Genomic DNA, 144,179 nt, shown 5'->3' with positions numbered 1-144,179 from the left:
GCATTGCACTCAAAATTAAATCAGAAGACCCCAAGAGGCTACTAAGCTTGCTTACACTTATTCAAGATATTTTATACATACTATAGCAACAGCATTATGTTGATTCTCATGACATAACAGAATGCATTTTATAAATGACAAATGAAATACAAATTCAAATGTGGATTAAAACTGTAGATGACTTGCATGGCAGTTCCAGTAGATGCAAGAAAAGAAAACTCAAATGCTCATAACCTCTGAAAGAAGTGTTTGACTCCAACAGCAATGTGCAGCATTTCTCATATTTTCCACGGGGGGAAGGAGTGATTCACCACAGGTTAAAGACTCCAAGCAGTTTCTCTCCCTGCTGTTTCATCCTCCTTTTTTGTCCTCCCTCACTGTATCTTCACTTGAACCAGTCAGTGTGATTCATTCTCTCCCTCAGACCTCCCTCTCCCCGCCTCACTCACACCCCCACCCCTTTTGCCTTTTACTCCCTTCCCAATCATCATCTGCTACTCAGGTCTCTATCCAGAAAGCAAAGCTATGACTGCTTCAAGAGCAGACAGAGGTGGGCTGGAAGCATAACAGACAGTAGACAGTATCTAAATTACAAGGTCCAGATAGGATACAGTAAAATAATTCATTTCATGCGTGGCTAATCTAGTTCCCCATTTCTTCATGCTGGTAGCCTTTGCATCTCCTGAAGACTGCTGCCCACTCACCTCTGCTCATCTGATTTTTCCGTAACATAATTTATAATGTAACACAGTTTATACTTAACAAATAAGAGAAAATATTAGCATTTAAGAGTTTCTAACCTACTAATTTTACAGAGCTGAGATGGAGAGCAATCAGAAAAATAAGCTGAGAAAACTAAAGATAGGGGATAGAGGCAGCAGACTGAAACCATAACTTGTGGGAGGCTAAAGGTAAAGATTTCTTTATCTGGATTGTTGGCATCCCAAAAGAGAGGATGTTTTATTGGATTAGGCCATTAGTGAGCAGCATTTTATATTGGTGTGTATGACTACAGGCATTCTTGATTAAAAAGAATTTTCAGTAGCAGTCATAATTCAGAGTGCCAGGCCAGATACCAGAAATCAGAGCAGTGACGCTGAAGAGTACGATATAGAACAGAAGTACATATGTCCTTAAAGTGCCACTGGAAATCCTCTTTTTATTCTCTAGCTTCTTTAAAGATACCTTTAGAAAATGGACTGCTAATTTTTGAGAAAGGCTGAGGAAGGCTATGCTACTCCATGTACAGGAAGTTAGTTCTGTCATTATTCTTTTCCCCAAAAGACCTGCTCTAGAATAAATGCGTCTGTCTCCTCATCTGATAAGGAACAATCACCAACCTCTGAGATAATAAAATATGAGCAACCCATAATATAAGAGAACTCTTAGAGCAAAACAATGCCACTGTCAAGCTTACAGAAACAAGAACACATTCTGCTAAATGCTTTAGAAGTCTCTTCCTGAACATATGATTCCCTAGGGGTGAAAATTACATTTCATAAGCTTATCCTGAAAGACGTTAGATGTAAATTATATCCCCCTGTAATTACTGTACTATTTGGCTACAAATGTTGAATAGCCTGGCTCTGCAACTTCTACTGCTCCTCACACTCACACCAAAGCACAAAAATGTAGCAATCTAATGAATTCTCATATGGTAATTCAACGTAGGTTGCCTTATACTAAAGGAAGAAAAGATATTGTCTACCTTGCATTGGGAATATTTGCTAAAATTAATATGTGCCTGTGTGAATCTCTACTTCATTGATGGAAGCAGCTTGTCTTGCCACTCTTTAGGTAAGAAAATAATTGTAAAGCTTAATTATTGTAAATAAACCCTCTATCTTCACTTCACAATAAAATAATCAGAATGTGAAATAGCAAATCAAAGCAAAGCTTTTTAAGTAGAAAACACACTCCTGTAGATCAAATGATGCTATGCTACTTTTTTTATACAGCTGTCCATACAAGCACAGTAAATCCAATGATGGATTTGACAAATTCAAATGTAATTTTAAAAAACAAGACACTTTTGTTACCATAGCAGTTTTCCTGAACTTTCAGGTGATCCTTTTAAAAATATTATCACAATATACTGCTTCACAATTGCAAATCACAAAAGACATTTAACTCACAATAACTGTCATTAAAACTTTTCTTGGTCTACTTGTTTGTAGTTAGCTCTGTTATGTCCATAATATTCATGTGGCATTCATACAACAATAGTATACTTGTCACACCTCACTGTAACATTAAATACAATAAAGCAGGGTAGTCAGGAGGTATTTGTCTTCAGTCCCACCCTATGTAGAGAATACATGGACCTTCTTGAAGACTTGTAACATTGAAACAAAGTTAGAAATGGCTACTTGTAGTAAGTAGATGTAGTAATGAGAAACGGGTAGATCTGGAAAAGGTCTACGTGAAAGAGGCAGTCTCTAACAAAATAACATCCTGCAATTTGATCATATCTCCCAGTAAGTGTCACTGCTATTGAATATCACTGTCTCACAGAGACAGCATGCAAGCCTAAATAGGGGGAGCAGCTTTCTAGTACCTGAAGGGGCCTACAGGAAAGCTGTGGAGGGACTATTTTCCAGGGTTTGTAGGATAGGACAAGGGGAAATGGCTTTAAACTGGAAGAGGGTAGATTTAGGTTAGATATTGGGAAGAAATTCTTTACTGTGAGGGTGATGAGGCACTGGAACAGGTTGCTCAGTGAACTTGTGGATGCCCCCTCCCTGGAAGTATTCAGAGCCAGGTTGGATGGGTCTTTGAGCAACAGTCTAGTGGAAGGTGTCCCTGCCCATGCAGAGCAGTTGAAACTAGACGATCTTTGAGGTCCCTTCCAGCCCAACAGGGTAGCAACCTGAATATTGCAGACATATCCAAAAATGTGTCCCAACAATTTTCCTATGCCTGTGTTGAAGGGGATAACAGAATGTACTTCCTGTAATATAAAACATCTTTGTGCTGATATTGAGAACAACTGGCTGAAATACAATTAACCTACATAGGTGTCCCGAATGGGGCATATTGTGCTAACAGAAACTTAAAGATTTGAGGGGAGATGGTGGAGGGTGGAGTTGGGGGACACATACAAAATCAGCTAAAGCAGTGACATTTTAATAGTGGATTAACACAATTACATTTGCTCATATAATTTATTTTTAGTACACTTCTAGCAAAGCAGAAAAGGTAGATATATATTTTTTTAAGTAAGAAACAAGAATACTTACCTTTCTGTTGAGTCTTCCAGCAAGTCTACTAATTATTACAAGGTTTTTTAATACTACACACTTACGTTGTACCTGAGACCTCTAAATTCACTAAAATACACCACAAGAAATCAGAGGATAATGAGTTTTTCTCTTAATTCCCAGGTGATAACAATCTAAGATAAGTGCTCACATAGCTCCCATTATTAGATTATTCCCCCACCACCACCATGTTCCAGCTTTTAATTAATGTAACCTCCAAATGCCTATGTAATATCAGGAAGAATCTATTTAGCTGGCCTGGGACACTTTCTCATGGAAAATCAGAATGTTATGGCAGTGACTGTCTTTTTAATGGCCTATATACTTCAGCTCTCTCTTTCCATAGCAGAGTTCCACTAACACAGGAATAACAGCAGAAACCCTGTGAATGCTTCATACCCCCACAACTATATCTACCAGAGAGATGCCAGCCCTCTCCCTTTCTCATTCTTCTTAGTCACACCGCTTAACATCCTTTCTTCCATCTACTCTTTTTCATCACTGTAACATAACTGTTCAGCTTGGGCGAACTTAGATCACAGAGCTAGATGCTATACAAAATTCTAATTATGCAAATCTCTCTCATGTTGACTATGTGTTGAATTTTTCATGACTTTAGTTTTTCTTAAACAACAAAATCACCAATACAATCTAATAAACGTCACTGAACTGACCACCCTGCACGTGAGACAAGAACTAATGAAGTCCTTATTTAGTCAGTAAGAAATTCAGCTGAAACACAATAATGGCTTGACTTAGGTAGATAATGAAACCAAAATACTCCAATCTTTTCATCTCAAAGACCCTGAAATGTCCTTTCACAAGATCACATCACATGATTCTGTGCAACTGAATTCAAAAGGGACATGTGGACACTTCAAACCCCATTACTGTTCCCTAGATACTGGGCCAATTTTTCAAAAATTACTATTTTGCTCCATTAGGATTCAAACTAAGTTTTCACTCCTGAAAGGAAGAAGACTACTTCATTTATCCTGAAAATAACTTGGAAGTGGGAACATTCACAAACTTCCAGGAAGATACTTACCTTGTACAAAATAAATAAAAAGGTCAATTAAGTATCCATACAGCAGAAAACCTCATTCACTACATAAAAACCCCCACATTGAACAACCTGTATTACTGTAAGAATATTCCTAAAATACTGCTTCTCAATCAAAGTTCCAAGCACACAGAGGCACAAAGATCATCACATTCTCCTATATTTTCATAGAGTTGGGATTAAACAGTGCATAAACTACCAACACTTCATTTGCAACTGTCAGGCTAATGAACAGTGAATTGCAGAATATTTCTCTAAGTGGAGGTCTAATTGACTCATAGTAAGTGATATAAAATGTTCCCCTGGTGTTTGAGCACTGTTGGGACATACAGATCTTAACATTAATTTTACCTGTATTCCCCTGTAGCAGCTGCCCACTCTGTTGCAATCATAAGAAGACATGTTATTTAAGAAAAAACACTGTTTAATGACTGCCAGGATAATATAAACATCAACTTTTATAATTTCTATTATATATGCAAAGATTTGTCATCAAACACTTTTTTTTAACTTGCACTTTCACATGACCAAAAGCAAGTGTCTGGGAAAACTGGTAGATTGCCTTTTGTTATTAGAAAGACATTTCCATTTTTGAAGGCGCACTGTGATTTTCTGGAGGCTTCTGCAAATCAAGCCTTCTTACATGCTTTCAGTGACACTTGCTTTCAGAAATTTGAACCAAAATTTTTTATAACTTTATTAATATAATTTTAAAACAGTCACAGTGAAGGACAAATTCTACTCTTATTATTACTATAGGTTTCATATATAGATATTACTGAATTTTATCATTTATCATTTGAGATTGCTTTGGTGAAAATGTACTCACATATCTACAGAACAGTTTAAAGAAACAGAGGTTTCTTCCTCTGACATGTACAGGTTGCAATCACCTCATAGTAGTTATCATAACTTCCTTTGTGTCTTTATCAAACTTGATTGCAGAGCTTGTGGTAGATTGCTAATAAAATAGGTTCATTTAACTCATTGAGTGTGTCTGAATCTTAAGTATAGAATTTATATAGTCTTCCAGATTAGTGGGCATGTAATAAGGGGGAGGGGGGGGAAAGGAACAGAACTTGAATTAGTAGGGAAAAAAACCCAAAACCACCACAATTAAAGGAAAATTAAAAACTTGAAAATAACTAAAATAGCTAAGCATACAGGGGAAGATGAAAGGGCAGTACTCCCTGGGTAAAGGTCTCACACACAGCTGCATGCATTTGCTCCGGCTTTGGGAAAACAAACAAACAAACAAAGCCCAAAATAAACTAACAAATAAACCCAAACAACAAAAAAACCCAAACAACTAAACAAAAAAACAAACAAACAAAAAAAGCCCCATCCTGCATTTATATATAAAAAATCCCAAACCTTTGCTATCAGTAGCAGCACTAGTATCTCATCAGTGAAACCCCTGGCATTTCAGTCTAAAACTATTATTAAAAAGACATACATAGACACCATTTTTCTACATGGAACATACCATAAATACAAAAAATGCATGATATTATTTTGTAACCAACTCACCATCCCAAGAGTTGTAGTTTATGTGAAAACATATTTCATTCCTCTACTGAGACACTAATGTAGGTGTCTAATTTGATGGTTCAGACTTCCATGTTTGTGTGCCCTCTGTGCGGTGTTACAGAAATCAGCACCACAGCCTAGCTCTGACAGTCACAATGTAACCCTGTTGAGAAGCTGAAAAACTGTCTAATCTCACTTCAAATTTAAGGGTGGAAGAGTCTTTCCCATGTCAATAGGCTAAGTATATCCCTGATATTTTAAGTGTCTCATTCATACTGTTACTTGAAGATAGGTTTTTCAGCTTTCCCTAAAATTAGCAATGTTGTAGCCAAACAAGTTTTGCATTACACAATACAAAAATTACAAATAATATTGGTGTGCATGTTTGTATGTGTATTTACATATACACACCAAAAGACAAAAACTCTGACTTGTTTGGATAAATATATGAAAACCAAATACTGAGATATTCCTCTTACTCAAAATCTTTGTTTGCAGAGTATTACAAATTGGTTCTTGATAGCTGAGCATAATGAATGCTTTTTCATGACTGAGAATATCCGTAAAAATTAAATAATCCATAAGCATTTCCTGGTTAATGGTTTTGTTTAATAATTCAATAAACGGAGTAGGACAGCTCAACTGGGTGTGACTTCAGAATGTCTCTTGCCTTTGAATTACATTTCATTGAGATGTAAAGTTTTCCCCCCTCCCTTACTTTGGTCCAGTTGTAAAACTCGGTTTTCAAGTTCCAATGATTTAATCACAGAAAACAATAAGAGCCTTGAGAATACGGTTTGATTAACCTTTAGTGTTCTAAAGCCTACATCTCAGATTAAACTCTATGGTGTTAGCTGTCAATGGTTAAAAACTGATTGCTGCTTCTAATGAGTATCTGAAAGACACTCGTATTTTTGCTTAATACACTCAATACTGAAGGAAAATACAAGCTTACAATAGCTGCAAGACTACTTTTAAAAACAAATCCACAGTGCAGTTATTTTTTCATTTTCTTAGAAATTAGACCTTAATTTAAAGACAAAACTTTCATGGCTAAATAGCTCTGTCTTCTCTTGTCCTATCTATTTATGTAAATTTTCTTGCTGGTTTACATATTTAAAATAAATAGCCCACTTGCACTTTATTATGGACGAGAGGTACAACAATTCAGCAGGGGTTGCTTCCTGCATTATCATTGAACCACACTGAAATTCTATGGAAAGCATAAGACAGCCACTTGTTTTTAAAAGCAAAAATTGAATGGGTCAGTGCCTCAGAGAGGTAATGATCTATATCTCATAAAACAGCTTGACCTGCTTCCTACTTATTTTGCTGAAAATTCTCCAGTGAACCCACTGATTGATAAAGCCTAACCAAGGGTTGAAAGAAGGTGCTTCTTCCAACACAGAATCACAGCCTAGAATCCCCTTCTGAAAGCAAATTTCTGCCTCCTTCTCTATAAAACACAGACAGAAGAAAAGGCCCAGGGATGCAATATTAAGGAGGTCAGGAGGCTTAATGAAGCCAGGGCACTCATTCTAGAAGGGAAATTTTGAGTCAGAGCACCTAATTTTTTTCAACTTAATTATTTTATGAAAAGTGACCATTAAAAACAGGGGTATAATTACAGTATTTGATGGAGGTTGGATCTCCTGGTCTATGTTTTGCCACACATTGTGGTAATTCACACAGCTGCTAAACAAATTAACTGGTTTTAGGTTGAGTATGATAATCTTCCTATCACTGATAAGATACAAGTGAAATATTTGGGCATTTTAATCTGCAAATTATTGTTGTTACCCTGGAGCAGAACAGAGGCAATCTCTGCAGTCAGAGAAAATGTGCTGCTATCTACACATGGGATGTGATCTGTCTCCCACACATCACAAGATGCAAGGAGAGGAGTCCTGTTTCAAATTAAGCCATCATCAGAGCTTCCACTGATGGCAGCAGTATCTTCAGCTCAGCTAAGAGTCTAAAAAAAAAATTCTTACCCAGTGATACAAGACAGAGTTCATTACAGAAGTCCTAAAGTGCACATTGATGACACTTTGATTTGAGAAATTCAGTTATCTTCATAACAGGCTACAAATGGTAATTATATGTTTCAGTTCCCTTCCATTAAAAGACTCAAAAACTGTAAAAAGTAAATGTTTCCATGTGTATTTCCTTGTACTGAAAATACAAAATAAATTAATAAAGGTTCATACGCTCATTAGCTTCATAGGCTCAGCAATACAGTATATAAATGAGGCACTAAATGAAAACCCTTTGCCTTCCCACTGGGGCACTAATCTCTCTCACTTGCAGATTGCCAGGTAAAGATACCTACGGCCACATGCAGCCAAACAGGCTGCCTAGTACTGGGATGAACTGTAAAGCAGTACTACAAGGCTTGGAGGGGACAACCAAGGACACTTCTCTTCCTCATCTGCTGTTTGCATCAGGTCAATTACAAGAGCAGGACCTGCAGGCAAGAACTGCTAGATGCTTTTTCTCGACTATCTGAAAGAAAAAAGGACAATCTAAGGACATAGGTCCATAAGCCTTTTGCCTCAGTGAACAGATATTGTCACTCTTCTCAAATGATTTAATCTCTTCTGTGTTAGGAGCTTTGGAAGAAGCTAGGCTTTATCCTGCTCCTTTAGTGATAATAGTAAGGAAATAGGCAAGGAAATAGGCATCTCTAGCACAAAAGAGAAAGAAGTGTTTAGCAAAGAGACTATATGTAAAGTGTCATTTCCTAGGGAAGGAACTGTTAGAGAATTGGCAGACTAAAACATCACAAGTGTGAAGCACTAGGAAAGAAAAGCAGAATGGTATATATTGAGATGCCTAGGTCCTATGTAAAATCAATAGTAAAATATGAGTTTGAAAGGAGGAAACTATATTTTAATATCCAAAGAGAAGATAACTTTTCCTTTAAAACTCCTTAAAGCTTCAAAGAAGTTATACCATGTCCATACCATAAACTAGCTGTGATCACAAGCAAAGCTAGAAATAGAAATCATACAGTGTGCTCACATTTTTCTTCATATATATAAACTAAATATTCAGATCACCTAAAAAAAACCACAATAAACCACTAAAACATTAAAAACAAAATATATATTTAAAAAAACAAACAAAAGCAGAAAGTGTAACAGTTTCTGGGAGGTGGGGAAGCATTCTTTAGGTGTTTTTTTGTACTTTTTTTTTACTGTGCACAGATTTTGATGAACCATGAACATGAGTCCACAACCAAAAAGATCATTTGTCTCAGTGGTCAAACATGTACCTATGCATGTTTTCTTGCAAAGTCTGTGATGTTCCACACCCGTTACTTTTCCTAACTGAACAGCATGTTCAGTCCTGTTATTCACCAGGCATCTTTAAGAAGCTGTGGATCAGTTCTCCTAGTAAAGGATTAGAATCTCCTCTATCTTCCATTGGAATGCATACTTCAAGGATCAGAATTGTTTTACTAAAGCAAACAGTAAGTATCTTTCACAAATGCACACCACTATTTCATGGAACTAAGTGCAGTACACTGCAATAACAAAAACTTATCATAATTCATCTTCTAAGCACCCCTGTATATTTACATATGTTTGTGTCCCTGTGTGTGCATGTATTTACATGTGGTTATAAATCAAAGACAGCATTCTATTATAAATAAAAAGAAACTCATTTGCGGATGTTGCTGGCACCTCTGGAAAACTATAGCTCTTTTTAAATCAGGTAAAAAATGTTTGGGTTAAATAATGTTCATGAAACAGACAAACACTAATTTAACTGCCCACCACAACAGGGAATAAGATGGGAGACTATAATGTATTTGAATAGAGATATCCCTACACACCCCAACATGTTCAGTGGAACAGCAAGTAGATTTGAGAGTGCCACTAAGTCCCAGGGAAGAGCAATTCACAGTCAGGCAGGTCTGTAGTGATTCCTTCTACTTATAAACTTTAAACTAGGAGTTATACAGTTAGTTATACTCAGTAATTACAATTATCTCTACCACATTACAAACTATAAATAGATTAATCACTCAGCATTCTGTTCAAGTTGCCTTCTTTTTCTCTTAATTCCTTCTAATCCTTTCCTTTAATCTGCTATAACTATTTATCCCAGTCTCACAAATATGTCTCTCCACCATTCAATTTATAGTTTATTGTTATCTTCCCACCAGTGTCAATCTGGTGCCACATTTTTTCTTCAGTTTGGATTTGTCTGCTGGCATTCCTTTTTAGATATTGTTGTGACGCAAGCACAAGAACAAAAACTTCTCTCTAAATTAACATTTAGTTTAAGCTATTTAAGCCATGTACACACCATAAGCTTTAAGAAAACAAATTTTAAGATCAGTTACTTTGAATCAACTGTTCCACTACTACAAGGCCTAAGTTGTTGGAGCCTTTTTAAATGTAGCACAAAGTTGATGTTCAGTAATTTGTGTCACTACAAGAATTATTTCATTGTTTCTAACATAAGAATTTAAAACCTTCCCCGCTGTCCCAACGTGTGATTGAAAGTAAAATAGTGTTTCAGTGATTCCTCATACGAAAATTGTAATGCTTTCAAAAATAAGAAATTTCCTGGAAGGGACAGGAAGTATTTTCCAAACTTCTAAACTCATAAATACACACAACTCAGGCATGATCTAGTTTTTAAAAAACAAAACAAAACAAAATCCTAACACTTGTCGGAAGACTCCCTGCATATCTATACAGACTAAATGGGGAAGAAGTTATGTTGCCATCTTAAAAATGGTCGGAAGTGGTAAATCTCCATTAAGCAGCATTACAGCATACTAATTTTTCACGTCTCTAGTTCTTGGTCAAAAAAAGCAGTTGGCTTAGGCTGACCAGTCTGGTATCATTGCTCCTGGAGGCCCCACGTTTGCTGCTGCTGCTGCCAACACTAAAGCAGGTACTAATTATGTGAGAAAACTGCTTCTACTGTGTTAATGTGTGTAATGTCTGTGAGTGTCAAGAAATTATAAAGCATTCCAATGCCTTTATGAAAATGCAAACTGTTAACTTTTTTTTTAAATCAAAATGTCTTTAATAAGAAAAAAATACCATGAGAGCCTTACACTAATGTTTTCATCATCTTCTGTTTCTCGCATGTCTCCACTTGCCTCATAAAATTAGTAATATGATATATATATATATATACACACATATACAAACACAGGACAGTCCATAATCACATTCAAGTAGTGCAAAGTAGAAAAATTACCCCAAAAAAACCAATAAAAAATAGCATTTCTAAGGACAAACAAGTTGTGGGACAGTCAACCTGACCCTGATCATAGAAGCCAGTTAGACAAAAGTGTACTGAGATGCAAATATATCTATCCACAAGTGTTACTGTGAATACCTTCTGAAGAATTTTTTTTCAAAATCTATTACATCATTTTTGCATCAAACCATACAAAAGAACACAATGGGCTGTGTTAATTAAAGATGAGGGAGAGTAATAACCTTGTTAAAGGCATGAGTGAATGAAACAAGGTTTTGCATTTAGCACTGTTTGTCTGCAATTATGACTTGCAGAAAAACAGTATGTTCCTTGTGAATTAACACAGTGACTGACGAATTATTTCATACTTCAAGCACTTCTCATTTTGCTTTTAAATATTTTTATCCTCATGTTTTGGAGGGTTTTATTTAATGATGAGGGCCGGGTGCAAGTGTCATGTGCACTTTAGCATACCCTAGTGGTAAGGTCTTACTGAGGCTCTGTGGTCAAAAGTGAATGACAGAGCTTTGCAGGCACGTGGGAACACACCCAAGACATACTTGGAACTTGCACCACTATTTCTAGAAAGACATTCAACCAAACAAGATCAATCTATCTGAATGCACTCAGTGAATTCTCAATCAGGCACAGCCTCCCTTTTTTATTGACAGGAATGTCATGGAAAGAAACCAGAATTACTATTTCGATCAGACCAGAACAGAAGCAGCTTGTGACTGTAGCTATGGGAGGGACCATGGATCAACTGAGTGAGACTTGACTGGTGAGAGCTCTGCCAAAACGGGACAGTTACAGAATTGATATACTTCTAGGTTATGCAATCCTTCTTCACCAAAAATCAGTCAGATAACCTGAATACATTAAACTACAACAGCCATTGAAAACCCTCAGATAAAGACATTCTGCACAGCACACCTTTTTACAAAGAATCCACTCGTTTTATGAATAATCCACTCCTTTATTAAATCATGCTGACTGGCAAGACCACTAGCTGCATAAACATCTTAACCAGCAAGGCCTGCAAAGGCATATCATACATTAACTATTTTACTTCCACAGGAGGCTATGGCTGAGATAGGGAATATGCTATTTGGTATTTTAATTTGCTTAAATCCATACTTTAAAATTCTAGACTACAACTTTGATGCCACAATTATTTCGGTCCCACACAGCTCTGTAATATAAATGAAAATTCTGCATTTGCTAGAACTCAGGTGAGCAGAGTTGGGTAAACCCAGAATCAATGACTCTCTTGGATATTTACTGAGTCAGCATTGTCTGATAGACACTGAATAAGGATGTGATTGTCTGAGCCACAGAAAACTGATACATCAGAAAAACTCTAAACATTCATGAATCATTAACTAAATTCACACTTGCCCTCCAAAGACCAGCAACCAGCATCTCGAAATACAATGCATGAGTTGCTTTCAGTTGTTGCTTGAACTTCTAAGGAACATATTCCCATGTTTTGCTTTGCGAAGAAGACAACTTCAGTTTCCATTTCAGTAAAGGAGAAATGCAAATCCAGGAGATAAAATCCACCAGATTTTACATACTTGATAATATTACAGCCACAAATACTAGGCATCTTAAAAGAACTACATAAACTCTATGCCAAGTTGAACTGCATCTATCACTCTTTTTTATATAACTTTATTACTAGATCGAAAGGAGACTGAAAACAGCAGAAAAACTTATGGATAACAATTGATGTGAAGTTTGATTAAGTTGTTTCCCACTAAGATGAAAACTCAGGTCTAAAAATAATCTTCTGAAATTAACAAAACATGGCTATTCTATTTTAGAGAGGTTTAAATTTGAAATCTGCAAAATTAAAATTTTGAAGTGGTTCTCTCTTGAAATGTGCTAATATTAAATATCAGGTATTTAATTGTATTAATATTAATTTTAAAGATTAATTTTAAAACCTCACATTTTAAATACATCTTTTTTGCAGCTCTTTTTTCATGTATTGTTTTTGTTCTGGTATATATTTTTCAAATGAACCTATTAACAAATGCTGATTTTTAGATAGTGTCAGTCCATATTTTTTTCTTAATCTAGGTACTTCCCTTTACAGCTTAAGTCATTTCTAAGCAGAAAGTGTGGTAATAGTTTTGTCAGTGTAGTGAATACTAATAACAACACTATATGTTTTGTCTACTAGTTATTTTACTCAACAAGCTGCTTTATGCCTGTTTAAATTGTTTTGCAGCATAAAGCTTGGTACTGTTTCCTATTTCACCATCTTTCAGAAAAATATGGACAGCTTCACATTTTGAGACTAGATCAGGAAAATATTTTAAAGCACTTTGTGGACCATTTCCAAGGTATCTGATTATCTAGGTAAAGAATGAAGAACCAAATGAGCTTTGCTAACATACACACTTCAAATCTATCATCAGAGGCTTCCAAGTTTGGCACTGTAATCTTACTGTGTCCTTGGAGGCTTGGAAGAGGGAGAGTGGGGAGGCAAGATGGGTGACCAGAAAATTCAATGTTTCTGGAAAGACTCTTCAGAGAGAGTTAATTTTGTGTTCTTCACACTTAAGTATTTTAGTGCTGGTGAAAAGTGCCAGCTGAAGACACAGTAGGGAGCAGCTCAGGTGCACCGAGCCTCTGACTGGCTCATGCCAGCTTCTCTGCCAGCACCTCCAGAGTGGGAGCCAAGTTTTGGTAACTCACCCATGCCTGTGGTAGAAAGGGAACATTCCAGCTAGACACCCCTCTTGGCTTTTGCCACCTGGCTCTTACCTAAGTTCACTATGTTTCTGTAGGACATACTTTTTCAGGGAGCAGCTGTTTCTTACTATACTTTTTTTCTGAGATCCTGATAGTAATTGAAGCTACAGAAACTTCTGAAAATTAATTATTGCCCTGGCATAAATTCCCGTATGATTTATTCCCAGTAAATTAGTTTTGCAATGCATGTTTCAGCTGCATTCTAGCTTCAACAACAAATTCTAACAACAAATAAATAAATACTATAATAAGTAAATGTTGACAATTTCTCAGCAACCGTTTACAAAGATTTACAGTAGAAATTAAGGAGCTTGAGTCCTTGACCTCCAGTTTAGTTGCTGTATTATTTATACTGTTAAATTCCCAATGTTTATCACCATCTGTATCAAAGTGACACCTCATTGCTTCTTCTGATACAAATTAGATTTAAGTCAAAGCTTTTAGCTTCAAAACATTCTGAGAAGTATGAGGATGTATTGATTCCCATAAAACAGGGCATCAGGTTTTCACCTCTTCCATACTGTTTCTTAGATATACCAACTAGAAGAAATTGTCTAAATGAGTTCAAAATGTAGATTGTGTATCAAAATAACCAACACAAGATACTAGATCTTTCAACTTAGGAAACAGATATAAACCTCCTTGACTCTTGACATTTCTGTTTTCAAAAGACACGACAGAAACCCAGCTAACCTTTCTAAGCAGCTATTTTAAACCAGTGGCTTTACAGCCATCTGTTTCTAGAGTCAAGAATACACCAGAATTAAAATTCAGACTCCATTCTGAACTGGGAGTGGACTTTTTTTAATAAACACTACCATCCAAAATATGTCCCACATCTCCAGAGAAAAAAAAGCAGGAGGAAAAGAATGCTGAACTCTGCAAATGGGCCATTCCTTCATTGTGATGCTTCACAGTTTTGTCTTGAATGCATTGCTCTCATCTGACAGTCTTTGGACCAGCCTTGAAATTCAGTGGCTACAAAATATAAATCACCTGTACATGTTCTGTGTAAAGTTTAGCAAACTGCCATGGTTATAAGATCAGGAAGTATAGAAAAAGAGTGGAGGAAAAAAAATGGATCACAGAAAGTTAACACATGGCCATGAAAAAAAATTATGCTTGTTTCTTAATAAAAGAAAGGGAGGTTCACAACCAAAGAAGGAAGGAGTTGTTTCATTTTAGTAGTTACAGGGGCTGAAAGGGACAGTTACAGATCTCTGAATACAAATTAAGCAGTGTTTCAAACAGTATAAGCAAGAACCACTTCACACAATATAGCACTGGAGAGGAGCACAGTTAGAAACGCACAGAGGATAAAATGGCTGTTTCACTGAAGTACAATTTAAAAATACATATTAATTCAAGCTCTAAGGGAAGTCTTCAGAGTTCTTAAAGCAATAAAAAGCCGGTGTGTACATGGAATTGTTAATATCTAATAGCAAAAATAAAGAACAATAATATTAACCTGAAAATAAAATTTATCTTTTTGATGTCATTGGAACTTTTGTTATTTAACCTAAACAGAAGTTTAGCAAAACAAGCTTCCCTTTTTTTCCCTCTTTTTTTTTGCCTTTTTTTTTTTAATTTTTTTTATTTTATTGGGGGTAAAGTATTGCCCTAAGTTTCAGGAATTCTGTTGCAGGGCTAGAAGTAGCAGTCTCAAACTAAATAAAATAATTTTGTCTCATGCTACTGTCTGTTAATCGTTTTCAGCAAAAAGAAGACCAGTAAGTTAATTGATTACTGTATGTGTGGTAACCAAAGCAAACAGAATCTAAATAATTTTGAAGTAAACAAATACAAATGAGAAATAACAGTTGACTTCCTTGGATCTGCCACAATTTAGCTGATTAAGATGTAAATGAATATTAAAAATTGGTGTTCACCAAAACTGAGGACACAATTTTTAAATCGTCTTCTGAGCTATTTTACTTGTGCTTCTAGAAATAATGACTCAACAACCTGTCAGTCAGAAAACACGTGAAGGTCCAATGCTTTGGCCAACTTCCTCTTCTCTGACAACACCGCCTGTTCCTACCAGTTCCTCAACACACCCTATTGATTACTTCCTTAAAAAAAAAAATTCCATTTGTGCACATCAGTTAACTTTCTATTCCCTTGTCACTACCAAGCTGATGCAAAAAGTTCCAAGTGAAACTACATGCCTTTTCCACACTGCTCTTTAAATCTCAACAACTGTACAATTAACATTTCTGCATTCCTTTTTGTCCTAATAACTTCAATGTTAATAGACAAAGTCTCAAGATATTAACCACAGAAAATGCTGATTTCTTAGCATTATTTGCCATACATGATGCAATAGCACATTAAACTTAGTTTTCACACAATTAGTTCCTGTTATTGTTATGGGGCAGGAAAAGGAGAAAGGGGAGCAGATTTCAAGGCTTGAATAAAGAATGCATATTTATCACCATAGAGTTCTGTGCTAACATGAGCCTTGATGGCACTAGAAGACATTAAGAATTCATCAAGAACATGGATTGCTGAAGTAAAAAAAAAAACAAAGCAAAGCAAAAAAACCAACCACACACACCCAAAAACACAAACCAAAAATAAACCATCAAAAAAACCCAAAACCACCAAAAACAGATCAGTGGAAAAATATAATTACAAGCATAATAGCATAAAAATTATCACCAAAGTTTTTCATCCTTGATACACCAATAAAAGTTATTTGTTTCCAGAAGAGCTCTTTAAATGTCTACTGGGTCTACTAATTAAATTGTAAGTTTGGTTGTCCTAACATTGTTGAAATCAACAATCACACAGAAAGCGGGACAGAAAATTTGGTTTAGGTTGTTTCTTTAGACAAATGATAAATCAAGAATGAAGATATCCCACTGAAAACAGGATTATAAGAACAAATAGTTAGAAAATAAAAGCAAAAAGTCAGAGAATGCCAACATTAAGATGAGCATAACACCCAGAGGTATCAGAGGTGCTTTGTGATAGTGAGATAAAGGCATCAGTGTTTATTTTCCTTAATACTTCCATCCCTTCCTGCCTCCCACTTTGCCAAAACACTTCAGAAGATATTTTTGCTATGCTGTTAGCTAATTTAGTCTAAAATAAAGATCAGAAGCCAAATCCAACAGACCACTTGCAAGTGCACAAAAGTTTACAATTGAAAGAGACAAAGGAAATACTGTAAAATCCATTCTACAAACTAAGAAGATACAAAGATATCAGTCACCAAACAAGAAATACAAGGCGATATTAGTCACTGAAAAATACATCTGATGCGTCCAGAAGCCAGGAAGCTCAAATGTATGAATCTGCTTTGATATCATGATCAGATCTCTATTGGCGAAATACCATTCACAAAGGAAAAGGAAAAATAATTTAACTTGTAGCACCATTCATTACTCCCTCTTCTGACGGGACTGGAGAGAGGAGTTTTCTTTAGGGCCAAGGTACCAACTGCTTCTGCAATACAAATGTATTCCTCTTAATTTCTACTTTTTTTGGCTTCAGAAGATCATTGTTCTGGATTGTCAAGAACACAACTTTGTTTTGCTTTCCACATGAATTTGGAGCCTATGTCTTAGCAGGAACAATTTTTCAGTCTTAGACTAAAACACTGCAAATGACTTTCATGAAGCTAACGAGAGGAGCTGTAATATTTTTTAGCTATAACCTTGTCATGAGTGTTGAATGTCCTCAGCTTTGTGCTAAACAAGAGAAGTTTGTTCACTCATGCAAACTACTGATGCTGCAAATAATACCTAAATTCTCTTCTAGGCCTGGAGATAAAATAAATAAAATACAGAAATGAAGTCTCTGTTGACCTTTTTATAGCCTTTAATGTGTCCACTGCAGGTAAGCTAGGTAGAAAGCAATGCCCTCATTAGTTCTCCTTGTTCTTTCCTATTCACCATTTGGTTTTATAGATAAACAAACTTCTGAAGCACAAGAAAATGTAAAGTTAACTTGACAAAGCATTTAAATGTTTATTTATCTGTCTTAGCTTAGCCTCCTTCGCTGGAGACATTCAAAACCTGCCTGCATACATTCCTGTGTAACGTGCTCTAGGCAATCCTGCTCTGGCAGGGGGGCTGGACTGAATGATCTTTCGCAGTCCCTTCCAACCCCTAAGATTCTGTGATATGTTAAGCAAAGGTGATTTAAGAGGGATCCTACTAAGAGATGAAAAATATTTCAATATCACCATAATACATATATCTGAATACATAGGTAGGATTCAATTTTGAAGCTTTTACAAAGTATCACTACAAAGCAGACACCGCAAAGACAGAAAAGACAGCATATGCCCTTTCCAGTCAAAAATTCAATGTTAATTAATTCATATAAGCCAAAGAATGCAGAATAATTTGTCTTATCAACAGCTTATTATGTAAACATAATGCAAGGCATAAAGAGCTCTAATGCACTGCAAAAAAAGAAATTAAAATAACAACCAAATTGGGAAGTATATTACATAAGAATTAGCATAACTAGTTAGAATTGGAGCCATATGTAAGTACTATCAAGGACACACAAAAACATATATATCCTTAATTTTTCTATATGGCTCTGTTCTATCAAGGGCAGCAAGGTGAACTGGGCAAACGGGCAGACAAGCATGGACAAGTGCATGACAAAGCTATGACAAGTTGAAAATTTCCAAAACAGTGACATTGGTCTTTTAGGATCTGAACTGACGTTTTCCACACCTAGGATTCCATCTGCGCACAACTGAAAACTAACCAAAAGCTTTCAAAACACTCACTGTAAATATTTATTTTCAACTGCACAGCATGAGAGTGTTGTCATGGTCCATCCTTGACAAATGGCCTGGATAACACCACTTGTAAAGATAGAAATGCAAGCACAAACAGTATGAGTGAATCAAATCACACAAAACTATCTGTGAGGATATTTGCCCCAAATTGTTCATGTTAAAGCAAAAGAGAACCATCAACTGGATTAAATAACCAAGAAATTACAGAGACTTCTGAAGCAAAAAAGTCAGCCTGAAAAGAACTATAGAAGCGTGAACATTTTCAAGAGAGAGGAGACCTTGAAGTTGACACAGAGGTAGTAAAAATGTGGTTTGACACTGCCACAAGTTGTCTCAGAAGCACCAGATCCTCTGTCAAGGCCTGACAGAGGATCTTCACTATCAGACACAATGAGCAGATGCATTCCCGCCAGGAGAATGAGACTTCCGAGTGCAAGAAGTAGCAACCCACACCTGGAGTGGATGTACATCACTTGAAGAAAGTGGAGGGTTTCTGAGTTCATCACGGGGGTTGGGGGTATTAGAAGTTTTCAGACTACTTTATAAATTTAGTTCAGAAATTTCTGGGAGCTTGTTAATATTTTCTGTCTAGTTTTGGCAGTTATCTGTTATTGATCCTGAATATAGTGTTCACTGATTGTCTGTTAATTACATGTTGTTAAGTATTCAAGAAAGTGTTCTGAGCCTAACTTGGTTTAAACTATGTGATCTGAGCAGTGGTTCTCTGTAAAGAATAGTTTTACATATCTCAACATGTTACTTTTTTTCTCCTTTAACATTTCAGTTGGACACTAACCCTTAACAATAATAATAAAAAAAAAAAATAAAAAATTGTCCAGCTTGGAAATTTTCAGCTAGTTTGGTAAAGGCATTTTTTGTGTGCATGATACATCGCATTTCACAGGAGTATGATCAAACCTGAGAACCAGCAATCCCTAAATTGTGTCTGTTGCAGATAATCACACAACTACGTTTACACTTTTTACAATTGCATAAAAATTCTTTATCTATCATTCAAAACACTTCCGGGAAAAGTTAAATGTCATTAGTAACTCTATTTGCAGAGGGGAATTCAGATAAGTTAAGCGAAGAATAGTTCAGGTTTGTGGAAAAGGCGCCTAGTTCTGGACGCAAGTTATTTAATCTGAGAAAAATCTATCCTTGTTTAATTTTAGAGACTTCTGTGAACTAATTTAACTTTCTTGATTTCAGTTTCCCCACCACAGAGAAAGACACAGTATTACTTGGTTATCTACAGCACAGAAGTCAGTACTCTTCATCTGTGTTCTTTAATCCAAAACTGCCTATCAGTTTGCTGGTTCCTTCATCTGGTGACTTGGTTGATTAATTAGTTGACAGGAGAAAAGAGTGATGAGAATAATTAGCTACATATCCCAGCTTTTGAAAATATTTAGAGTTCTAAATCATGACCAGGGATGGCTTTCTTTGAGGTGGCAATCATACAATCCTGTTCCAGCTGACTAGAGGGAAAGCACAGCCACTTGAGTGGCACCTACTGACTAACCACAAATTGCAGCCTGATGTAGTACAGAAAACCAAAGGGCAGTTTGGGTTTACCTCAATACACTGTGATCTGAAACTGTGATATTTCAGCTTTAGCTTCTTGCTGACCTAAGCGAACAGCTCAGTGCATTCTGATTCTGGTAGAGAGGATGAGCAGTGGGATAGGAGCTGCTACATCCATCTTCTATTAAGCAACTTGCTCCTCCAATAACAACTTAAATGCCTGAAAATTAAAAATATTTCTAGAGCTGATTCTTTTAGAAATATTTAAATGAAACATTGCATGAGGAAAATATCACAACAAAAATTATTACAAGTGAAAAATTTTAGAAGTCAGATTTAATTTGTATTTTGCCAGTGTTAAGTGCTATCAAAACAAGTGTCTACAACACCAGTCCTTCACAGCATTTCATAACCTGTTATTTCATGACTGTAAGGTATATAACAAAGAAAATAAATAATTTATTTCTAGTTTTCTTCTGATGATTTATTCACCACTCCCTCAAATCTGTCTTATGCAGACCTTTCATTAATACACTATATATCCAACACTTCCTGAGATAAAGAATTATTTCAGTTGCAGTTGTATACTACATTTAACAGAAGCTAATAGAACAATGTGTTATCAAAGGTAAAAATTACTTTGCACATGCCAAGTTGTCAGTTACACATGCTCCTCATACTGCATCTTTTCATACCATTCTCATGAAATTAAGACGGGATTTACTACTGAAATTCCCCACATATTTGGAAGCCTAGTTCCAAATTCTACAGTTACAATACCAAATAACACATTTGAATATCAAACTCCAGAAGACAGAAGGCTGAATGATAACAGATTTAGTAAGCCTAGTGTGTTCTTATAGAATGACAGAATCATTAAGGTTGGAAGGGACCTTAAAGATCATCTAGTTCCAACCCCCCTGCTATGAGCAGGGACCCCTACCACTAGACCACGTTGCACAAAACCTCATCCAGCCTAACCTTAAAAACCTCCAGGGATGTGGCATCAACGACCTCCCTAAGCAACCTAATCCAATACCTGACCACCCTTATAGTGAAGAATATCTTCCTAATATCTAAGCTAAACCTCCCTTCTTTCAGTTTAAAACCATTACCTCTTGTCTTATCGCTATCCTCTCTGATGAAAAGCCCATCCCAGCTTTCCTGTAGCCCCCTTCTGGTACTGGAAGGCCACTATAAGGTCTCCCCAAAGCCTTCCCTTCTCCAGGCTGAAGAGTCCCAACCCTCTCAGCCTGTCTTCATAGCAGAGCTGCTCCAGGCCTTTGGTCATCTTGGTGGCCCTTCTAGGGACCATCTCCAACAGCTCCATGTCTTTCCTGTGATGAGAGCTCCAGAGCTGGATGCAGTACTCCAGGTGCAGCCTCACCAGAGCAGAGTAGAGGGTGGCAGAATCACCTCCCTGGTCCTGCTGGTCACAGTTCTTTTGATGCAGCCCAGGATGTGGTTGGCCCTTTGGGCTGCAAGTGCACACTGGTGGTTCATGTCTAGCTTCTCATCTGCTACCACCCCCAAGTCCTTCTCCTCAGGACTGCTCTCCAGCCATTCTCCCCATAGGCTGTATTTGTGCCTGGGGTTGTGCTGACCCAGTTGCAGGACCTCACACTTGGCCTTGCTGAACTTCATGAGGTTGGCACTGGCCCACCTTTCCAGGCTGTTAAGGTCCCTCTGGATGGCATCCCTTCCCTCTTGGGTGTCAACCACATCACACAGCTTGGTATCATCAGCAAACTTGCTGAGGATACACTCAATCCCACTGTCCATAGCTCCAACAAAGATGTTAAACAGCACTGGTCCCATTACTGACCCCTGAGGGACACCACTCATCACTTGCCTTCACTTAAGGGTCTAACTTATTTTGACACCATTCTTACTCAAGTGCTTTCAGAAGGCAGTGTTTCCAAGACACGTATGATACTAACTGAACAGGTATTATGAAGCTAAGTTAGTTTAGAAATGCATGGCACAGATGAAAACAGAGAAGCATAGAACAGACCCATTTAATAGCAGCTTCAAATCACAATATACAAGTATTTATTCTTATATCTCTGTAATGTGGTGCTTCTCAGAAGAAAGCAATGGGATTCCCTCAGTTTGAGAGATACATTGACACTATATCAACAGGCTTAAATAATATGCAATATTTGTAGTCAAACTTGCTTAAGCAAGTTTTGGAAACAAATGCTAAAATTTCCTTTTTCTCTGTCTCCAGCACTTCCCAGTGTGATCTTCAACAGAACAATTTTCAGTCAAAGAACAAGTTCTAAATTTTGTGAGTTGATACTTGTGAGTTTGACCCGTTGCTTTCTTTTTATTTCAGAGGAAGTGAAAGAAACCTTGTTGAGTTTTATAGCAGCATTTTATAGATCCCACTGGTCTGACTACTTAGCATTCAGGCAGAATGCAATTTTATATCTAAAAATACCTAATTTCTAAAAGCAGTCACAGTGAGTTTGAAACATCACTGGTCCTAATTCCAATCCATTCTATGTATTGTAGTTTATGTCATAACTCAGAAGTACAGGTGCTGCTTTACCAATCAAATAAAAAAGTACATATTATGTACCTGAAAACTCAGACTTCACCAAAATCTGGTATCTTTGCAGAAGGAAATTTAGAATCAGGTGAAAAAATGTGTGCTATTAAAATATCATAAAGTAATGTAAAAATAAGTTTGAATAAAAAGAACTCTCTCATTGGACTGATTATGACTAGCTTTGCAAAGTGGAGAAAATTGGAAGGAAGGAAATTAATATAATCACACTGATTTCCTAAAGATAATATCAAAGCTACTCAATAGTATTAAAATAACATAGGAAGAAGCAAATCTATTTGCAATTTAGCATACCACAATCTGGCAAAGTATGTTTCAGAGAAGAAGCAATAAATGCTACTCAGGTCACTCCATATTAACAATTGACTCATTCAGTGTCTCCACTATAAAAAGGACAATAACTGATTTAAACCTAACCTGTTAAAACCTATAATTTATTTCCTCATTAGCAGAGAAAGGAAAGAAAAACAAAACTTTTATTTCTTTCTGGTTTATGTGTAACAATTATGGCAATGAAAGCCATTAAGATACCAAGCATGCAGATTGCCACCTAATAATAGCATTATAATTACTATATCATACACATATATATATTTTAGACAAGTATTAAGTTAGTACTTCAGTATTTCCTTCTGGAAATTCCAGTTAAGTAAGAGCTTTACAAAGTTATTGAAGGCAATGAAATGTTTCCATAGATCACAAAGAACAGTTGTAAGCACACGAGAGATACTGCTAAAGATTCAGGGTGGTATTCATGCCATGACACTGCATTTAGCAGACGATCTATGACTACAAGGATGCTTTGCCCCTACTTAAAGCTCATTCCAACTTTCCTCCTTTCTTCCTACTCTGCAAATGAAGTACTGTGGAGTACTGCTTCATCATCCTGACACTTTGCACCAGCTCACTGCATTTTCAGCCATGGCTACCTAAATTTGAAATATGCTTCTGCTGCCTTGGGGCTCTATCATTACACACCAAGGTAAAAGGAAAGGGAGAAATAAGATTTTGTCACACATCAGTAATATACTGTCTCTTCAAACGTAAATTCCATTTGTAAAAAAACATGTATTCACTTTCACACTTTTTCCCAATGATTACCAAAAAGACTACCGAACACTAAAGACCTTTTACAATCCTGCTCTCTTCCTGAACAGATCATTACAGCTTACATATAAAAACCATAGTACCCTGAGAACTTGCACTGTGCATCAGCCTCATTGCAGCTACAAATATTCAGTCATAAATTGTTTTAATGGCTTTCCTCCTCCACATAAATATTTCCTTATCACAAAATTTGTTTGTTACACAAATTTAATCTGATTCAAGAAATAATCTGGTTTAGTCTGGGACAATAAACAATAAATTGCTTCAGTCATAGTGGGATTTTAAGAAGTGTGAAACTTCTTGGTTTTTCTACATATTATATTATTACATATTATATTATTATACATTGTTAATCCAAAACAAAGGCTTTTCTTATCTATACTTTTACTGCTGAAAACTACGTATCACATTATAGATGTGGGAAGCAAGGCCTAAGCTGATGTAAGGAAGACATTACTTCCTTGTAATACAGCACATGGATAGAGCTCATTCCTTATTCCCACTCCAATGTTATGCACAAAATTATTACAAGCAACAAAGCTTGCTAGTGGTAGAGGGGCCACATGGGTGACTGTGGTACAAAGGTGAAAAGCTTCCTAAACTCCAAAACCTGCTAGCCAAGGAGCCATTGGAGAGACAACACATGCATCTCTGAGATTAACACACAAAAGAACTGAGATAAGAGTTGAGCAGAGCAAGCAGTAAGAAAGGAGCTGAGCTGGAGAGGCAGAGCGGTGCGCCCATGGCTGGTGAGGAAGAAAGGGAAGAAGGTGCCCAAGAAGTAGTTTCCCTGCAGCCTATGGCAAGATGGCAGGCTGTCCCCCTGCATTCATGAAGGAATATGGTGAAACACTCCCTGAAGATGCCAAGCTGTGAAACCTCAGACCCTGTGCCTGAGGAGGTGACTGTTCCTGAAGTAGCCTGTGACTCTGTGGGAAGCCCGTGCTGGAGCAGCTTGCTCCTGACCTCATGGTAAGGACTCATGGAAGAAAGGTTCATGGAGAACTCTCTCCCATGGAAGGGACCCTATGGAGAAGCAGGGAGGGACTGTAAGGAATCCTTCTTCCTGAGGAAGAAGTCAAACTGTGAAGTGACTCTAAACCCTGTCCCCTGTCCCCCTGTGCTGCTGGGGGGAAGGAGGAAGAGAAATCAGGAACAAAGTAATTTGGGCCCAAGAAGAAGGGAGGGGGGTGGGGGTAAGGTATTTAAGCACTGCTCTTTGTGTTGTCTGTGTCCTGTATGCATTTGAATAGTGTTAAATTATTATTTCTCCCCAAGTAGAATCTGTTTTGCCCATGACCTTAATGGGTGAAGAACCCTCCTTGTCCTTTTCCTCAAAGGAGACTTTGAGCTTCTAGTTCACTTTTGTCCTCCTCATCCCAGTGTGTGTGTGGAGGGGAGTGGGGCGGTGGTGTTGAGTGAGCGACCACATGGCTGGTTCTTTGTTGTTGTGTTAGGTCCAAACCACAACACTTCCTCATTAGGGGAAGAAGAGAGATGATCTCTTCTCACCAGTGTCTGGTGACAGGAACACTAGGGAATGGCTTAGAGCTACATAAGGGGATGTTCAGATTTAGTATTAGAAAAAGTGCTTCACTGAGATTGTGGTCAAGTGCTGGAACAAGCTCCGCAAGGAAGGGGTCATGGCCCTAAGCCTGTCAGAATTCAAGAAGTGTTTGGCCACATTCTTTTTAACCTTTAGGTTGCCCTGTGATTTGGGAGTTGGACTTGATGATCTTCATGGGTCCTTTCCAACTCAGCATATTAAATCGAGTTAACAAATAATTTAACTTCAGTTAGTTGTAGTCCATTCATGACACTTGTCCTGTGAACTGTTAGGATGTCTCATATGCTACAAGTGGCCTGACATCATTTCAGGCACTCTGTTTTAGCGACCAAAGCTCTTTATTAACCCACAAAATGGAAACAAATATGCTTGGAGACTGTACTCAGTAGCCCGCAACAATGCTACTAATTGTAGCCATATTGACCTGAAAACACCAAAACTAGGTCCATGTGTGGCCTTGGCTACTGCTACTGAAAACATGAAGGAGGTTAGCAGGACAGCTGTGCTACTGAGTCTTAGTGTCAACATCTGTCCTTTCAGAAGTGAGCAGAAGTTATTTCCCCACAAGTAAGCCAATGCTGCCAGTCTAGGAGAGACTTGTGACTAATTAGTTACCTAAAAACTACAAACTTTGAGCTGAAGAATCCCCCTTCTTAGATGGTGTGATAAATTAGAATCGAAGTATTGTCTTTTGCATGTTACACTGAACACCAAGAAAAATATAATTTTCCTTTATGCCATTTGACACATGGGCTTACTTGACAATAAACTATCCCTGTAATGTTTTGTCTCCTCTGCAATGAAATATGATTCCTTAAAAGGAAATTAAGATAATTACTTCCTTTCACTTCATGTCTACACCCTGTGTTTTTTTTCAAGCTCAGAGCATATAATTTTTATTTTCCATTTGGGTAAAAAAAGTCTCTGAAGATCAGAGTTAGTTAGAAGGGTCAGTTAACTTTGGTGTATTAGTGCATTCATATCCACACCTTAGGATACTCTGATGGAACAAAACTTGATACTAAATTCTAGTCTTACTGAAATAAACAGTGAAATCCCCATCTCCTCTTTCTAATAAAGTTTCACCTTCTGTCACCAATTAGGCCTGGTTGTCTTGCCTCTGCTCTTCATTCAAGTCTGACACTGCTGGAGCCGCAGTCTCTCAGCTCCCTGTTCTAACTCCATATTCTCACATGTACATCTGGAACCCCTTCTGCCTTGAGCAGGCTCAGAAGTTAAGTAAGGATTCTCCCATCGTCTTCCCAGACTTCTCTAAAAGAGCATTGACTCAAATGTGAGCAAAGAAACTATTAATCACATATTCTAACATGTAAACCCAGAGGAAACAATGCATTTTGATACAATATTAATCTCACAATTTATCATAATGTGTTATAAAAAGAAATACTTCCATCTGCTCATAACACAACCCAAGACCGACATAACCCGTTATAAAATGTGTAGACAGAGATACGAAGTAAAATGTACATAGAAGACAGACCACAGATCTTTCTAATGAGTTAAGAATGATGAGCAGTTAAAAACATGTCAGACTTATTTTAATAAAGCAGTGCAAGTAATGCAGTTATTTTAATAAAATATTAAAATGAGTTACATATTCTGGCATGACTCAAACTGCTTCTACTGAATTTGGCCAACAAGGGAAAGAAAGTGGGGAGGTTCTTGATTTCACTTATCTTTGGATCTGAAATTAGATTACTATACTATCCTTTTTTGGTTGTTTGTTTTTTTTGAAAGATGTTTCAACTGTTTTATGCAGGATGAAAACTGATAACAAAATTGTTATTACATTTGTGAAATATTTAATTCTCAAGCAATTAACTGCAGCATTGTTACTGCAAATATTTTTCTTCACTCAGAAAAATGATACGTTAGGAAGCAGTACGAAAAAGACAGGGACATTTGGAAATGGAAATGTGAATATATTTGAAACCTACTCATCACTAAAAGGGAAAATAAATAGGGATAGCACCTACTTAAAAGCAGTTTTGAATCAATTATATGCTCATTTTCTCACCTAATTAAAAGCAGTTTTGAATCAATCTCTCACCTTTCTGTGCTACTATAACAACACTCTCTTTAAATGTAAACATTCTTTGCACTATTTGCAAATTTCCAGAATATTAATTTAATACATCCTTTAGGTTTTACCAAAAGATCCTTAATTTGTCAGTAGAAAACCAACAGTTTAACTCCTTGGAAGTTTATGAAGTTTGTCACTACCAAGCCCACATATTAATTGTTCAAATAAACTAAACCATCTATTCATAAAATAAAGACATTTCCATCAAAGATGCAAAAGAGCTACTTTATCTATGTTATCTCCAACATAACGCAACAGCCTGTAATCCCATATGAACGAAGAGACAAGACAGAACAAGTTGTAACCCACCCATCCTTCCTTATTTATATTTAAATGTAGCTCCACTCTACCACTAATAAATGAGAAAGTTGATAAGATCAAGTTTGGAAGAATAATGATGGAACCCTAGTATATACTGGCAGGTTTTTTAGAGGCAAATATTGTTTTTCCTTTATTCTATACTTGAAACCCCTGTGATATTACAGGGTTTTAACCCTCTAACCTGAGATAACGCATCTCTTGGGACATTCTTCTGCGAGATTAAATTTACGTTGAATTTAGTGTAAATATGAGTAACCAGTGAGCTTAGCAGTTTGTTAGTGGCTCTAGAGACTGATTTTACTGGTCTATTGTGGTTTTGTCCTGTTTAGCCTTCCTTATCTTTCTTTAGCTCTCTGGTGTTGTCAATATTTTTAAGTCACTAGAATGATTTTCCCACTGTGAGCCCAAGTAAATTTATGAATTAATCAAAAGATATAAGGGGGTTTCTGTTACTGTTAATTAAGCTTCTAATATCTTTTGGGAGCAGTACCTTATCAGTGACTGGGATCTTGACTTTCTCTGCTTATCCTCTATGGGAGCTGAAACAACAGTGATGTGTTTTCCTCTTTAATTAGACTGTAATTTACATATTATTTTTTTTCACCAAGGTTATAAAAAGGAAAAATCAATACTACGGATATTATTATTAACCTCAGAGTAAAGCATGCTTCCTGTTGGCTATGGGGGTATTCTCCAGTGTCCTGGCAACACCCTTCACCAGTCCCCAGTCTGTTTGGTTGCCTTCATGCTACTGTATACAGCTTGCACTAAAAGTGGTTTCTCTTTTTTCAGGAGAATCTTTAGGTCTCAAAGCTTAAGATGGCAATAGTCAGTGTATTAATTGTATTTATGACTTCTCTGACTTTCTGTTTGTCCAAGGAATCATGGCTGAGAAGTAAGGATCAGGTTTTAAGTAATATTTCATCATCAATGAACTTTATGTAAGCACACAGATAAAGCATCCAGATTTGCAAATAAATTAGTATCATTAATAATTACTATTCATATTCTAATAAATGTAGAGATGCCATAAACTCTGCATTCATTTTAGGAGTGTTGGAAATTTTTCTTTTGAAGAAGGGAAAACAATATGTTGCATACTGCTTTTTGCTCTTTGAAGTTTGTTCTTGCTGATGGTGCTGAATATCCCAATTGTCACCAGTGCCTTGAGGCCGTGACCTGAAACAGCTACACAGCAGAACCAATCATCTTAAAAACTAACTTTGAGAATATGACATTTTAGATATCCATTCTGCCTTCTTGTAATCTCTTTTCTGAGATCAAGTATTGTCTTCTCATCTAGCATTCCATTTCCTCTCATAACATGTAGATTAGACCTTCCATTTAACCTTTGAAGGAATTCTGAGTAATGTGTAATGGGAAAAGAACAGATATAATTGTAGGCCAACATTTCTGGGGACACTCCAGACAAAGACAGCAATCATTTCCCAGATATAACTCTTCCCTACTCATTTGAAGTAATCCTCCAATGGGTGATTATTTTGTTACTTCCTTCTAAAAAATATATCCTCTACACAGCACAAAGAATTACAAAATTAAAGAACATCACAGCTTCTCAATTACAATTCTGGGAAAAAAATGTTTCCAAGCACTTTTTGACAGTGCTTGAGGACGAGTGGGAACAGAAAGAATAAATTATTGGAAAAATGAAAGAGGTTATTTGGGAAGTATTTTTTTCTTTCTGTTCCCTCATTTAATTTTGGCCTACTGGGTTAATACTCCTCCTCCATACTATGCTCCTTCAGAAACAAATACTTGAGTGCTTTTGTAATTAACTGCCACACTAGTTATAACTCTATAGGTGAAATTTACTGTAATTAAATCTAAATCAATTATTTACTCACAAATACTAGTAGAATGGAATTTGCTTGGGGAAAAAAATATTTTGCATTCCCTCAATTGTCTTAAATAGAAAATTCATAACCCTGCCCAGCGAAAGGACTTTTAAAAGGCAGACAGAAATTCAAAGAATTAAACTAAACAGTTTCTTTATGGCTTAATTAGAATATTGGATTATGTATGACAGGTCAGTTTTAGTTAATTAGGCATCTCTAGACCATGAAGTGAGGGAGGTTTCAAAGTAACCCTCTGTACAGCTCATTCACAAATGCACAAAGGTCATGATGGCCATCCCTCCCAAATCAAGTAACGGTCAGATGGCAAGAAAAAACAAAAGTGCACAAAGTGCACAGCTGCAGCCAGAGAGGAGCATTAAAGCCCTGAATTCCTTTTCTCCTGAGGCAGGGATGACACCACTCACTCCCAGGATGGTGCCACATCACCTTTCTGCTTTGTTAGTGTGGCAGATGAGTTAAGAGAGCAGCTATGGGTTGCTTTTGCTTCTGCATTTATATCACATATTGCAAAGATTTTTTCCACCTTCTACGGAAAGAATTTATTTGGATTACGAGCTATCACACTTTCTCACAGCAGATGTTTTAACTGCCAGAAGCAGTAATCATCAAATCAGTTCTTTACTAAAACCAGGACCAGGAAGCAGATTGTGGTGTACAGCCTGGGCTCAGGCTGGAAGACAACCACCATGGTGTACTTGAAAGTTTTCAGAAGCAAAACCTTGCAATGGCTTTGTTCTGCAAAAGAACTGAATCAAATGTATTCCCTTTCAATTTGTGCTTGGTAAGAAGCATTTTTGTTATCACCTTTCCAAATGTCTGAATAGGTGTAAGTGGATGAGAATTAATTGGCAACAAAGGTTATTACAATGGAGTCTGAGTTTAAAATTCTTCAGGTGTCAGGGGACTTGTAAATAAAAGTAGACTAGCTGCCCTTTCTAAATAAATTAATAATGTAAAGCAATTCTTGCTTTTCACACATACTGCAGTATAACACCATACTTTTTTCAGCATTTAGCTCCAATGTAGGTGTTTTGCTTTTAGAATGGCACTTTGTTCTTAGGAAGTGACAATTATGACAACTGATAACAATTACCTAGAACACACTTTATAATTATTGTGCTATGATAGTAAAAAACAAACAAACAAACAAACCCCAACAAATAAAAAATATCTAAACAACCATTATCCTATAGATTAACCAATGCTACATTATCTGCAGTTCCAGAATCCAAACATACCTTTCCTTGCATATCTGAGCTTTCTTCTTAGGATCTACTGTCAAGACTCCAGTATTCCAGTGTCAAAATAACAAAAGTAACAGTGGTACTGTTTATACCACTGACAGGAATAATCACATTAGCTAACAGCTGCTAACCTTAATCTGTGTTCTTGTTTGAAATTCAGTTTGGCTCATTTGAAAATGGGATTCTGAGAGGAAACATTTTCAATGTCCTGTCAGAATAAACATGGAGTAGAATTTCAAACTTCTTTCCTTCCTGTTAAGCTTTATTAGTGTAGATATAACTGGAGGGAATACAAGAAGTTATTTCCCTGGAAGTATAATGTAGGTCCATAGTTGCCATATATGCCTTATTTAAGGAAGTATGCTAATTATTGTGTAAGGAGAGTTGTCTCTGCTAGCTAGTAGCATTTTTATCCTAGGTTCAAACTTAATGAAGCAAAGCAAAAAAACAAATCAAAACAAAAAATCACCTTATGCCAATTAGCAAGCCATATTTTGCAAACAGAAAGAGTTCAGGTCAGCAAAATCAATCTTAAAATCATAATAAATCAGGTTTGGTCTATGTTACATCATTACTGAAGGATTTAATTGATCTATGACATTTTCAGAATGACAGCTGAAAAAAACATCAGAAATGTAAAGTATAGGGAAGCAGCTAAAAGGAAGCAGCAATCTGCATGTATAATTTCTTTCCATATACCAGGTTGATAAGCAAACATTTTCTAGTCAGTGTTTCAGCAAGGGGCACAGTGAATAATAAGGAAACCTTTTGCCCTCTTGGGCCTTGAGTTGAAGTGCCTCACTCAGTGATGTCCTAAAATAAGTTCAGCATATTTTTTTATATTCAAGGGAAATGCATGTGTATCAAGTGAAATGAAAGCTATGTAGCATCTGTTCAAGAGGGAAATGGATTAAAGCACAGGCAAGGACAGTTAAAGCAGGAAATAAGCTGGTCTACTAGCAGAAATTCAGAGTTATGTAAAAAACAGTGAAGCATGCAGTCATGCAAACACGAAGTACTATCTCTGAAAATTGTTTCAGAGAGCATTTTGGATCTTCTAATACTTTGGAGACTGATGCACAGTTTACAGAACCTCAAAACTGAATTATAAGAATGGATAAAAAGCTCCTGACATGAAGAAGCAGTGGGAGTAAAGTATGGAATCTAACATAACAACAAGAAACACACCACATAGATTTTTTTACATCGAGATATCAAGATTGTGTTGCTGTCCTTACTGCAACCATTTTTCATTCTCTGAAATCAAATTTCTGCATCAATAAATTAAGTCAGAAACAGGATTTTTTTCTGAAACAAACAGATAAATTTATTGGGCACCCACGCTACTAATTCTTCATAAGCTATTTATACTAGAATTTTATACAGGAGGAAAAAAATAAAAGGACAGGCAATGAAATTATAGAATGCAGCAGACTTTCAAGTTGTTTGATATCTTTCATGAACCAAAAACATGGAAAATTTTGAATGGCATTACTTGGAGTACAACCAGTTGAAAGTGGATGAGAAATGACACGTGACTAATTTTTCCCATAATAAGATGAGACAACATGAAAAACCTGAAATAGTGAAAGTATAATAATATTACTGTGAAAACATTTCAAATGTTAATTCTGTGCTACTTTTCAAATATGACAGTTCTTTTCCATAGTCATATCCCTATTCATGGTCATTTTTCCCATGATACTGCACCTACTGTTGATAGTCTCTGAAAGCAAGAAGCCACCCAAAACTTCTTAGACTTCTCTCATATCTTCTCCTCAGCTGTCTGTTCAGAGTTCTTTCCTTCTACTATGAGCTAAGGAAACAGATATATAGTGTTGATACTATGGATGGACCATGGCTGTAGAAACAGATATAATTAGGTTCTCTGTTTCCTAAAGGAGTTTTCTGAAAAATTCTAAAATTCATTTTAGCCTGTTTGAGTCCTGAGCATTGAGTCGGGGCTTTGTAAACCTACTAAACTCACAACAGTAATGCTAGTATTTAGTTGAAGACCAATAAATTCACTAATTCGCTAATCCACTGCCATGATTGTCAACAAGCTCTCACGAGACAAAACCAGCAAGCAAAGAATCAAGCACTTCCCTGAATGCACAGTAAAATTTTATCTGAAGTAGGGGAATTCTGTGATCATTATAAATTGAAGTTTGCTTCTCTTGATCAACCATATGTAAGTTGAGAAAGACATGGTTCTAGTTAAGGAGCTCAAGTACTTCTCCTTCCTCCATACTTCCATGTTGAAAGTTGGAAAAATTAACACCAAAATTACTAGTAATGCTTTTGTATTGCTCTGCATTTTTCCCACTACTGGGGGATAGCACAATGCCATAAGAGGTTTTCTCTGATTTCTCAAATGGTGAAAATAATGGCTTCATGATAGGAAAGGTATTTCCAAGTAAACTGTGGCACAGAAAAAATGCAGACCACCTGCTGGTCTCCCAGCATGTGATGTAATCAGTGATTTCTCATGTAAAAATATTTTGAATCATGGAAGTCCAGGATTTTATCTTGTTAAATGAAGTTAGTTTTTAGTAATGATAATTCATTTTTAATTACAATGTATGAAGTAAAGATGGAAGTGTGAGATCAAAGTGCTGAAGCCGATGGAAGAATGGAAATTACTTTTTCTCTCCAGCTTCACAGATCTCAAGTCAACCCTTTGAACATTTCACAGATAATTCATTTCTGACATGTTCAGTACTTTAAATCACATGAAAGCTATGCTTGTTACCTTTTTACCTTAGTTTTTGTCACAGTATACAATTCTTATGTCATGCTCTTCTAAAGGCTGTTATTGCTACTAACAAAGTGCTAAAATATCAGATAAAAAAACCAGTGTAGACCAGATAAGTTAAATTTGCGGTCACACGCACAGAACTGTTCCTTACTTTGGCATGGTGTTGTTAGCAGGTATGTAAGCAATGCTAAAGCTGAAATCAGGCTTTGGATATTTATTCATCTTGTACGAAAGATCTTAATTTTTTACTGTCATGGTAATTTATTTTATACTGTATGAACCCTCAGTTTTAATGCTATGGTACTTGCCTTTTAAGATGGAAAAAAATGTGCCAACTGAAAAAGATTAGAAAATTTCATTTAGAATGTTTTGGGAGATTAGAGAATTTAATTTAGAATATCATCAATAGCTTCATCATCAGAAGCTGGAAATCCTTTAGCATGGTCCAAATATTTCAGAGAATACTTAGAAAAGGATTTAATTTATTATGGGCAACTAGTGAAGATGTATACATATGTGTGTGTATACATGTGTGTATATTTACACTGTAAATATAAATTAACAAGAGAGGATCTCCAGATTTATTGAGGACAATACAGACTGAAAATTCATGAAAATGAAACGGTTTCTTTTCACTCATGTCTGACAGCAGGTAGAAAGCCACTTAGCAACCTTATAAATTAAGCTGGTTATTAATTGAACAGTTTCAAGCAGTAAATCCATTCTGCTCACCCTTACACCTCAATGCTCTCATTCCAGCAGTCCAGGATCACAGCCACTCACACCCACCTCCCAACTCCTGTCTACTTCACACACTCCTCCTCTTCATTAAGTAACAGCATGCTCCACTATCCTAGCAACCACTACTCCAATAAAATCACACAGGCAGAAGCTCCACGATGTGCTGTGAAGAAAAGCAGTTGGTAAACCCCTAAGATAATATCTGTTCATGAGAGAAATGTTTATTATTCAGTGGGAAGTAACAATACTCACAGAACCAGCTATTTAGGAGACAACACACAGAAGATGCAATAGATTAATTTAACTCCCAAGTCAGGATCTCTTGGTAAGTAAACTGAAATTAACTCCTCCTTGTTTGCTAGAAGCCAGTCCACAGCAGCAAACATGACTAGTTTATTTTCAGCTAAATTGATTTACAAAGGGAAATTATTCTTAGGAGATTGATGTGGGATAGAAAGTAAGCTTAAGATCTGAATATCCTGAAAAGCAAAGGCTGAATAAGTAGGAAAAACTTATCAATAATACTTTTTAAATCTACCATACAAAAAACCCAACCTGAATTAACTGAAAAATATGAATACAAGAAGGTTTCATATTGGCATAACCCTGCCCAGAGAAATTAGTGCATCTCCAAAGAAAAAGAGACAGAAAAAACAGCAGAATCTGGGCCCTACAGACCTCTTCTATAGGAGTCGTGGATGAAAGGGGAAAAAAAAAAAGTTCGTAAGAACACCTTTCTCAAAGCCAGTACTGGCAGGTTAAAGAAAATGTTTTGTTTCTACTATTCCTTCCCAACAGAAAAAGCTCTCATATAAGCACCCAGATATTAAAAGGCAACTAATCAAATCTGGGCCAGTTCTATTAGCTTCTGACATTTCTTGCCTTGCAAACTTTCACAGCCACGCCACAGAGCACTGGAATTTTTTCAGATTTTAATGAGAAGTTTTAAATGCTCTTCAAAGTCTAGGTTTTTGCTCACTTCCTCACACACAAGCGTACCACCTCTTTCTCTCCTTTTCAAGTAAAATTATTTTCATAGCTTTCTGAAGCTATGACAGAATAGACCGAACTGCTGATTGATTTCCTGCAAACCCTATGTGTGGACTCAGCATTTTGAGAGGCCACTGAAAAATAAACAGTGACAGTAATGGCACGCCTCTTGAGGGGCCATACTGTACAGACCTAATGTAACATGACCTTCTATAGTACCAAGTTTGCTCAGCACGTCAGAGAAGTGCCTGGTTTTGTCCAATCACTCCTTGCCTTCTTGATTGACTCTGTTTTGGCATTGTGTCCAGCAATGTACCTGATCTATGAAGCATGTCATTCTGAGTTTCTGTCAATTAAAAGAAGTAAAGTTAGGTTTCAGGGTGATGAAGAAATATTTAAAACACTAAAGGCTTCAAAAATATGAAATAAAAAAAATCTGTATTTAGCATTTGTACAAAAAACATGTAAAATGTTTGGGCCTACTCTGATTTATCTAGAGGAACAGTAGCTCTGTAGGTATTCCATAAATATTGCTAGCTGTGACAAGGGAATATGGAGGTGACCTTCTATCTCCTCAATCCCTTAACAAAGGCATATTATATAGGCTATACACTCTGGCTGCAGGAAAGTTATTAGCACACTTCGTGTTCCTGAAACTGAAAAACACAAAGCTGAGTGAGGTTCTTTCAGTTTTTTTTTTTTCATATTGTGAAATGTTTGTATTCACTAATGATACAGGGTAGTAATAATTGTTCATGCATCAGCAGCAAACTATCAACAGCTATCCAGTATAAATAAATATTTTCTTCTAATTGTACCACAAATTAAATACAGGTGTTCATGATCTTCTAGAGGTACTCTCAGGCAAATATAGTCTTTGGCTTTCTTAAAGATGCAGAAAATTCTTAGAGAGAAATTTTAATGCTCTATATATGATTTGTGACAGGTTAAAATATAATTGTAGTGGAACTATGCATGATATTTACTTGAATACCTGGAGTTCACTTTTATTGAAATGTGATTTCATAAAAAATGGTGATCTGTTCTTTTAGTAATTAAGTGCCTCAAGTTGATTTACAGTAGAGTACCAGACAGCCTCTAGATAAATGAAAACACATCACTAACTCTTGAAATTTTACCAACTGTCATGATTTTCTTTTTTCCCCTCATCTTGAGGTTTTTGTGGCTGCTGTTTGTTTGGTTTTGTTTGTTTATTTTTCAGTCTAGTTTTCACTTCTGGACTTTTGTGTACCCGTGAGTAAAAGTAAAAAGCAGTGATTATGTTTAGGCTGCCCTCACTCAGTGAAGTGGCTTGAACATTCCTGAATGCTAAATAATGGTTAAGCCTCAAATTTTTGTGTCATTAAGCCCAATGGCTCTATTTGCAAGCACCACACCTCTTTAGTCTGAAGAGGATGGGAGGTTGTGACATACTGCTTTTTACCACTGATGCCACCTTTTTTTCCACAAAATTAATCTACAAATAATTAACATGTGTCATCACCCTATTTAGAAGCTGGTCTTGCTGAACTTGCATCCCTATCAAGTCCACTCAGAGAAGGGATGAGCCTTCAAAGCACGTCCCTTCTTGCTGCAACAAAAAGAGCAAAAATGTTTGCAAGCAGGCATTAAAGTCTGATGATATCACGGAATCATAGAATCTTAGGGGTTGGAAGGGACCTTAAAAGATCATCTAGTCCAACCCCCCTGCCAGAGCAGGATCACCTAGAGCACATCACAGAGGAACGTGTCCAGGTGGGTTTTGAATGTCTCCAAAGGAGACTCCACAGCCTCTCTGGGCAGCATGTTGCAGTGCTCTGTCACTCTCACAGTAAAGAATTTTTTTCTGATGTTTATATGGAACCTCCTATGTTCCAGTCTGCACCCAGTTGCAGTGTCTCTGCCTTCTTTATATTCTCTGTCACCAGGGCACCCACCTCATTCAGCAGTGGGCCTATATTGCCCCTAGTGTTAGTTCTATCTGCAACGTATTTGAAGAAGCCCTTTCTGCTGTCTTTGACCTCACTAGGAAGGTTTAGTTCCAAGGAAGCCTTAGCTTTCTTTATTGCCTCCCTACATCCTCTAACAACAGTCCTATATTCCTCCCAAGTGGCTAGCCCCTCCTTCCATGATCCATAGATTCTCTTTTTCCACTTGAGTTTGCCCAGCTTCATCAACGACCTGGATGAGGGCACAGAATGTACCCTCAGCAAGTTTGCTGATGACACCAAGCTGGGAGGAGTGGCTGACACACCAGAAGGCTGTGCTGCCATTCAGAGAGACTTAGACAGGCTGGAGACTTGGGCGGGGAAAAACCTGATGAAGTTTAACAAGGGCAAGTGTAGAGTTTTGCATTTGGGGAAGAAAAACGCCATGCACCAGTACAGGTTGGGGGCTGACCTGCTGGAGAGCAGTGTAGGTGAAAGGGACCTGGGGGTCATGGTAGACAGGAGGATGACCATGAGTCAGCAGTGTGCCCTTGTGGCTAAGAAGGCCAATGGCATCCTGGGGTGTATTAGAAAGGGTGTGGTTAGTAGGTCAAGAGAGGTTCTCCTCCCCCTCTATTCTGCATTGGTGAGGCCACATCTGGAATATTGTGTCCAGTTCTGGGCCCCTCAGTTCAAGAAGGACAGGGAAGTGCTTGAAAGAGTCCAGCGCAGAGCCACAAGGATGATTAAGGGAGTGGAACATCTCCCTTATGAGGAAAGTCTGAGGGAGCTGGGTCTCTTTAGTTTGGAGAAAAGGAGACTGAGGGGGGACCTCATCAATGTTTACAAATATGTAAGGGGTGAGTGTCAAGACGATGGAGTTAAGCTTTTTTCAGTGAAGACCAGTGATAGGACAAGGAGTAATGGATACAAGTTGGAGCACAGGAGGTTTAAGAGGAATATCAGGAAAAATTTTTTTACTGTAAGAGTGACAGAGCACTGGAACAGGCTGCCCAGAGAGGTTGTGGAGTCTCCTTCGCTGGAGACATTCAAAACCCGCCTGGATGCCTTCCTGTGTGATGTACTCTAGGTGACCCTGCTCTGGCAGGAGGGTTGGACTAGATGATCTTTCGAGGTCCCTTCCAACCCCTAGGATTCTATGATTCTATGATTCTAAGTTCCTTGTTTAAACATATGGGTCTCCTGGCTCCCTTACTTGATTTCCTACCCATTGGGATGCTCTAATCCTGAGCTTGCTAGAAATGGTCCTTGAATCTTGACCAACTATCTTGAGCCCCTTTACCATCTAGTACCCTGTCCCATGGGACTTCTCTTAATAATTTATTGAAGAGGCCAAAGTTGGGCATGCAGAAGTCCAGGGTTCTGGTCCTGCTAGGTATTCTGTTCCTCCCACACACAGGATCCTGCACTCCACCACCTTGTGATCACTGCAGCCAAGTGCCATTGACCATCACCGCTTCAACCAGACCCTCCTTGCTGGTGAGCACAAGCTCCAGCAGCTCTCCTCTCCTACTTTGTTTGTCCACCATTTGTATCAAGAAGTTATCATCAATGCATTGGAGGAACCTCCTAGACTGTGAATGGCTGGCTGTGTAGGCCTTCCAGTAAATATCTGGGTAGTTAAAATCCCCAAGGAGGACTAAGGCCTGTAGTTGCGAGGCTGCTTTCAGCTGCCTGTAGAAAGCCTCATCAAATCCCTCGTCCTGATCAGGAGGCCTGTAATAGATCCCCACAACTGTATCACCCATACCAGCCTGCTCCTTAATTTGTACCCACAGACTTGCCACATCCTCCTCATCAGCCCCTGGACAGAGCTCAATACATTCTAGTTGCTCTCTCACATAAAGAGCAACTCCACCGCCTCGCTTCGCTGACCTGTCTTTCCTAAAAAGGACATAGCCATCCATGGCCACATTCCAGTCATGTGAGCTGTCCCACCATGTCTCTGTAATTTCCACCAGATCATAAACCCTTAGATTGCACACATATTGAACATTACTTACTGCATTAGAAAGCAAAGAGATGGTGGCAGGTGGTCGATTTGTCATGCATTTGAGTTTTGGTCATTTAGATAAATTATAAATGGCACAGGGCAGGATATTTAGATGGACCAAATTCTAGTATTCCACACATACTCAAGGTAGTTTTATACCCATATAATTGATGTTATTATTAAATTAATAAAAACCACAACAGAAAACGGAAATAGTTAATATGTCAAGTAGAAAATCTGACTGAATCCTGTCACAGTGATTCTAATTGAGTAGCTTAATACTTATGTATTTCTTATAGATTACTTCAGCTGCCACTCAGCATTATCTGTTATGAAAACAATTCTGCATTTCATACCTGTGCCACTAGATCATTAGCACTAGAACATGTTTCTGTAATCATTCAAAACTCTGTATCTCAATTGATGCTATAACAAAGCTACACTTGTCCCATGAGTAAGTCAAGGATCACTAGAGATAATCCTGACTCTCACAAAATATCCTTCAGACTAAGGAGAAGCTACAGTTGATTACTGGAAACATAGGTCATCTAGAATAGCAGACTTTATGAAGGTGCCTGTTTTCCCATACAATAATCCTTATTATGCAATAATATTGCATGCAATAAGCCATATATCACTTTGCAGAAAAAAATATTTTCATAATAATCTTTCCTTTTCAGTGGAAAAAAATTAAAAGTTACAGTAACTTACCGTTTGTAGCTTTAGTCATAATTAAAATTGCTACATTTGTATAAATGCCATTTATCTATATGAACTTTGCTGCCAAGGTATGCACAGGCAAATTACAGAGCCTTTGCATGCAACTACCCAAAATGAAAGACAGCAAAGAATGAGGCCTCTTGCCTCTGATGAAGCAATTACAGAGTGATCACAGTATTTTATTTTGCTTTCCATCAATGACTGATTCCACTATTTTGCCTTGGAAATCGGTACTTGACCACCCTTCTGATTGCCACATATAATTTGGACATGCACTCCTAGGAAGCTTCAAAGAATATAAGGTCACTAATTATGAAATCTCAAAGGCTCCCTCCAGAATGAAAAAGCAAACACAAGAGTAATTTTACTGGCTGTCATTCTTGTTGGATTATCTTACATATTGAAGCCCTGCATTACCCTGTTTAGACTGACACGGCAACTTGTGATTAGATAGTAAATTTATTGTTTGAATAGGATGACTATCAGAACAGCAGAAAATGCCATTGACTGTAATTTAAAATTCCAATAAAGCCTGGCATGCTCTGCTGCCTATGCTGATCTCTGAAATAACGTATTGTAATTAAGATTTCACCTTGCATGCTGGTCTAGAATTCACAGAAAGAATAGGAAAGAAATAATCATAGGAAACCCTAACCACTGTTTACATTGTTATTGCTTTACATACATACTTAGATGCTTCTCAGTACTTGTCTTCTCACTCTGCTTCCCTCTCCTGACCCCCACTCTTTTAAAAGTATTGTCTACAGTGCAACCTTGGAAACACAATACAAAGTGAAAATATGTTCAAGAGGATCAATGTCTTCCAAGTGAAACAAACCTAGTAGAAAGCAATTGCAGCATACAAAACACACTATTGCAGCAATTATAGAATAGTAAGATTCTAGATATACTTTAGTTGATTTATTATGTACTGTTGGGAGTCACTAAAGAAGGTAGTCATGTAAAGTGAATTATTTTGTTAAAATGGTAAGTGTGCACTCTTGTTCTTCACATTTTCATATATGGTAGCATAGTAGTGTCTGATGATTCCATACTATTTTCAGACTGATAAGGGGTGTCCTTCACTGACATCTGGTTTAGACCCAGAAATCTTGGTTCAGTTTCCATGGACAAACAAGCCAGGAATCAGAAATAATTCCCTCAAAATCTCAACCTAACAGTATTTTAAGTTGATTGAATTACAAAGTAGGCTGAAATGAGTGAGTTTCTACACAGAGAACTGGGTGGCACTGAGCAGAAAAGCTTTGCCAGTGAAAAGAGGAACTCTCTTGAGTGAAGAAAACAACTTGTAGAGCTTATTTATTTCCCTGCAGAACAAGGAGAAAAGCGAATCTTGTATTGTAGCAGCAACCATATTTGCTCAATACCTCTTTCTGAAACAACACAGCATGGTATAATAACTTGGAGAGACCAAAAGTAAGAGTCAATCTTGGATACTTTCAGCCATAGTTATTAATTTAATTAAGAGACAACACCAGCATTTCTTAGCTCAATATAGCCTGTCGAAATCATCCAGAAAATTACTCTAGAAGAGAGGAAAAAACAACACCAGCTATCTTTTTTCCCATGCATGTATTCCTTTGACAAGATTAGAACAACAAAAAGGTTACAGTATTCCTGCCTCTAACAGGTCACATGGGTCCTTCAAATTCATCCCCTCTCTTACAGTTACAGTTCAGTTCCACTGAATACATAAATAAGTAGTGTTATTTTGGAGTATTTCAACTTTGCGGTTCCTTCAAGTTCTTTAGATGGTACAATAAACAGGGTCTGGTGTGGACTCATCCTTTGACATCTAACAACTTATATGGGCATGAAAAAATAAATAGCAATTACACTAAATTAATCTTACTTACAAACAAAGAATGATCAAGAAGATAGCCCTTTTATTATTCTGACACAACTAAACAACTTCATTGGTCCGGAAGACTTGGTTTTCTGACTAAACAATGACAAACGAGTTTTTCATATTGTCACCTGTATTTGTTTTCATTTTTTATTCTCCAAACAGCCTAAATGTCTGTTCACTTTTACATCAGACAGGGAAGAATATAAGAACTGTCTAAGCTTAAGCTACTTATGGATCTTCAAGTGTCTTTTTGAGCTGCCAAAGGAGAGGCAGTCTTTATGGAACTTCTTCCTCTGTGGTAGGAGAGCCAACAGGTAACTCTCCTCTATCTGAGTTCTTTTAATACTGTTTCAAATTGCACATAAGAAAAACATTTTCATGGAAGGACGGAACAGCACCAGAAGGGATGATCAGAGAAGTTGAGGAATCCAGACTTCAAGGTTTTTTGAGGCTAAGTTAGGCAAAGACCAACTAGCCTGATCTAGTGTTGGCCAAAGTCCTATTCTGAGCAGAAACTTGGACTTCATCACTAAAGATCCCTGCCAGCCAAAAATTGTATTATTCTGTGTCATAGCAAGAAAACCACAGGTTCAACAGAAATCCCTCCTTTGGCACATACCCAAACCTTGATTCAGACAGCTGCAGTGAAGCTGTAGTTTTCTAGCATAACCCTTAGTATACCAATTTGTGCCTCTGTTTCTCTGTGTGTACATTGGGATCAATATATTGTCCAAGAGGAGCTGTCAGGATGACCCAGCTAAAGAGTGTGAAGTGCTTTGAGACTTTTTTTTAAAAGGAATTTGTAATCTCAACACACTTGTCACAACACTGCTATCATCATTATATTTTAATTGCTTGGGGGAAAAAAGTAAAATATCCTGTGAACAAAAGAATCTGAAGGAGGCAAAAATCCTTTTGTCACTGACCACTGGTCATACAGGAAACAGCAGGTTCTTTTCTGAGGCTGGCAAACATCTCAGCATATCCACACAAGCAGCTAAATTTCTCATGTATGCATTGCACATACAAGCATGTTTTAACAAACTTTTTCATTAAAGACTTTTCTTAAAAGATGATAAAATTAGACACCCTTCCTCAAAAAATAAACCAAACCACAAAACAACAAAAAATGTACTATAGAATCTGTTTTTAAGTACCCCTTAGTTATAGTCTGTTACAGTTACTTGTTACAGTTTGCTTGCTAACTTACAGGTAGCCAATATAAAGAAGACAAAAGGGTTTTAAGCTGCTCCGGATTGTTCAAAACCAGGCAGCAAATATGCCCCTGAACTGTGAAGAAGCAGAAGCAGAGTAACTACTCTGCTGAAGGCTGACTGAAGGGCAGTTGCAATAAATCAAGCACTATGCTTATGAGGAGAATGTCTTGCCATTGCAATGTCAACATGGGACAAATAAGAGCACAGAATGACCAAAATATACAGTTTGAGACATTTTCATACCATGTCCAGCAAACTGGGCTTACCATAGAACAGATGCAGTTTTCAACAAGTGACAGACAATTAGAAGACACTTGCTGCAAAGACAGCCTTCGCTACTCAAATAAAGTAGATATACTATTAAATTTACATACCTATACCATCACTATGCATCAAACAACTCTTGCATCCTTGCAACAATAGTTTGTAAGCTTGTCTAGGCAGGGAACACATGTTTATGCACATGTTGATAAAGACACCCTGAATGACCTCCCCACGACAGCCACACTATTGCTTTCATAAAACAAAGAGCAAAATAATTTGTATGCATCCAGATGGCAATGTCATGTACGCAATTCTCCAGAGCAGAGGCTCAACTCCACAGGGTACAAGATACACAGCTGTGCACTATGAGAGTGCTGTTGTTATTCTATGCTGCATTAGGAAACAATTTTGTCTAGAGGCTTCACAAGTCCTTTGAGCAACAAAGGTCTGGAGACATCCTTGAAACATATCATGTTTCATACCTCTGGGCAGCATCTCTGCAGTTTGATTACTTCTTACTAGTCTTAAGAGAGAATAAGTCCTGATACTGCAGTAGCATCTCTCAGTTGCTGAAGCAATCACCCATGATTAGTCATATCAGATGTTGGTGAAACATCTGCTCTAAAATGCCTGTATCTTTTGAATCCCCAGTTAGATGGAATACCTGCCTGAAAGCTGCTAGTGTCTCAGAAGCGATGAGTCAAGAAACACTTTTTTTTTCAGTAATTGAAAAAATGTAGGTAGTAACCAATAGGTCAACGGATGGTTTCTGAACAAAAGGTTAAGATCCTTGCTAGAAGTGGTCAGTATTATTCCAGCTCTCCATAATATATTTTTAATATATAATGACCACACCCACGTTATCAAGCAGCTATGGACAGACCACAGTCAAATCTGAATATACCAAGCCTCTAAGTCGCTTTTCACTTTACTTGCCCATATGAAATCAAGCAAAACTGAACACCTGATATGCAATGTGTTCTTGCTTCATGTTACTCAGTATAGAAATATAGCTGACATTTTCAGGAAAAAAAAAGTGCTAAAAATAAAGACATCACAATATATGCACAGGAATAACTTAGACACACCTGCATTGTATTGTGTCATGGACACAAGTTTACTCCAGAGTGGATGCGATCTACATAAAATGCAGTGGAGGTAACCTCTGGGTGGAAATGCGGAATACAGACACATTTAATTGCCTTGTGAAATCTATTTTACTGTGACATGTTATGTACATAAATGAGGATGTAGGAAGTATGTTATTATTTACCTGCTTAGAATACTAACATTCCAGTTATAAGCATTTTGAAGTGACTGTCTTCTTTCTTTATCCTCTTGAGTCTTAAGGTAGAATATCTCCTACAAATTACACTGAGGAATGGTTTGCAGGAGTATTCATTTTTAGTTGTTATTCCTGATTCTTCTTATTCATCCTCTGTCATTGGCCCCTGCTCTTTTCCAGTTAAAAAAGTACACAGATCTGAATGAGCTTATACTTCTTTTAAATAAAATAAGCTAATTCTGACAGTAGCCACACCAGAGTGAATCAGGAACGGTTCGCTCATTTAGACTTTAGTAAATTAGACCCTCATTATGTTCAGTTTTACACCAGTGACAACCCTAAGATCTCGTAGCTTGCAAACCAGCAGGGGTGAAATGTGAGCATTCAACCATTGGGCACTGGTTTGACAGGTACAATGAAATTTAAAAATGTAACTACAGTAACCACAGTGTTCATAGCCTTAGAAGTATTTAATGCATTAGTACTTCTGCAGACTGACAGTGAAAGTTTTGGCTATAGGTTGCTTGGGAGGCAACAACTTAGGAGGCTAGGGCCAACACTCATAAAGACCATGTAGGTCACCCCCAGTGGGATGCATTTTGCATCTGGTGCACATGCTGAGACGACATCTTAAACTTTGTCGAGAAGTCTGCTGTGCCATTATGTATTCTATCAACATGCATGTGATTTCTTCCAACTAAAGAACAGAATTAGTAATTAAAAATATAATACAAACATGCTCTACTCAGAATCAGAAGAGTTCATATTCTGGTAGCAGGAAGAGATGGACTTCCAGCATGAAAAATGTGAGAAACCTTGTTCCTGTACGGTGTTTTTGCTGCCCTCGGCATTAGAAGTGATACAACACCACTCTGTCATGACTTGCCGTTTGAGATACATGCAGAATGCATCACAACGATATTAAAATAATTTAAAGAATAAAAAACGTCGGGTGCTTGGGGGCTGAGAAACCAGCTCCGCTACCTGGTCAGCTCAATAGTGCCACCTGCTGAGAAGTTGTTCAGGTGTTTGTGCCCACGCGGCCAGCGGTTCAAACCCTGCATTTTACGCCGTTTGCAATGCTCATGATCGGATCTTTTCAGTCCTGCTTTGCATAACACACCGCAGTAAGTCTCCCTTCCCTGGCCAGGCTTCGTCCTCTTTTAGAGGTGGACAAACACTGACGAGGACAGCATCTGTCTGGCAGTTCTCTAGAAATCAGTCAGCAAATGAGCTGTAGAGCCGTGGATTTAGGTGGTGGCATTTTACCCATCTGTCTCTCCCACATGTTACAACAGAGAGTTTTGAAGGACCTCTCTCAAATCACTATTTATTCTTAATATAACTTTCGTTCTTAGCTTAATCAGGCTTCTGTCATCCTGTATCAGTAAATGCTAGCAGCTCAAGCAATAGGCATGCTTTTCCTTAGTTACAGCTAAGAGAAGTTATTTCAGAGAGATACAACAGTGTGCATGAAGTTAAGGAAGGGAAGCAGACACAAAACATAGTTTCCACTATCAACTCATAAAACTCTCCTTCTGTAAGTGAATGCTCATGTTTTCACATCAAAAGATCTCAAACCTGCTCAGCTTCTACACCAGCTAGCACAGCTTTTCTGTTCAAACTCAGAACAGAATTCTTACAGTCAAGGTCATGCACCAGCAAAGGGAAAAACACTGAGATGATGATCTAAATTCTCTTTGGGGCTGGACTTATTTTACCATATTGTCATGGACACTCAAAAACAGGGAGAAATTTTTTCAAGCACCTGAAAAGAGTCCAAGCATCAGAAATCTTGCATACCTCCAGAGGTCACGGACTACTGTTTGTCAGACACAGCCTGCTGACCCTATATGCATATACCTAGCATTACCGTTAGCATATGTTGACCTGGAACAAAGGGATAATTCAGGAACCCGAAGCACATTAATTTTGTTTTTTCTTCCCTGCAACATATTCTCATGTTAAAGAGAAAAACAAGGAGGGGGGGGGAGGGGGGTGGAACAAACCACAAACCATACACCTCCTTTCAAAGCAGTGAAACCATAAAGAAGGACAAGGCTACAGACAGTGTGATCTGTTTCACAGTTTGTAAACTGTGCTTTCTTACATGGAAATGAAGCCTACATGAATTGCCTGTTAGCAAGTGTAACCCAGGAAATGTTTTGAAGAGAAAAATCAAGTGCAGCTCTAGCAGTTTGCAGTACACAGCCTCTAGAGGTACAACACGGAAGGACATCTTGACCCACACATTTTGAAATGAAACTGGTAAACCCAGTCAGCTGCCAAGATATATCATGTAATACAAACCAGCCGAAAGCACTGTTTCCACTGAACTACACACAGTAAATCAATTCTAAGGATTCTTCTTGAAGTCTTTGTAGGTACTTGAGGGGGGGAGGGGGAAGAGAGAAAAAATTCTCAGTTAGTAGGGCTCAGGTTCCTAGGTTTACTTTGGCACTCACATTTCATTACAAAAGGTATTAACTGGGCTCCAAGCAAGAAATCTGCTATAATTTCAAACTACAAAATCGAGTAGCCACAGGTGCTTTGATCCATCTTATTTTTTAACATCTGAATTTTTGGTTCCAATCTCCATGATTTCTGAATAAATGAAAACAGAACACTACATCAAGCTTTCTAACAAAGGCATTTCTGTGGGTGTTTTTGCTTTCAAATGCAAAAATCACATAACCAAAACGGCTTGGTTCCCTCCCCCACCATGGTGCTTTTAAATTGACATTGTTTACTACACCATTCAGAGAGAAGAAAAAAAATTTTAAAAGTAGCTCTTTTCCATAAATATTCAACTGGCAGTCATGTACACTGATGATGCCTACAAGCTCCTAAGTAAGTTATCTATAGCAGAACGCACTAGACTTTACCATGCCTTCACTCACTAACAATTTCCTGGAAAAAAGCAAGTTCTCGTTTTTTTCCTATGATGACGAATTAATTACAGTCTGAATATGCAGATGCCAACTGGGTGTTAACTATTTATATCAGCTCTGATGCAGACTATCATTGAGATTCACAGAATTATTTTAGTCTTCCTTCCAATTTCTTTCCTTTGTGTAACTGTGACATGAACTTTCAGGATAACATGCAGAAATATTTTCATTAGTATTTTGAATTTTATTCTATCTAGTATGCCATATAAGATAACCTGTTCTATAAGCAAATTCCTCCAAAAGAGAAAAAGGTCCTGTTTTGCCATGGGTCCCCAATTTCTTTTACCATATGGAGACAAATGCAATGCTATTTGGAAAAAAAGAAAAGTCTGTTTGTCAGGTGCATGCACTTAATTTTCGCAGACATGTTTCAACCTGAACTAATTTTGTCTTGATGACTATTCTGTCAAAATATAATTTCCCCTTTAGTTTCATATGATGAGGAATTTTTCTTACAATTATCACCAGGATGACAGTGTGGGCTGACTTCAGTTTTGCTCATTCAGATGTAACTGTCCAAGTAAATACGGAATATATGCAAAGTGGTCAGCTAGGCAGCTAACCTATAATTTCTGTGGACGAATTTCTGTAAGACTACATCTACTCAGTTACATACCAGAGGCAGCTAGAGCAAATCAGTGAATTCTATACCCTAAGAAATATGTGTTGCAGAGGTAAAGGTAGAACCCAGAGATCTAAGTTTCCTTGAGATTACGATATCATAGAAGAGGGCTGGTATGTCTTAAAGTTACTTGACATATGTCCTATTTAAAAACAAAATAAATTTTGGCTTACACTTCAAGTCAGTGTTAGTTTCCTTCAGGCTGTTTAGGATTCCTCTGTAAGTCAGCTGCATACCTACGACAGTGCAAGTGTGGCCTCATTAGTTTAGATAACTTGCTTTTTGATTCAATTTGTAACACCTTCAGAGTTACACAGTACTATTCAACCAAAAATGGAGGAAAAAAAAGGGAATCATATCCAAAACAATGAGGACAGACAACAATCACAATCAGAAAAATCACATAAAATAGTTCTTCAATCATCTCTCTTATTCATGACTTTGTTCTTCCTTATATTTCTAAAGGAGAGAGTATGAAGTTGTTTGAGTTCAGCTTCATTTAAACTTCAGACATCATTAATTGCCAAAACAATGGCAGAGCAAATCTTTTGGTTCTGTAAAGATTTTTCTGCTGATAGTAATTTGTGAAATTTTGCCAAGAAAAGTCTCACTTATTTTTCAATATAACTTTTTTACTGCCTCTGGATGGTGCTGGCAAAAGGAATAAAAAGCTTCTCCCTATACAATTTTAGCTCTCCCTGCTGGTGATACTGTTAGCAGCCTGATAAACACAGTCAGGGAATTGTCTGTTCTTCTTAACAACTTTAACTTACTTAGATTTCCAAGAGAATATAAAACATATAGTAAAGGCATGCCGATGCTATTTATATAACGATAATGCCTTGAAATACTGATGGATGGTCTAATGCAGAACAGCAGTACCAATAATACAAATAGCCAGAAGACCAGTATAGGTGAGTGTCCAGAGAGGCACCCAGTATCAACTTCCATGTCCTTTCTCCACATGTACTGTTACCTGTTAATATTATTCCCACTCTATCGGCAGAACCAAGTCACAGGACCTGAGTAATATGCCAGAGGAATCAAACCTTTGATTACAACTCAAACAAAGGCTGAGCTTACTAAATTAGATTCCAGTTAGATCTCATCACCTGAAGTCTAACGCGTATCAGTTGGATGTGGGCAAAGATGGACCTTTTGACAAAATTCTGTGTCTATTTGTCAGAAAGCTGTCTCTATTAGGGGATGGCTATTTCCCATTTACATTCTTGGCCCAATGCAATTATGAGATAAATTGTTCCCAAAATACTATTTTGGCATGTGGTCCTTCATTAGGCACTGGAACAGGTTGCCCAGGGAGGTGGCTGAGTCACCATCCTTGGAGATACTCAAGAAATGTGAAGATGTGGCACTTCAGGGCCTGCCCTAGTGGCTGAAGTTGTAGGGCGTTTTTGTGGGTATTCTCTGATGGACTGTGTGTAGTTGTTTGGGTTTGTCTGGGAGGGTTTTTTGTGTTGATGGTTGGACTCTGTGATCTCACAGGTCCTTTCCAATCATGACGATTCAGTGATTCTGTGATTATTATCCCACATCAGGCCACAATTATATAAACCATGGTGATAAGGGTTAACTTACTTTCAAACAAAGTTTTTTAAAATATCCACCTATAACACTGTCCTCTGATCTGTTCCTGATCAGATAGTGATGTCATGGGACACAACAACAAAATACACTGAAATATTTAAATAAGAGTGAATGAAGGGACCAAAACTATGAAAGGCTCTGGAAAACAACAGCAAGTCCAGCTCATTTTGATATACATGTAAGGTCAGATACTCTATTAAAAAAAAAATCCAGATCCAACCCAAAACTCCTTACAGAAGGAAAACCCATTAAAGTTCTACATCATGTCCTATTATCAAGGCTGAAAACACACACACACGGAATAGCCATTGATCAGCAAGGTCACCTTGTACAAAGAAACTGAACAGACCTTTCTTTAAAGATAGTAAGAATATTTATTTTATTTGGTAGTAAGAGGTTTTCAAATGTGAGGTTTCCCAGTAGAATTCTAATAGAGAACAGGATTCTATCTAAATGTTGTTTGACCTGTTCTCAGGATTTTGAATGAGACATTTATCCTTGTTAAAAAATTCTATATGATTTTAAAACATCTTAATACATTTGTCTAAGACCACAAGCTCTGACCTTACTGCTATGTTTGGGATTTTGTAATTGTCTTCACTAAGGACTGGCTTTACTCTAAACTTTATCAATAATTTTACAGTCAGTTTTGTTCCATCACAATGAATGCTGGAAGACTCTCTCATAGTAAAGTGTTCTGAATAACGGTAGACTAGAATATAGATTTTCAAACCATGCTGGATGAATGAAATTAATACTTGATGGAAAAAAATCATTAAGAGAGATATGTCTCCAGAGCTTGCACACTGTGCACTAGAAAAGAGCCATGAACAATACTAGTTAAGAGAGTTAAATATGGAGATTGAATGAACCAGGATAAGAGCACCATGATAGTCATCAAGACTTGGTGCTTCTACTTACTCACTCACAGTAAATGGACAGAACAACAGTAACCTGCTTCCTAGTTCCTATGTCTTTCTAGATCAAGGTCTAATGAGGAACCTGATCAGGAACATGCACCCACTAGGAATTTCACATACATCTGACAAACAACATTCTTCCCGCACACATCAGTCAACCTCTTCTGTTATGAAGTGATGCTAACACTGCTTCCACTGTTCCCAAAGCTATACAATCTATTCTTTAGACAGACCTATAGCCTGCCCAAATCTGCTAAAATATTAAGCATTGTCCAACTAGACTATTATTTTCTGTGTGCCTGCAAGGTGTCCATTGAAGTACAACAGTAATTACCTACAATGTACACAATTTTGCCTGATTCGCTTTCAGTCCTATTTGCTCTCATTTTCCTGGGTGTCAATAGACAGTAGTGCAGTGGACAAGACATTGGAAGAATTCACTATGGAAGGGCTCAGGGCAACACTACACCAGACATACAGGACTCTTTGAGAATTAAAGGCCTTGACACTTAGAAACAAGGAGAAATAGAGAAATATACCTTGATTACTCCACTCGATTTCTAGTCCCAGCAGAAGCACCATGAAGCTGTCTCTATGGCAACTGTATCACCATAGTATGAACCATACAACAGTTGCTTGTAAGCATGTGCTCCAAGAATATGAGAATGCAAATACCCAGATTATCACTGCAACTATTTCAGCATCAACAGCTACATAGCACTGAGAACTTCCTAGGAAGTTATCATTCATAGTGACTTTAGTATACAAGAAAAATATGCTGAGCTCCTTAAGTTATCCTTCTAACTAATGTACATTTTCATTCTAGTGCTTTAATGTGATACAACTTTCTTGGATCCTCTATTCTTTTTCTTCTTCATCCCACATACTTAGAAGAGTCAAAAGCAATTTTTATTTTTTTTAAATCAAGGGTTTTGTTGGAAGAATCAAATAACCATAAGATGGCACAGTACTAATTTACACTTAGGGGCAGTTAGATTCCTAGTTGTGATAAATGAGTGAATAAGTAAAAAAGCTCTTAAGAGTAAGAGTAATACAGTAATAGCACAAAGCAATTTTAAGTCCTTTTACAGTGTTAGGCCTCCAAATCAGCCTCTGAAATGCACTGACAGCTAATCACTGAAATTCATGGAAGGACTCTTGTGGCTTTGGTCAATTCAGACATATATACTGCAGAAAAAACAGCACCAGACCTTTTCAGCTCTCATTCTCCATGTTGTTGTGATGAGGAAGAAATAAGTCATCCTGTAAAATTGTAGTCATGAGATTTCTACTAGGAGCTATAAAGAATGCATATAATAAGGCTTTCTGTCCCACATCTCTAGCCTGGAGAAGGTCCTCACATGTGAAAATTAATGATCATATTGATCTACCTTCCCTAAAGCCACGTTAATATTTCAGAGAACAGTAGCTTTTGACTTAAGCTAAAAATTGAACATGTGGCTTGTAATTTTAATGTTACCAAAAAAAAAAAAAAAAGTATTTTGTCTTCAAAACTATTGCATCTACCCAGGCACATCTTAGTAGACACATATTCAGTTTTACTTTAATTTCAAGGCTTAATGAACATGATGAAGTCTCAGGCAATAAAACATATCACAGTTTGAATGTGTCGTTCTTCTTTTCTATATGTAAAATAAAAGGTTTCCTCCTTACCTATCAGAAACATGAACCTCCATGGGCTAGAAGAACCAGCTATTGCAGCTGTAGCCATTTATTCTATTAAAGAATTTCTGAAATATTGGAAAGAATTTTCTCAAAGTTAAACAGTGTGATGAAAGACCACATACTAGGAGAGTGGAATTGGTTTTGGAATGCTGAAGTTGAAAAACATAAGCTTGGGAAGAAAATATTAAATCCTTAAAACATTCTCTGCTTAGTAGTAAAAGCAGAAATGAAACCTTTGATGTGGAAATCAGTATTTACAATTAAAGTACGAGGCTATTATTATCTCACTTTCCTTTCCTAATTCAATCCTTTTGACTGAGCATTTTGAAAGAAAAATAACAACACATTATATCTGAACTACTAGTGAAAGGTACGATTATCCAATTTTAAGTTTGCTTTAACTGCTGCTTAATGCTCATTAATTATTTTCATGTTTAAAAGGCTTTTTTTTTTCCCCTTACAATGCTAAAGCTTAATTCCCAAATAAACTGTAGCTCCAAGAAAAACAAAATTGGCATGCCAGGTTCCCTATCTTACAGACCACGCTTCTGTTGTTACAAGTCCATGGGAGAAATCCTCAGCTGGTGTACACTGATATGATTCAACGAACTACCTAAGTTGGGCAACTTGCACTGAAGGTCTAACATTTCATTATGAGGATTTGCAAAACTCTGTTGTGTTGTGAGACTGCAAACGAGTTTTCAGTTTGAAATAGGGTATTGGCTACTTCTAGATGCCTTGCTTCAAGCTGTATATCGATCACCTAACGAGTCATTCAGATTACTTCAAAATAAATCCTGCTTTTAGAGTCTTTTATCTAACCTTGTAGCAGTCTCAGCCTCCCACAAAGATTCCCACTAGAAGGGATGCAGTGCTCAGAAATATCTCTGAGAAAAAAATACATTTTCTAAAATGTGCTTCATTCTCTAGCAACTGACATGTTTCACCTGCAATAACCAAGCCCCTGGACTCTCGCCAGAATTTAAGGGAATACTTTCTCACCATTCTGACATAATAATACTAACTAGTGCTATTAATAATTTCAGCATTTTAAAAATATATCCTGTATTCAACTGTGTCAGCTCTTAAAAACATCAGTAACCACACTTAGAGATGGTAATCCTGGCTGAATGGTGTCAGTCTGCTGTAGTGCTTCCTTAGGGTCTTATGCAAGACTACTATTTGTAATTGTCCTTGCCTAGATTTCAGAGATATGCTTTATAAATTGACATAATGCACTTGAACAGTTTTTCCCTTACTACCCTGTGGACTTCAATATGGGCTGAATCATTTTCAGAGAATCATAGAATGGTTAAGGTTGGAAGGGACATTAAAGATCATCAGGTTCCAACCTCTCTACTATGAGCAGGGACACCTCACACTAGACCAGGCTGCACAAAGCGTCATCCAATCTGGCATTAAAAACCTCCATGGAAGGGGCTTCCACAACCTCACTAGGCAGCCTACTCCAGCACCTCACTACCCTCATGGTGAAGAATTTCTTCCTGATGTGTAACCTAAATCTACCCTCTTTCAGTTTAGAACCATTACCCCTTGTCCTATCACTACCCTCTCTGAGGAAAAGCCCCTCCCCAGTTTTCCTGTAGCCCCTTCAAGTACTAGAAGGCTGCTATAAGGTCTCTTCAAAGCCTTCTCTTATCCAGGCTGAACAGCTCCAACTCTCTGTGGCATTCAGAATGTACAGTGCTTGTCTCGAACAATCCAAGAGATAAGTGATGGACTTTGGCACTCAAGATATCTGTTGTCTGTCTTGTGGCATCTGAGAGTTGAACAACATTTGTTGATGGACTAAAGAGATGTCTCAGCAACCCACTCAACTGTTTTGCTTCCCCTCCTGCAATGTGTACCTGAGAACTGGGGAGTTTAATGTGGGACATGCTGAGCTTGGAAAAAAAAAAAAAGGGTATCTACAGCTGGTGCTGGGAACAGAGTATTCAGTGATAACCAGGCCTTGATATGATATCTCATGAAAACCACCAACTTAGCAGGACAAGACAAAGAGTGCTGGTCTCAAGCCACTTCCTAGGACTGAAACTCCATTGCAATAAACTAATCCTGTGGTGACAGTTGTCTCAACCTCCTCTTTGAAATGGCTGGTCTTAACACTTAGCCAAACAAAGACTATCTGCAGGACATAGCCCTGGAGCCATACCTACCCCCCTGCTATCTCGGAGGAGCACAGAGAAGATAGCAGGATTTTCTCCCTTATTCAGGGAGAAAAGTGGGGGTGCAGTGGGCAAGAACTGTATAAAAATCTGTGACACTATGGGTGCATTTGAAGCACTTCCCCACCAGGAACCACTTCCCCACCGACGACATCGCTGGACCGTGGTGGTAACTATGCTCTTGCTTGCTGTCCTCTGTATTTCTGCTTTCTCCTTTCTTTTCTGTCTCTGTTTTCCTCCCTGTCCTATCCGCTCTAGGGACTTTGCTGTGTTACTCTAATAAAAGTTTGTTGTGCGTGTGACATCTGACCTCGTTTGCGTCTTAATTTCACCATTTGGGATCACATTTAATAAAAAAGTGCCACGTATCCGAATACCAGATCGTGACACTCTCTCAGCCTGTCTTCACAGCAGAGGTGCTCCAAGTCTTTGATTATCTTCGTGGCCCTTCTCTGGACCCCCTCCAACGCCTCCATGTTTTTACTATGTTGAAGGCTCCAGGGCTGCACACAGTACTCCAGGTGTGGCCTCACCAGAGCAGAATGGAAGAATCACCTCCCTGGCCCTGCTGGTGAATAAAATTACAGCTGGAAGGAGATCCTGTAGAAACACAGGTGTACACACTTATGCCTCAAGATCAGAAACCAACGCTGATTTTTAGGGAAAGCTATGGCTGAGATTCCAAAAACAAAAGGGAAAAATACTTCTTTACTCCTTTAAAAATAGGTACCTGAGAATCACAGACCACCTAGCCTTATCTGATACCCCGGAAGATCCTGAATGAGTTGCTAAGCATTCTGAAAATAGTGATAAGTAAATAAAATAATGCCTCCATAAGCTACAGTCTTATCAAAAACGTTACAAGAGAAATGGAATTTCTTTTTAGCTGGCTTAATGAACAATGTTAAGCAAAAGATGTGCCACCCCTCACCTTCAGTGAAGTGTTTGACACTGTGACATTGTAATAAACTGGAAATATTTGCAGAACAGCAAGGAAAAGAATAATCTCAAAAACTAATACTTTATGACTCATTATCAGACTAAGACTTTGAGGTCTTTCAGAGGTCTGTTCTGTGATTTTTTTAACTATTCCAGCCATAATATCTGCAAATTATTTTAGTAATTAAATGAGCACAACAAACCACACAAGGCATCATATTGGGGGACTTTACAAACATTTTGGATCAGATAATCAGAATTTGAAATGACCCTAGCAAGTCAGGAAAATGCTTTGAAAATCAGTACAATAAACTCATTTAGAACCACTACAAAGTGCCCATAGGAAGGGAACATAAAGAGCATAAATACAAATAATGAAACAAGCAATTAGACTATGCCAGGGAAGAATCTGTTCTTAAGATTAAACCTGAATAAGCATCAACCATATGAGACACTTATTCTGAACTGCACTAACAGGAATACTGTAAATCTGAAACTGAGCCAATTGTGTTGGTTTTTTGTTGTCCCAGTAAGAACTCAGCTAGAATGTTGACTGCAGTCTGGCCAGCCTAAATAAGGCAGACAATAGCAAATAACTGAGTCCAGAAGAGAACTTTAAGAGTAATAAATAGATTTTAAAATGTGTCCTAAAAGGAAAAGCTGCACAGATTCAGTAGGATTAGTCTAAATAAGAGAAATCTTAAAGGTAACATGACAACAGTTCTCTAACGTGGAAGTTGGTAAAAATGCTATAAGGATACATTTTTCTGTAGTCTCACTGGCAGTAGGAAAGAAAAACAAATTTTGGTTGCAGTAGAGATTTCAGATAGATACTGGAAAAAAATTTCTAATCCAGAGCATTTCTGTGCTTTTAGCATTAGCGTGGCCAGGAAACTTCTGTCACTGCTCAGACAATAAAGCAAAGAACATGTCATTAATCCTGTTTCAGTGAAAGGAGATAACAAGGTCTCCTACTCTTACTTTTCTAAGATTTATATGCATTTTTTCACTAAAAGACACAAAACTAAACACTGAAAAATATTGCACAATACTGTTATTCAGAGTTTCGCAGTCAAAATGTCAAACTGTTGATTCTAAATCTTAACATAACTGAAAGTCCAGATAGTTCATGATGTGCTTAAACTATACTGATGACCACCTATTCTACATACGGGCTATATTCTTTTGCACATTTAAACTGTGAACACTGTACACATTCATGCAGCTTTACAATAAGAATGATAGTTATTATTAATCTTTGACTGGTTAATGCATATGCCACTCCTGAATAGAAATTATGACCATAAGAAGCTTATTTGCTTTATTTTTTAAGCTCATTTCTCAGTCACTGAAAGATTTTGAGTAACAGCTAAGCCATTTTCTGCTATTCAAGACAAGTAGTTTAGATCTGTCTGGTGTTTTGTAGGTGAATCTTGTAAGAAAGATACAAAGGACTCACAGTAGACGTGTTATTTTTTAAACCCTGATTCACAATATCCATTAGTATCACATGTCCAAAACTCAGGGAATCTAGTGCTGAGGATGCTTTGCCTCTACTTGTATTGTGAGGGGAAAAAAAAAAAAAATCACTGTTTTTCATGTTGCTTTGTCATTGAAATATCAATACTGTATAATTTCTCTCTAATGATATTTTGGGGGGAACAGTGTAATCTTCTTAATTAGTAAATGTAATTAACACTCTGCTATTCAAGCTCTTATGCCTGTAATTTAGCCTTGGCAGTGCTGTAGTGTATTACAAACATATTCCCAAAATTTAGGACTGCTTAGCAATCTTAATGTCTCTCCAAGTATTCCCTTAAGATATGCAAATAAGCATACAAACATATGCCCGCCTTCTCCTGGTCACATGATGAATTGCTTTTGTCATCCTCTAGTTACTCCCTTGATTAACTTGATGAGCCCAGCTTTTCTCAGTTAGGAATTTCTTGCTTAAGTTGTGGCAGAAACAAACTAGAAACAAACACAGCCCAAACAACAAAGCTATTTCTGATGTCTTGGTTCAGTGTAGGTAGCACAGCCAAAAGGCTACATTGTACATTAGGAAGATGTGCTGATTACACAAATTCAGTTTCTGTAAATACAGAAGTAAAGGAAGGGAGGAAGAGAAAAAGCTTTTATCCAAGATACTCAAAAGCCTGCTAATTATTAAAGCAGCACTGTGATAGAGGAGAGTGAAATTCAAGGAGCAATAGCAACAAATACAGGGACAGGGAGTTTAGCATATACTCCTGGATGAATTATTGCCTAGGAATATGCTTGCAGGGATTTATTTTGTTTCCACTTCCTTTCAGTTTGTGAGGCTTTTTACCTTGCACTGAACTTTCCCATGCATTCCCATTAAAGGGGAGAGAGAATGAGGAAAGGTCCTAAATTTGCATTAGCCAATGGCAATGCCAATGGACTGATGGGGCAAAAGGGCACTCATCATTCCTCTCACCTGAGTACCAGGGTTTTAGCACCTGTTTTCATCCAATTGCTCCATATACATTTGAGGGTAAATCAGCCAAAAAGAGACTACTTGTTTCTTAGTGTTCCTCTTCTTTGTAGGCAATCACATTTCTGTGTTCCTGCACAAACAACCTCTTCTCTACATGTTACTATTTAGTGTTTTGGAAACAAATCCCCGCATCTTCTCAAAGAGGTAGTGGTGGGCAACATAGGAGCTAGACTGTCCCTCTTGATCAGGCTGGTTTACAGCATTGCATATGTGTATTATGTTTAATACATGTAAAATTATTCATCAAAATGAAGGCCATCAGTTGAGCATTCTTGTTGAGAACCATATTCCAGACTCTTAAATTCCCTTAGAAGTTCTAATCAAGAACAGTTGAGAAGCATTTTATCAAATAATAAGGGAAGAAAGATTGTTCAAAAATTAATAATGGTATTAGATGCCTCAATTTTTTGCCCGAGTTCCTTTGAAAGGATTTCTTCTGCAAACCACTAGCAAATATAAAACTTTACAAAAAGTCTCTAACAAATCAAGACAATGCAAAACCATTCATCACATTTCAAAAGTTGGGCTGTAGTATGTTTCTAATCAAGACTGTTCTTGTAATATACACTGAGATACAAATACAAGAACTGCAGAACGCCATCTGCCAAGATTCTCAGCCCTGTCTCTTGTATTTCTTTGGAAGAACATAAAATGATCCTAGTTCATAAATGGCTACTGTTTCTAAAAAGCAAGTCAATTTTTGTCTTGTTCTCTGGCTTTAATTTTAAAGGCATAACACCACACACAAGCCAAAGTAACAAATAGTATGAAAAAACTTATTTTTAAAGAGAGTGGTGTCTGTTATTCTCTCAAGTAGAAAGTTAATGAGAAAGTGAATTCACTGAAATTTCAGTACTTTTGCAGTGACAGTGACGTAGTAGGTATGGAGAATTTTATGCCTGTACAAATTTTAGTGTGAGCTGAAACATTTCACGTTGTCTGTCTGCCAAACCCTGAGATATGTTTAATTGTGAATGTCCAGACAAAACCAGAATGCAACCTACTTGACTTCATGAGTCCATAACTACTCTTGTTATATATTTATGATGAATTAAGCACCCTTGTCAAATCTTGGCAGAGTACTGTGGCACAGGGTTTCCTGTAAGAAAGGGTCTATTCCAACATATATATTTACAAAAATAAGCCAGCTTATCAGAAGAAGGCTAAAGCTTGTAAGAAATATGGTAACAGAGCTGAGAATAATCACTGTTCTATTATGCAAGTTGAACAAAACCAAGCAGCTTGTTGATGCATTTTGAAAAAAGAAAGAGAAAGTAAAATGGAACAAGTCTGGCAAGAACTCTTTCCCCTTCCTTCTTCAGCTTTGGTCTGTCATAAGTTTCCTGACTGCAGCACTATGAGTTGTAGATTATAATCAAGTTGAGGACCAAAAATTATGAGCTAGGCTTAACGATTTGCACAGTGTCAGAGTTGAGTGAATATATACTCACTTGGTTCAAGGATTATTAGTTTGACTCCGCACTATGCTCACTGACTTGAAATCTCAGAGCACAAGAGGAATACATTCAAAACTGCTTGCAGCAGGAATAGGAAAGTAAAAGAGTTCACTCATATCTATGTGAATAAGACTATTTAAACTACATTGTCATTTTCAGGTTCTGTACACTAGGCTCAAAAGGAAAGAAGTTAGATATGCTGAACTTCTGAGGCAGTCAGATTTTCAAAGCCCTTCTCATTACATCAGTTTTAATTGAGTTTTATTTACACTTCTCTTCATTGGGCAGTGCAAACCTTTTCACAAATTTTATGTACTGTTTATGTAACATTAAAAAATACCAAAACAAACCCTCAGCAGAGCAAATATTTGGCACCTAATATTTTGTATTGAAGTATTTAGTGTTCTGCTTGAAGTGGTTCCATCATTAACTTATTGCTATGGTAGACCTTCACTGGAATGCAGCCCATCATGTAACAAACGCTCTCTCCTCTTCTTTCTCCAGCCCACATACAAGTGCCTTGTTCTACAGGTTATGGAAACAGTTTTCATAGCAAGGCACCATTATAGTTTTCCCAAGATACCAACTCCTCCTGCACAGCCACTCAGGAGCTTCAAAACAGTACTTAGGATCTGTGTTGCCTGTGTGCCGGTCTTCTGAGTAGGGCTGAATTTTTCTCTGGTAAGACAAGAGGACTAGACAATGTCAAAGGAAGAAAATAATTTAAATCCCCATGTAGGGAACGAATTGAAGCTGTGGATTATGTTCTTTAGATTCACAGTACCCAAGGCATAGACTATGGAAATAGCTTGACCTGTGTTTACTTGACTTTACCTTAGAGGGGCTGTTGTGATGATCATCAAACCTTAAAGTCCCAGTTTTACATCTTAAAGATCTGTCATCTACATCTTGAAATATGTCTAGATCATCTGCTGGAGCTTGCACATTCTCTCTCCCTTCTGAATGAAGTTATTCAAGTAAATTCAGCCCTAGCTGTTTCCAGCTCTTCTCAAGTGTTAAATAAGCATACCACTGCAATACCACTGTACTCCTAGCACAAAGTGCTTTGAGGTTCAACTATGCAATGCACTAACAATTATGGACCATGATTGGCACTTAGAAGGAAAAAGAAACTGAAGAAAGAATCTCAAAATACTTTTAGAAACCACACATTTGACAAAGACAAGCTACACGAGCAGTCCAAACTTTAGTGAAGTCAACAAGAGGTCTACAAACTTTTGTCATGAGCATGTGAGTTATAAAATGGAAGGTAAACATTTGAAACTTAGTAGCTATTCATTAATGAGAATGACACATTTGTGGCACTGTTTTACTCAGACTGGATCATTTCTCGAAGTAAAATCTACCAATTTTGATTTAAAAAATTGAGAGTTTTTACCTTTCAAAGCATCTCTATTTGAATACCTAGTACTGCATGTTATTGAAAGAATGTTTACTTGTAAGCAACAATATCTAAGATGTAGAAGATGCATTTTACAATATCATTTTCATTGTCATTTTTTGGCAAAAATTTTATAGAGCCACTTATCACCTGGTAAACTTTTTTTTTTTTTAGTTATACTAATATCCTAATACTTCACATACAATTGACTGGTTAGCTAGCAGCCTGCAATCAGATAACGTAGACTTGCCCCTGTGAGTCATTTATTCAAGGACAGACAGCTCAGTTCAGGCTGATCAGTTATCAAAGTTAATGTAAGATGGGTTGTCCTTACACTAATGGGATTCCCAGTAAACAGCTACCTAATTGCCAGTTAGAAACCTCAGCAGTAAAGTCAAAAGCCTAGAGTCAAGCTCATCCTCCCAGTCTTAAAATCTACAGAACAAAGATGAATCGTACAGTAATGTGGTGCTCAAAGGGCAGCACTGCAGTTAAACAAAATTACACTCTTCAATCCAACACCAATGCCTACCACTCTGCTTGCATGTTTTGTCTTCAACATAATCACATTTTCTCTGACAGTATAAAATTTTCATAGTACTTTTTTCACTGACTTATTTTTCTCTGCTTCTCATATGGGTCTAAATCCTCTGTCAGTGAAGTCAGTGGGAATTTTTACAGTTGGCTTACATCAAATAAATACTGGCTTTAGGCCTATTGAGTTACAATTTCCACAAAACTAGAGAGGTGTTTTTTTCACTTCACACAACATTGAGAGCTTTTAAGGAATATGTGTAAATGACTAAGGTAACAAATCACAACTTAGATTTAGTGACATTCAAGCTGGTATTCAGAGCAAAGCAGTTTCCCAAACAATAATAGATGCTCATCCAGAAAATGAATGGTATTTGAACACATACTACTCAATTTTAGATTTATTACAGTGATGTACGATGGGGAATTAAAAGAATCTTTAAATGGTTTAATTTAAAACACTATTAATATCAAAGTCCCTTGTCCAGCATGAGTTTCTAAAACTTTTACTCAAGTTCATTAGGCATGTAAAAAAAGCCAAAGAACCCTCCTGCATTAAACTTTACTTTGCTTGGTGCTGGTGGAATTGCTACAAGATAAAAGGTTTGTGAGGACATAGATCTGAAAGTATAACAAATGGCTTTTTACTGAATACCAGTGCCATTTTATTGATAATGTGGGATTTTCTGACTGTTTACCACTGACATTTTGAGAAGTTGTTCTGTAAACCAAAATGATCTACTGTACAGCATTCCTTTTTAAGTTAGGATCCAGGGGGAAAAAAGTAGGCATTTAGCACAGCATTACATTTTTATGCATTCTGAAGAGTTATTAAGGACTTATCACCCAAAGTAGCAGGATAGATTAAAAGAACGTTTTCATAAGAGATTGGCTGTTCTCAAAAAGTTCAGATGTTCTTATATGAAACACAAGAGTGCTTCATCCAAAGACATCCAAGACACTAATACAAAATATATAATGGGACTCATATCTTTTGGGTCCGCCGGATTTATTCCTAAAAAGGTCTTTTTTTGAGATTTCTTATTTTTTATAAATCTTCTTCTATCAGACACTTAGTAGTTGGAAAATGAATATAAAAGCAGACTTGCATGGATTTCGAGGAGTTTTGGATCAGGATGCACTAACAGGGTGTTTAGCACTGAGTTCAAAACTAGTAAGAATCAGGAATTTAGGAGAGCCTAGGGGGAGACTGGAAGTGAAAGCACTGAGATTTCTTAAACTTCAAAAGTGTTCTACTATTGTTATGTATAAAGCCAGAATTAATTCAGTTTGCCTAAAAGGGTTTTCCTTTAACTAAATTGTTTACATGAGTTTTTCTTCTCTACTTTTACTACAATTGCTTTTCTACAACATTCTCAAAAAGTTGCCAAAGGAATGCTTCAAGTACATTAATGGTGCACTCAAGTGACTGTAACTTATCAGAAAACAGTATTTTTGGGGAAAAAAAAACAAACAAACAAACACAAAACCAACCCAAACAAACAATCCCACATGATCCATCAACTTCTTTTACAGCCTTATGATTACAAATGATGAGGGACTCTCATGTGTCTGAATAGATTGACAAAAGCTGTCAGAACGTGCTTTGCCTCTGTATAGGCACAAAATTGATAATTTTGCATCTATATTGAATTTTAATTTTCTACTATTAATAACATACATTGTACATATAAAGTTATGTAGAAAATCTGAGACTTTTCAGTTTGGCCAGTTCTGTTGTGCTGCCAAAAAGTGAATTTTGGAGCTTTGCCCTGGACACAGAACTTTTAATTTTTTTTTAATATAACACAATGTAATAACATGCACACTTCTTTAGGAAGTAAAGGAATACAAGAAAAACAATAAGCAAAATCTTGATTTCACACCACAAATGCACTGCTTCAGAGATCACCATCAAAGAAGTTAGTGACACTGGTCTACTAGCCTTCTTGAGATGGGACATAACTCAGATGCCAATATAAATTCATTGGGTAGACATGTATCTATTGCAATATTTATTCATTTTCCCGCTGTCAATAATAACAAATTGTTTCTTTGCACTCTTTGATTAGAAATGGGCTGCTTTTTTTTTTTTTTAACGTACCTCCCAACACCTCAGACACATTCTCAGTTGTATCAGTAGCCATTAGAGAACTCAGCAACAGCATCTTATCAAACACACACCAACAGCAGTCGCTGTAAAATGAGTGAAAAAAACGAGCCTAAAGAAGAAACTCCAGCTGTTTAAGCTAAAATTAAACCTTCAAAAAATCCTCTTGCTTGTCATCAAATAGTTTTTGAACAAACAACAACAAAAACACATCTATAGCTCTATTACATTGACATTAATAATTTTAATACTGCAAAAATAAAACAGGGGCAAGAATTCCTAATTGACTTCTATAAAATACTTAACATTTTTGAGCAGAACTTCTGCTCATATTCACACACAATGAATTCCAATATCTCTGCAGTAATCTAAGATTTAAGAAACAAAACAACAAAACCAAAGCAACCAACCAAGCACAAAACCAAAGCAAGCAACCAACAACAATACTGCATGGCGAAAACTTAACTGAAAAATGAGCTCCAGGAATAACAATCTGAAAGAAATTTGTAATACAAGGACAGATCTGAAAATTTACTGTTTGGACCAATAACTTAGACAGCTATGGTCTGTCAGAGGGTGTGGCGACACGGAAGGAAAAACAAAACATTCCAGATGCTGAAAGACTGAAGGCAATTGAGGAAAAACTCCATACAGGTCTGGGGGAAGCCATCTTAAAATTTTAGTACAAACATGGCTTCCAAAGACCCCCTAAAACCTCCAATTATTCTATGATTCTGCAATTCTTCCCTTCCGAGTTAAAAGCAGCTTCCTTTCTTCCAAGCCCTGCAGTGGCTCTTTAGCCCAATGTTGTGCTGTGCTGAACGAGGGCAGGAGATTCTACATCATTTACCTGTTGCTTCTAATCAACAAAAATGACAATAAAATATTTTCTCTGTTGGACTCCTTAGTTTGTTGAAAATTAAATTACCATGGAAAACACCCACAAAATATTACAGCATAAACATTTCACCTGAAGTATTTAAGAAAACATTTAGATTTTCTCTAGTAGTGAAAGGATGCACAGTGAGATTACTTTAGAAAAAGGAATCAAAACAGAAAACCAGGCACCATCGTATTTACAACATTCCTTACTATACAAAAGCTTTATTACATTAAATGACTGAGCATTATTTCAGTATATATTAAGTAGTTCTTGTTTTTTGAAAGCTTATAGACCATATCAAAGCACATCAAATAAACCAGAACACAGCTGCTTGCCACGCTACCACAACAATTCAATTTTAGACATTTCTTATTTTCCTGTTGACAATCTTTTTCCTTTAGATTCTTTCTAGAGCAACTCAAACTTCGGACTTGGTTAACTAATTTGGCCAGTGAACACTAACCTCATTAGCAAGCACTGTGGGTTTTCCTATTTCAAAAACCACCAACTATCTTTCCTGCATTCCAGCACCATTACCCTGGCAATTCTGGGAAGCAAAGTGAAACAACCAAAAAAATGTATCTTACATACCCAATATCTTTCCTCCATTTCAGCACCATTAACCTGGCAATTCTGGGAAGTAAAGTTAATCAACAACAACAAAAAATTGTACCTACCAGTCTTCCTCCATCAGGTGAATTTTGCTGGAGAAGAAGGTTCCTTCCCGTTGTCTTTGGAGACAGTATGGCAGCTTCCCTCCTTATGGTCTTGCCATTTCTATTGTCCAGCCACAACTGAGTAAGTCCTCTTCAGCAGATTAAAAGTCCATAAACCAGGACAGTTTGGTGTTCCCCCATGTATTTCCTACTGCTGTGTAAATTATCTGCCATGCTCAGCCTAAGAGGAATGAATCTGTGGAAAAAAGTCTTGATTAGGCCTGCATTTTGTGCCCTGGTTTAGATAGGACTCAGTAAATAGTAGGCTTTTAACAGATGAAAACTGCTACTGAAAGTTTTCTTCAGTAAAGCTGCAAGAATTAAGCCCTCAACCTCCAAGCGTCCACTTCGGAGCACAGATGAGTCAACTACGTCATGAGAGCTCCATCCCATCTCTTCCTCCTCCACAGCTCCTGTCAATGCCAGCTCCCCCGCCGCCCCCGCAGCACCAGGGCGCCTCTCCTCCCAGCACTCGCGCCAGGACACGGCTGGGCACGGGAACCGCTTCCCCACCCAGCTGCTGCGCCGGGAGGCGAGGGCCCGCGGAGCGGGGGAGAGGGGGAAGTCTGTCAGAGCCGGCGACAGAGGCAAAGCCAGGCTGTGAAGCCACATCAGTTCAGGCACAGCCAGACCAAGCCAATGAATTTTATCCAATGCAAAGCAAGAAGCGTTATTTGTTTGATACTTATCTCATTTTTTCTCTCACTTGCCAAGGGTTTTTGTCCTTGTGTTTGGAAGGGCTAAAACCCAACAGTTTTGAAGCACGAAGAGTCCCATTTCAGAAAGGTCAAAATCGAGCGGCGTTTTCCAAACCGCAGTAGCCGTCCAGCTGCCGGGTGCGGGCAGCGCTTGTTGCGGGGCTGGGGGGCTGCGGGGCTGCGGCAGCGCCGGGGCGAGGCTCCGGGGGCCGCGCGGGTGCGGCCGTTGGGCGGGGCGCGCGGGGCAGCCCAGGTGCGGCCGTTGGGCGGGGCGCGCGGGGCCGCGCGGGTGCGGCCGTTGGGCGGGGCGCGCGGGGCAGCCCAGGTGCGGCCGTTGGGCGGGGCGCGCGGGGCCGCGCGGGTGCGGCCGTTGGGCGGGGCGCGCGGGGCAGCCCAGGTGTGGCCGCTGGGCGGGGCCGCCCCGCCGCGCCAGCTGCGCCGGTGACCGCGCACCCGCAGCTCCAGCCCTGCCGCAACTCGCACGCAACTTGCGGCCCCTGCCGTGAGCTCAGGTGTCAGGAAGAGGACTCTCGTCCCCCCTAGTCTATTTAAGCTCGAGTGGAAGTAATTTTCTTTTGTCTTATTTTTTTTTCAGTCACCTACACTAGCGAAAAACAATGTGAAGGGCTACATCATTAGATCATGGGGCTTAGAGGACTACCTAGAAATCATTTGTACAGGGGCACAGAACAGTCCAATGGCTTTGCTGCACAGATGGCTCCAAGACCACGTCAGAGTTGTTGGAGCTTTCCGAGTTTCTTGACCCGTGACAGACACGGAGCGCTGGGCTTTACGCCCTGCGAGGCGCAGCAGTCCCGCTGTGCTGAGGCCACAGCCAAGACACCTGCGCTGCGCAGGCTGCCCGGAGGTCAGCGCAGCGGTTATCGCTCCGCACTGCCGCGGGAACATGCTGTCAACAATATGGCTTTAAAGAAGGGAACTCCATTAATGACCTTGTTGTACTTCCCTGTGCATGGTCAATCCCTTGGAGATTTTTTAACCACTTCAGAGCCTCCCTGACTCCCCAGCTAGTATCCTAGGAGTTAATATGTTCCCTGCTACATCTTGATGAAATTTACAAGGATCCAGCCATCAGCTTCTAACCCCACATTTTTCCAGTCTCTCACAGCACACTGCTAATGTTACACTAAGTTCATTAATGTATTTAATCTTTATTACAGCTGCTCATAAGGATGCCACCATTGTACAGAAACAAAGTTATCAAAGAAAAAAAAATCTGAAAAACTATTGTCCTTCTAGACTTCGAGAACTTCACTCAATATTGAAACAGATAAAGCAACATTAATTCAGTCTCAAGTAGAGCACTCTGTTCCATTAAAATTTCATTGATTTGCTGCTGATACAAAATGAACCACCAAAGACATGATGAAAAAGCTTTATAAAAAGATATGGCAAGAGATCATCAATTACTAAAAGTGTAACTTGAAATGAATTTTAGCACCGGGGGCAGGTGCAGACACAGTATTACAAACAGAATATTAGCCAGCAGGCAGGTTTCTCCTTGGTTGTTGTGAATTTTCTTCACTATTAATAAGTCTAGGGGAGGGGGGGGGGGGGGAAGCAAAATAAAAAAGCCCTGATGCCTCTTAATTTATCTACAGACTGTGGCCCAAAGTAAAAGCATCCAAGCCTTTCCAAATTACCTTGACTATGACCTTGGCAAACAGAGTATTTTTAGTCCACTGGATTTTGAACAAGTTGCTAGAACAGAAATGTTAGCGCTTCACGACTGTATGTGCGGTGCTGTTGAACAGAACGAATAAAAAATGACCTGGCTGTGAAGTCCTTCTTCCCCACTTACTTCTCATTGACTTGAACAAATTGTCTAAATGTCTACTTACCAGTAGGTAAAAGATGTCTGCAACAGTTTCACAAAGCTTCCTGTTTTTCCTTTGCAAACTGACTCTTATTTGGGGTGGGGAAAGGGGAAGCTATTTTTTTCCTACCATGAAAATATTTCGAGGTTTCAAAAGTTCTCAGACTTTCCCCTGGCCCCACATCTCCTCATGTGCTGTTGGACAAAGGCACTGATACCACACTGACCCAAATCTCTGGATGAAGTCAACATTTCTAGTCCAGCTGAAGGTGAACAGCTGAAGTCCAAGCTATTAATTTGTGCTACGTGACAATGACTAATCTGTGGGATTTTTCTCATTTGTACGCAACTGGTTAATTGCAATTTTTCCATTTGGTATTTGAACCTATAGTCAGAAATTTGTATTTCTTAATCAGAGACCTTCATCCAGGAGATTTCCACTGTGACTAGTCACAATGACAACTCAGAAAATGAGATCCCTTTTCCTGCAAAAGTTCATGAATAGGCTTGGTCTTTTACATAACCATAGGGTAGATAGAATTAGCCTTTTTCAGAGAAACTGAAGTAGCAGACATAGTACCATTATGTTGCTTATTATTCGGTTTAAAGTAATTATTTTCTGGTGCCTACATTTTGTAGTAGTGTATAAATGGAAATCATACTCTAAGGTTCCAAGAAAGTAACACAAAATACTCAAAATTGTGAACAATATACGCCATTTCTTTTTTCTGAACCTGTCCACCTTACTGGCTTGATTTTTTTCTGGAGAAAACATTATCTAGGGTCTTATTTAATCCTTCCTAAATTTATTTCTGTTGTCAAATCAGATATTTAATGAGCTTGACATTTTGAAAAACTGTTCCCTGGGTGTTTCCATTCTTCCTTAACAGGAAACTAGCATTAAGGGAGGGAATGGATACCTAACGAAATGTTAAAACCACTGAATATCTGTATTGACTTCGGCGCCCAAGGCAGCACATTTTCTTCTAGGGATGAAAAAAATATTTTTGTGTTAAATTTGTGCATACTTTTCATATTTTCTATAATTAAAAATGTCTCTAGATACTTCTAATCTTTCTCACTCTAAAAAATTTAAACAATTTAATGAAGCTTCGCATTTTGAATACAGATTGTTTATCCATCAAAAACTATCAATGGAAGATTTTAGAGTAGCTCAACTTCTTTCTGGAGGAAGTGAAAAGTAATTCTGACAGGCAGTTCTTATAAATAATTCTCATCTTTATCAATTAAGGATGTCCAGGTTACCTCCAGTGGATGTTGCGGATGCTCAGCAACAGAAGTGCTTGAACACTTTTCGTTCTATAGAACAGTTTGCTCACATGCACAGCTCTTTACTGTTTCATTATTTAAAAATGTAGATAGGTTTGAATGTAGCACACAACATACTGAAACTCAAAATGCATGAACTTGGGTGCTGCCAGTACAGCACGCAAAAGCTTACAAAACACCATCTAGCAGTCAGACCAGAGCTGTACGCATTTATTAATTGCTCTTAGATTTTATATTTTTCTGGGTTTCCCTGAGAGAAAATCTTAATGGTAAAAATTATAATGAAACATATGCCTTAATACATCTTCCATAGATTTGGATTTGAGTGACTTACTAAAAACATATTCCTCATTAGCATCAGGCTATCACAAGCAAGACAGGTTTGACAACCAAGGACAAACACAAGTGCAACAGACTATCTCACGAATTGGAGAGCAGTGCTCACTCTACAGCTTTCTGAAATGATTGGCTGAAATATGTAAGTCTATTATTAAGGTTAAACTCCTACATCTTAAGACATTTTCTTGTTTATAATATTGTCAGTATTTCCTACAGGAGAGAAGTTAGGTGCTATAAAAATTACATTGAGAAGTTATGCTGCATGTGGTAAACAGTGCTTAGCTTCTACATTCTCATACCCAGATACTGACACATAATACATTTTAAAATTCTCTGTCCCCTAATATCATTCAAGAATGTATATTAACTCCTGTTTATAAGTAACACAAATATTTCTGATTTTGCTTTCAGGCAATTTATGTTCTCTTAATTTGTAGAATAGAAAGTGCATTAAGATTGGCCATGTATTCGCATGCATTGACTATTAATTACAATAATATAATTAAAATACAACTTCTACCGAACAAGAATTTTCAATCCCTACTCCTCTACACACCAACATACAAAATGTGTCTTTCAGAGTTCTTGACCTACAGTAGTAAGGTCAAGGAAAGTAGGCAGAGTAAGACACTCCTTTGGCTTAAATGTGAGCTTCTGGGTCTGCTCAGAACCAAAAGGGAAATGTACCAGAGGTGGAAAAGTGGAATCTTACCAGTTGGAAATTACAAGGGCACTGCCAGGGCATGCAGAGATGCAGGTAGGAAAGCAAAAGCTCAGCTTGAGCTGACATTGGCCAGAGACGCCAAAAACTTCAAGAAAGGGTTCTTCAGGTACATTAACAACAAGCAGAAACAGAAGAGTAAGACTGGCCCACTATTAGACAGGAGAGGTGAGCTGGTCACCAACAGTGCTGAAAAGGCAGAGGTTTCAACACCTTCTTCACCTCTGTCCTTACCAGTGCTGTTGGGTCCCAGGACACAGGAACAAAGTCCAGGTTGATGCAGACACGGACCTGCCGTTAGTGAAGGAAGAGTTGGTGTGTCAGCTGTTACAGGAACTTGACCTGTACAAATCGATGGGCCCGGATGCCACCCACCCTCGGGTGCTGAGAGAGCTGCGGCTGTCATTGCAAAGCCGCTCTCCAGCTTGTCAGACCATGCCTGGAGTATTGTGTTCAGTTTTGGTCCCTGCTCTGCAAAAAGGATGCGGACAGGCTGGAGAGGGTCCAGAGAAGGGCCACAAGGAGAATCAGAGGACTGGAGGGCCTTCCATGTGAGGAGAGGCTGAGACAACTGGGTTTGTTCAGCCTTGACAAGAGAAGGCTCTGGGGAGACCTTATTACCATGTTCCAGTACTTAAAGGGTGGCTGCCAAGAAGATGCAGACTCCCTGTTTACAAGGACTCACAGGAAAAGACAAGGTGTGGGTAATGGGCACAAGTTGCTCCTGGGGAGATTCCGATTGGACACAAGAGGTACATTTTTCACCATGAGGACAATCAAACATTGGAATAGTCTCCCAAGGGAAGTGGTAGATTCCCCCACGTTGGACAGCTTTAGGTCTCAGCTTGACAGGGTGCTGAGCCAACTCATATAAACTGCAGTATTACCTAAAAAGGTTGGACCACATGATCCTTCAAGTCCCTTCCAACCTGGTATTCTATGACAATTATGTACCATCCTGTTGCACTGTGATGTTACTCTTTCAACTCCATCTGGGCCTTTCTCATGCCCAGTATGAATACCTTCCTGCTGCTGGTGTGTAAGGGAAAAGGAGTGACAGCAGGTCTCAGCCTTTATCCTCTGAATGCTAAGCAGGAAAAGCTCTGCATCTCAGGAACTACTTAATTCAAGATGTTGCCTGCTGACGTATGCAAAATAACATGGAATAAGATAATCTTACCTCCTCTCCTCTCTCTCCACAACTTGTGAGCATATGACCTTCCCCCACATACAGTTCTCATTAAAACTGAGAAAAGGAGAGAAATAGCAGCTAAACTTTAAAGGAGACAAACAGGCTAAGGAGTTCCTTTGCACATAGATCAAATGAACACAATCAGGACAAAATTAAATGTCCAGTCTTTTTTGAAGTTCTTTCTCCTCCAGAAGAAAAGTCACTTATTGATGCTTCTTAAAGATACCACAAAATTATGTTATCATAATTTAAAACTACTTGAAATTCCAAAAGAGAAGAAACCAAACTCATTGAAGACTCTAGCCTAGTAGAAAACTTGCATTAGCTATGGGTCATAATGTAAATATACAAGCTACAAGAGCAATCACAAATATTTGAAGAGAAGGTTTCACACAGCACTTGCATGGCAAGAAATTAGCTATAAAAATCAATTATGCATCATTATCATCAGACAGTATGTACCTACAAGATTCATCTCAGAAAACACAAATCAAACATCTGGCCAAACGCAAACACCTCATTCTGCAATTGATAGCCCAGGCAGGGACACGTTATTACTTCACAGAGGTCACTAACCCTATCCTTTTGGGACTTGAAAAAGGAATCTTAAAAGCAAAGGCATAATAAAACAGGAAAGAAAGTCAGACCCTGAGAATAATTTAAAAATTAACTCCAACCTATAAATGATGCAAACCAATTTATTCCTACAAAGGAAGATAAAAAATTCTCCCACTGTGAACTACCACATTTCACCTGAGATATGGTTTATGTTGTGGGATTGTGTAAAGAGACGAATTTAGACTGCAGTGAAATGCGGTGTAACTGCACAAATCCTCTATACTCAGGTCTGTAGGGACCCAGGGGAGGAATGAGCAGAAGTGGATCCCTATTTTGTACACAACTGAATTGTTTTACTGTAGTCAGTGTATTAATCTTGGCTCACCTCAGCAAATAAATAGATTGTATTTATTTGATTCAAAGTCATTGGAATCTACTAGAAATTCTTACTCTGAGTCTGGTCTTTGGAAATAGTTTCTACTAAGTCTGAAAATAATCTCTGTATAACTAAGATTTTTACATCTCTTTCTTAAGGCACGAGCTGTCTTCTTTTGTTCAGTACTTTTTCAGCACAATAGGGATGCAGTACTCAATAGCTGTCCTGGATTATTATTTTATAAAACTAATATGTAATTACCCATAGTACATAATTATTTAATTACAGTAATTATAAGAGGCAATAGAATGGCACCTACATTCATGAATGACCTTGATAATCTCCATGATTGCTGTCAATTTCTTTGCTTGGTTTTTGTTCTCTTTGAAAGGAGAGAGCTGTATTACATTGGAGATGTCTATGTACAATAACTGATTAAAACAAAATTAGAAAAAATGAATGCATCAGTGGATCCAATAAGAATCAAGAATAAATCCTCAAGAGCTACTTTTTCAAGGATAGGTGCAAACAAGCTTGGGATCTTGTATGCCATATTTTACCACGGTGAAACAGAATTATGGGGAAAAAGGCAATTTAAAAGTTTTCCTTAATCCTGTAGCATTTTTCCTTATGAAACAGAACTACTGTAATAGGTGTGTCTCAGTGTATTCCCAGTGGTCTCATTGACAAGAAATACTGACAGAGAATCTTACTATGAAAATAGGTAGCATGCATCTCTTCCAACTCAACAACAGCTACCCCTAGAAAACAGATCAGACCTGAAGGCTGCTGGGTAGTAGAATAAAGCTAGCCATTCCAGAAAATGAAACTGAAGCAATCAAACAGTTTGTATACAGTGAACAGCTTCAGAGAGCACTGAATGTAGAGGCTGACAGTGTCAAGCAAATGCAGCATTCAAGGCTGCAGTCTGGACCAGCTCAATTCTTACAGACCTCCAAGGTATATTTAGCTCACAGCTCCCATCTTGGATATTTGCAGAGCGAAAGGGAGGTAGCAGCACCCAGTCTTCCTCCCAGGGTAGCAAAAATCCAAAATGCTTTTGAAACAACGGGATAAGTGCATTTTCCCTTTTCTTACTTTCTTAATTTTCCATATTTACTGCTTCACTGCTTTCCCTTCTTCCTACTAAGTGGTTAGCTTTTCATAGTGCATTTATTTTCTGGAAGGCAGCAAGAAGCATTTGTTAGCTTAGAAAACATTTCCATGCTTATACTTCACTCACACCCCTCAAGTGTACTGGCAGCACCTGCTCATCTCTGCCAAGGAAAGCTTCTGTTCTTAATTTTTGCTTGCTATGATCTCTTTTTGTTTCCTTCAAAATTTATCTTCGGTTAAGCTGCACTGTATTTTATTGCTGCTGCTTCTGGTTATGTATTGCTGAATTTTTATTTCCTGGTAACTCTATGAATTGGCTGGCTATTTTTCATTATTTCTGCAGGGCTATGGAAAAAAATACGCAATTCCTTTACTTGAGAATTCTGACATTTATTAGCATAATAAAACTCTCAGGTGAAATTGCAGTTTTCCATGTAATTTCATTTGCAGAAGAACTTAAAAGGGCTTTATTTTAAAGCCTGGTAAAATGTAGAATGAGAAATGGATGGAATTTAGTGAAAAAAATTTAGAAAACTAGAAGTAGGAAATGTGCTCCAAAGTCAAAATGATGATGCTGTTGTGATGCTGATTACATCACAACAGGACACATTACCTAAAGAGCTAGTATTTCCAAGCCTTCTTATCAGCTAAACAAAACACAAGCAGTTGCTGGGAACTGCATCACTGGTTATAAAAAGGCAAAACACCAGTCCACAAAGATGTCTTCTGTCTAAATACCACTTTAGTTACTCATACCACCTTTAGACCCTCAGTCCTACACAGCCAGCTGCGACTTTCTGACTGTGGAAGTAAGTCTGGGGATGCCTACATTTTTTAACTTTAAAAGGTCCCTTTCCATTCTCTTATGAAGTAGGAGACCAGTTGTTCTGGGATGGAACATATGCAGCTGTGAATAACTTGAGGCTGAGGTGGTCCTTGCAATGCTTACATAGCAGGAGCAAGTGCAGAGCTAGTTTCTCAGAAGAAGCAGCTGACAAATAGTGGGGCTCTTTGAACAAAGTAGATTGCACTTTGTGAATGTTCTATTAGAAAAAAAACACAACTTACTCTGTGATTATCTTATGGAGTCCATATTTGAAATACCATGAGTGCTGAGCTCCACATTCAGGTAGCTGGATTCAGCATCTGTATATGCCTGTACCAGGTATATTCTGATCCCAGATCACACATCCCAGTCTTCTCATCTAATGGAGACTATAGAACCTACTAGGGGCCTACATCAGTGTTAGTATGTTCAGAATTGCAGAGCTGTATCCCATTTAGAGAATCCAGCCCCTGGTGACCTGCAGAGGATCATGACCACTTGGACATCTTGACCCTTTAACTAGGTGCCAAGTCATTTTGTTTCTCAAGGTATCAGACACACAGGTAAAGAATGTGTTACCTCTGTAAGCCTACTTGCTGTGCTAAGCCCAGCTGTCTCTTATCTAATAAGCATTACTTATTTGCTGTGTCCTCATTTTAGTCTGTTTTTATGGGATTTACTATGTGTAACAAATGGATCAAGAAGACATTGTGTGCATCTTTTTTTAAATGTGAAATGGTGTGATGATAATATAATTAGTTGTACATTTTCTAGGGATAAATATACCATGCCCACCTTCACTCTTAGCTCAGCTAAAGTGTCTGGTCCTATAGCCCAGTAAAGCTAGCAATCTCCAGCACCTATCTTGCACATCAGAAAGCATAAACACAAGGCCAGTGAGAGTTGTTGCTGTTGATGCAGGACATACTGCTTTTGTTAGAATAATTATTTTAGAATAAACTGGCCACTTGTAGAGAAGTAAAATTCTTTCCAAGGCTGTTGGACTGCATGAAATTGTAAATAAAATGTGAATTACCTTATTCTGTCTCTGCTGTGGTAAACTTCATAGGTCTGAATTCAAAAGCACAATGGCAGCCACAGCTATTTAAGAAAGCACCAACTACAAAAGGATGTTTTCAGACTGCTGCTCTTGTTATTAAAAGTGCACCACTGAGTAATGAGATTGTCAAGGTAACCTCATAAACCCTGCTTTGGAAGAAAGACTCTGTTCACCAATATTGGTACTTCGCGCAATGCTCCATGAATAGTTCCCACCAGTAGTTCTTGCTGGATTTTGCATTTTCAATCTCAGATATTAAGAAAATTAAGAGAGGAACTTAGCATTCAGTACAATTGGCCATACCCCTTGAAAAATTTCTGGGAATAGTCCTCATTGTAATTTGCCAGTGATTTCTCACCTTAAAAATGTTAGCCATATGAATAATGATGGTAATTCAGATACAAACCAGAAATATTTTGAGCCTCCTAAGGAGCATACTTGTTTTGGCCACAAGACCAGTGGCTTTGGAATTTTATTGATTACTTTCCAGTGTTTACTTTTCTAACTGTCTATTACTACAGCTAACCAGAATGAATTCCTATTAGTCCTGGATCAGTTATTCAAATAAAGGGCTGTAGTCTGGTGGATTCTTCTGCTGTCCACACGGTTCCAGTAGTAGCTCCCCACCTGAGGATGTGATGATTTCTTCCTAGAAAGATAAAACCAACAAAAAAATCATTTATAGATGTCTAAACCTTTCCCTGTCTTCTAAGAAAAGCAACTGATAGCAATAAAGACCATCACTCCTCTGTAACTGCTAACCAATTATGAAGAAATGCTTGATAAAATATATACAAACCAGCAAAATGATCCTATCAACTATTCATTTTCTTCTTGCTTCTTGTTTATCTCTTATGTCTGCCTGTAGTAACTCATGCTAGCATCAAACAGTAAAATCAAACAGCTGGTGTACTTAAAAAGGCTGTGATTTGTACTACCTTTAAGTTGCTATGATGCTTACAAAAAACAGATACAGATGCCTATAAAGGATGCCCTCAAGGGTTAATTTGACAGACATGCCAATCCTGCTATGATACTTCTATAGTCACTGGGATGAAAGAAGCTTCCCTAGGCAGACTGAGCAAGAGCACAATGTTGACTGCTCACACCCAACAGCAATGGCTTTCTGACTGATTGCAGAGAGGTGAAAGATAACCTTGCTAGGCTAAAGACATTCTTTACAAATAGCACCTAATCTCATTAATTAAATACCCACATGCCAAGTCTGTCATTCCAGTAATTGATTACCAGGATGAATTAAAAAAACTTTATTTAAAAGTAGAGAACTTGGGTTTTCACTTATTCCTAGAGTAGTGATAGTTCATAGTTCAGCCAAACTGGCCAGCAGGATATTCTGTAGGATTTAATTTTATGCTCAGCAATAAAAACTGGAATAGAGGAAGGAGAGTGTGGGAACGGCTGACTTCCAAGGTGGCCATTGAGAGAGAATTTAATCAAATTAGGGAAGGATGTTTTTTGTGAAGCATGACACCTACTGTCCTCCCATTTGGGAATATAATGTCATAATGATCTGTGAGGGGACACTAAAGCAAACCCCATTTGTCTTAAATTTTTATTTGATCTTTAAACAAAGAAAACTTCTGTGTGCACACTTGCCAGCAGCTAAGATGGGATGAAGAAGGTGAAGCAGAAGAAGCCAACCAAAATCTAACTTTAAGAACAAATTAATAATTTTCAGTAAATTGGAATGAGTTTGGGATTTTTCTACCCTTGATTTAATTTATTTTTTTTTTTTCCTGGGGGGTGGCTGAAAAGTTCTATTTAGGAAGTGAACATCTATGTTTTTATTATCTATCTTCCTTCATGTAATATAAATTCTGAGAAACTTAACTTCTTTTTGTTAGGCAAATAAAATCCAAAACAAAACTTTTACTGTACTGCTAATAGAATTGAAATATGTTACAACTAGAAGAAATAATGTGCAGGTTTGACTGAAGAGATGTCACAGACTAGTGGAAATAAAAGAAAGAATTAAAAGAAAAGGGAAATCAGAAAAAAAATCATCTCTACTTAGTGTCTGTGAGACTGAATACTGGAATACTGAAAAAAATTGAAAGCTGTGAAGAAAAGGAAGAGCAAAAAATTATTAAAACTACTTTGAGACAAGACTGAAAAAATAATGAAAAAGGACAGAAAACTAGAAGAGGGGATGAAGAGAATTTTAAAGGGTGGCTAAGGAAAAAGCATAATTAAACCTGATGAAGGTGGAGAGATACAAGATGACGAAAACAACCTATACTATCAGAAACAGTGCTAGTTCAGAAACAGTGCTATTCTGTAGTAACAGCCTGGCAACAAGAAACACAAATTGGAAGCAAAGTAAATTACTCTTTTAAGGCTTTTTTTGTACAAGGAATGACCCTTATCACATCCCTAAAAGAGAACTTCTCCATGTTCCCTTCTATACTGCAGGGCCCCACTCCTTTGCTTTTGCACCTTACAGTGCTCACATCAAAGCCTGAAAAATGCTGAAATTTCATTGAAAGACATTTCTATGGTATTTCCAATCCAATTTTGCACAGCAAAGAGGCTCAAAAAGTGTTAGCTCTGTCAGCCCTTATTAGTCCATTTTTAGCCCAGGAGAGCATGAATTGCGTAACAATCTGCTTACAAGTGGACAAAAAATACATGCTGAAGCATTTAAAAGAAGGGCAAAATCCTTCTGATTCACTGCAACAAAAGACACAAGCTATATATGTTACAGTTAGTGTTACTGTAGAATATATATGCATATTCTTTTTCCCACTATGGTTACTTCTACTTTCCAGCATGGTGTCAAATTATACAGTTGCTCTTTAAATTATTCATCCATTCCACTCAGCAACTTATCTCTACCTAGCAAGTGATACCTTGTGAAAATCAATAAGATCTGTCAGCGTTGCATGTCGGTTTGGATCTACCCCCAAGAAGCTGTAGAAATCCCCGGAAGCATCAACCAGGAAGTGTTTGAACCCACTTTGCTGCCGATAAGACAATGCATAGCCCCAGATTTTCTCACTGACTCGCACCAGGAATGTTCCTTCAGATTTATTCATCAGCAACTCTTCTGCCTCCTGGCGGCTGATGATACCTGGCAAGTAAAAAAACCCTACGGTTATGCAGATAACAGACCTGACAGAATAAATCAAATGCAACAAATACAGAGCAGAAGTGAAATGAAAATGGCATAACTTGTCAAAATTGAAGAGTTTATAGGAGGAGTAAGAGCTATGGAGACAACGTTTATGCTGTGTCCTTCTGAAGGACAGCTATAAGAAAGTTGATGGACTTTGGTGGGATGTGCTTTTTAATTATCTGATTAAGAATTGCTTTTTCCCATCCTTATTGCTTTTTCAAAGGAAGTGAGTAAATACAACTGGCCTGTCAGACCAGTGAATTCTGTACAAGTGATGATTTAGCAGATGAGCATGTTTTGGCATTGCAATCTGAATTCGCAACACACTGCTGGTATTAGCAAGTGTTCTGCAGTACTTCTGACTGTGTTGTCTTACAACTGTTTCATAGGTCCTAAAGAGGAACATAAAACAAGTGCCAGGAGCAAAAGCATTTGTATCTATACACCCACACATGCAAAGATGCATACAGATAAATTTGAGCAGAAAGAAATAAATTCCTGCAACTAACAGAGCTCCTAACAGAAATGGGTACATTAGATTACTTAGTCACAAGCTTGCATTTCCAGGGAACATTGCCACAGAGGAAATCGAGAAACAAGGATCACAGTCCTTTCCTTCTGGGATCTTTCAGGCTTAATATCACAAGTCTGCCCTAGTTAAAAACTGTAGCCATGAACTCAACAGAGCACCAACACAAAGACTGAATATTGTATCTGCTGATCAGAAGTGACCCAATCTTTACAATTAATGCTAAGCAATGAGTTATGCACCTTGTTCCAGGATAAGACAATACAAAATTAGGGCTTCTTGCAGTACATAACTGTCATCCTGTGATCATTTTCTTTATGAGCCAACTTACCTCTCTTTGGACAAACTCTGGGCAAACTCAACCAGGGAACAAACTCTGTCCCCATATCCTGGTCACCAAACGGTTGTTTTATAGGTGAATTAATTCCTTTGCTGTATGACAAACTTATTTGTCAGAGCCAAAGAAGGATCATAAACTCAGATGTTCAGAGTAAGCAAGGGATAAAGTTTAACATGAGTAAAGCTTTCAAGAACTTCCCCATCTTATTTTTCTCTGTTGGAAAAATCTTCATCTCTGTTTTTCTTTCCAATCCTAGGACAAAACACTGAAGTTGCTGGTACTTCTGCTTGCAAACAGGGCATAACAGATACACCCTATTCTGACAATGTAAAAGGGATGATGAGAATTGCACTGAACAAGGTCTTACCATCCACCTAGAGATCCTGGTTCCAGTTTGTCTGGCAGGCCTAGAGGACAGTAAGCTTATGTCTCATAATTATCTGTGAAATACCAGATGCTTTCTTTAATCGAGAACAGATGTTGAACTGGGCCATCCTAAATGTGAAGATGGCACAAATATCACTAAATAATACATGTACAGGTTCCAAAGTTACTCTCTGTGAAGCTAAACTGTCTCAAAACAATACATGTCATATTTAATGGAACTGCCTGTCATTGTAGAATACTATACATGTTCTAGTGAAACTTTCACAGATCCCAAGTACTGAAAAGCCACAGTGTTTTAGTGTAGCAACAACCACAGCCCAGGGATGACCAATTCATACACAGAAGGGCCTACCTGAAAGACCAAAGTTTGGGATGCTCTAATTAAGCACACATGGAAAATTATGCATCTGGGAGACAGAGGAAGGGACTGAGGAGTTCTGGGTCCTAAAAGTAAGCACTGTGGGATGTTAGGAAAGATAGAAAAGCATCTCCTTCTTTCATTTCTTGTCCACTATGAGGCAATTAATTAATTAATTTTTTTTAGCTTTACTTGGTGCAATGATGAGCACGACAAGGGCTGAGTCTCAGTGAGGCTCAGAGGTCTCTACTGAAATAACCTCAGTACTAAGAAGAAGCACATAAACACTCTGCTGAATGATGGACAGTTCTCTTTTCTGAAGGATATTACAGGACCTTTGCACAAGACATGCAAAACAGGCAGTAAACATGCAAATGTATGTATTTGTTTAGAAACAGCATGCAATTGGTCAGCCAAGTGTCAATTAGTGCACTCTGCAAAACTAAAACCAGTTTTATTGAAAGGGTTCCAAGATGAATTGTTAGTTCTTAAACTGTTCAAATGAAAAGATATTACTAATATGAATCCATATCATACAGTGTAGTATGTGAAACTGTATCACTAGATCCCAATGCCAGCTGCCATCTTTCAATAATTACCAAAAAAATCGTTCTGAAATTACACTATTTGTTAAGGCAAACATCCAGTCTTCTCTCAAATTGCCCTAATTTAAATATACAATGAAAGGTTTCATTAGTGGTTATGATGCCTCCTTCCATGACAAATCTCTGCTAGATATACATGTAGATGAGCCACACTAACAAGCTCAGAGCATTCAATGATACAGGAAAGGATAAACAGTTCCATGACCAGTGTGTACTACATTAATTCCAATAATCAATATTTATACTGTAATTCTAGATTGCAAAAATGCTGGTGACTTTTAGGGTAGGAACTGAGTGCTTTTACAACTACCCCTTTTCTAAGCAGTGTCAGAGCTGTTATGCAGCCCTTCTAGAGTATGTGACCTAGAAAATTTAGCACCTATAAAAACAGAGGGTTTGTGAAAAATGGAGTTGTAAAAAAAGAGGATTTGTATTCTACAATGAACATTACTCTTAGGATATTTCTAGGGTTTGAATGACCATTGCTATCAGGCATATAATATGAAATTCATTTAGCATCAAATATTTTAACACTAAACAACCTTCTCTCAACTCCCACTAATAGAGCTTAAAACACTACAGGCTTCTACATGATGTTATCTTCCTTGCCAGACCTTATTTCTTCCTGGGTGCTTATATCATTGAGTAGGTGAGAAAAGCTACAGTGCTCACGGCCATGTTGTTTTTAATTCTCTTTTCTGCTAAAGATGATGTAATAAATTATCAGCCAGCTGCTTTCTTCCCTTTTTCTCCTGATGCTGTTAAGAGCTCATGAGAAACCATCTCTCCCCACCACCTCCTCCCTCTCTCTCTGCTTCCCAGTAATTTTATTTTTTCACTGGTTCAGTTCTTCAGTGGGTGGTGATTGCAGCAATGGAAGTCTCCCTCCACCCTTGAAAAAATGTTAGACTGTTCTCTAGACAACTAGTGAAAGAGTGGCACTGCTCACTCCTGAGATGGCTGTAAAGAAATAAACAACATCTGTGAAACCCCTACATAAACATTTAAAATTGTTTGAACTGAAGTCAAGAAACTTTGGTTTCCCAAGGCTCTGGCAAAAGGTTTAGAATCACTGATGCTCTAATTTGTGCTTGTTAGGATATTAATTGCAAATATTATCTGGAAAAGAAGCCAGTGATGCTCTGAAAGCTAATTTTCCTCTCTTCCTAATTCTTGCTAATCTCATTTAAAAAAAAAAAGAAAAAAAAAAAAAGAAAAGAAAACGGCAACATTTCCACTTGGTGTAAAGCAACACTATCAAAAGCAGTAATCCTTTCATACAAGCACAACTTTGCAAATCAGTCATTTTAATTTATATCTTACAATTAATCACATGACCATCAGTATAATAATTTTAACTCATCATGTGACCAAACACACAATAGTGTATTTGGACAGCAGTTAGCTACCCCACTGAAACTCACATCATCTACCTGCTGTTTGTTTACACTGCAAAAGAGCCATAGGGTTTTGACTGGGAGAGGATCAAAGGTGTAACTAAATCCTGTTGAAAGCATAGAAACCCTATCAGCTGGCTTGGGTTTTAGCCCCCTGCCCCCAAAATTCACTGCTTGCATCTATCACATCACATCACATTATATGCATCTACGTGTCCACTTTAAATATTCTAGCTTTGCAATGCTTATACATATGAAATTTTGGATTCTTAGCAAAATAATAACATTTTGGAAGATAGTTATTTGAAATCATAGGACATTCATCACCAGCTGACATGTTCCAAATTAACAGCTTGAATTTTAAATAGAGTACCTGTAATGATAATTTGTAGATGATAGGCACGTGTAAACATTTTTGTTGTAATTATATTATTTCTACTGCCACCAGTCTTCCACAAAGAGAAAAAAAACATCCTAACATTTAGAGTATATTAAGCTCACGTAGAAGCTGAAGAGTCCATTATGAATTTAGTGGGCACAGCTAAGAAATCTTCATGCTGCCATCTAAGTCTACAGCAGGAAATGCTATTCTGAAATATTATGCAATGACACTTCAGCTTCCCACTCTTCTCTCAGCATTATTCTATATACATCACTCCTTGAGTGAAACTCAGGAGATTAAATACATCAATATTTGCTAAGAGAGTGCCATAACAAGCATGAATCCAAATTAGAAAAGCTGATAAACTTTGCCAACAAGGCAAGATTTTATACTAGAGGTCTACAATTATTTTTTTATTATACAGATAAAGTTACATCATGCCCAATGTTGTAATCTATCAGTGGTCTAATGTACCATATGTAATGACAATGTCAATATATAAAGATAATTTGGCTTTTAATGATCAATACATTTTTAATATGCATATGTGCAATTAAGATGCCAAGGGATCAGCTAAGATTAGAGGGACAGCAGGTACAAACACAGCCCAGAAGCATCCATTTACACTTCTGCAATAGAAGCAATTTGTTTAGCTAATGTTGTCTTTTTTCATGTTTTCTCATTAGCTTGATCTCAAACACTCTAGTGCATGAGGTTTTACTCACAGAGCACAAGCATCACAAATACAGGCATGAATAAATATTAATGAGAGCATTCATGCCAAAAGTGCTTTCATGAACATTATGAAAAGCTTTCTATTTCATGCAAAATTGATTTGTTAAACAGTTATGAATATTCACAGGTAACCAATGAAGAGGAGAGAGACTCATCCTGTTTACACAACTTAAGGGAAGTGTGTGATTTAGGTCACCAATCAAAATTAGGAGCAGGATCCAAACCACAGAGAAGCCAATATCAGTAACTCGTTGTTTTCAATGGGATTAGATCAAAGCCCGTATGAATACAAATATTCCTGGCAATCATTACATGAATAATTTACATGCTAAAGGTCATACAGACAGATTACAGCTAGAGCAAGTGCAACCAATAAATAAATGAGTAAACACAGGGAATTATGAGGAATTAGCAGGTAACTCTTGAATAATGTACAAGACTATATTTGTCCAACTATACAGGTAGATCTAACCAGTAATTTGAAAGATAGTGATAAAATGGCACAAGGGTTAGAAGGATGAGTTTCTAAGCACCCATCAATCCCTCCCATTTTTTCAAACCAAAAAACTGAGCTAGGCAGGCATACTACTATAACTATACCATTTGGAATAAAGTTTCCCAAAGGGAAATAATAATTTTTTTTTTTAAGTCCAAATAAATTTACTCTGTGACTTAATTTGAGAGTAAAAAGTTGGATTACACCTCACTTTGCAAAAATGCTGAAACAAATTTCAGAACAAACTGCTATGAAAGCTAAAAATAAATACGTATAGAAAAGATTTTAGGTCCTTGGGTATTTTTAATCAAAACAGAAAAGTTCTATTTTATGAGAGGAAGATACCTAAGTTTTTCTGCCTACGTCATTACCGTAATGAAAATCATGTAGTTGCAAGTAAAGACCAACCTCCTTGGGACCAAAATATGAATAAAGTAAATGAGTTTTGAAAGAAATAATCAGAAAAGTAAACAAAAATTCAGAAGGGATTATTCCAACTGCAACCAGTATGGTTTAGGGAGAGCTGACAGCCTGCATTATCATGCCAGCATTAACATAAACCACTGGCAGGAAGTGCAATAACAGGTTGTAAAAACACTAATCTATGAACCTAACGGAGGGGGTCTTGGATTTTACAGACCACAACAAAGGAAAATATACACAAGAAACAGAAACACAAGCCAAGATGAAAACCGAAGCTGGGAAACTAAGATTTAGAATAAATCTTAACTTTCTTAGATCCCATAATAAGATGGGACAGTTAAGGACTGAAACAAATGTTTGAACGCATAACACTAGTGACTGACTCACATTTAGGAGAAGGAGAAAAATCCAGCTGCTACAACCACTCAAAGTTCAAAAGCATAAAAGCAGGGAAGATGAAGTGCTTGTTTCGTTGCAGTGCAAGACCTAGAGTACCTATGGTTTATGCTCTCAAGAAAAAGCAATATCTACATCACCCAAAAAACCAGTTTTCTCAGGTTGACTTTTTTTTATTCTCGACCATAGGTGCAAGTCTGTGTGGACTTAAGACTGAACATACTTATGGTTGTTCATTGGGAAGGACATGATTAATCTACAAAACTTTGATGTCTAGAATGAATTTTTTATGTGAGAGACTTAAGACTACTTATGTCACATACAATTTAACACACTGTTACCAGTTATGGTGGTTTATGGACTGATCTGCAACAGCGATATCCAAAGGATAATTCAGATATCTAGGTCATACCTTGTAATTTCTCCAGCATTTACAGCAGGAGTAGCATGCATAATTACACACATGCACAAATATTTGCAGCAGTAGGATCTCACAGTGTGCCACTCATAAAAAGGTGTCATCCTGCCCTCCTCATTCCTTTTAGTCACAATACAGTTTTGGATAGTGCAACTAAACAAATAGGGAAAGAAGAAGCCGACAGCACGATGTAAGAAAAGCTATGGCTGAGAGATAACAAGAGCTTTGCCTCTGCTATTTCAGAATAGAAGCAATAAAGACTGGAAAGCAAAGCCAGGGAGTAAATCAAAGATGGCTGGTGACAGAAACAAAGCTATTAAAGCTATTCACCATCTGCTGTTAATGTGAGATAAAATCATACGGGACTAGATCTTCAGAAGAGTTTTGTTCCCATTTTGGGCATCAAAATAAATAGCCCAGGTTATTTTACCAAAACAAACAGTCCCCCACCCCCCAAAAATAACCAAAACCAAAAAAACCACAACCAAAAAACCCCACACACCCAAAAAACCAAAACAAACAAAAAAACAACAAACCAACCAAAGAAACCCTACAATTACAGTGTTGTTGTTGTTTTTCAAAACCTGTCTACAAGTGTCATGGCAAGAGCTCAAGAGCCAAGGGGTACTGAGTTCCTATGAATTGCTTTTCTTTCTTACAGCTGGTGAGAAGGCAGATATTTCATGCTGTGCTGTGTGCTGGCAATCTGATTTAAGTCCTAGTAAATAGAACAGTATCCACAAGTGTCACTAAGTAAGGGGCTATAGGCCTCAGTGCTGATAATAGAGAAAAAATGTGCACTAGATCACAAAAAGCAAAACCTAAAATATGAGTAAATAAACTAAAATTTTCCTGCCTGCGTAGAACTGGAATAGGAGGCAAAGCTGGGATGCATTCAGAAATAATTTAGAAATGTGTAAAATGCACATTTGAAATATACTGGCCATGTCATAGGTGGGTTATCTGAGTACTCAGTGTCAGTACAGGGCTGGCCTCCTCTCTGAGCTACATGAGCAAAGCGAAATGACACTGGCTGAAGAGCCTCTAGAGAAACCTTTCTTTGTTCCACATTCACCACCCTTTCTTTTGCTCAAGCTCAGGAGCAATGCATGCAGTAGCATACCTAGGATTCAGAAAAATCTGTGTGTTAAAGGTGAGCAGGAGTCCATTACCCATTCTTCACCATTCCTCCCCTTTGTAACCATACTGGTACATTAAAGAAAGATACGTGCACAACTGGGAAATAACACATCAGTGAATCTCAGCTACCTTCTCAGGGCGTCTTGCTTAGTGTGGAAGGAATGCTCTGCACTATGTACAGACATACAGAAAACCAAGGCCCAGAGGAGTAAGAGGAATAATGTTTTTCTGACAGCAAGAGATCTCTTCAGGCAAGGATGAGGCCTATTGATAATGCACCATGACCTAGACAAGCTGTGGTGTATAGGACCATCTTGAGCCTCAATGCACAGAAGAAATTCATCAAGAAAAATTATCATATGTAAAAACACATAAGCCTGTTTGTCTTTTTTTTCTTTTTGTTTTTTCTAATAATATGGATTCATGTCTCTGCTCTGCCAGGATAAAGTAGCACATAGAATCAAGAAAACTCAGAACTCAGAAGCTTTCTTAATTCCCTAAGGACGAGATTCCTTAAAGCAATTAAAAACCTAAGAAAATTCTGAAATGGGTGCCTTACTCCTCTGGGAGTCTCTGCAAATTCTACCTAAATGAGTAATGCAGTTACAATGGGTATTCTCCTTCAGGTTTACAGAAAATCAAATGTGCTACACATCCATTGTTGCCAGTGTGGCTCACAATTAATTTTGTATGCATTCTGCAGACAATATATGCTTTGTCTCCTTTAGAGTTCATTCTATACCCAAACTATGAAATACTGTAAAAACCCTTTACAGTCACTGTCAAAATATTTACACCACATTCACTAACAAGCAGTGCAGCACATAAAAGATAGGGGTTTGCATTACTTGCCTGAATACACCACAGGTATAATAGAGCTATAAATTTTTATGTTAATGTCTCCTCAAAGCACAGTGTTGGTTCCTTTCCTTCCTTCCTTCCAGATCACTCTGTAGAACACATTAGCCAGGATGTAAACAAAGATTTCAGACTCTCTCTTCTCTTTGTACATAATTGTCACCTATCAGAGGAGAAAAGGTAGCACAAAAGACCTTTAACTTTTTATCTCATATTTATACTTCTTGATTTTTCCTTTAGAGATGGGGTCTTCTGACCTGAAATCCTTGCATTAAACCTCTGCTATTACCCATGAATATTTGTGAGTTTTCTCATCTGAACAGCTTCTGAAAAGAAGCTCATTTTAAAAAATGGAACAGTTAACTATGCCATTTCCAGTAGCTTCTCAAACTACATTTTCTGTGTGTGGTTTACTGTGTATGATCAGGAAATGGACAGAAATTTAGGGGCAAGAATATTTAATTTTGTGTTGCTTTCACCAGCTGAAGTTGGAGTTGTCTATGTTCTAGTAAAGTTAATGGAAGATCCACAACAGGGAAAGTCCAAACACCTAAACAGGATGCCTTACATAAACACTACAAATATTCTCGATAATGATGTTTTTTTCTTTGCTGATAGGATGGCTGGAAAATATGAAAGTGTTGGGTTTTTTTTTTATTTTTTTAAATAATCCATAAATACTTACAGGCCTATATAAGCATCCTAGATGCTATTACAGATAGTTGACATTTCCTGCAAGTAGCATGGAAAATAAGCAAATTCATGAGGATGTCTGCAAACTCCAAATAAGAAACAAAAATGTTGTGAGAAAATACCAGTATAGAAATCCAAATAGAGAACTTTGTTACAAACATTACTGTAACAATATTTCACCTCCTTACAGTACAGACGGGATTGAATATCTAGTTGTATGATCTGTGAAAAAGATAGCAAACTATACAGTCTATCAATAAACTTTTGTGACAGGTGCATGACTTTCAAAGCAGATATTATTTCTGTATCTTTTGAAACATTAACATTTGCTTAATCAGCAAAGCACACAGAAATACCTCACTAGAGCACCCTGACAGGGCTAGAAATAGAGTATGTTCTTGTAACTCCAGCCATCCTAAGTCCTTGTTCCTCCTAAATACTTCTGAGGGCAGCATGGACATGGAAAAACACAGAAGACTGAGCTTTTATCAATTGCACAAAAGAAAAGCCCACAGTAAGATCTTAGTTTGCTTTAGATTTCTGTAAAAGGGCAAAGTAGACAAATCAGTTCAAGGTAGTCTCTATGTAGCCCTCCCTGGCTTTGTACAGCCCAATACTGCCAGGTTACACTCCAGGGGGAATACATGGCCCAAAGACAAGAACAGTGCATGGGATAGCACTACTACTAAATAGCCTTGGCTGGGATGAGACTCCTGCAGAGACATGGCTTCAAAGAGCCCATTACTGACTGATGGGCAGTTGCTGAAGGAGAGTTAGGAGGTACAGTTATGAACACATAGAAACTGATAAAAGTTCGTGAGGTTGGGGAAATTCTTCCTTAAATCAAAGCCTCCTTTAAAAAAAGAACATAAATAAATATTCATCTAAAAGTAGAAGTTGCTTGCAATTCAAAATCATCAATCACTGGACACTTTAAACACTGAAGGCATTAGAATCAGAATTAAGCGCAAGTTCTCTAATTCACCATGGAAGCTCCATTTGGAACTTAACTCACTTAATGCGTGTAAACATGACCATTTCCCACTTCCTGTGGGAGACAAGTGTTAAAGCCACTGTCAGTCTCAGAGACTGCTTTTGAAAAAAATGCATCTCAAATAGTGAAAAAGTGTCTGTAAGACTTTATGGAAGCATACTTCAGTCCTATTTCCATGACTTACAGCAAAGACAATCTTTATAAATGACACCAGGCTTACTGCTGCAGGAGCCAGCTATTCGTTTTAAGTTTCTCTTCCAGAATGTGATTTCAACAATTGCAATTGCTGGAATGGACAAAATGTGGACATTCCATCTCCTGACAGATGCAAAATTTCATTGGTAGAAAACAACTTGAAATTTATTACCCATGTAAATTTCAAAACAAAAGCTACCCATTCAGAAGGAAAGATTTTTTATTTCAAAACTGACAAAATTGTTTCAAATACTTTCAAAGTATTTCTGAATTAGGACAGTCATCACAAAAAAACCCCAACACTAACAGCAAAAAAATCAGCACTGAGAATAAGTCCAGGATATCCTAAATCAGACTAATTAAGGGGATTATATTCCTCAATATATTCAGAGCAATATGTAAAACAAACCACCAAAGTCAGGCTTCAGTTCACAGCTCTTTTAAGTGTGAAAACAATAACCTAGAACATCTGTATCCTGTTGTTAACAGCAGGTTATTATCGCAGTAAAAATGTATTTTCCTCAGTATGCTTTGAATGAAGATGTCAGAAGCTATCTCCAGAGTAATTAAGTTGCCTAGTAAAATTTCTGACATTTTATTTTACTGTTTTCATCTTTCTTTGGACGGTTCCTCACAGTTTTGGCACAAACTGCATTTTTATCAACTTGCCTCTTCTCCCTTCACTCAAGTACATATGAACATTTAACAACCAACTTTTTTTTTTTTTTAAACTGGTGCCAGAAGAAATACTTGTACTTGCAAATCAACAGGTGTGAAGAAATACTTGTACTTGCAAATGAACAAATATTTAATCTTCACAAGATAGACAAGCACAGAACTTGTACCTAGAAGCATAAACTATGCAAACCTAGAGAATGGGATTATATATTATACTAGCTCCAAAATAAGCACTTCTTACTGAAGTGTGGAATAGTTTTCAAAACATGCAATTCCACAAGCACGACTTAAAACATTAATGCTTAAAAATATGCAAAATTTTAGCACTAGGTTCTGCTTCTGTACTACACATTTTAATAAATTGATTTTTCTGAAGGAGTAAGGTGCTCCTTTCTATCCTCAAATAATCTTGACATAAGAAAAACAAAATATGCTAAACTCAACAGTCTTATAAAATTGACACGTAAATACTTTTTGGTACTTCCATATTGAGAATACATGGATGCTTCGTCAAATATTTATGTTTGCAAATGCCGACTGGATCCTTAGTGTAACCAGCCCCTCTTCTAAAAATGTGACCATATTTAAGGATGTATAGAACAGAGAGCAATAATGCACATTAATTAAAAAAGCCCACATGGTTACCCCACCATTTGCATGCTCTATCATGAGTATACCACTTCTAGAAGAAAATGGGATTTAATTCAGTGGTCACGAAATTCTTAGTGTCTAGGCTGTAACTATGACATTGTACTGAATAAATGATATAATAAATCAACATGAACTCTGGCAGAACAGTTAGTGTCTGATTTGCTTTTGCCTTGTATGTTGTGCAGCCATTTATTCTAGGGCAGTTTTGTGACCCATTATACTAATTTTTCTATCATGTAACTGAGTAGAGAAAAGCCAAATTTTAAAATCAGGCCTTTGTCCACACAGACTGGACTGAGACTGCCAAAAAGCTTTTTTAATAATAACACTAATAAGTTACTGAGAATTGTAACACACTGTGATTTCATACCAAGAAGAGTAAGTAAGACAATAACATCAAGTCCTATTGCAGTTTTCCTGTGCCACTATTGCCATAGCTGTAAATACCTAGGAAACACAGCCACTGGAATTCCTAAATTAAGATAAGGAAGAAATTACAAAGCGGCCTTATTTATAGCACCAGATTTTAGAGGTACTCCTGCATTTATCAGAGCATGCCCAAGCACCACACAGAAAATCCAGGAGAGAAAAACAGAGCATTCAGTCATGAGCTAAATTATAAAAAGCCTCCAACTTTTAATGGTTAAGTCTCAGAGAAAATAAGCACTGCCACTTTCCCAAGCTAATCCCTAAATAAAAAAGAAAAGGAAAATCAACCAAACAAAAGACACTCATTCTCAGGCATTCTTTCCTTCCCCACATTGACAGAAAGCTCATTGATGTGTCTCATACAAAAGCTGTATAATTTCTTCCTTACAAAAACAAAGTATGTTTAAGAAGATCTTCAATGTATACTTCAGTTTTTCACAATTCTGGTGAATTAAGGTAAAGCTCAACACTTCGAATTTGGACTTAGAAACTGAACTTACTGTCTTCATTAGAGGGTTCACATGTTTTATTTGGGTGTAATATAGCAACCAAAATTAAGGATTATAGCTTCAGGCAAAAAGGAAATATGCCTTAATCCTATTTAGAATAAAATTTAAATCATAAATGAACTGTACTGAATGAAAGCACATTTTAAGAACACTGAAGGACAATGATCCTCCTAGTGGTATAAAAAGGAAGACAAGGGGATTAACATTAGACTAGCAGGTGTCATTGATACTTCTATGGATCCAAATAGTTTTCCATGTGATGCATCTCTGCAGCAGAAATAACATTAATTACTTAAGTTCCTTTCCATAAAGGTAATTAATTTGCCATTCTACATAAAACAACCAAGCTTCACAATTACTACTGTGAAACAGAGAAGTAAGATTTGACATGAGTAAGGACTATTAGATATTAAAAATCTGCTTGTATATCAACTGAAAAGTAAATCTCTCCATATACATCCATACTTACTAAGTTTTATGCAGAAGTCACATTTCTGTGAGAAAACACCCTGAATAGTGTAATACAAAATGCACAGCTGTGTGGGAAAGGTTTTGTAATGTTAATGGTTATCAACAGAGAGGTGGTATCTAGGTCAATCACGTTTTTGAGCGCTAGGAATGTTCAGAGCCTTCTTCAGGAGTCCTCCTGGTATATTATTAGTTTAAATGGCTCTATTTTATGCTAGTATTGATTTCTTATTTAGTAAAATGGGAAGGCATTATGAATACAACTTCATTAATTTAGCGGTCTCACTGTAAGAGCATTTGCCCAATGAATGGACACTAAAATGTCTAGAAGTTAATTGAGGTGCACGGTAGTAAACAAAATATCACATTACAGCCTCTGACAAGCTACTAATTTGATAGAGTTGCTAATGTTTTCCACTTGCCTTTTTATATAGATACTGACTTGTACTGAAGAACTTAGGCTATTTTAATTTGCTCTTTGAGTACATGGAAGCTAGATTTTGATTCTTCATTGCATCTAACGAGACTCATTAAACCTCTAGTTCAGCCTCCAGCTCCATAAGAAACAAGAGTTGACTTTTTGGTTCTGGGGTCCATTCTACATCAGCCTTAGAAAGACATCCTTATTCAGGTGAGTAGGGACTAGAACAGCATTGTCACTGGGGTCCAGTAAGCTACAGCTTCTCTCTTCCCAAGGTATGTTTCTTTGTACTTTATGATGTAGCTGAGGGTTGCTGTATCATGCAATATTTGGAGTATTTTACCATCTTAAAATTTAAAAAGCAGTTCCAGATAGGTTTCCACAAAGCAGTTTGATTTTGGTATTTTCTGTAAGTACTTGAGAAACTTTGTTTCTTTATCCAGCTCAAAGAAAAATAAATATCGGGTTAATATTGATATATTATTTTTTTTCTCACACACTTGGCTAGATTTGGGAACTTTAAGCTAACTTTGTTAATTACAATGCTTTCTAGCTGCTTGCAACATCCTTGAATATTGATTTCATGTACTGTTCCTCAGGGGGGAAAGTTAACTTTAATGACTCAGTAAAGTGAACAAAACACTGAAGAACTGTTGAAAGTCAAAGGAGAATAACATTGGGGTAGTAAAAACTTCATGCCTAACAAGACACAGTATAACAACATGAAGCTCTTACAATGATCCAATTCTGGACACCCTTTGGGGTTTCTCCAAGTTCTCAGTTAAGGCACTAGAAACCAGCAACTAAATAGCCTTATTTCCTACCAGAACTGGAGTTAAGGTGAGATAGCAGCTATGCTCAAACTCAGAGCTGGATAATCTGAATTAGGTGCTTGAAGTCACTACTTAGTAAGGAGAAAGGGTTTCAATCATAGAATTGCCTAGGTTGCAAAAGACCGCTAAGATCATGGAGTCTAAGTGTTAGCCTAGCACTGCCAAGTCTACCACTAAACCATGTCCCTAAGTGCCACATGTGCACATTTTTTAAATATCCCAAGGGATGGCGACTCAACCATTTCCCTGGGCAGCCTGTTTCAATGCTTAACAACCCTTTCAGTGAAGAAATTTTTTTCTAATATCCAATCTAAATCTCCCCTGGCCCAACCTGAGGCCACTTCCTCTTGTCTTGCTGTTTGTTACTGGGGAGAAGAGACCAACCCCCACCTCACTACAACCCCAATTCTGGTATTTGTAGAGAGTGATAACGTCTCTCCTCACTCTGCTCTTCTCCAAGATAAACAAACCCAGATCCCTCAGCTGCTCCTCTTAAGACTTGTTCTTTAGAACAACACAGGGACCAACTTTATCTGAGGTCCTGAAAAACTTACAAACAGAAGCAAACATATTTTTTTACTTAATTTCTAATACAAAGTCTGGAATTACAAGTCTTTCATTTATGCTAAATTTAATCAGTGAAATTATTCCGATTTAAACTGTAAGAGGATCTGGACACAGACAGCAAGTGTGCAGAATCATTTGTTGTTACCACCATCTTAGCTCTCAAAGCTTCTGTCCCCAACCTGTAAACAGCAGTATTATTAACCAACAAATAGGAGAGGGAGCTCTGTCCCACGACAAAGGACCTAGCAAGTGCTGGGAGTTTTTCAAGAAGTCTCTTCTAGATATGCAAAACTGGTTCATCCCCTCTAAAGGCAAGGGAAGTGGGCAGAGTAAGACACTCCCTTGGCTTAACTGTGAGCTTCTGGGTCTGCTCAGAACCAAAAGGGAAATGTACCAGAGGTGGAAAAGTGGAATCTTACCAGTTGGAAATTACAAGGGCACTGCCAGGGCATGCAGAGATGCAGGTAGGAAAGCAAAAGCTCAGCTTGAGCTGACATTGGCCAGAGACGCCAAAAACTTCAAGAAAGGGTTCTTCAGGTACATTAACAACAAGCAGAAACAGAAGAGTAAGACTGGCCCACTATTAGACAGGAGAGGTGAGCTGGTCACCAACAGTGCTGAAAAGGCAGAGGTTTCAACACCTTCTTCACCTCTGTCCTTACCAGTGCTGTTGGGTCCCAGGACACAGGAACAAAGTCCAGGTTGATGCAGACACGGACCTGCCGTTAGTGAAGGAAGAGTTGGTGTGTCAGCTGTTACAGGAACTTGACCTGTACAAATCGATGGGCCCGGATGCCACCCACCCTCGGGTGCTGAGAGAGCTGCGGCTGTCATTGCAAAGCCGCTCTCCAGCTTGTCAGACCATGCCTGGAGTATTGTGTTCAGTTTTGGTCCCTGCTCTGCAAAAAGGATGCGGACAGGCTGGAGAGGGTCCAGAGAAGGGCCACAAGGAGAATCAGAGGACTGGAGGGCCTTCCATGTGAGGAGAGGCTGAGACAACTGGGTTTGTTCAGCCTTGACAAGAGAAGGCTCTGGGGAGACCTTATTACCATGTTCCAGTACTTAAAGGGTGGCTGCCAAGAAGATGCAGACTCCCTGTTTACAAGGACTCACAGGAAAAGACAAGGTGTGGGTAATGGGCACGAGTTGCTCCTGAGGAGATTCCGATTGGACACAAGAGGTACATTTTTCACCATGAGGACAATCAAACATTGGAATAGTCTCCCAAGGGAAGTGGTAGATTCCCCCACGTTGGACAGCTTTAGGTCTCAGCTTGACAGGGTGCTGAGCCAACTCATATAAACTGCAGTATTACCTAGAAAGGTTGGACCAGATGATACTTGGAGGTCCATTTCAACCTGGCATTCTGTGATTCTATTAAATCAACTATTACTGTCTTGTATGTTGCATTGAAATAGCTATAAATGTTTGCAGCTCACTTCAAGTACCAAAGATTCTTTTAATCAAACATACTGGAATGAATGTACAATAGCCACATGCACTCATGAAAGATCCACGCTGTGTTTAATTGCAGGAATGAGTGCTAACAGCAGTGGCAGAATATTTCATAGAATTATATATCCTTTAGATCTGAGTCCTCCCTATCATTGATTAAGAACCACTGTGCATTATATTACAGATGCTAATCTTGGAGACAGAGGTAGCAGATGATCCAGTTAGAGCCCATTCTATTCAGTGTACTAACCTGCATAGCTCTTTTGAAATTCTGCCTCTGAAAAAGATAAGTGTGTGACTTGACTGTCCCATTCAGTGAAAGGCCAGGAGAAGAAGGAACTGACCTTTCTGAAATCCAAGGGGGCAGAAAGGCAGTTGGCATTCCCTTAACTGTTGGAGGAGAAGGGCAAATTTATGTTTCCAACACTGCGGCTCACCTTGTGTCCATGCTAGCATCACACATAGTGAAGCTGCACATACAGGTTTGCTGCCTATGGAGTCACAGAAATCTCTTCCCTTTGTTTTTGTATCATCTCCTACTATCTTGTGTGGTGAACACAGTTTAAGTATCACAATCTGTTTCTAATTGGGTGAACTTGAGTTAAGCTAAACCAGCAACATAATTTTGCACAACCATGTGCTTTTTCCCCCTGCATGACTACACACCATACCTGCTGATCACCTGCTTGAGAGAGCTTAGTTTGCTTAGCAGGAAAACAGCATTATTTCAAAGGAGCTGTTGAATTAGTAACTTGTAATCTTTTGCCTTGAGGCTGGATCAATAGGACTGCAGTTTCAATACTTGGTGTAGCAAGACAGAAGGACCAGTAAGGTGCTGCTGGGAAACCAGTAACATTTTCTGATCTTGCATCTGCAAATATTTTCTGTGCTTTAAACATAAAATGCTGCATATAAAATAATAAATATAACTTAGTCTAACATAAACTGTAAAAAATATATGGAAACTTGTAAAAGAGAAAGTGCATAATTGTAAGTGTGCAGGCAAAGGAACAAGAGTTGGAAGCACTGCTGATAAACAGTTATATTTGGACTAAGAGTAAGCAGAATATCAGCAATTCATCCAAGACTAAAAAGGACACCTGTGGTATGCTAGAGGGGTGATCAAGAAACATCCAGATACAGCATTTAAAGATACATGGTATGAGATGAACATCTTGTGGTGGTAGCAACTGACAACTAAGTGCACCTTCTGCATGGATAAGCTAACTAACCAGTTAACACATAGGCAACTGGCACTGAAATAAGACACTATGATCTAGCATGTAGGAAACACACTACAATATATAAAAGGAATCATAGCTCACATTCAGGTTGCTGGACAGATGAACAAGGCCTTCTGAGTTCACTTTGGTCACCGTAAACAGCCATAATTTCTTGTACTCTTAGCATATCAGACTTTGTAGATGTCAGGGCTTTTTACTTAAATCTAACTTTCCTTATTTTCTTTAAAAATGGGTCAGTTTTAAGTCTTTAAATATGATTTCTTAATCATACTCTTATATAATTTGTTTTTAAAACATGATTATTCATTTCCAAACACTAACAGCAGGGCTTTCCATTCAGGATCACATCTCCTTTCAGTTCTGTGTTATGTGACAAAGAAAGCCTGACTGAAGGAGCTGCAGTAACAGAGAAAGGTACTCACACACAGTCCAGTTTAATTAGGAGACAGAACACAGAACTGTAACGTAAAATTATGGGTAAATACATTAAGCTGCCATAATGGGTTACTAAATGAGATCATAATTGCTCACTATATTATGCTTTAACTGTAACAAATGGAGAAGAAAATCTTAAAGTGTTTTATTATATAAAGAGGGCAAAAAGTCGTTAGAATGTAAAGGAATTTGATTTTCAACAGCAAAATTTCATTAAGAGAATATTAAATTCACCTGGAAGTAAACTCTGAAAATGCTGGTGCATATTCTTCACAAATAAAAAGAATTGTCTGACACAAACTTGAACTGGAAAGGATTTTATTTATTAATTTATTTAAAATCTGACTAGCAGTGCACTGTATGGGCAATGCACCTGACTTGTTTGTATTCATGAAACCACTAACACTTCAGCAAACTTGTTTCCCCTTTGTGGTCACATGCTCTTTATCATCTCTCATTTTTAGTGTCTACAGTATCTGTTTAGAAAAGTTGCTGCCTTCTATCTTTAGAACATGCCTAATATTTAGAATATAGCTTCCACTTAAAAAGCAGTCAAGAAGGATGACGTATTGTAAAAGAGCAAGAAAGCTCATTTCACATAAGCAATTAGCCTATTTACATTAATTATTCAATTGCCTCATTCTACTATTTCCCTGCTGCTCTTTTCTGCTTCCTTTCTCCTTGCAGCATGTTACAGCTCACATTACTTCATTTTGATACTTTGCTCCCTTCCAAGGGGAGCCATGAGTCTAAAATATTTATTTTGTTTGCTAATAACCTGTCTGTGTAGACACTTTGAAACTGTAATGGCACTAGAAAAACAATTCCAAAGCCTTCAAAAGAACTAACAGACTGAAACAATCATTATGACCTAAGTGGGATGACTTAGTATCAGGGAACCTCTTACCTCTCAGAAAACAGCAAAATACCTCTCATTTCTTAAGGAAAAAGCTGAGTACTGAATTAGAGCTGATGAAGTATTTGGGTTTTCTCTTATGAGTCTGACTTGACTTGAGACATCCACAATCGTGCACCAGAATCTACCACAGGATCTAAACACTTAACTCCAAATACTGTACTATCTTTGGAAAAGATAGATGTTTGATAGGAATATGTTATGGAAATATAAGAAATAGTGTTCCATGTCACAATAAGTAAACAGATGATCATGCCTCTAATAACTATGTGTAAACCCACCCATATAGAGATTATATATAAAACTGCAAGGACAAACTGATGTGTCTATAGCGCTCCAATAAAACCTGTGTGTGCAGATTATAAATATTACTGCTTCATAATTATTTCAAAGTAAGGTACAATTACAGTATTACTACTATTTAAAGGCCATGGTGCAAAACCAGAGCCTATCATCAGTCCTTCAAATGCTAGAGACAGATTATCCAGCCAGACTGGAAAAATTCCCATTGAGTATTTAGCAACCCTTTCATAAAATAAAACAGAGGGCTCTCATTCATCCCCAGTAACCACTGTGATATTAATATCATCCATCTCTGTGTCTGAATTCAGCAGTGACGAAAAGCACAGGACTAAGCAGCCCTGGAAACTAACCAGAGAACAGGGACAATAGGGGTGACAGCAGCACATGACTCCCCTCTCAGGCTCACAGTCACCACCCGTTTTCTAAGGTTATGTGATGAAAGCCTAATTTTATGCCCAAACTTCTTCCATATCTGTTCTTCCTGCCAAGACTCCCAGCAAAGGTAACACTCATTCCTAACAATGTTTTTTGAGAAATCCACACAGATTAGGAATGATGATTAATAATAAATAACTGTGGCACTACTTGTTTTACACAAAATCTACCAGATGGCAATAACTATCAGCCTGTGTCAATCTGACTATATACCTGCAGCAGTCAAGTCACAAAAACCTGGCCCTCGTTAGATCCATCTGCCCATGTTCATCAATTAGCAGGGAAGAAATCAGAATACAATTATTAACTTCCTGATTATGAGGATGATAAAAATTTGAAGTAAACTAAATTTAAACAAATGTCATAGTAAAAAAAATAATGAAGGCATAATTCTTTTCACTCAAACCTAAGGCAACTATTAAATAATACAAAAGATACAGCTAGGTTTGTACAAAAGATATAGACACCAATTACCTTACATCCCAAGATAGTCTCCAGTAACACCTAAATTGCTTGCTCTGATTCTCCTTTATTTTAGCAGCTTGAGAACTGAGTGTCATTGCACTGTGGCTGCTAAGTGAGCACAAGACACTTAAAAAAAAGGATAAGTTATAAATAATATTTTAAAACAGATTTTTTTAAATAATATTTTTTCTTTACAAATTTAAAAATCTTTTTATATAGAAGGGATAAATAATCTAGTTTTTGGCTGGGATCTATTACTCAAACAGCAAAAATAAAAGAATTTACATCAAAAATTCAGCTGAACATTACAGTTTGTACCTTTAACAAGAGAGCTGGTCAATAGACAAACAGTACTGCCTTCAAGCTCAAGACAAATGTATTCCCTTGGAAAAAAAAAAAAAAATCAAGTAGAGGAGACAGAAGTTCTGCATGGATAAGCAAGGAGCTCCTGGAAAAACTCAAATGGAAGAGGGAAATTTACAGTACATAGAAAAAGGGTCTGGTCAATTGGGAAGATTTTAGAAATGCTGCCAGAGTATGTAGAGACTCAACAAGAAAGGCCAAGGCTCTCTTGGAACTTAGTCTGGCTAGGGAGGTGAAAGAGAGTAAAAGCTTCTTCAAATACATCAATGAGAACAGGAAGAGTAGGGAAAAAGTGGGTCCAAATATAAATACCAAATATAAATACCATTGCTTATACCTACAAAAATAAGATGTTTTACCTGAGGACAAATATTCAGCTGCAGAGGAAATGCTATACAGAGCAAGCCTCAGAGATGCTAGAAACTCCAGCAGATATAACAGCAAATTAAAGATCTGAACAGGAATTGTTTTTCCCATTCCATGAAAACTGCCTACAATCCTTCACCCCCAAGTCTTTTTGAGAAAAATCAAGATCTTTCAATAATTTTTGTTTGCAAAGTAAAGTGAGAAAGAAAAAATGCTATTCCAGTTTAGAAAGTACAACAGAGATTAAACAGATACGAGTTCAGGTCCTTCTTGCAAATCAGGTTAGGCAAAAACTTGAATGTCAGCCATCCCACACCACTACAGTATTTCCCAGTTTATTCTGGAGTCCTCCTTACCCTGTATCTTTGCCTTGTTCCTCCTGTTATCTTGCTGTTTTACAGCAAGTATATTTTGGCCAAAATGTTCCTGACAATACCTTTGGTGGTTTGAGTAACAAATTAGTTTACTTCATCAGGAAAAAATAAACCAGAAAAATCATAAGCAAATCATGGGAATGATGCAAAAATCTTGTTTTAACAGGCACTAGGCTGCACGATGTCAGTAGATGTTCCTTTTTGAGGGGAAAACTGGCAAGATTTATTTCCTGAGCGTATGATTACAGCTCTACTACACAAGAAATGAAAGCTCAATGCATTACCATGAAACCATTGAGCAATCCTGTTGGTGTTCCTCTCAAACCCAGCACGTCGAGGGATCTGCTCTTCTTTGAACCAGCGAATGATGACATCTCGGGAAAAGGGTCTAGCAGGACGCTCCCAAATGTTACTGCATTGAAAGGCAAGTAATTACAGGAGAGAGTCAGACAGAGAATTAGCAGCGTATGAAAGCAAGGGACAATAGAAATATTAATCTCTTTTTTGATTTTTTTTTTTTTGCTTTTTTCTAGGCCCTTTTTGAAAAGGATCACATCTAGCACTACCAAATTCTGTAGTAGATAACCTCCCCTCAGAACTTTAGGACAAAGTTTTTCAAATTCTGCCACTTACTAGTGTTTTTATCACTTCAATTTGAAGACGACTTTAAGTAGTTTGGAAAAATAATGAAATAATTATTTTGACAATTGATTTGACGGTAACTTTAAAAATTCTACTACTCTCCTAGAGTAAAATTCCAATTCCTCCTCAAACTGGGAGTTTGGCTGCTGTAACGGGGGAGTTTCTGTGTCTCAGCAGAGCAAAGATCTTGTCAAAGCAGAAGAGAGTTCCAAACAATTAAGAACTGATTCTCTGGTGCAACACTGACTGGTAAAGAAAAATAATGTAATGGGACTCTTTCCTTTCTGAGCTTGATTATTGGATATTGGCATTTTTTTAATATTATTTTTTTTTTTAGCATTTCATACTTCCATCCTACCAGTGCTCACATTGCCTTTATCACCTCATGAAGCCAAGTCAATGACATAAGAAATAACCTGAAAAGAGTAGAGTGACTAGTCAGCTTCCTAGCACCCATATGCTAGTTTGGATTTTTTTCCTATTCTGCAATTCATAGCACTCCCTAAATAGTCAGGTGAAAGATTAATAAACACCAAAGACACTTGATTTTACCTGAAAAAAACCCAAAAACTTAAAACCCCTGACACCTGGAAGTGTGACAGCTCTCTAAAATGTTTCAGAGAATTCTTAAGCAGCAAGTAGTTTTAGGCTTGTGTCTTAAGATTTGGCTAAGAATTTGTTCATTTGAATTCTCCATATCACAGCCCGCATACTAATCTAATACCGACTTTTGAAGGACTCATCTCTCACTGTGTGAACTCTAAGAAATCTGTCTGAAAAATAAATGGCATTTAGTTTACACTAAGTTTTCAATTGTTTAAAGCATTCTTTTTCCGGTTATAATGAAAGAACAAGACTCAGAATTTTCATGACCTGAAGAGCTTGTTGAAACAGTGGGGATTGGAGAGGGAGCAATTCAACAGGAAACTGTTTCAAAGTCACTCCTCTACAAACCTACCTGGATGCTGCAGAGACAGACAGCAAAGGACTTGCACTATTGTTGTTCAGTTTTATCTCCTGATCATTACTCAGGCTTGTCCCCTGGAACAAATTACTCAGGCCAGCCACTTTTCCCTTCTGGATGGCACGCAAGGACTGCCGTCGATACTCATCCCGGGCCCTGCGTGCTTTGTGGCTCCTTTCCTCGTCCGCAGCTTTGGAGCGGCGCACTGGGTGGAATGAATGGGAAGGGGGGGAGAAGAGATTTTAGAAATACAACCAACTGTTCACCCCTTTCCTTAGATAACACCTTACTATCTTTATTCCTTATTTGACCTATTTTTTAAGAACATTCAAATTACTACACCCTATCAAAGAGACAGCCAACTGGATGACTTCCGTGATGCTTCCAATACAGGCCCAGACCCAGAAGCAGCAGGCCAGGCTTCACCTATCAATGATCTGATCACTTCTGGCAATAACTGGGCTTCTATATGTGATTACATCTGACACTTGCTTTGGCTGTAATAAGAGAAATTCTGCTTCTGGACATCTTTTCCACTGGCAGTGCACCAAGTTGTATGTTTCAAGAAAGAATGTTAACTACTGCTTCAAATTGTGTTTAACAGAATTCTTTGTGACTATACACATAACTAGAATTGCAGGAGGTGAGGGTAGGTTGCATGTAGGTTGAACTTTTTGTTGTTAATGTTGCTTCCTTTCTGAAAGACTTATGTTCTCACCGTTACAATACTTAAAAGTCACAGAAGTTTCCATATTGACAATGGCAGTCTAAAAACGGTTTCAGTAAAAATGGAGAAATTAATAGTCATTGGAAAGGGCACACTGATTCTATGGATGGGGTTGTATCACACTTGAGTCTCTGAAATAGCATGTAAAGATCCAGAATCTCTCCTGGAAGATTTAATGCACACCTATCAGTGGCACTGACCAGGGAGTTACATATTTCCATAATCTGAAATAAAATTGCTTCTCTGGCTATTGCAGGTCAGGCATCTTTCTCTAAAGCTTCTTAATTTTAAAACTAATGTACTAACAATCCTGTCTTCAAGGTGGCGTAACTTAAATGCACCAAGAATTGTACTGTAAATATTCATCATCTATCAGCTCTTTTCTGGTGCCTCAAGCCCTATTTTGATGATTTTTTTTTTGAGACACAAATAACTTCAGGCAGGCAAATTATTCCAGTGCAAAACAGTCCTTTAACATCCAGTAAAGCAAACATTAAAGAAGCAGACTATTGCCTCCAGAAGCAATTATCAATCCTGCCATGACTATCCTGGCTTAGATTGTATCTAATTCATAATGTGTGCACACTACTTCTTACTCTACTGTGATTGTATCTGTGACTAGGAATGCATGATATAATACCAGACGGCTGCATTTCATTAGGCTGTTCACATGCATCTGGTTTACACTCCTGATTCAAAGCAAGCAGAAGTATAAATGGATTTGTCCAAATTATGAAAAGGTTTAATGGAATCAAGAAATAAAAACACTCAAAGAAAAATGAAACTAAATAAAACCCTCTGGACAAATGAGGGAAAGAGAAAAGACTTTTAAGCTTAGAGTTATGTAATATTATCATACGTAGAAAGATATACAGGACTAAAAGCTCATCAAGATACCATAATAAATGACTCACAGATGATACACACGGGTACAACTGGCAGGATTTCCATTCAGTTAGCTACATACCCTGTCGTTTCAGCTTAACCCAGTAACAAATAACTCAACAGCACAAAAACCATGAGTAACAGGTTTTATTATTTTCTTACAGGTCAGTATTTTGAAGGATAATGTCATCTAAATATGTCACTTAATGGCTCAAGTATATTAGCAAAAAAATTTCTGGGATTCATCCTTTTTAAAGTCAGTCAGTAATGGCTCCTTTAACTGTGGATTTTGTTTGCAACAACATGAGAGACAGCAAAGACAAGGAGTGAAAAGTAGCTTCATAAGACATTTTTTGAAACCAGTCATTTTTTGCCACAATCACAATACACAAATCAAGGGCAGATGCCTGGAGCTTTCCGGGATTCTTCTCCACTTGGCTGGTAATGAAAAAGGCAAGGTATCTTCATACCCCACTCTTTTAAACAGACATTCCTACTGTCTTTTTGCTGGGTAATAAATCTATACCATCAGAAGCTTATGACCTGGACTACATTTTCCCAAAAATATAAAATGTTAATATTCTTATCACAAAACAATAGGAAGAGGTAGCATAGTTTGCAACTGTCAAACATCAATAGTCAGAAAACTTTCTTTGAAAGTATGCACAACATGCAGCCTTCTCTATCTATAATTATATATGTATATGTGTTTACATATATGTATATACCAAAACATGTAAATGTGTCTGTTGATATGCTGGGATAGGGAAGGCTGTATGCCATAGGTACCTAAACCCACGCGTATAATTATATATATTATCTATATGTACACACACACACATATATAGGCATCTCTCACATAGTAAAGAATTTTTATTAACATTTCCTAACTGAAGTATCTGAAGAATTGTATCATTGACCATACAGACACACGGGGCCTCTTAATTTTCTTTTTACTGGAGTCATAATTATCTCTCTATCCCATTCCTTAGTTATTCCCAGAAACCTCTCTCTCTCTTTCCTTGCATTCTTCTACGTTTAGGAGTGGTCTAGTACAGCTTCTACTGTGGATCTGTGATGCTATGTTATCCCAAGTTTCTTTTAAAACAGTATGACTGGTCAAGAAACTTTATGTCAGGTAAATAATCAAAGTCACTGGCATCAGTAACTGGCTTGGGTGACCGGAAATAGTATTGTGAATAAAAATTCATTCAGCCATTGTGGTCAGGAATCTACAAAACAAGTTTTCCGCTACATTCCAGAAAAGATTACATATGCCACATGAACCATCATTCCCATGCCAACAGCTCCCACAAATGTATCTATCTTGAGAAAGACAGATACACAGTCTGAAGATAAATCTGGACATATTTCCATAGCATGTTTTTCTTACAATAGCATATAGTGAATATTCATATTTCTCTCTTCGACTCTGAACCATCTCACTAGAAATAAGAACAGCATGCCTGGATCAAGTCTAGCACAAATACCCTAAGATCATGTCCTAGCCCTTCTCACAATAAGCAAGCAAATGTAGTCAGGACTTCTAGTATTATCTTAAGTAGGAGCAGACTACTTTTGTTGACCGGCTGTTTTTTACAGTAAATATACTTCAGACATGACCCCTGTGCAAAGCATTCAATTCCACAGTCAATATTTTCAGCAGGGAGATTAGCTATCTGAATGATGTCTTTCATCCTTAAAATCTCTGAATCAGTACCATAGGTCCATATATCCAGCATCAAGAATTACTACAAATAATTTTTATGTTACTCCTCTTCCTTTTATATTATGGAATAATGTCAGGACTGACAAGAGTGGGAAATGAGGAATTTGATTACTCAAGCTACAGAAAATCTGCAGTACAGCCAGGTCCTGTCACTCTATCTCCACTAGCAGCTTTCTCTGCAGGTGTTGATGATACTAACAACAAGTACATCCTCCTTCAGCACTAGTAAAATTAGGCACATTTCTGCCCTGCTAGCACCGTAGCTTGTGCAGAAATGTCTGAGCTGTTCATATACTTTAGGTGCCAATGTAATTGTAGCTGCAACAGAGCAAGCCAAAAATGGGTTACCCAGCCCTGGAAAACTGGTAAAAATATCCAGACTGAAGACTCTGCTGTCATGATTATACTGTTAACATTGCTAGAAATTAATAGTTTAAAGCAAGCTTGGACATGCCTACATGACCTTCAGTGAACATACTCTAACAGCATAGAAGAAGCCACAAAGCTTGTGTATGCAATAGCTCTTATGAACCTATAGGTCCCAATTTGAGTTTGCCTTGTTTTTCTTCAACAGTTTCATCTGTTATTCCTCTATGCTAATCTAAGTTGGCTTTCAAGAGAACATGTAAGATTTCTTTTTATATTTGCACTTGAAAAATCTCTATGAGCAGTCCTGGCAAAAGTTCTAATACAAAATGTTTTGATACAGATGAGGATTAATTCATGTAGTGCTGCAGCTGAACTTGACCACATGATTTATGAAAGACTCGGAACTCTCAAATGTGAATAATCTATTTTGTGCTTTGGAAAAAAAGGACTATTAAAATCCATTCTCATTTTTAAATTATTTTGTTTCAGCTTTACCCTTGTTAATAATTCTTGGAAGCTCATTTATGAGCAAATTAAAATGACTACTTAATAGATAAAATTCAATCTTCATATTTGCTGAGTGCACATACAAATCACAGTGTTTTCCCCTTTCCTAATTGGAAAATAGCTTCCAACAGATACTTTGCAATATGGCTCAGTAATCTTATCTGAAAGCATGTGAATAAACCCATCCCTATTCAACAATGCACTCCAAGACCTACTGAGGTTCACTAAGCACACACTTCAGGTTGAGCACTTGGTTAGTTAATGCACAGCTGAACTGGGGACCACTCACTTTGATATTCATTTTATCAAACGTTCCTGCTAGTAAATCGCTCACTTGAACTTCTGTGGAAGTACCAAATAGACATAAATTCATTTAAAATTCAGACAAAAATAAATTCATAGACATAGTTTGTAGAAGAAGAACATAAAAATATAAAATAGAAAAGAAGCTATTATGAGTCAGCCTGGTATGCTGCTTCCAACAGAGACCTAAAGTGGTTGCTTCAGGAAATGCATAAGAATAGATCAAGTCACTCAACTCTATTTACATTTTTACTGGGATAATTTTTTGTCTGGAGGTGAGTACAGCTGGTATCTGAACACTTCATTGCTTGATGCAGTTTGCAGGGGTTTGCAAGTATACTATCAGAATGTCTTTTGCAATATTGAATCAGATGAATATTTATGCTACCATTTTTCCTATTATGCTTTCCAGAATCATCATCTACTCTCACAGAGAGTAGAAGGTCACACTTAGAAATTTTGATATAGGGTATTGTTTATTGAATACTCTAGAAACCTACAAAATGGAGGAGCCTGTAGAAAGGTCAAAAAATAATCAGAATGTATACTCTCCTCTATCCAAGCTTAGCTGCAGTGCTCATTTCTGCTTCAAAGAATTAGAGCTTTGAGCAGTAGACTATTCATCTTCTCGTTGCCAGCCAATCTACTTGCTTCACATATTAACTCACAACTGCCTACTAAAATATCCCAACATATATCCATTATATGAAATCGAAGTGTACAATTGCTCTTACAATATCATTTTTCCCTTTTAGCACCAATTCCTCAAGTTATTTTACATTTGTCATTTAGTATATTAAAAAGCACTAAAATATTGCATTTCAATTAATGTTGTTCTATGGACTTTTATTATTATTTAGCACAACCAGGCAAACAGCAGAAGCAAACTGAGCCAAACAACGGAAATATTCACACCACTTTGCTTATTGCCTTGGCAATAAACAGCTGAGGGATAATGTAATGAGGAGAGATGAATCACATTCTAAATTCTATCTACTAAATAAATTAGTAGTGCCATCAATATCATTACTACATTTGCTCTCCACAATAGCTTCTCTAGCACTGCTGTGTGTCTTCAGTACTGACCCCCCAGCACTGTGGAATATGAAAGGCTGACTTGGAGGAGGTAAGAACAGAGAAGCCTGGCCTTGTTCTTAATGGGCAATGTGAATTCCATCGCAGGGGCGTGGAGACAAGAGGTGTTAATATGACACCTGCTTGCAATTATTTTATGCACTCCTGCATTTATTTATTGCTTAGTTGCTTAGAGTAGATGACAGGTGGATAGTTTTGCCTAATTTGACCAAATTTCCTCTCAGTGTCCCAAAGGAATATTTGAAGACAAAATTTAAGGATTACCAATGGAAAGAAAAAAAAAACTTGAAACTGAAAATTCTGGTGAACCTATGGTAATAGTTCATTCCACAGGAATTTCAGATGTTCCTTTTTCCAAATACTTGTTAATGCCTGTCTGCTGGAGGTTATGGCTCCTGCAGCAAAGTTAAGGAAACGGAAGATGTTAACATTCCTCAAGAAGCTCAATGCAAAGTCTGATGACATAGTCTAAACCAGACAGGAACTGGTTTCAGTTAAGGCACTAAACACTGCATCTTCACATCTTAACTTGTCACACCCCTTTGCTAATGGAACACAATTCTAAGCCCTCAAACCAACTGGGATAAATTGAGACATTAAAATAAGCCTAAGAGGATAAATAAGGATGTGATCTACTGTAGTAGATGTACTGCATCTAGTTTAATGCTAAATCAATTACTGGTAACAGCATAAAATCTGGCAGCACAGAATTTATAGTAGGCTGCAAAACCCAGCTGTGGTGCCACCAGCTAGAAGGTGCTGAGCTTTTGTTTTGCCATGGCAGCACCATTATCAGTGACCAGGCTGGTTACCAATACAAAAATACATGAGCTGCAGTTGGTCACCCTTTTGGCCACAGGCAGACAGGTCTGTGGGTAATGAGGTACACAGACCACAGGTGACAGAATTCATTCAGAGCATACAGAATACTCCGAAGTTTACACAAGAAAAAATACTGGTGGTAAATTATATCCATCAGCAGTCAAAAGTGTTTGACAGACCAAGAAAGCCATTACACTATGCTCAGCACTTATCAAAGCTTGTTCCTTTCCTCTCTGCCTTCTTCCATAATCCCTCAATTGCACTCCTGATATCTGTCTCTGTACAACCAGCATTCCTTGAGAAAATTGAAAAAATTAAAAACCTCAGTTACCACTTTCATGCTTTTAATGTTTATAGTATTTTCTTTTAGTGACAATTTCAGTGCAAAGATAGGATTATTATTTTTTAAAAAACATGGTTGCAAATATATTTTCTTTTCTTATATCTCATCAAAGAAATTTCAAAGTACATAATACCATCCTCTCTGCTAGGTTGCCAGCTAATGCCAATTAATGACACCTCATTTTCTACAAGACTACAGGGCCAATTTTATCCCAACTCGTTTTGCTCTTAAACACGCAAAATAAAGCAAGCTAGTTTTCCTTTTCTACTAAACATGTACACCTGGATTTAGATAATTCTCCAGGAAATCATTACTTTCTCTTTATTGGCAGCATAACATACAGAGGTTTTATTGATCAAAAATGAGCACAACCTGCTATGAGCTTGGAAAATTGCACTGGTTGTACAGAATGATTCACTATCTCATTAATTCCAGGTAACAAGACCCCAGTAATCAGTCTCCAGGAACTCCTGAACTGATGACCAAAACCATAAAATAATCTCATTGCATATTTTGATACATTTCCTTTACTTTTGTCAGGAAACAAGTAACACTATGGGCTGCTTTTTTTTTTTTTTTCCTACTTCATGAGATATTTCATGCAAAACAAACTATCAGCTCCCTAAAACTCCATATTTAGTATTAGTTGCTTAATCTTTTTTGTTATATATAATACAATAACCCCATATGGACTAAAGCTTCCCAGCCATTACAATTCCTTTTTCTGCAGAATAATCTAATTAGCACAGATATGGTAAATAAAAAAATATTCTTCCCCAACAAAAATGCACAATTCCTATTGCAAACAAATTTCCTACTTCTAAAGCCAACTATACAATAGATTACAGGTGCAGCAGATGTACATTCTATTGACAATAACCTATTAAGTCTTATTAACTCATAACATGGACCTTTACTCACCTACAGTATGTATGCATACATATATATAGTAACATGTGTTCTGTGCCTTATAGGCTTTTAAAAACTACTGAATTATTTTTTAATTAATCCAAATAATGATATTAATAAGGAATTTCAGGGTGACTAAAAAGGAAAATCACCTCCATAGAGCAAGATCATTATCATAAGGAATTTTTTTTAGGACAACAATTTAAGTATTATTTACTGTAACTGTTGAAATTAAGTGAGTTTCAGTGCTGATATTATAGCTTCACCCCATCACCATATGGAAGTAATTAAAATACAGATGAAGACAGATTTTACCTCCTCAGAGATAGCTGAGGACAAGCTGTTGATATAACTGTGTCCAGAATTATTACTAGCCAAAACTGACTAATACATTAGACAAAAAATAATTACCTCAGTCACTGTACACAAAAAATTTTCTATAAGGCACTGATACAGATTCTTATTCAGAAAGAAATGTGAAATTGGTAAACTCACGGTAACTTCTGTTTGTAAGGTCAAGCTGGTAATTTTCTGCAAAATAATCCAGCATCTTGCATTGCTCTAGGTAGAAGAGATTTTCAGCAGCATCTTTCGACATTGTACAAGTCTCCTTTTATTTGCTTTTAGAAATACATTAATCCTGTGAAGGTAATTTTACTCACACTGTTCTTCCCATTCCTGGTCATCATCACTGTGTTGATTATGCTGCTGTGCTTGCTTGAGGCTCAAATACAACTCCTTTGCTCGGATTTCTTCCTGCTGCCTTATTTGTTCTTCACCTTTTTGTCTTTCCTCTTCTTCTCTTCTCTAGGCAAATTGAAGTGAAACAGAGGTGACTACAGAGGAACAATGTGCCAAAAGTTAGCACATTTCTTCCGTTGCTTCCTCCCACAAAGTAGCTGCCTTGCCTCAGACAAATCACCCTCTCTTCTAAAACTCTGGGTTTCCCACCTATCATAACAGGCTACTAGAAGTCTCCTACCTCCTAAGAATTCTTAAGAGAGGCATTTTTGAGAGGCACAGGTATCACTGGAATAAGGAACACATAATGATCTAAGTCCTGGAATCTATATGAAAAACACAGTTTATCATGTAGCACCAAATCCTGTGCTATCCTAAAATCCCTAAGAAGTGCTCATTTTAAGTCCACACATACTCCAATTTGAGATATGACTGTCACACAAGCAGTATCCACATCATCCACAGAATTTGTAGAATTCAGTAAGTGATTTACCGGTATTCTCAGTTTAGCAACTATTACCCCATGTCATCATAAACAACACAGAGAATAATGTTTTCCAAATATCAAGATCATTACATTCTGGAAAAAAAGCCAGATCCTTTAGTACACACCAGTCACTTTGCAAAATGTAGCTAAAAATAACATACAAAGAAGTTCCCTTCCAAGAAGATCTTAAGAAAGATGGAAATCGTGCCTCTACAGCTGGCCTTCCACATACCATCAGTTTGATTAGTGCAGGAATCAGAATCCATATCTGTTTTCTGATAAATTTTACCAATTTCCTTAGGTAGGAAAGAAGATTTAATTCATTGTTCACTGAACCCAAAAAAGCCACCAAAAAATGAATTTCATGAAGCGTCATTCATATTCCTGAAATAATTTGAATTATTAATAAGAGCAGGTTTTTATTTCGATTTCTAATTGAACCAGCATTATACCCTTTTGGGTAACGAACATATGGATAAGAACTTTGTTATAAGTCACTGAGTAAAAAACACTCTGAATTATTAACCTAGTCACCTAATATAAACTGTATGTAAGGGAAAGTGCAGAGAAAATTCTGAGTTGCTGCAAAATGTTAATCCTATCATATTTCTAGGGTGAAGAAACTGGCATCCTGTTCAATAAAATCTGGTGAAACTCTGCTTTTTACATTAGGAGGTTTGGGGGACAATCTTTCTGTCTTCCTTACATAATGTTCATTTATTAAAGGTCAGAAGTGGAATTTCTTAATATCTTTCTATTTTCCTAACTTTGTCCCTTTCGGTGGGATTTTAATGTTTCATTGCAATGGTACCAGCAATGGTTGAGCACAGGAAAACAAAAGTAACTAAAATCCCATGATTGCTTTAAACTGGAAAACAATTTTCTCAAATGCACCAACACATTCTATCATCAGCTGAGGTGAATTATTGGAGCAAATGTTTAACTACAGACTTCATATGGGTAATGGCTTTCTTCTTAAAATACTTAGGGGCAACCTCATCAATGTTTACAAATATGTTAAGGGCAAGTGTCAGGAGGATGGAGCCAGGCTTTTCAGTGATGTCCAGTGATAGGACAAGGGGCAATGAATGCAAACTGGAACACAGGAGGTTCCATGTAAACATCAGAAAAAACTTATTTACTGTGAGAGCGACAGAGCACTGGAACAGGCTGCCCAGAGAGGCTGTGGAGTCTCCTTTGCTGGAGACATTCAAAACTCACCTGGACATGTTCCTGTGTGATGTGCTCTAGCTGACCCTGCTCTGGCAGGGGAGTTGGACTGGATGATCTTTTGAGGTCCCTTCCAAACCCTAAGATTCTGTGATTCTCTGATACAGTAGGATATAAAGTCTGAAAATTATCTTCAGATGGGATTGCTCCTGCTCTCAAAGGGGAATCAGGCATATTTAGCTTCCTTTTATTACATTATGTTTCTGCACTGTGAACTTTGTGGATGGACATTTTCTAAATTAAAAAAACAAGCTTTCAGCACAGCAGGATTTGCAGAATTACCAAAACAATCATTGTTCTGTTAAAATAAAGTACTACAAATATGAGTGTAGAGATTTTTAAAAATGAGGTTAAAAAACTGACTTTATTATTCTCTAAATTCAGTCTGTGGTTTCAGGAGATGCCAAACTGAGCTTTCATGATGTTTCTCATGATCCTGCAAAAAGTAACTTGCATACCTAATCTTTTTACACATAGGTTCTTTCTGTTCAGTGTTGGAAGATACTACTTAAATGAAAACTCACATAATGTATGTGTTTGCATAATTCATCCTCTTTATAGGCTGAAAGGCGTTGAACTATCAAAAATCTATAATAATTTAATAAAAGTATATAATAATTGATCAACACTTCCCTACTGTAAATAGTTTTATAACACATTGGAAAAGTACTCGTTTGAAGGATGTCTGTCCTATCTTAACACCTGTCAGGGTACAAATACCAAAAGAAGCCCAAATACGGTAACATGAATGTCCAAACAACGTTGCTGTTTAATGCCCCTAAGAGGGACTCACACATGTTTTCCCAATAGCAAAACGCATATCTGGAATATCTGTCTGGGAAACAGAAAAAAACTTTTGTCCACCATGGGGAAGAAAAGGCTTTTTTTTCTCCTCCTATTGCCCCTGCTCCCAGTTCTCTCCAGCTCTGCAAAAGTTACCTGTTGTTAGCCAGACATCTAAAGAAAGACAACTAATTCTTTGTCAGAAGACAGCCTTCTAAAGCAAACAAGATCGCTGTTTGCAACCTCTAGAAGCTCAGTGAGGGCCAGAAGCAGCAGCAGGAATCAGGACTGTGTGGTTGTTCTAATCATGGATCACAACACCATGTTTAAGGAAGAATGAGATATTATCCTTGCATGAATATGTAAATAACTGTGTAAATCCAAAAGTGAATAAAAAAGGACAGCTGTCTTGAGTTTCACAAGGATGGTTTGCTTAGGAATAGTCAGCCAGCGGCTGTGGCTCTAAATGCTTTTGTTCACTGACAATTCAGAATGACTGAAATGAAGCCAGCAATTTAGCAGTGACAAGCAGACTGGGAGTGGGAAAATGGGACCAATGCAAATCTCCACCCTTTGAAAGAATTAAACCACTCTTCCATTTCCTTAAGTAACATAAATTAACATTTCACCATTTACCACAGCTGAGGTCCACCAGTTTACACCAGCAAAAGATATGTCTTCTCAATAATACAACAATTCAAGACCTGAAATATTGCGTATTGATAGTGATGGACCTGTGTAGAGAATAAGAGTTCCATAATGCCTATGAATAATAAGAAATTATGCTGGTCTTATTTCTGAGAAAGAAAGCCTAGTACTGGTTTTCAATCATTTTTTTATATTTTAATGCTAGTATCTTTGGTTATTTCTAACATCATCCTCCCATTGTTATCTCCTGAGTCCTAAAAAGATTAGTTGAGTGAACAGTTCATTACTTTTGAAAAGTCAGTGCTTTTAGGAAGCACTGATTTCAAAGCCCAATAGCTTTCCAAAAAAAAAAAAAAAAGTATAAGATTATATTTTTAATTTCCCCCCTGGGATTAGGAATTCTATATTTCAGTTGCTAGTAAATGACTTTGTCATCTTCTTGGAAAAAGCATGCAATCAGCTATCCTTTATTCTTATGAGGAGAATATTTATTAAATTATCTCCACTACCTAAAAAACCCCCGATAAATCTAGGGTATCTTCTCAGGAAGATGGACAGACAGAGGGCTAATCCTGAATTATCAAGATGTTTTCTGTTCAATATCTCAAACCACAAGGTCAACTTAATATGGGGGGAAAGACAGACAGACAGACAGACAGACAGAAAGACAGACAGACAGACAGACAGACAGACAGACAGAAAGACAGACAGACAGACAGACAGACAGAAAGACAGACAGAAAGACAGACAGAAAGACAGACAGAAAGACAGACAGAAAGACAGACAGAAAGACAGACAGACAGAAAGATAGACAGACAGACAGACAGAAAGACAGAAAGACAGACAGACAGACAGAAAGACAGACAGACAGACAGACAGACAGAAAGACAGACAGAAAGACAGACAGAAAGACAGACAGAAAGACAGACAGAAAGACAGACAGAAAGACAGACAGAAAGACAGACAGACAAAGACAGACAGACAAAGACAGACAGACAAAGACAGACAGACAAAGACAGACAGACAAAGACAGACAGACAAAGACAGACAGACAAAGACAGACAGACAAGGACAGACAGACAAAGACAGAAAGACAGAAAAAAAGAATCTATCTCATAGCAGTTTCCCTGAATCAAACAAGAGTTTTGTCACAAGTTTGATATTCAAAATTGTTGAAGTATTTGTAGTAAAAGGATGAAATATTCTAAAAATAAAAAATAAAACCAACAAATGAGAATTCAGGTATAGTTTGAGTTCTTAGTGGAAATCAGTAATGCCTCCTAAGAAAATCCTACCTTTCTTTTGCAAGGATGATATTTAATCAAAGACAAAATAACAACAACAACAAAAACCTCAATACTGGCACTTGATTTTAAATTCACAAAACTTCTTCAAATGATTTTCCTTTATAAAGGAAGCAAATTTTAAATTTGTTTTATTCAAATGAGCACATGGATGGATGTGCAAGTACATTGCGCAACTCCTTAAAGGTGTGTGAGGAGAAACAACACTTGTTAGTATGACACAGGAAAGAAAAGTCATCCTTTTTTCCAATTATGACTAAAAAGTATGTTTGAATTTAAAATGAACAACAATTGAACTTTTCAAATTTACTGCACTGTATTCTACAGCAACCAGTTTATCTGCTTCTCCCAGTGGACCCAATCCTGCACATCAGAGCACAGAGTGAAGAGGTATAATAATCTACAAGCACCACCTTCTGCCTGACACTTGAGAGAGGTTATATTGTGTGCCATGGACCCTTCAGCTCCTCCAGAATAATTAGGAAGGTGACAATTCAGTACGAAGTTGCATTTTGCCAAAAAATACCAACCTGCAACAACAAAACAGACTGATAATTCACTAGACAGTAGTAATCCTCTCCAGCTTTAACTCCACTGGAGAATTTGAACGTGCTAAATTATCTTATCCAGCCCCTGGCAGTTGAGCATTTACCACAGAGTTCTTACTTGTCCATGTAAATATGTGCCTCATGGTGTCTTATAGCTTTACTACAGCCAGCTCTAAATAATAGTTAATATTAGGCTATGGCTAGCTTCTCATGTTTCAGTCCAATGCAGATGAGAGGAGATAAGGTTAGCATTTATTTTTGGCTGCAGAAAGATTAAAAAAAAAAACAACCCTGCACTGAGGAAAAGCCACAACACAGTAGTTTAATTTTTTATAATGGAAAATTGAGCTTCTGGCTGCAATGACTCTTGGGATCTCTCTGGGAAGCCTTATGGAATGCAGGGCAGCTGAACAACTAGCATACTGCTCAGAGCAAAACCTACAAGACATATTTGTTACAACACTCCCCTCCAAAGCATAGGATGCCTGGGATTCCCTCAGTGCTTCAGGCTGGCAGAGAATGTCTTTGGCAGCCATGAGAGGTGCAGCTACTCATCCACATTACAGCTGCTGAGAATCTGCTGACACCGCTGAGCCAGGCAGTCAGGCTACCTGCCACAGAGCTGAGAGCACAGCTTGTCTTCAGATCTGAGCCCTTAGGACTTCCTGCTCCAAAGAAGGGAATCTGGAAATCCTGGGGATCCTGGCTGCAGGACAGCCTGTTCTCAGCAAGGCTGACATAGCAGGCTAAATTCAGAGATCAGCATTCTACACAGACCCATCTGAGTATTAGCAGAAATAGGTCCAACTCCTTCCCAACCTTTTTCTGAGAAAATGCTCTCACTTGCCTCAGAAAAGAAAGTGCTTGCAGAGACATTTTTTTCTTTACTACCACTCTCAAAAGGATGGGTTTTGCATCACTTCACAGTGCATCCACTTGCACAGAGAAAAACTTACAAAATGTACTCATGCTTTATGCAGTAGTAGTTCAAGTTGTACAAGGAGATAACGACATACTCTGGTTCACAAAGACCTTCTTTCAGATGAGATGGAAAACAAAGCTTAGGACTATTCCTGACTGGGAGAGATCCGAGATTTACTGCAGGTGCTGGAGCAGACTCTGCTTGGGTAATTTGCCATAGATTCAGTGATAATCTACAAAGAGTTTGTCTCCGGATCTTAGGGACTCTTTACAGCTTGAATTTCTGATATGTAAGCTGTCCTCATTAGTGGCTCAGATTCTTCCATTTACCCATGGAAATATCAGGGCTTTGCTAGTTTTTACTAGAGACTCAGCATCATTACTGGTGTCACTGTGGAAAAGATTGTTCTTTAAAATGAGTATCACAGTTCCTTCCAAGTAGGACAGAAAACCCCGAAGACCTGATTCCCAGCAGGAACTAACAGCTGTCTCACTTCCAACTCTGTTAAAGAGACAACTGCATAGAAAAAAAGAATTTCTAAACTGTGGTCACACAGAAGAAAACAAAATGAAGCATTACTGAATTATTGTACTTGTGATTGAATGGACCCAACTGAGACACCTTCAGAATGAAATGTGTGCAAAACCCCAGCAAGAAGCTGTTGTCCTCCTCCTGGATTCTAGATATGCTGGGAAAGAGTTCAGTGTTTTCTCGGCACAGCAAAGCACACAGCTGAATCTACAAGTTATTTGCACTTAAAGATAACAGGCCCACTCAAGTGCTTGATGTTTACTTGGACACAAGAATTTCTTTCACATCAGGACTGAATGCACACTGCTGGATCATAAGAAGCCCACTGTACTGTGAGTGGTGATGGTGGCATTATACTGTATTCTTAAACTCTACATCTGGCAGCAATTGTCTGAAGAATCAGGTCCACGGCACTTTTGGGCACAGTAAAGCACCCAGACATGTCAAAAGCCCATCCAAATCAATGGAACTGAAGTGTGATCTTTCTATTAAGCATATTCACTGGGAGGCTGTGCAGCCATTCAGCAAGATTTGGACAGACTGGAGAGCAGGACAAAGAGGAACCCAATGAGGTTCAACAGGAGTAAGTGTAGAGTCCTGCACCTGGAGAGGAATAACAACATGCACCAGTACAGGTTAGGAGATGACCTGCTTGAAAGCAGCTCCCTGTGGAGAAGGACCTTGGAGTCCTGGCAGACAACAAGTTATCCGTGGAACAACAATGTGGCCATGAGGGTCAATGGTATCCTGGGGTGCATCAAGAAGAGTGTGTCCAGCATCTGGAGGGACCTTCTCCTCCCCCACTACTCTGCCCTAGTGAGACCCCACCTGGAGTACTGTGTCCAGTTCTGGACTCTGCAGTTCAAGAGGGGCAGGGATCTACTCGAGGGAGTTCAACAGAAGGCTACAAGGATGATTAAGGGACTGAACACCTGTCTTATGAGGAAAGACTGAGGAAACACCTGTGGCTGTTTAGTTTTAAGAAAGGCTGAGAGGGGATCTTATTAACATATGCAAATATCTGAAGGGTGGGTGTCAAGAAGGAGGGGCCAATCACTTTTCAGTCATGCCCTGTGATAGGACAAGGGGCAATGGATGCAAACTAAAACACAGAAGTTCCACCTCAACAGGAGGAGAAACTTCTTTATAAGGGTTAAGGGCTAGGGAGCACTGGAACAGGCTGCCCAGAGAGGTTGTGGAGTGTCCTTCTACGCAGACTTTCAAGACCTATCTGGATGTGCTTCTGCATGACCTGACCTAAGGGGGGGTTGGACTTGATGATCTCCAGAGGTCTCTTCCAACCCCTAACATGCTATGATTCTTTGATAAGCTGTCCTTATTAGAGATTTCCTGAACTGAAGCACTAATTATTCTGTTCTTCTCTGAAGGTTGATTCTAAACCTGTCTTCTTTGATGGGAACTCTTGTATCCACACCCTAAAAAAGCACAATTCACTGACTGTAATCTCAACTGGAAGAAGGAGGATTATGCTTCTTTAAGTGGCATCATCATTAAAACTCCTACTAAATATTTGTTGATGCATAAAGAAAAACAATGTCCATACAAATTTATATGTAGTTTTTTGCTAATACACATTTCATCTTCCGAAGAATTTTTAAGAAGCAATCCAGCTTTCCTGTCAACTGTGCTTAAATTATTAAATTCGGCGAGTATCTCATGTTGTCATATAGACGGTACTTCCCTATTCATATTCTCTTGCGTTATGTAGACCATCTGAAGAGCAAGCTCAGAGTGCCTCTCTGCTACGTCTAAATGCAGCTGAAGGATTCCACCTCCCTCTGGCTGGATGACACTCATACCTTTCAATTGCCCTAGCTCTGCACGTTGTTCAAGACTCTTAATGACAGCAACTGATAACAGTAGGAAATTATGCCTATGATCTCACAGCCTTTGAGAACTAGCAAAAAGATTAATGATAGTAATTGGCTCTCTTATTTGCCCTTTGCAATAGATGCATAAAAGAATGGCTGTCCTTAAGCTGCAAAAACAGAGCAGACAATGTTTATATTCAAGCATAATAAATTAAAGGCATCTCTGCTTAAGAAACACCAAGGATGGCAATACTTTTCTAATAGTGTTGGAAAAGAAAACAGGCATCATAATTCATTTTGATATGTGAGATAACATTTATCTTGTGCAGACAGCCCTAAAGTCCCATGATAGGTTGCTTTAAAAAGGAGTGTTTGCAATACAATATGGTTAGAAATTAAACACATCAGCAGAAAGGATAGTTTCAATCTCCCAAGTCAAAATGCTTCCAGGGAATGAAGCATTAGCAGAGACTGAACTTTTCATACCCCCCGTTTGGAGACCGCTTCAAGTACAGTCTGGTCATCATCACAGAGGATGATTACCAATGCATTAAATATTTTAAACTTGTTAAAGTGGACTTGCTAACTGATCTGCATCTCATTCCACACACTGAATCATTCATGAAAGGTATATTTATTTGTGACTTCAGTTATTGCAGTCATACATTAGTAGATTCATTAATTCATTTTCTTTCCCAACACCTTAGTTCTATTCACTTTCTGTAGTTGGAGATAGATGCCAGAAACATAATTTTCCTATTTTGCTGTCTAGGTTCCTTTCCACTCATTCAGCTTGTAAATATTTCATGTACTTCTTCCACTGCACGAGAGCACTTATAAAGAGCGTAAAATAGGAAGGACAAGGAAAGCCAAGTGAGCTTAAGTAAGACTGAGGATAGAGAAGTTAACAATTCTCCCACTTGTCTTTGAAAAGCCTGTACTATTTTTAAGTAGCTCTACAGCACCGTGCACAAGATCTGCTCTTTCAAGACCAATTAATAGACAAATTGCTTTTCTGAGTAGCAAAGGTGTGGTCGTATAGCACCAGGGATCGATCCTGCATTTGGATCTCTGCTGGTAGAACAATATGTTAGTCCAAATCCCTCCTAACATCTCAAATTATAGACCTAATTGAAGACCCAGGGCTGAAATTGTAATTGGACTATGCTGTTTTATTAATACAGCCAATGCTGGGAGCACACTCAATATAGAATCATAGAATCACTTAGGTTGGAAAAGACCTTCAAGATCATCCAGTCCAACCTTTAACCTTACTCTACCTGAATCCAGCACAAGCACCACATCTAGATGACTTTTAAACACATCCAGGGGCATTTAAAAAATTACCATTGCATAATATCTAGTTTTCAAGCTCATTTTTTTAAGCCAAAGCATTCTAGGTCTTATCTTAAAAATTTTGGGCCATTTATTAAAATTTTAGCAAATATCCTCTTAAAATGTTTGATTTAAAGGAAAACACTGGGGGAAAGGGGGGGAATAAATAAAGATATTGGCAAATTTATGAAAAGGGCTTATGAAATCCTGACCAAAACTTGGTATTTTAAATTTAAAGTAGAAGCTGAACCAAATTCTCATTCCATTTGCAGCAGTGCAACTCTTGCTCCTACCAGGCATACAGTTGGGTGGGGATACCTCCCCACTTCCTGAGAAACAGAGAGAACACAGATCACTCTGACATTAAGCTTTTCATCAATATGAAAATGAGCAAAATTTGGTGCCATTCCTTTAAAATTGTTTAAAAAACTGAAAGATTAGTTTTCCTTAAATAGAAAAATTATGGCTGCTGGCCACTAAAAGTATCACAAGTTGCTCACTCTGATTTTTGAAAAAGTCACTCTGAAACAGAAGAACAACAGTGAGCTTGTGGACATTTACCCTGCCAAGCGCACTGTAAATCAACCAGAGATAAAAGCAAACAGGCCTGTAGCAGTCTTTACTCAAAAGGGCTTTGCTTTCTGGAAAGAAGAGGAAAGAGCATTTAATTAGTTGCTCTGCTCATTATTCATACATTAATAAAGGCACCTGAAATATATTGTTTCATCACTCTTTGACATCAAATTTGAAAGGTCCTGTTCTCTCCTATGAATTCAAATTAATTGTGCAAAGGTAAATTAGCAACGTTGTGCAGAAGCTGCTACAGGAACTGCCCTTGCTTTGTACTACACAAACACCCTCAAAAGCCCAGTCCCACAGTTTGCACAATGAAAACTTGCTGCCTCTATTTTGTCCAACTGCATAAATTTAACACTGACTTTTTCACCATGCCTCCAGCACAGAGGGACAAGATGGGAGTCTATTGGCAAATTCCACACCTTTGATCACCATTCCCAGGAAGGAAAAAATTACATAGCATGTTGTCAGCAGGGGAGAGGCTTGTATACAGGTTACTGGATGCAAATCTCCTAGGAGTCATACTTTGCTACAGTCCTTCTCCATGGAAATCCAGCCTCATCAATCTTCTGCAGTCCCAGGGTGCACATTCCAGACTGAGAAGGCTGTGATAACTTCTCTGCACTTACCTAAACAAATAATATTTTGTTTTCTCACTTTTAAACAATTTTTATTCTTTTTAAAGTAATATGAGAAAGGTAGACTGAGGCTTTCTTTTTCTGTTTAGTTTTCAAATTGTTACTTGCAACAAGAGAATGTGAAAAAATATTATTTCAAACAAAGGTTAAAATATTATAACTAAGCTTATACAAAACTCATTATGAAGTCAATAAAAATTAGGCAAATGAACTTTGCCAACTGGACTTTTCCCATGTGTTGAGTAGGAGGAAGGTTCCACCCCTCATTATCGTAAAGAAAGAAATTAATCCAAAATACACAAAATATGTTCAAGCAAATGAACTTGCGACATTTCACAATTGTAATTTTTTTCCCCGAGTATGATTCACTCAATACAGCTGACTGAACAATTCTGCTACTGTGTGAGCTGAATAACCAGTTTGATTGTCCTGACACTTCTGAATGAGATATGTAATTTTTTCACATCACTCATCCAGTTGTTCTGGTGAACACCATGTAGCTATTTGTATATTCCACGATGAAAAATTACAACTCTGAGTTTTAAAGCTTATTAAAAAACATGCACTGAAGGTGAAAAGAACTTTGAATCTCTATAAAAACACCATTAAAAAAGCTAAATTATTCTATGCAAACCTTCAGTTCCTCCTGAATTTTTTCCTCCTCCAATTTGGCAGCTTTCCGATCTTCTATTTCTATTTTCCATTTTTCTGCTACTATTCTGGCTTTTTCTTGAGCCATAGCATCCCGGAATTTCTTTGTAATTTCAGCCTCCTTTTGTCTCCTTCAAAAAAGAATTTGAAAATAAAATCACTTAAGACAATGATTATTTTTTTTTAATTGAGGATCAATACTTGCTCACTGGTTGCAACAAATAATTAGCATAAGACTTCAGGGAAATATACAAGGAGGCAATTAAAATGTACTTAAGAAGAGACCTACCACAAATCACATTTCAGAGAACTATTCAAAAAGCAGACATTTTCAATTTTTGACAAATGACTAATTAAAATAGCACCTTATAAATTAGATAAGTACTTGGATGTCTTTGAATCATAACCTATATTCTTCCCCCCATGGCTGAAAAAATGGATTTCTCTGTCAGTCTAGCAAAGCATGACTGGGAATTTATTTTGCCTCAAATATTAATGCAAATGTCTGCCAAATTCTTACACTACACTGTTTATTAGTAGTGACAATGTAATAGGAACCCAAAGAACATGACGAAGCTTTTAATCCCTGCTTAAATATGCAATCACTATAAGCAAGAACCACCTCATATAAAAATGAATAATATAGAATAATCTGATATTTAAACTCTCACTTCTCAGCGCTGCACTACAAAAGGAAGCACAGAAGACAGGTGGCCTACTTTCTAACAACATAAAGCATCAAAATACTTTTGAATCTTTCCCAAAGCTGGAAGAGGCCCTGCTGGAAACACCAGAACAGCACTTTGTGTAATCAGTTTCTGAACTGCTGAAATAAGAACAGAAACAATATGCAAATAAAAACAAGTTAAAAAAGGCTTTTAGGTACCAAATCTCTATTGTGGGCATAAATGTGTGATACCACAAACATTTCTAATTTAATAATCTGAAACCTAGATTTTTATTTTTGATTTTTTTTATTTACAAACTGGTCAATGGTTTAGCAAAATTCCCCAAAAGAAAAAATTTTGCTTCACTTTTTTTGTGAAAGTCTTTTTGTTTTTCAGTACCCCATAAAACACAAAATACATTTTCACGTGCTAAAATTTGCCAAAACAAGGGAATGCAAATGTTCACAAACATACTTACCAGTTTTACCCACCATTACCTGCCACCTTTCTACAAGGCCATGTCTCCCATTATGCCAAGTGGACCCTGAATTCAGATTCTTAAATCCTCACCATAGTTCTTCTGCTTCCTTCTGTGCTTGTTGCCTGGCTCGCTCTGCTATGAGCTCCTCTGATATCTGTTCATATGGCTTGTCACCCGGGGCTTCTCCCATAACCCAGACCCAGACCTCACCGTCCTTCCCACGCAGCCACTGCACGTGTTTGTCACTACCTGTAACAGCCACCAAGAACAAACCAAACACATAAATACTGGCTCAAATTCTTATGTAAACACAGATGAAAAGGCAGGGAATCTAAAAATTCAGAACATTAAGCTTGCAATTTACAATTCAGAAAAAAATATTACTGAAAGGTCAGATCAAATCTTCAGATTTGACCAATCTACCATGTTGGGGAAAAAATGTCCGCACACTCCAGACCACCTTTAAAGACTCCCTGTCTCATAAAATTAAGGAACTATCAATTCCGATATGCATTTCCCAGAATTATGATCCCTTTTAATTGTTATATTTTCTTGCTTCACTCAGCAAGGGATAAATCAAGAGAACGGAAAAAGGGATGGAGCGACAACAACTGCTAGTAACGTTACGTGACTCGCAATGCTTCAGCACACAGACAACATCAAGTTTTATATAGAAACTTTATCAGAACCCCTGCAAAAAATCCAGGAATTTCCTGCTCCCACAGTGTGAAGGGGGAGTTCCAGAAAGCCTGCACACTTAGATCACACCACTCAGCACTGTAGAGGCTTTTGTGTTCAGGTAGACAATTGAAAGGGATGAAGTTTCTGGTTCAGTTTTCATGAAAGAGACATACAAAAAAATCTACGGTTACTGTATTGACAGAGTGTTTTTAAAAACACCAAAAAAGCTAGAGTACTCTTTGCAAAATAGACATTTGGTCAATGTCCTTCATGTCCAAGAAGAAGCTATGGGACTCCTGCTGACTTCAAATGGCACCAGATTAGATTCTCTCTGAGTACATTTTCATAGTCATATACCACTGACTTTGGTGTGTTTTTTTCTTTTCCTTCTACTTTTTATGTGTAACTCACAGATTTTTATGCATATATTATCATCTCACCTTCAACTACCTGTTGTTCTATGAGAGGAGAGTATCCATTTAAACAGATTAAGTTTCAGGACGCACAATCAATAAAGACTTTTTGACATCTCAGACTGAAGAGAGAAAACTGCGGGAGGGAATGAAGCAGGGATGCTGACAGCAGGCACTGCCAGTGCCAACCCCTGCTCACAAGTGCTGACTGTAGGAACTGAAGGCAACAAACAGATCAGATTTCTCAATGAAAGCTAATATTCTAAATCAAATCTGAAAATGTGATTTATATGAACTCCCAGTGTTGGCCTAACAGTACTGACTTCAAGGGGGGGTGGAAGTTTAAGCTAATTATGTTTTCCTTCAATAAGTCTCTAAAGCATTTGTTCTTTCACAGTCTATCAGATTACATCTCCAGTTACAAATATGAATGTACTTGATTGTGATTCCCATCCTGTACATTTCTGTGTTACTGTCAGCACAACATTTGTGCTATATTTTTTTGGATACAGCATTTGAACACCATTTGCTGAGTACTGACTGGCCATGCCAGTATTTGCCCACAAGATTTTCACCTACTGCATCACATGGTAAAGTATCTTAAGAAGTATGGAATAATTTCCCCAGAGTACTGAACCCACAAAAACAATGGCAGTTTCTGTTTTAAAAGTGGCCCGTGTCCTCTGCTCTGGGAGGAATCTGGATATCCCTGTCGTTCCCTTTTATTTAGTACTTTAAAGAAAATGTTGCAAACAACATGCCTCATGTTAATTTATTTGTATCACAACTGGTAGATACAACATACTTCTACTGTTCTGAGACAGATGCGCTACTTCTGCTCATTTATGAGGTTACCAGATGCAAAGAGAATAAATAAAACTTTTCAGGTAAGCAGACAAATTTTATCTTTGCTTCTTTCCAGGTTTTCTGTGCCAGAGGCACAATTTACCCATTACTACCCAGCCCCATAAAACTAATAGTTGATTTGTAGACATGTATTGAGAAATCATTCTCTGTCTTCCTTTTAAAACAAAGGATCTCTCTTCTAAAGCTACTGACAGCAGATGTATAAACTCTTCTCAAAACATCAGTATAAAATATTGTTGGTTCAGCACTAACTATTGTATACTACAGTATACCACCATATACTCCCATAGCTTAAGTTGAAAGATAAAAGCCATATCAAACAATCCAGCAATTTTAAACTTCAGCATTAAACAGTTCTCCACACGTGAAGTTTTAAAACAAATCAGCTTGAGCACATATGCCTTTACTCGGGTCTTGCTTTAGAACAAAACCTTTTCCACATCCAACCACTCTTTCTATTTTACTTAAACAAACTACTCCCATGCAAATCTTCGCTTAACCCTAAGCTCCCATAAACTTGGAGATGGGCTTTAAAGTACAATTTTAATATAAAACTTACTAGTTTCCTAGCTCAAAATAACATTAAAAAATGAGCATGCAGGGAAAGGAAGAAGCAGTTCAGGGAGAAAATCTGGCACTGTGAAAAGGGACTTCCTGCCATACAAAAAGTCTTTGCAGCCTGCATAACCAAGTTCACAGTGGTATCAGCTTTTCTGGATTAACAATATTGGGTTTGCACTATTAAACTGTAGAAGCAACAGCAAGATCTGAGCTGAAACCACAAAAAATTCTTTTCCTTAAAATTTTTAGGAAACTAGTGCTGTCTGCTTTGCAAGCAGAGAATTACCACCATTGAGGGATAATCATATTTAAATAATTTCTGCTGTAAGGTACCTCTCAATTATGAAGCATTTCTGAAAAAGAAGATATTTTGTTAACACATTATTTCCAAATGAAACAGAAATAGAAAAAAAAAAATAAAAAAATTAATCTAAAAGGAAGAGACAGGTCCTAACTAAACAAATTTGAAATCTAGGTGAGAAAGAGGCAAGGGAACGTCATATTTTCTGTTCATAAGAAGGCTTCTGAGCCCAGCAACAAAGCCTAATGCAGAGTCAGGAAATAAAAATTAAATATCTTGCCTCCCCAGTTTTGTGCTTTGGCCACAAAAGTACTTTTCTCTTCCTGGAGAGACACTGGCAGGCTGCAAGTAATTACCATTATGAAGTACTGGACATCAAAATTAATTGGAGAATAAAAATTAACGTGTTTTAGAAACAAACACTGCTTTGTCAGGAAAATTTATTGAATGATTTACCAAGTCTTTTCCATCTCTACTCTACAGTTCAACAAATTAACAGCTGCAGTATTCTACAAGATTTTTTTTTGTCTAAAACAACTCTGTAGCACCACAAGAAGGCAACATTAATCCTTGCAGTTCTTTTCACCTATAGCTCCTCCATGAATTAGTATCTCTCACAGAGTTCCCCTAAACCTCTGTCTACACTGCTTTGAGACTATTAAATTGGCTTCTAGACATTGCTCCTTACTCCAGACAACTGCCAAATCAGGCATCTCAAATTTGCAGCATACAATCAGAAATGGAATGGAACCATGAGTCGTGGTACATGGCATCACAAACTGCTCTTGGCCTTTGTGCTACCCTTAGGACGTCCCTGGTGCAAGCAGAGACATCATTACTGCCACAGCTCAGTGCTGCCATGAAACAAGAGCTCTTCCACCCACCTTCAAAGAGAGAGAGAAACAGCACCTGAAGGTGCATGGGAGGGGGAATCCTGACCACATGCAATGCTCAGGCTAAATCAGTCTTCAATTCCAACCATCTCAGACTTGCACCTTGTGAGTAAGGCTTAAAACAAATGGAGTTACACAAAGGAGAACTGGGCCTTGCACTGCCTCTGCTAACAAGGACATAGCAGCAGAACCACCAAGTGGGATTGGGGGATTTATGGGTTTTTGGTTTTTGGGTTGTTTTTACTGGTTTCAGGTTATATCTGGCTTCATTTTCACACATGTATAATTAAAAGTGCTTCAAAAATAATAGTAATCAGATCAAATGGGATACTGCTGGAGTCAGCTTCCTTCCTCCACGCTTGTTCATCAAAGTCTGCAGAAACTTTCTCAATGAACAGTCCATTTCCATGAACAGTCTTGTTTCACTGAACTTGGGCTTCCCATCATAGTTCTGCTTGGAATCTCAGCAAGAACAATTAACTCTCCTTCCTCACTGGAAAGCTTTGTAGGCATACAAATACCCTTTGTGTGTCTGGAAAATATTCCTTTTCTCTCTCTGTGCTAGAAAAAGGCTCCTGAAATTTAGTCTGCATTTGAAATAGGCTGCATGAGCATTCACTGCTGTCATCAAGCTGATCAATCTGATCTACTTTTGACATTCAGACATAAACAGTAGCCTGTGGAGTTTGATGTGTTTGTAGGGTTGAGTTTTTTTAATTATTTTGGAGTTTAGATATATGGCATACTGTGGTCTAAGCACAATGTGTTTTACATGACATTTTACCCTTGGCTTTCCAAGCACACAATTTCCATGGCTTCTTTAAAGTAGAAGCTTGAATTTTGATAGTCTGCAGGATAGATGAGGTTCCATTCAGAGTTTCATTAGCTGCTGTAAATGCATTAGAAGCACATTGATTAGGACGAAAATAAAAATGTGAGCTTCAGGCTGTTCTCGGTTCCTTGACTTTACCCACTACAAGTATTTTATTTAATTATATTTCTTTTTTTTATGCAAACACACACACATAATTCACTTATTTCTATGGAGAAAACCTAGGAAATTACCGTGAATGTTTCTGAGAGACTGTTCAAAGGACAAAATGCACTTTTCCAAACATTAATTGCTGTAAAATTATTAAAATACATATAGAATAATTAGGTGGTCAAGATGAAAGTAATGAAAATACCACAATCTTAAAACAAACTGAAGATCTGCTGTAACTAATTCTGTGGGCTGCTCTGATCCTAGACAGAGGACCATGAACCATTCTGCTGCAAGACTATACAAAAAAACCCCAGTCATTTCAATTCTTAAAAGAAGAAAATGGGGGAAAACTCTGACCTTCTTTAGCATCCCCCCAACATTTCAGGTTATGCACCACCCAATCTCAACTGTGTTGTGTGCCCTTCTTTTTAAAGAGGATTTGCGCAGGAACAAATTCAGCTAATACACACTATTATAAAGGTTGCAGAACCTCAGTACTGCTGAAAAACCAGCCTTCATGGCTCTCCAGCTGCTTCCTGATAGTATAACAAACTCAGTCTTCAGTTTATGGAAGTACAGCCTGTTGCCATGGAAATAATTATGCTGTAAAATGCCCCTGCAGGATCAAATACAGGAAGAGTCATTGCAAGAGACCAAACATTAAGGCAGAAAACAGTTACTCAACTAAGACTATGGTAATTAACTACTGTAGCAAAGACAACTGTACATAACACTTGAAGGTAAATGAGCTGCATTATCACATGGTATGCATCTATGTAATAGAAATAAATAGAATCATACCATATCTTGGGTTGGAAGGGACCTCTAAAGGTCATGTAGTCCAACCCCCCTATAATAAGCAGGATATCTCCGACTAGAAGAGATTGCTCCAAGCCCCATAAAGCCTGAACATAACTTTGATTATTGTGAACTAAAGACAGAAGGAAAGTAGCATAAAAGTAAAGTAGAAATTACATAGTCTCTATCTAGTATGTCCCAGGTATTTTCTTGGCTCCTTGGCCAAGCTCAACTGATAGACACAATTTCGGATGTTGGCCATTTTCAATGGAAAGGTAACATTCACAACTCACTCTTAAAGATACAATTCTCACACTATATACAATCTAGAGGTAGTCTCTTGTCTATTTTAATGATTCTTTCACTGTAAACAGTGTAACAATGCAGAAACACATCAGATCAAAGTCAAAGGTTGGAAAAGATATAATTCATGTTTTCCTTCGTCATTAAAAAAAAAAGTCAAGAGCATAGCACTATAATTTCTGATTCCTGATCCCAACTGTCTTTTGTAAAGACATCCAGATGCCATGCAGAGGGACCTTAACAGCCTGGAGAGGTGGGCCAGTGCCAACCTCATGAAGCTCAACAAGGCCAAGTACAGGGTCCTGCACCTGGGTCAGCACAACCCCAGGCACAAATACAGCCTATGGGGAGAATGGCTGGAGAGCAGTCCTGAGGAGAAGGACTTGGGGGTGGTAGTTGAAGAGAAGCTCGACATGAGCCGTCAGTGTGTGCTGGAGCCCAGAGAGCAACTGCATCCTGGGCTGCATCAAAAGAGGTGTGGCCAGCAGGGCCAGGGAGGGGATTCTGCCCCTCTACTCTGCTCTGGTCAGACCCCTCCTGGAGTACTGTGCACAGTTCTGGTGCCCTTAGCACAATAAAGATATAGACCTGTTGGAGAGGGTCCAGAGAAGGGCCACCAAGATGATCAAAGGCCTGGAGCACCTCTGCTATGAAGACAGGCTGACAGTCAGGGCTATTCAGCCTGGAGAAGAGAAGGCTCTGGGGAGACCTTATAGCACCTTCCAGTACTTGAAAGGGGCTACAGGAAAGCTGGGGAGGGACTTTTCACCGGAGAGGATAGTGATAGGACAAGGGTTAATGGTTTTAAACTGAAAGAGGATAGATTTAGGTTAGACATCGGGAAGAAATTCTTCACCATGAGGTGCTGGAATAGGTTGCCCAGGGAGGCTGCTGATGCCCCCTCCCTGGAGGTGTTCAAGGCCATGTTGGATGGGGCTTTGTGCAGCCTGGTCTAGTGGGAGGTGCCCCTGCTCATAGCAGGGAGGTTAGAACCTGGTGATCTTCAAGGTCCCTTCCAACCTTACTAATTCTATGATTCTATGATTTTAAAAGCTATACACAGGGCTTGGTTTCTCACACAGAGCTGTAACAAAGCAACCGTTGGAGAATAAACAAAAACAAGACTGCATGGCTACTTGTTGGTCTGCTGGAAGCTCAAAGCAGGACAAGGGTTCTCTGTCATATCTGTCATAGAATGAACAGAGAGCTAAGCATCACTTTCTGCACCAGACTCCTGTACTTAACGAAGTATGGCAGGCTCACACTGACTTTTTTTATCAGGTACACGAGGCCACAAAAGCAGGGAGGACTGTATCACTACAGTAAGATTTTCTAGAACCACAGCACACGAGTGGACTTGAAGGTTCATGAACAATCATCAATGCTTGGCTAAATCCACTGCTGACTTGAGCATGTTGAGTTTTCCCATATCTTCCAAATCTTGCTGTCAAAGCCTGGTGCCTCTGTCCTTGAATGTTTTAGTCATTTATGCTCAAAACTTACAAAATCAGCAAGGAAATATTGAATTAGCTTGGGCAAATCCCATTCTCCCCTTGGCTGCAGTACTGCCTTCTTTCCACATTAAGTATTTATAAGCCTGCAGACAGCCACAATCTCATATCATTATCAGAGCACTAGTATGTCCAAGAAAGCCCACCTAACACCACTGTGTCCAGACAGGCTGAGGAACACAATGCCACAGAGAAACATGGGAATGTTCCCAGTGACAGTGCCTCAATTAACAGAGCAGCCTCTCTCAGAAAGCAGCTGATGCCAGATGCTTCAGACAACAGGAGTGCTGAGGATCACATGTGCAAGACAAACCTGCAGTGTAATTAAGGCCCAGGTATCCAGCATTATTCTGCTCTTACTTTTCTGCAAAGAGAGGTCAGCTCTAGGGCACGATATGAGACTAAAAAGCACAGACTTATGGCTAATCCTAGGACAGGAGAGAAGTCCCTCTGGATTTGTTCCATCTGTGCCGTGATTGAGAGACGGAGACGCAGCTTGATGCAAGCAAGATGTCCAATTTATTAAGCTAACACACACATTTTTATATGCTTCCAGGCTACCTCTAGGCAATCGTGTCTTAAGCTAATTGGCTAACTGCTCTAATACACGCGCAAAGTTAACAAGGCTGCTTTGCTGATCAGAGAGTGTTCAGGCGGCGTTCACGAGGCAGGCCCGTAGCATCTTCAGATAAGCAGGAGTCAGAGGCGCAGCCGTTCCGTTGTTCCATTGAAAACCACAAGTTCCCTGTCACTTGCTGATTACAGCAATGCCTTTCAGCCAAGGTCCTGCACGTCCTGTACCTAAGTTCCTTTAAACAATAACAACCTTCTAAAGTGATTAACAGTTCATTAACACAAGTCGCTCCCATGTTACCACACATCTGGTACATGTTTAGGTCATACGGCAGTTGTGTGTCTCCTCCTAATCCCAGGTTTGGAGAAGTGAACAGACAGTTGAGAAGCTGCTGTTTAACTGTACCTCAGTACACAGCCACACTGCGTACGAGCTCTGAGCAGCTGAGTTCTGGCCCCCAGGTAGAGCACTAACAGAACTGTGTCGCATCACAAGCTGCTATACGTTAAAACTTGTCCAATTACTTCAAATTATTTGGCTTAGTCCACTAATAAAAATTATTCTAAGGTTCTTGCTAGTGTTGTTACTTTTCCAGTTTTATCTGAATTGTAAACAAAAGACAGGGCTCTACACAATTCAAGACCACATACAGATAGAAATTTTGGAAATACTCAAGTCTGATGTCTCTGGTCAGACTCATATGCAACGATTCAGAGAAACAGACAATGAACAGTTCCAGAGGCACGTCTCTGTAGGAGATAAAATCTTAGCTAAGCATTACCAGGCTTAGCTAGTAATGTAGAGGCCTTAGTTTAAATGAGGAATACATCTCTGAGTTAAAAAACATAAAGAACAGTCAGTGCACATACACCCGCTCACTCTTCAGACACAAATTGCAACACACTCCCACGCACTGGCCTTCACATGTGACACTGATGAATCCTCCAACCATCCACTTGTGGTATTTGAAATACTTCCCTCCAAATGGCTTAATCTATTCTCCAATAATTGTCTAACATAAGTGCCATTTAGATAAAGAAATTATTTTCTAACCATGTTGTGATAAGCCTACCTAGTTTTCTCCCTGCTACTTTTGTTAAGGACAGGTAAATTAGAGTGTTTACAAATAGCTCCTGTCTGAACATCACGAGCTGCAGTTCACAATGAATAAATGTCAGAATAAGCAGCAGCAGACCAGCACTGTCTTCTCTCCCACATGGCTGTCCTTCAGCTACCTAATGCTCAATAGTTTTTGAGTTCTCATTTTCTGTATGCTGATAGCTCTGGATACTGCTTCAGAGTCAAAATCCAAACTGGCAGGGTCCTTTCTCACTCCCAACTCAGCTATTCCAGCTGAAGGGCTCCTACCTAATCAAATATACGTTTCTTTGCAAATTGCAAAGCTGCCTGTCAGTCAACTCTCAGCAAATCCCAAAAGGATCTAGGAATTTTGAGGAGACATCCCTTAGTGAGTTTAGCACAGTAAGAAAAGGCAAATGAAAATACATTCCTGAAAGATCTGCCTATGTGTAATTTGTAACTGAATCAAAGACAGACCTCCAAGAATTCAACTCACATGTGAAGCTATTTCAGTACAAGCCAGCATTGAAGCTACAAAATACTTTTTTCACCTGGAATAAGTTCACTAAAGGCTGCAGTTTTGGGAGGACCTAAATGATGCTCAAATTCTACTAATATTTTTAGGCAAGGTACTAATGTGGGATAGGTATGAACAGCAAAAACATGGGAACAATTTATTAAATAACTTTTAAAGGAAATATTTAATTCTGAGTGATGTTTATATATTGCTTCCTTTTAGATAGTGATCTGTGTTTTTAAAAAGGGAAGCAAATTTAAACTGTTGAATAATCTGAAAACATTTCATTCACCCCTGAAGTGAAATTATTTCTTTAACATTGATTCATTGCAATATAAATTTCAATTTTGACCTTTCCCCAAGACACATGAAAGCAAACAATTGGAAAGGAAAAGTAGGCACAATTAAGCATTTACTGAAGGTGACATTTTTTTAGAAATTAAGACTAATTACATATAGACTGTTACACTACTTGGCTTGCTAAACACCCTCAAGAACTTGCATCCTATTTCATGGTTTGGACTAGTTTTTATTTTCTAGGAAGCAAATTGCATAGTAATGGACACAACATTTATGGACAATTGGCATTCAGTGGCACTTCCAGAAAAATCACTATAGATTTTGAGCCTAGTTAGTTTCCAAACAATAAAAAAAGGATCATGCTGACAAGCAGCCCCTAAACCTGCTGATGATTTTAACTCTAGCTCACGGCCAAGCTGACTTCCATATGCCACTTTTTTCCTCCTCAGCTCTGCACTTGTGGTTTCTGTAAGACAATGCATCTAAACCTTGTGCAAGATTCCTTCATCCTCAAGACACTGCAGAAAATCAAAGTTCAATTCACAACCACTGCTTTGCTTAAAAAAAATCCATCTCTTTTGTTATGCTGCTGGGTTCACATGTACCATTGCAGGTAAGTTCTTGAACTTGTACCAATTGGGGTATAGGACTCCAGATCAAGCCTAAGCACTTTTTAAAGCATTTTTAAGGAAAGAAGTGCCCATTGTAAATAATTCCTGTTGTTCTATTTCATCCTAACCCATTCCAAAGAAGTAGGGCAACATTTTCTTATGTAGCTATTCAAACTATAAAGAAAACACTAAAACACTACTTTATACAAAATTGTGTCATATTCACACATAACATACACATTTTTCTAGAAAAATCTAGAAAACTAGAAAATTTCAGAAACTTGGCACAATATTAGAGATAAAGTCTCTCCTCTATTTTCTACTACACGTCAGGCTACACAGATCTCTCTAAAGCCAGAGAAACTCTTGGCTTCAACAAAATAGCACAAAAATAAAACCTGTGCCATGCAAAAGCAAAACCTTGCATATGAAACTGTTAAAATCCCTCAATTTCAAAGGAATAAAACCCATGTAATTATGGTTGCTCCAAATGTCCTGGTAGCCACTAATTTTAAACAAGAGTAAAAATAGTCCATATTCTACACTGCCTAGCAGGGGGAGAATGTTTTGAAATTTGCTTATACAACAATGGAAACTGAAAATTACACAGCTTCAAGGTCCAAAAAAACGTTGGAGCCAAATAGTTTTCTGGGGGCCAAAAAATAAATAAAAGAAATAATATATTTTAAGATAAGAAAGTATTAATATAGTCATCTTCTCTGACTCCGAGTTATACAGGCAAAAATACTGCACAGTAATTCCTATCTTACACATAATTTCTGTTTGCTTTTGTTCACTTTAACAAACAAACAAAACAACAAAAAAACACACAACAAGAAACTAGCTCTACTATGAAATTATTTATCATCATATTAAATGAACTGGACAGTAGAAATCAGTTATAAGTATCTGTATAGTTAATGACTGGCATGCCCAAAAAGATGGACCTTATCCTTTTGCAACTTTGGCATCAGTTCATGGAAGTAAAATATTTTTTCAGTGGAACCAAATGCCTGCTTTGCAAATCTAATTCCAATAGTACTTTCTATATAAAAAAAATAATGGTAAGATAAGTTCTGTAGTACATTTCTGAAGGAAGCAGAAAGTTTCTAACAGAGAGCAAAAGTCAAACCTAAGCAGTAACTTAAATTGGCAATTTAAGAAGGTAAAATGGAAATGAGCTATTGTGAAATTCAGCTCCATGTGTCTTAGTGAATACTTTTGTCAGAGCAAATATAATCTATAGGTTACTCAACTGTTCTCAGTTTTCTTCTTCTTTATAAATCAGAAAATTAATTACCTAGAAAATGGTCTCCTGTAGTAGGTTTAATGTATAATTTATATATGGAAATTTAGGTGTCAACACTGTGACAAATCATCACATAAATATTTTTGCAGTTAGATTTTCCTGCATGTCTTCCACAAAGAATGAGCATAATACAGATTCTCTCAATGATATAATGCTGTTTTGGTATGTGGAGCTGATCTGCATTTTTAATTTTTTCCCAGCTACAAATCAATCAGAATGCATAAGCTTTTTGTGCTGTACGGCAGAAGATTTTGTATTTTGACACCAGCCCTCTTAGGAGAACACCGTTCACAGTAAGGAGAAAAATAAAATATTAAACAGAACAAGGTTTTCCACTGTCCACCTTGCCATCTGTGAGGGGACATTTTAAAATCCCATTATGGCTGATTAGGATGTTCTGATCATTCTCCCTTTATTTTTAGGCTACAATTGTAACTTTAGAGACATTTAATAAAGGTCTTCACTTCAAGTGAGTCTTAGAAACCAGTTTTGCATGGAAATACATTTCTTTAATAGTCTTAGAATTGTTAACTATCTAATGGGATTTTTTAGAGTGCAGAGGCTCAAAAAAATTTTAAAAGGCACAATTTCTGTATTGAGGTGCTCCAAGCAAAACTTTCTACCATGGGTGTGTTAAGACTCAGTGTTTAAACAATGACTGGGACACACACTGCTATTAGAGAGCTTTTTCAAAATCAGCTACTCAGAATTACTAGAAATTCTGAATATTCAAATTTTAATAGATTCAGAGATAGGATAAGATCTTTGGCATTTACAGATCTCTGTGACATATCCTGGTTGAGTGTGGAATTGCTGCAACTACCTTTCCAAGGTGAAAATGTTTTCTATCTTGCATCAGCCTAAAAACTTGACCTGGTGAAAGGGGAAAGAGTTGGAAGTCACTTCTTCAGGGAATAGAGTAATTAAATACGTATTTCTGTCTATTCCAAACAAATCGCACCCAAGACCAGATACTTGGATATTACATTTGGAGGGGTTTTTTTTACATTTTCTTCCTTTATTTTGCTTATTTGCTTTTTAAGTCAATACACTCAGCATCCAGCCTGAAGAAAGAGCTCCATGGTTTACCTACATATTGCATGAAAACACATTTCTGTCTTTATGGTTTGCTTGTTGTTTAGGGTGGGTTTTGTTTGTTTCTTTTTCATGCTTACACCCCTATTATCCTACTCCTTAGACTTAAATCTTAAATCTTAGTAAACACTAAAGGTGTTTACCAGTACAGTTGGAAATTTAGTCTCATGAGGTATGGCTGTTCTGATGTCACATCTTATTTACCAACAGCTCTTCATAACAAGCTCTAATTAATACATTTATCTCCTATTCCAGCCATTTGAAAATATTTAATGCCAAGTCAAGAAACTTCAGCAGTACAGGCAAGTCTGCCTTTTGCCTGACTGAGGTGCAAGGGTGGGAATGGTAGGTAAAGAAAAAGCCTGAGAAGTGGAGAGGAAACTTGGTCATGCTACACTTGGTACCCCTGAGAGTGATTCCTGACTGAAAGAGGCACTTCAAAATGATTCCCCTTACTCCCACACTAAACTATTGATCCTGCCCCTGGAGAAAGAACCAGCCTTGAGAGACAAGGAGCAGAAAAACAGTGGTTTTGTTGTCCCAGACCAGCTTTTTGCCTAGGGGGGCAGCTGAGACCCTTCCTTGTCATCTATTCCAGATGCATGCTGCACCATAGCCAGTTGCATGCTCACCAGCCCCAGCTCTCAAATATAGAAGGAGGTCACAAATCTTACTCTGTTTGCACCTCGCTGTCTCTCTCAGCACAGCCTCCTCCATTCGTGCTTGTTCTTCCCTCTCCTTCCAGCGTCTCAGCTGCTCCTCTCTCATTTTGTAGAACAAGATCTGCTTTTGCTCTTCATTCAGCTCTGCCAGGAGCTCAGGGTCAATATACATATCACGCAAAATTTGCTGCAGCATGACTCAAAAAAAAAAAAAAAAAAAAAAAAGAGATAAACCTGTTTCCAATTATAATCACGACAGTGACAAAATCCCACTGACACTCGAGAAAGCAACCTGCAGCAAAGGAGCTCCCCCACGCCTGCCTGCCCAGGAGAAGTTTGGTTGTTGCCCTGGCTCTCTTCGTGCAAGCATATTCTGCTCTTTGTCTCTTAGAGGGATGGAGCTCTCTGCTTATCTCATTCTCTAAAGGTAGGGAAGGTGTCAAGTGAAAGGGGGAGGAACAGATAAAGCTAAGGAAAAAAAAAAAAAGCCCACGAGGAAAAAAGTCACTTCAGTGCTACTGACTGCAATCCAGTAAAAATAAGGGATTCTTGATTGAACTCATCAGCTTTGCTTCCCCAAGCAGAAGGAAATTCAAAGTAGAGAAAGTATCAGACTTTCTGCTCAAGTGGTTCCCTTCAGGAGCAATACAATCCCATGCGTGTACATGTTGCCCAGGGCTTTAAATGATGTCATGGTTAAAGGTATCAACTAAACCAACAATATCTATGTCACTTTGGGAACCGATCTCTTTCTGATAAGAGAAGAGAAACAAGTTTGCATATTATTTCCCAGTCTAGCCTATTAACTAGTCTCAACAGGGTAGGTCATATTAGAGGTCCTATTTACCTGGTGTTGACAAATATTGTCATGCAGCAAACTGATTAAAATGCCCTTAAAATTAAAAGCAGACGTAACAAAAGCCACAAGAATCTTGTTATCACTTTATAACTAGTAAATTAATATTAATTAAACAAGAGTAAGTTCTCAGCAGTTCATGCTGACTATGCAAGTCCTGCTGTTAATTCACTTTCTGCCTTGTGACTGACAATGTTCCTCTTCAAGCAAATTGCTGCTTTTCAGAGACTTAGTAAGATATTATTTCAATACGAGGGCAAACAGCCACCTCATTACGTAAAAAAATCCCCCACAACATACTAAAACCTAAACTCTCTGGATTCTGGAGCCAGCTTTCACTGGGAAGAGGCACAGCTTCTCTGGAGAGCAGTGGCACTTTGTGGGAAGGGGGACACACTGTTCTGAGGAGGACAAAGATGTGGCCACTTGGAGTCATAACAAAACACAGATCACATTTGCAGGCTGACCTACATCCTACTGCATGATGTTTACACAAAAATGAAGAGCAAAGGCAGATCTGTATTTCCTCACAAGAAACCTGCTTTATAGATAGTTATCTGTCAAACACTTATATGACTTCATGATCCTCATAATAAAAAACTTGTACTGCTAATGCATCTATTCATGTAACATTCTTTTGAAGTAACCAAAATACTGTCTTCTTAATTTAGGCAGAAAATACATCTGATCTAAACTAAAGTTGAAGAGAAGACACAGTATCACCTAGAAGCATGAATTCAAAGATTATACTTGAACAACGCCTTTACCTGAAACAGAATTTCAGAACCCATCATGTTTGGCCTTGACAGAGTTGGGTACACAGGCACGCTACTCTGAAATTCAGGAACCCTCTCCTGTACAGATTTTGCCTGCCTAAAAAAAATTCTTAAATTTTATTTTTACTTTAAGAAATACAGTTAGGCAAGAAAAAACCTAGGGTAAAAAAGACTTTGTTACTGTTTTTATTTTACTTGGTCTGGTATAGAAGGGGGAGAGCCTGAGGGGTTTGGCCTTTGTTTTTCTGCTTTTATTCAATTTTATTAGAGCTGTGGCTCCACATTTTGGCACTAACTGAAAAAGACTTACCTTTGCAAGGGCTTCGGGGCAAACAGTTTTGCTGTTCTACCTATTTGTCATCCTTCTTATTTTATTTTACTTGACTTCACAGAACAGAAATCAAATTCTGATCAGACACTATCACAGCGCAAAGAACAAACTCTACATCAAGGATTATGTGCATTTAAGCATGATAAGAACAACCATTTCTGAACTGCATTTAGCTGCAGAAGTAGCTCAGGATGGAGACACAAGACAGCATTCAAATTTTCAGGTAACTACTGCTAATGTTCAAAGAGCAGTAACACAACAAAAATAGCAGGAACAAGGAGATGAAACAAATACATCAGGAACAACCCATTGAAGAATCATGACCAAAAATATTTGGCAATGGTAACCAAACGATCAAGTAAAATTAATCGGTGTGGGAATTTTAAAAAAACAAACAAACAAACAAAAAGTCATATGCGGAAGTGTAACCATCAAATCACAGCAATGATAAAGAAGAAATGCTCTGACATAAGCCAACATCCAACAGAAGCTACATTATAAAGACTCCCATTTGTTTCTTGTCCAAGATAAAAATACTCTGCCTCAGAACATCCAACTCTCACATAGGTGGCAGTTTTTCATCAACTCTCTTCCTTTGCTTTCATGGGTAGCTTAATTTGTTTTAAAACCTATTTCTTTATGGGGTGGAAAAATCCAAGAGGAAGAATAAAGGGTTTTCATCAGTCCCTTCCCTTACTAATTCGCACCTGATTTAATAATAATTTGAGAATGGAGTGTATAGAAGGAGAGAGATTGTTACCTAGCTGCAGATCTCAAAGTTACAGAGAACCTCAGTCATGTAAGTAAATAGTAGGCATGCCTGAGAAACCATCCAGTGTTCCACTTATCAGAAAGGACTGAAGCTGGATGGTGGTCCCAAAAATTCAAGCTTTAAATATTTTTGACCAAATGAGGTATTTGGATTAAACTAGGTCTAGCCTGTTGTCTCCATCAGGAGCTAAAGCTACTTCATCAGGAGCTAGCAACACCAAACCTGTCTATGCTAAGCACCTTGTAGGATTTGAAAGAATTCAACAGCAGGTCCACCTTCCATATACCCTCACCAGACAAGAGGCACTAAGAAGCAATACATAACTGATGATGAAGTGTAGTCACTAACCACTATTTCAGTACCTCTAATATCTTCTGCATCTGACACAAATCCTTTCAGAATCGTATTTCTCTTCTTTGAAGAAATTCTCTTTCAGAAATACTAGATAACAATTAAATGACCTCTCTGACACACACGGAATGACTCCAACACATGCACTGCAAAGAATAAAAAAACCTGACTAGACAAAACGTACTCATCTGCTCCCTTGTAATAACCATCATAGGAAAGATGGCCCACAGGAAAATTCTCCACCTCTTTCTCTCTTCTAGCCCAGTTTGTTTGCAAGCCTCACCACTTGTTTTCCTGCCCACTGTGATACAGCTTCTTGAGAAGCCAGTTTCCTCAGCTGGCTGTCCAAATCTAAGAACCTTCCTGACCAGCTCTGACCCTTTATCCAGATGGAAAGATTATTCGTGCAAAAACCTTCTCTTTCTACACTGTTTTTCTTCCTGTGGGAGGCATTATTTTAGATGCTAATGTCCTCCTGACATCTGGCTTTTAGTGATCTTTAAAACAGACTGTTTTCACAGCGCACTTCTGTTACACACAGAGATGTCAGGATGACCAGCAAGACCCAGGCATCTGTGCAGCTTTGCTTCCTGCTCATCCTCTCCCCTAAGAGAAAGCCAGAGACCTGATTCCTCTGTGAATGACGATCTCTAGAATGACCTCAGGAAAAAACACATTCTGAAAATGAGAGATGTCTGACACTCAAAAAATTCAAAGAAAATATTCATTCACCACTGTTAAAGTAAAAAAATTATATTTCCTCACATAGCTCAAAACAAAATTTCCAATTCTAAACCTATCCTGTCAGACAGAGAGCAAGTATCTGTCTATAGAAAACTATTTTTTTCTTCATTGAAGACATGGTCCTCTTAAAGAGATAAAAGGGCTGCTTCTCTCTTGGCTATCTCAAGAGTTTTTGTCTGCATATGAAATATTCCCAGCAGTATCCTATACAAATCCAAGATTGGATACTCAACCCAGTAGACGCTGATTCTCATTATAGTTCACCTTTCCATAAATATTCCAAATGAATAGTTATCACAAATAAATTATCGTTAATTCTCCTGATTTCTCAAGAAATTTGGAAAAATCTGTCCAAAACTCAAACGACAACCTTGAAGAAACACCAAAACTACTTTTTAAAAATCTTGCTACTTCTGTGATTAGCTCAGATTTTGTAATGAACGAGCTTTGCAGTTCCAGCCAACCCAGAGTCAGAAAGAGGAATAGGAGGTAACTCAGACAAAATAGAAAATAAAACTTTCTATTGCAAAATAAAAATTTTTTGTCTTTGCTTTCTTTCCCAGACCTGATTAAAACATGGATGAATGAATTACTCAGAAGAGCATTGAAAACTGAAGTAAACATGTCCACTTCCTGATTGCAGCCACTCATTATCTTCCCAGCCTTTCTAGGAATTATTTTGAATAGTTTAGGACAATGACCTCTCCATTGCTCTTCCATCTTGGTTATTCCTAGTTCAACAGTCCAAACTAAACTAAAATCATTACAGAAACAGATTACATAGCAACAGCCTATAGACAAAATAAAAGATTATTATTAATACAGTTCTTTGTTGGCAGTCATTACCTTATAATAATTGCCAGACAACTTGATGTTTTAATTAGTATCAGCCTCTACAAGGAGCTCAGAGCTGTTTGAAATTTAAGTTTGGAGTTTTCTTTAATCTTTAATGGTATCTTCTGGGAGTAGACACAGTCCGCCCCATCTCTGGTTTAGCATATTTCCAGCTAAGCAGTCCTCAAGCACTGCCACTGGAATTGATCTGCTGGGGAAGGGGGAGGGAGGTAGAAGAAAAGGCACAGAAAAACAATTTCATTTTTAAGAAAAGGAGAAGTGCTTAATTGGCCAAGGCTTACAAATCTCCTTATCCATTTTCCTCTGAGGATGTGCATCCTCCATTCCCTGAACAGCTCACTGGAAATGCTGATGAATGCTGAGCCAGCAGAGCAGCATTTTCATCTGGATTTTATGACAAAGTCATATAACCTACTTTAGCTGTGTAATTTACATAAAAATAATCTGCTATAACCTACATATCACAGGGGAAGAGAGGGGGATAATGCATCTCCCTCCTTAAAGGAAGGGATATAGTTAAGAAAAAAATAATAAACAGTGAATATGGCAAGCATATGTTTTCCAGGCTGTGAACAACATGGCCTTAATCAATTTTGTAGTTGGTGGGTTTTAAAATATTTTCCACTTTTTAAGAGGAAGCAGTGTACAGTACTTGAATTTTTCAAGTCCTGCAGTGTCAGCATCAAATAGAGAACAGTGGAATCTGGAACTGAATGGTCCAGGAGGGAGATGACAATGTGAAAGGGGAGAGATAAAATTAACACTTGTTTGAGGCCTGCTAAAACTTACAAATCTGCCACTAGAAAACCAAATACATTAGGGCACTCAACACAATAATCCAATCCTTTGTCTGATTTGCATATTACTGTCAATTAAAAACTAGAAAAAAACAGAAACAATTGAGAATCATCCCCTCCCCACCTCCTCTATCATAGATGAACGTAAAACCTGCCTGTTTATCTTCCATTTCCATAGTCAAGTCTGTGGCTCCCTCTAAGGGCTAAAACGAGCTCCTCAAAAGCACAACCTGCAGCTGGAATAGTAATTTCCCAGAAGCTGCTACTCCCTTACAAAGCATCACATAGAGCAAGAATAAGGGTTAGTTTTTCCAGATTTTCTTTTTCCATATGGGGCTAGTACCAGTAAATCAGACTATGAAGCATTTTGGAGCATGGACGGGCCTTGTGTGTTTGTCATCTTCTCTGTATTGGCTCAAGACTGACAAAACACTGCCATACTAAAATAAATTTTAAAAAAACAACCAACGAAGCACACAACAAACTTGAGGTCTGTATATCAAAATAGGAATGAAACAGATAGATTAAAACCTCATCTCAAAGAAATGAAATGCAGCAGAAGAGCTGCAAACCGGTTACTCAGAAAAGATGCCTTACCATACTGTCAGTCACACAGCTGCACATGAAGTGATGCCAATGTGGGAGTCCAATGGTGCAATGATGATTTACAGTGGTGGGAGTTTCATTCGATAGCTGGGAGGGACATTTTTCAAAATTCCAATCTGTTACTCCTCAGCCCCCCCTCCCCCCCCAAAATTAGAGAATCCCAAATACAGGTAGCACTGACAATAAAGAAAGAAAAGAGACGGGAAACTAACCCAGAGAAAGGAAGTGTTTGAAGTCCAGGCCTGCAGACAACAGAGCAATCTGTCATTACTCCACTCTCCTAAGGTTAATTCTGTACTTGGCAACACCATCTGCCCTTCAGAAGAAGTCACATGAGTGATTATTTTTGCCTAGTGGTGTGGCAGTCCTACCCAGCAAGATTACTTAAGGTCTATCCCTTGGTGTTCTGTGCTACAGCTGTTGTACACATGATTACACTGGAGCCTGTAAAGCCTTCACGGTTCAGTACAATTTATGAGAGATTTGGGAGGCTGGGTGGAAAGGGCAGCACTCCAATTTTTCAAGTTGATAGTAGATATTTGAAATTCTGACCTACATTACAAAGGTCTAAGGTTAATACAAGTTTGTCAACTTTTAAGCTTAGACTTATTTTAATACCTCTATAGTAATAGATGTGATACAATCCAAGCTAGAACATGACATACTTCATGTTTATTGCTAATATTACACTAAAAATTGCAAGGTACATCAAAGAGCTGGCAAGTCTCATCGCAGTTTTTAAATGGAGAATCAAACAGCCACCATTAAAGTAATTCAGAGTGAAAGCTAGTAAAATGAACCAAACAAAAAAAGTCAAGCTTCCTTGAGAGAGTTCATCTGAGAAAACATGGTACACGGGCTTGCAAGCAACTAGTGTCCTGTAGGCTGAGCACTGCAGAGAGGCACTCTTCAGGGCAGAAAAATAAGGCAGAACACACATGCACATTGCAGTTAACTAAAAAAGAGCTCTCAGTACTCCACCATCCTCTCAGATTGTGGTGTCTAACTCAATTAGTCTGTATCTTATTTACAAATCACTAATCAAGGTCTTCAGGTTGGACCCTCAGGTACAAACTGGGTGTACTTGGTTGGCAGGCAGCAGGCTCACTTAGCAAGCAATTACAACTCACTGAGTGTCTGATGGAATCTGGCCTTAACACAGATTAGTAGACACACTGACAACTGTCTCCACGGAATTTCTTGGTTCAAAGACATGAAGAACGCACTGCTCCCTGACTACCCTGCTCACACCAGATCCTGATGTTATACTTCAGTGTATTAAACGCAGCATGTGCTTACATTGTACACTACAGTTCAGCTTGTGCTGTTGAAGTAGGAAATACGTGTTTCTCAGAAGTCTCTATAGGAAGGCCATCCATGACTCTTCAAAGCAGAAATGAGTGATAGACTTTTCTTAAGACTCTACACATCTTTCCTTTTTATTGATTTACCTTTATCTGCTCTTTATAATGAACTGTTAACCTAGGATGAAACTCCATGTACAGCCAGCTACCAAAGGAATACTGGTATAGTCTGCTCCTATTCCCCTGCCCCTCAGCACACACCTTCCCAACACCCAACTGCCTGCATAACAAAAGGATACATATCTTCAAGCAGAAATTCAATATTCTCCTTTACATGAATTTTTGCTTTGTGCATCTGCAAAGCCTGAGAGACCTTTGGATGCCACGACCTAATTGCTACATTAAATTATTCCAGCATTTGGTAGGTTTTCAATAAAATTCATTACAATAAGCTACTCAAGAGATATCACACTCTAAATTATGTGAGTTTCTCCTCTTGGATACATATTAACTTATGAAGATGCTCAGCAAGTTCACCTTTTTCCATCTAACCATAACTGTATCAAAATATATCACGTGAGAGCTAATTTTCTTTAATATACTCCCTGGTACAATTTAGAGGCATTATGTGTAATGCAGCAGTCACATCCTATCAGCTTCACGTCATATTAGACACTGCATTATGGCAGCTAAATTGATTACTAGTGTAATTGAAGGCCATCGATAGAAAAATTTCAATCATTTAAATGACTCATCAGCTTTATACACAAAATACATGCCACTTGCTTTAGTAGCATCATGCAAGTGATTTTCTTTCAGGGTGTAGCATTTTGCCTATTTAAACCACTTCTTATTCTTGTCATCTTTGTCAGCAATCAATTCCTACAGATTTGCAAAAGGCAGAGCATATTCTGCATGCAGAATACATTATTTCTTTTGACTGTCAGACTCTTGTCTGCAAGACCTGATCAACAATCCAGCCAGCCAAAGCTAGCTGAAATTCT

General features: G+C 37.9%; 1 protein-coding gene across 9 annotated transcripts; it reads right to left on the bottom strand.

The window, feature by feature from the left end:
• Window positions 1–75,329: 75,329 nt before the first annotated feature.
• Window positions 75,330–142,174, bottom strand: SH2D4B (SH2 domain containing 4B). Of its 9 annotated transcripts, none has more exons than XM_051619297.1 (10): window positions 142,084–142,157; window positions 141,863–141,958; window positions 140,460–140,658; window positions 122,412–122,571; window positions 121,157–121,304; window positions 109,610–109,754; window positions 101,253–101,463; window positions 99,937–100,064; window positions 78,129–78,349; window positions 75,330–75,907 (listed from the first exon to the last, which is right to left on the bottom strand). In XM_051619297.1, exons 4-10 carry the CDS (start codon window positions 122,510–122,512, stop codon window positions 75,815–75,817), a joined length of 1,047 nt encoding a protein of 348 aa, XP_051475257.1. In that variant the 5' UTR covers window positions 122,513–122,571; window positions 140,460–140,658; window positions 141,863–141,958; window positions 142,084–142,157; the 3' UTR covers window positions 75,330–75,814. The 9 variants fall into 9 exon arrangements, with proteins under 9 accessions (XP_051475257.1, XP_051475258.1, XP_051475252.1 ...); XM_051619298.1 differs by having other exon boundaries at window positions 140,460–140,655; XM_051619292.1 differs by lacking the exon at window positions 140,460–140,658 and adding an exon at window positions 135,796–135,981.
• Window positions 142,175–144,179: the final 2,005 nt, after the last annotated feature.

This window comes from Apus apus, chromosome 4 (assembly GCF_020740795.1).
Source record: "Apus apus isolate bApuApu2 chromosome 4, bApuApu2.pri.cur, whole genome shotgun sequence".
Classification (NCBI taxonomy): Eukaryota; Metazoa; Chordata; class Aves; order Apodiformes; family Apodidae; genus Apus; species Apus apus.
The sequence above is the reverse complement of the archived record's forward strand: the minus strand, read 5'-3'. Positions and strand labels throughout refer to the sequence as shown.

Bases quoted from the DNA above. Each gene is read 5' to 3' on its own strand.
- SH2D4B (XM_051619292.1), bottom strand. From the start codon at position 135,979: ATGCTGCAGCAAATTTTGCGTGATATGTATATTGACCCTGAGCTCCTG. The intron at 101,464-109,609 runs GTGAGTAAAATT...CATTCCACCCAG, and splicing joins CCAGGAATGGGAAGAACAGT to TGCGCCGCTCCAAAGCTGCG. The intron at 78,350-99,936 runs GTAATGCATTGA...TTTACTTGCCAG, and splicing joins GATTGCTCAATGGTTTCATG to GTATCATCAGCCGCCAGGAG.